Below are 135,658 nucleotides of genomic sequence, written 5' to 3' on the forward strand. Positions count from 1 at the left end.
ATTGCTCGGCTCACTCCCGATAGTGTAGCGTGTACAAACATGTCTAGTGTAGTATATAGCTGATGCATCAGAATCAATGCGGATCAGGCTGGCTAACCCCGCGAGCGTGGCGCCGTACCACACCACGTGTGCTGGCATGGCAGCATGATTTTGCCACGTCGGCACCACTTTCGTGGCTAAAAAGATCAGGAAAGAAGGTTTAGTTTTAGAATAATTTAATGAGATGGTTTTAAATGGTAACTGTTATAAAACATATATCTATGTGTATGAATTATAATAGAGTGAAAAGTTTACTTCAAAAGAAATCTTAAGTTGGAGAAAAAATTTATACCAAAAGATATCTCATAGCGTAAGAAAGCTTGTGGCGCCATAAACAAGCTTAGCTTGTCGAGAAAGCCAGATTGCGGGAGAAGTAACCTTCTGGCGTAAGCCAGCTTACTACGAAAGCCGTCAACCTCCTCCGTCTATAAATAAGACTCTAACTTTTCGTCTTACTTTCTACCGTCTGTACTTAAATCGAGAAGAAATAAAACTTTCACCCATTCATATGTTTCTTACAACTTCTGTATTTGTCTACTCATATACCGATGAGTAGAATATTTCTCAGCCTAAACAAAAATATTGGGCGTTATATTATTTTGTTCATCCCGGCTTTCGTATAACCTTTTTTTCCTTGGTGTAGCAAAAGCATCGAACCCGAGCGGCATGGGTCTGATCGAACCCGGCTGGCAGGCATAGGTCTGATCGAACGTGTCACCCCTCAGATCAGGAAAAACCGAAGAACGTGTCAGCCTCATCACAAGGTCCTCGTGATACAGCCAGCGTACCTATTTTCATAGGTGGATTCGTGCATCTATCCGCTCCGAAATAGTGACAGTTTGACTTTTTTTAAAAAAAATTATTATAAAAATAAACCGTAAAATGAATCGCGACATCAGCACCATAGAAATTGGCACTGAGATCCAACGTCTCAGCGCCACTAATTTTGGTACTAACCTCCGTCCGAGGTGTCATATATTAGCCACATCATCAAGGTTCAGCACCACTCTCATTGGCGCCGACCTTTGCAAAGACTAAAAGATTGTAATGGTGATTCCTACTTCAAATGTACTATTAGTGAAGTGGTTAGCTCCTTTGGTTTTTAGCCCTAGGTCTTGGGTTCGAAGCCTTGGGTATGCAAATATTTTGGGCATATAACCGTTGGTAGGGAAAAATATAAGAAAAAAGTTACATGAGTGGGTTTTAATCTTAGGGTGTGTTTAGTTCGCACAAAAATTAAAAGTTTGATTGAAATTGGAACGATATGACGGAAAAGTTGAAAGTTTGTGTGTGTAGAAAAGTTTTGATATGATGGAAAAGTTGAAAGTTTGAATTCTCAATTGGATAAAGGGATGTTAAAACTTTAACCAATACAGAGGTCAGGGCCTTAGACCTTTGCTTTCAACCACTGAGCCATTATACCTTGCTTTCAATCACTGAGCCATTATACCTTCTCAATTGGACCTTGCTTTCAACCACTGAGCCATTATACCTTCTCAATTGGATAAAGGTATGGACCTTGCTTTCAACCACTGAGCCATTATACCTTCTCAATTGGATAAAGGTAAAGAGGTCAGCCAATGAGAGTACCACCTCAACTTGCTTTCAATCACTGAGCCATTATACCTTCTCAATTGGACCTTGCTTTCAACCACTGAGCCATTATACCTTCTCAATTGGATAAAGGTAAAGAGGTCAGCCAATGAGAGTACCACCTCAACCACTGAGCTATTATACCTTCTCAATTGGATAAAGCAATGAGAGTACCACCTCAACCACTAAGCTATTTGGATAAAGCAATGAGAGTATCACCTCAACCACTGAGCTATTATACCTTCTCAATTGGATAAAGGGATGTTAAAACTTTAACCAATATAGAGGTCAGCGCCAATGAGAGTACCACCTCAACCACTGAGCTATTATACTTTATACCTTCTTAATTGGATAAAAGGATGTTAAAATTTTAACCAATACAGAGGTCAGCGCCAACGAGAGTGGCGTTGACCCCTGATGATGTGGCTAATGCATGACACCTCGGAGGAAGGTTAGCGTAAAAATTAGTTGGCGCCAATTCCGATGATGCTAAAGTCGTGGTTTATTTTTGAAATAAATTTTTGACACGGTTTATTCTTATAATAAGTTTTTGTAAGTGGCCAAAATTAGTGGCGCTGACCCCTGATGATGTGGCTAATGCATGACATCTCGGACGGAGGTTAGCGCCAAAATTAGTGGCGCTGAGATGTTGGATCTCAGCACCAATTCCGATGGCGCTGAGGTCATGGTTTATTTTTGAAATAAGGTTTTGTAAATGGTCAAATTGTCAAAATTTGTGTTCCGCTTGTATTTTTAAATACAGCTTCGCAGAAACCGATAATATTATTTTTAAAGCAAATTATTCATCAAATTTTCACAGATATTCTGATTAAAAAAAGTATAAAATGACGTTAAATCTTCAATTGATTCTATCTAGTCGACGATGGAGAGGAAACAAATCGAGCATGTAGAAACCACCGCAAATGGTCGCCGCCGACATGGCCCAGACGAGGACCGCCGCCGCGCCGTGCATCAGCGGCGCGACCCTGGCGGCGAACGTGACGGTGAGCGCGCTGCTGAGCAGCCACACGGCGAGCCTGAGCCTCCCCTGCGCGGCCGCGTCGCCGGCGCCGGCCGCCCGCTCGAACGCGCGGAGGCACCAGAGCAGCAGGAGGAGGAGTGCGTACGGCGCCGCGGCGAGGAGGATCGCCGCCGGCCCGCCGCTGCCGCCTCTGCCTCCCGGCTGCTGCCGCCACAGCGCCAGCGCCAGCGCGGCGGCGGAGGCGACGGCCATGACGATCTGCGGCAGCAGCCAGCCACGGCCATCACCGGCGATCATCATCTCGATCGGATATTGTATGTGCGAAACGTGACTTCACGCGTATTTAGCTTTGTATCATGGCACTGGCTCTGCATGCGTTTTATTTATAGTAATCAGTAATCTCCCTTCGTGTGGAAGCAATATCAAGCAATTCACAAGAACGGCGCCTCGAGTTCGACTATAAATTCCTTGGCTTGTTGGAGAAACCGGACGGCTAATTTAACATTTCATTATTTATTTATTTGCGGTTTTTTATATAAAGCAAAAGTATGAACAGAATCCAGCAAAATGATAAACAAAAACGATCAATACTTTGGGCTATAACTAAATTACGGCCCATAACTGCCGACCATACAGCCCACGTTACTGGCCTACATAAGCTTGTGGAGATAGTTAACTACTGTATTTAAAAATGCCACGGGCGAATAGGCAATGACTCCCTCAAAAAAAATTATAAAAAACATATACAGATTTGTTATAGGTTATGTCTCATCTAATCCTAATTTGGTATCTTAAGACGGATAGAGTATGTAATTCATGTTTGAACGGACGAGCTCGCAATCCAGAATGGCGACCTGACACGATAAGAACACGGTTGGGAAACGTGCCTCAGCCGACAAGGCCAACTTCGTGCCGTTTGCTTCGCACCGGCTGCTCAGTGCTCACACACCTTGTCAAAAGATCACGAAACTTGCATGAAACACACCAGTCGTCGTAGGAAGAGGCAATTGTTTGAGACTTTCAGTCGACACCGACTTGCCCAGAAGAGGCCATGAACAATCCGGTAAATGGTAAATATAGGTTTTAGTTACAGAAGTGAGAAACAAAGGTAAAGCGATCAAGAACAGATCATCCTGGTGCACGGCCAAACAAAACTTCAATGCCCAATGATCCTAGAATTGTTCTACATATGAAATTACGCGAAATTTACATATCAAAGACATCAATCCCAGCTCAGTACACAGGGCAAAGTTTTCTCCCAAAAAATACACGAAACATTTGGGGCCAGTTAGGTAGATGGTAGATTCTACAGATGGACAGCCAAAGGATCATCCTTCGAGCTAGATGATGACGCAGTGTTGCATCAGACTATCTGTCATCATATCGGTTGCCTACGAAAAAAAAGAATGTAAGGTTCCCTTGATGGTTCATCCACTGGAATCATAAAGAATGGCACTAACATGTGTCTATGACAAAATGGATGGCAAAAACAAAGAAAAAAGACAAGTTGCTCATCATTACTTGTATTGAAGGTGGCAAGCGGAGATCCATCGGTTGTGAAGTACGAAGCAAGATCTATATTCAGGTCGTCATACATGCTCAGGAATGGATGATTCTGGGTATCAAAGAGCAGAGGGAGGACGCAACAAGATCAGTGAGCTAGACTTGTGCAAAAGATGCCTTAAAAAGAACAGCGTGGATAAGAATTTTCACTTACTAATAAGATTTGTGCAGATGACCTATCCGAAGCATTCTTTTGGATACTGCAACCCACAGAACAGACAGAGGAACTGTATTAGCCCTGTTTATTTATTTATTTCCCTTTATAAAACTTAGCAGCCTTCTTAACATTGAAAGTCCATATGAATATGAAGAGTTGAAAGACATTAGACCTATTTGGTTCACATGTAAGAGTAACAAAAATATCTCAAGAAAAGAAGTACTCCCTCCATACTCGTAAAGAAAGTCGTTTAGGAAAGCAACACGGTCTCCAAAACACAAATTTGACTTCTTATTTCTATAAAAATATTTATTAAAAAGTGATATATGCATACTTTTATGAAAGTATTTTTCAAGACAAATCTATACATATAATTTTTATATTTTCAAACTCAACAACTTGAGAGTTATTCACGATTTATATTCTCAAGGTTTGACTTAAATATTGTCCTAAACGACTTCCTTTATAAGTATGGAGGGAGTATGGAACACGCCACACAATAAATGATTTAGTTGGGTGTAATCCCGCCATGCATCAATTGGGTCCCTACAATCTGCATACCAAGGCAGTAAGGGGGCATTTGTTCCCTGGAACAGTTCCAATGTTTGGTTTTCTGTGTGATTGGATGGGCCAATCCCTGCGCATTCCAAAGTGAGGTATGGGCATGGCCCCATAGAAACGTTTTCCGTATTCAGAATCCGTTTCCTGCTGGCCTGCTGGTGAGAGCACGAAATTGCTGGCATGCACTGGCTCCAAAGATATATTTTGGGCTTTGCACGTATACATGCTGTAAACCAAACAAACTCCCTACATGGCCTAGCTAAGCAAAAGCATGTAACTAAACTTGTCAATTTTCAGCATCTACACAGGACTGGTTGGGCAAGCTCTGCTGATGCAAGCCAGGCTGAATGACATACAGGGTACCAAACACACTCTGAAGGTAGTCACCTTTTCACTTAAATTTTGCATGTAAAATGTATAAAACAGGCACCAACTTGGGATATTAGAAGCACGTGATTGTAAACTAAAAATTAAAACAAATTGCTAGTACTGCAAATGTAAGTGGATAAGAGAAATCATCAAAGAAGTACAATTACCATGCAGAGACGAATGAACAGAATTCCTCTGAAAACTGGTCTGATGGAGCAGAAGGTGGTGGGTGGTCGACAACAGCTTCAAGGAGTTCATAAAAGCTTTCACGAGGAGGATATGGAAATTCACCAGTGGCCAATTCTAGCATAACGAGGCCCAAGCTCCAGATATCACTCATATAACCATGTTTTTGCCCACTGATTCTTTCTGGCTGTCAAGAACAGAATTTCCCTTTGGTTCAACAAGACAAACAAAATAGATAGCATTTCATGCAATAATCAGAGATACATTTCATGACACAGAAACTTTTACGCACCGCCATGTAGTTATATGTCCCAGTAAATGTATCTCGTTGTGCCGAGGAACTAGCAATGATGGCACTAACACCAAAGTCGGATATTTTTACTTCACCCATATGATTTATTAATATATTTGACGGCTTCAGATCTCGGTGTATGATGTGCTTCTCATGATGTAAGTACATCAGTCCTTTTAGCACCTGCGCAGGAAAGATTTATTTATTTTTATTATAAAGTCCATGTGGTGCTTAAGTAACATTTGCAAAGCAAAGAAATTGTGTGATAGCTTCTACCACATGTCACTGGCCTGCTTACAGATTGCAGCAAGGTAGGGCTCTGGAATGGTTTTAACTGTCTTCAGGAAATCTGAGAGAGAGCCACTGTCCATATACTCCAAAACAATTGAAATGACACCATTAACGTAAAAACACTGACAGCATGCAACAACATATTGGCACTGTGTTGACAAGCTGATTTTCAATTCCTGCGCAATCTGTCTGCGTATATTCTCCTGGATATTGAGTTGTATTACCTGTAAACGCAATAATATATCAATGGAGGTAAAGAACTAAAGATCCTTTGCAAGTGTTAGGCAAAAGACCACATGAAAAAACACTGGACTCACATGAAGCTATAACTATTGGGAACACTAAAAAGATTGTAGTTAAAACTGGTAAGGGGAGAGTGGAAGAAATCATAAAAAGCAAAGAATGTACTTTCATATAATACCTTCAGAGCAAAAAACTGGCCAGTCCATTTGTGGCGAACCAACTGCACGATTCCACTACTACCTTTACCGATAACTTTGATTGCGTCTAGATCATCTAGACTCAACTGATTATGATCTAAAGGTTCTATAGGAGGGGCCTGCAACAATTTTAGCATGCCAATAGAGAGAAGGTGAGTACACAAAATAAAAGAACATATTAAATGAATGGAGAGTACAAAAAGTAATGATAGTATTAAAGAACATTCTCACACTATAAGTGAGCACCAGGAACAGAGCTACCAGATGCAGCATATATGCTTTCAGTAATTTATTGCATATGCAGATACCACTAGTTAGTGTCTAGACACTCCACATGAGAAACCACTATATAAGTATGACGCTCATCGAAACAATGAAGATAAAAAGGCATGCTGTTTCCTATCCTAGTTCGCTGTGGATTAGAAAATGTGAATTAAACTATTTCAGGATTTCTTCACTACCATATAAAAATGGTTGCAAATTATTGGCACATTTTAATGTAGAAAATTAGCGTATGCATCTGCCCTATTACCAAACAGGCAAACAGCACCCTGATTGCCAAACGCATGACATTCCAATCCAGAATATAATCAGAGCTCAACAACAATTCACTCCAGAGTGAATCCAGGAACGCCGCTAGCGACCCGCCCATCATCCAATTCACACCTTCATCTCCTCAACAAAACCCAAGAGAAGATCCAACCATGGCGAGTTCACTCCTACGATTGCCAAACGGAATACCAAACAGGTGAAACTATATCATTTCCGCTGGTGACTTTACCTCCCCTTCCTCGCTCTGCGAGACGATGCGGAGGCCGTCCTTGTTGACGAGCAGATCGCCGTCCTTGAACGTCCCGCTCTGCGTCCTGCAGCCCGAAAACCCAAACCCCCGAAACACCACCGGAATCAGCACAAGCAACACACATCCAACAACAACAGCAAGCGTGATGCGAGCAGCAGAGGACACGGAAAAGCGGGAGAGAGAGAGATGGGGGGAACGGGAGATCACAGGAATTTGCCGATGGTTGACTCGTGCGAGGGCAGCGCTAGCTTCCCCGGCTTCCCCATCGGGCGGCGACGGCGGCGGCGGCGGCGGCGGTGGCGGAGGCCTCCCGCTCGCTGCTCGCCGGGAGGGTGAGATGGCCGGAGGAGGAGGAGGAGGAGACGCGAAATGGAGACGAGTCGAACACCATGGGCTGGCTAGCCTTGCTAGTACTAGTCTCCTTTTGCTTTTTTTATTATGGGTTTTTTTAACTCTCTTTTTTTTTCTAATTAGCTGTCTTTTGAATATTCTCCTAATCTGAAATTGTGAGGTAAAATTTGCATATGCTTTTTCTTTGATGTCTATTGAAGATTCTCCTAATCTGAAAATGGTGATGTAAAATTGTATATGCTTTTTCTTTGCTGTCTAGGAGAATTGAAGATTCTCATAATCTGAAATGGTGAGATAAATTGCAGCTTGGGCACGTGTGTGTTTTGGTCAATGCCTTGAAAGACACACATATAGTGCAACACTATCTAGGGCCATCACTATTGCGATGTACAGTTGTACACCCAATATTGGGGGTGAAATAATCTAAAATTGTACTGAAGTATTTTGTCAAATAAAATACGGATAAATATGGCGGGTATTATTTACATAGGCAGGTTAAGACCGTTAGTTGTTACAGATGGAATTTTATCTTACTATAAAATTATCCTCCACTAACTCTTTAAGCTTAATATACAAAGATGCAACATCATTATCTACTAACAAGATGCCACATCATCATCCACTAATTAACAAGATGCCACATCATTATCCACTAACAATCATCACATTTAAACATCGTGCAAACATGCTATATCTTTATAGTTTTTATAATTTAAGAGCTTTTCAAATACAAACATGTTAAATTATCATCCAACATAATTCACATAATGTTTCAATGTATATCTTTATTATGTTTTATGATATCCTATATACTTATATAGTTCATCCTCGCTTAGTTAGTGCTTAAATGATTAATCTATGATCCAAATTATATTTCTCCTTTTTTTCCTCTAATTAAGTTATATCACATCAATTGTTTTTAGCCTTTAGATGATTAATCAACGGTCCAAACTATCTCTCTATTTTTCTTCTTCCATAAAGTCATACCACCTTACTTGTTAGTTTGAATCACCATTCTACATACTATTTAAATTTAAATTATCATAAACCACATTAATTTACTTAATCTGATGTTATCTAGCTATCTTACACGTTATTTTTTTATTGTTATCATACTAAATTCCCACAGCAATGTTTCACCTAGTATTGTGTAAATTAAGGCGCAATATATCATCTAAAATTGTAGTGTTCAGTCTAATAAATACAGAGAAATATGGTGGAAATTAAATGAATGCTTTTATTTTTAATAGCTATAGGATGATTTGTTGATCGTTTTCCGCAATCGTCTAAATTAGTATTCCAGCATAAATTCCATATCTACTGTGACAAAACTGACAATAGACAGTGAAAACTACGTTTGCAGTAAATTGGGATGCAGAGAATAGTAATGCTAGTGCACTTACACAAATTGATGATGGAACAGCACAGTGCTAGAATCCAAATAGCCTTTGCAGCCACCGGCTACAGGACGGCTCACTACCGTGGCAACGAGGGAATGTGATGTGAAATCTCTCTATCTATCCTGACAAATTGCAAAGGCTGCGCCATCCAATTTGGCGGCAGAAAACGGCGTCAGATATATGTGTTCACGGGGCACTAGTGGTTTGCAAATTGCAAGAATGGCAAATCAGCTTTAGAAATCAAAAGAAAAAAAAAAGAACTTGTCACAGTGGGAAAAAAAAGGATAATGTAAGAGATGCCAAGAACATGTCATGTCATGTGTTGGATAAGTGCTTTTCAGTTAACAATTTGGCAAATTGTATCCAGCTTATAGCGTGATCGAAGAAATGAACAAAGTTGATTTGATTTTTTTATCATGATTTATTTTTTTATATTAACCTTTTAACCGTGTATTTTTGTCCATAAATTATATTTTAATTGCTGATAAGCCATAATTTTATATTTCGTTTTACAGCTTATCAGTTATAGGACAAACGATCAGGCAAGTGTTTTACACGAAAATTCTTATTTTTGCAATAATATCTATATGTAATTAGAGTTTTCCAGAGAAAAAAAAACTTGTTTGGTTTCCTGGAAATTTTGGTTATTTGACAAGTGTTAAGACATAACTGTGGATGGAATATTGGAATGACCTCACTCGCGAAGCGTCACCGTGGTAAGAAACAGCGTCAATCACCGGCCACAGGCAAAATGGGCAAAAGCATCTTCCAGCGGGCGAAAGCGACGGCGGAGCACATCGCCCCTGTGACCTCGCCGGCAGTTTCCAGCGGCGAAAGCGACGGCGGAGGAGGAGGAGCTTCTCGCCGCCCCCGCTCCACGGTCGTCGCTGACCTCTCCGTCGTCGACGAGCGCCCAGACTCGACGGCGATGTTGATCGAGAATTCGAGATCGGCCGCCAGATGAACGAGCCTGACACATTTTGGTGGTTTCTTGTGCAGGACCGGAGACTTGAACGTCAAACCTGTCTCACGTCAACAGCTCAAAAGGACAGGATGCCGTTCTTACAGCAATTGACACAGTGCTGACGTTAACGGCTCCTTTGGAACGGGTTCACATTATCTATCACAATAACACTCATTGACGTGTGGGGTTAAAGGGTGAAACCTACGTACCAGTGACGGTAACAGTAGTGACATTACGATAAAGGATCCTCGCTCATTTGGAACGCAGGAATTTTATAGGATTTTGACGATAATCGGAACAATTCCTACAAAACATCCTTAAAATATCTTCCATTCCAAATTAGTAATTAGCCTGCAGAAAAGCAAATCCCATTGTTTCTGGAACTGGCACCAGCAAAAAATCTGAAGGTGTTTCGAACCCACAAATGTACATTCCTTGTTTTGCTGCTGTTCAAGATTCCTGCTAGCCAGTTTCGACTGACAACAGGTTGTTACTACCTCCATCACAGAATATAAAGGATTGAGCTAAATCCCTTGTATTATGGGACAGAGATGGTACAAGATTTACAAGTTGCAATGATAAGGTCAGGTTGGGCACAGCTAACTAAGGATGATAGGAAGTTAGGAACTAATCAGTGCAAGGTAAGGCGTCTCCGATCATCATGGGGGGCAGCGGCCGGCCGGAAAGGGAACCTTGCAAACTTGATATTAAGAACAGCGGCGTCGGGTTTCCTCTCGTCGAAGCGGTATTCTGCAAAATCAATAATCTGAAAAATTCAGCTTATGCAACAAAGAAAAGCTCATGTTACAGCCTTAGGTTTAAAGTTGATTCCTACTATCCTTAGGTTTGCTATGAAATATGAGCGAACTGTCTGCCTTATTGTTTAAATAGCTACAGCTCTTGAAGGAAGATATGGTTAGTATCAGTGTGTCACAAGAATCTAACAGACACTGTGAACTGTGAAATACTACTGAAAGAAAAAAAGCCAATGGATACCATGCATATCAATTATCAAGACACCATTCAATTCTATATGTAATGTAACATGATTATAATCCCATACTAGCAAACCGACTCTGCCAGGATATATGAAAAGCTGTCAAGAGAATATCAATGCGATAAATCAATGACACCGGAATAACCTTGGAGAGCCTCCATAGCAGTTATTGCACATTTTGCATCACTGAACTCCACAAAGCATAGAACATAGGCCCTATCACTACTCTGCAAGCAGCAGTATGAAAAGTTAGTGTTGATCCAAATTCAAACTAGCACTAATAGAATCAGCAGTAACAGATAAATGATGAATGGAATGGGGATCTGTGATGCAAAACAAGCATAAACAACTGTAGGTTCATTACCACAGGAAATAAGATAATGCCTAGGGAAAACATGGCGACAAATGTTAACAGCTCTACTGACGTTGGCCCGTGGAAAAAAGACGGCAATAAAAGTACATGTGGAAGTCAATGTAATTTCTTACCCACTTAAATACATAAATAGTCTAACTAAATATGCTACTTTTGTGATTAAATTAATTCATGTAATGGCTAGAAACATATATTGCATTATATACTATATACCAGTATATTTTTTAAGCTAAAAAGCAGCTCTGCCTGAATTATATATGTTAAGGACAGAAAAGCATATATTGCATTCTATAATATATGTGGTACTTCTAACATATCTCAGTTCCAAGATGTGAATGCAAATACACGCATAGACTTGTGAGTTATTCAAAAGGAGAACTGTCCAACCATATTTTTCAACTAAGAAAAAAAAATTGATGCATTGAAAAGGAAAAGCACGTACATGTCTTGGCTCCTTATGCACTAGTCTGATGTCCTTGAAGCCAACAAAAGGACGGAACAAATCTTCCATGGGAAGTTAAGGCTCACGAAAGGAAACTAAGAAAGAGATATAAACACAGAGCATAAGAACACTAAGTAGGAAGGATACGGGCCACTTCTCTCCTTGTGCAATCAGTAGGGAGACCATCAACAAAGAGAATGTTGGATTCATCTTCTCTTGGACCATCAAGGTTCAGAAGGGGTCTGGGATGCTCAACATCTGGAATACTAGCAGTTTTTCCTAGAGAAGAACTTCTCCTTACTAAAGCTGGGTCTTCCAGTGGACTAGGCCCCCGAGCTGTAGTTCCAGCAGCCAGTCCACCAAGACCAGCCAAAGCAGGATGACTTGCTCCTGCTGCACCATCCAAACCATAAGCTCTTGGCTGTAATGGTACCTGTAGATCAAATCAACGTGTTGTGTGACAACATGGTGGCTACTTTTATATTGCGATCAAATCCACTAAAAATAAAGTCGTTACATCATGTCTAAGTATATCTGATGTTCCATGGAGAGCAGCCATTCTTGAAGCATAATAAGAGCCCTCGGATGGAGGATGCCTAGGAAAATCACCCTGCGGATCTGCAAACACAATAAAATTGCTATGAACATAAAAGGTTTCTATATTCAACTTCCCAATGCAATGATAAGTGTCATTATCAATCTCAGAACAAACAAGAAAAGGAAAACAAAAGGAAAAACATGACACAAGTTCAAATAAATGAAAACCAATCCCTTCTATATTCAACCTCCCCATGTTCAAACTGTCTATATAGTTTTCAGATATTCTTATATACTTTTAACAATGCATCAACAATTTATCCAACCCACTCCAACGACAAAAGAAGGTCCGCCGTTGACACCAGTGTTCCTCAAGGCTATGCATAACAACCATGCATTCCGTTCTTCCCCAAATCATCAAAAGTTCTTAACTGCTCATATATGGAAAGAAGTGTCTTGTATCCACAAAGGTAGTTTCTTTGTACACTAGTTCAATTCAACAATAGATTTATGTGGGTGAATTGTACACCACATGATCCCTCAAAACAAAATCCCAATTCAGTGAAATCTTACATCAATACGTCCTACCCTTTTATTAAAATTCAAAATAGCAAGATGTCCAGTTAGAATACTGGGAAAAAGGAATCTTTTGTTCACTTAAACTAAACAACATCAAATTCACAAGTCACAAGTTCCCAACCCTCCCATCATGGCACCCCCCGAGCCATAATTGATGCCAAAAAGTTGTAATTTGTCTAGCTCAACATAAGCACAGACATTGCATCCAGATGGATTATATCCAGCGCAATGATTCCTTAACATTCACACAGAATTTCTCGCAGAAGATTATAGCATATACTCAATCCAACCATTCATTAAGACATCAACCTAGCAGCTGCGAATCAGGAGCAATCAGAAACTAGTGGTGCTAATTTGGTCGGGAATCCTAATGACATTAGAGCTCACAACATGATGGAAATCTATTAATTCAGCTACACGATGCGAATCATTACCCTCCTTTGCAGTGTGCACCAACTGAAGTAAAACTCACTGAACTACCCGGATTGCGCACCAAACTGACAAGAAAACCATCTGAGCCACCCAAAATTGAGCCTTGCAGGAACTGAATCTATAAATCCAAAGCAGTAACAACAGGAACCCAGCAAGAGCTCCCGATTCATTCGAAGATTCGTCCAATCGACACAAGAACGCCCCCACAGGAACCACGCAGAAGAGACCCGGTCGGCCTGGGTCGGGGAGGGCGTGAGCGAGCAAACACGTACCTCGGCCGAGAGAGGAGGGAGGGGCGTAAGCGCGGTAGGGATCGGCCATCGACGGCGGCGAGGGCGGACCGTGGACGGCGGCGAAGTCGCGGTGGAAGGAGTTGGGGACGGCGAAGATGCGGCCTTCGGCCCTTGCTGCGTGCGACGCAGAGTTAGAAACCTATACTGGAGTATTTGGGTTTATTGTTGCAAGAAAGCCCACATGAATACAGGATACGGCCCAGCTTTAGTTTACTGGAGAACAGTGGAATATTTTATTAGATTTTTTATATAAGAAGAAACCATAAATTCATAAGATTTTTAAGCATTTTTCACCTACATCATTTGATCCCCATAGGAACCAGAAAAAAATACATACGCTAATGGAGACTAATGTGCACTCCTTAAGTAATTGTCAATGTTAATTTAAAGTTACATTGGGTACATGCCGAACATATTATGATCATAAGATAAGGGGATGCTATAGCACAGTATACCGCTAAAAGTTACTACCTCCGTCCCAAATTATAAGCATTTTAGTTTTATAGTAAAAAGTTGTTATATTTTAGGACGGAGGGAGTATATTATACTGCATAAAACCTTAGGACGGGTAGAAATTTGACTTTTTAAACAAAACAAGGAAAATGCATATTAGCACAAAATTATATAGAAATTTTTTTGTCATGCATTTACCAATGTTCCTCAAAAGAAAAAAAAAAGCACATTTATAAAGTGTATAGTTTTCTCGGATCCCCGTCGTTAACGCCAGTTCTTCACGCCTTTCGTGTCTTGCGCCTCCACCTGTCGTTCTCTGCGCCTCCCATCAATACCACCTAGATCTGGAGGTCGCCGACACTGTGGGACCCGTCTCGACCACCGCGCTTTCACCCGAGGGAACCACCCCCAACACCACCACAGGGGGGATGGGACTGCCCTCTACTGGTGGCATCCTTCGCGTTCCCAGGTCATCGCCATCACGTCGCTATCTAGATCCGGCCCTAACCTTCTCTATACCGTCATCTGCCACCTGTCCCGCTGTTGGGTAGCAAGTAGCCAAGCCCCTAGGTCGGCAATCGTCGCCACTGCTGCTCGCATGCTACTGCCCCCGTCGCAATGCAAGAAGATAGGAAGATAGTAGGGAGAAGACGAAGAATGAAGAAGATCGATGAAAAACATGATGGCAGTGGCGATCTTAATTTTATAAAATTTCAGTGCAACAACTACAAATAAATTAATTATATAATAATATTTATCTGAAATAGATATATCTGTAATGACATGGTTACAACTAACCTAAAATAAAAACACAAAACTGGTTCCGCGTTTTCAGGAGAGAGATTGAAACAGTACAAGCTTCACGTTCCTTCTCCTGCAATCCTCCGTTCGTTCGGTTCGAAATTTCACTTAAGTCCGCACTTCCTTCCGCCCGACCACCTCCGCCGCCCACGCTCCGATGCTCGCCGCCGGCCACCGCGCCTCCGCCGTCCGCCGCTACCCGCCGGGATGCGGCCGCGACCACCGCGCTGCGCACCCACCGGGGCAGCCCGGCCCCTCCACCACCGCCACCAACCTCCTCCGACCACCTCCGAACGCATCGGCGCGCGCGGCGACGAAATCCCCCAAGCTGGCAAGGCAGCCGCTCCTCGCGGTCGCGACCGAGGGGCCCGATCACGGCGAGGGGAATGGGTTGGTGGCCGGAATCGAGGTCCCCGCTGCTACCACCGAGGTGGTGCTCGTGCGCCGCGCCTCCGCCGTGCGGAGGTACCCTCCGGGCTGCGGGAGGGGTGCCGCCGCGTCCAAACCTAGTAAGGCGCAATCGGCACCGCGCAACGGCGAGGCGGAGTCAATCGCTGGTGATCAGAAGGTGGAGATGGATGCTGGCTCCAATGGTTGGATGGATTGCGGAGGAGATGCCGGTGGTGTGCGGCAGGAGGAAGGTGGTGGGCGGCCTTGGGACCTGACTGGGCTCATGTTACCACCATTCCTGCCATGGGCGCGGCATGGGAGGAGATCGCAGCGACAGAAGCTGCTGTGAAACATGCGTGAAGCCTTGTGCTTGCTTTTGCTAAACTGGGTACATGAGCTTGGGCCATTTTAAGATTGTACAAATTTTGGTGGTGGATGATGATCAAGATCGACAGCGAAAGACATGCAAATTTGATCATTATTACTGTGGCTTTGGATGGAACATTTACCAACTTTACAGAAAGAGTTTGTAATGATCAACATCTGAGAACAAATTACTGATACAGCTTGCTGTTTCATGGCAAACCTGTATCTGAATGCTGATGGTGGCTTGGCTACTCAGTGGAGTATCTTTAAGAGAAAACTTAGGTGTTGGAGAAGGTCGTATACTATTTGCTGCTGCTGCTGCCGCTGCAATTATCACTTTGTCAGTAACCAGTAAAACATTGCAGGCTTAACCTGAGGCACATGCTCGTGTTTATCCTTCATATTCTGTGTCTTAAATGTCAAATTTCTTTGACTGTTCTTTTGGATGCTAATCAGAAGTTACTCAGTCCTGTTTGGACTTGTCATGGACAGAGTCTTTTAATAACCATATAGATGTTCTATCTAACTGATAATTGCATCTGCACGAGTGGGGTATTCTTGTACTTCCAATTGGAATTCCATAGCATATAAATGATGACTAGGACCACTGAATGCTCTTACTGTTAAAATATTGCATGATAAGGGTATCCTTTATTCTTGTTTGTTTCATTGTGTTAGTTGTACTGTCATTGTTTCCCATAACTGTTCTGTCCTAATGAAACTCATCCTCTTCACCCTGTTTGGAGTACAAGACTTTTTTATGCGGAACAATTTAATTCCCAAGGTATCGGGAAAAATTCCCATGTTTCAAGCAGTGCCATAGGAACAAGTGCTTTTTTGCTGCTATGAATGAAAGAAACGGAACCATCACCATCATATTCACCCTGTGATTAACATATTTTTCCAATTTCTGTTTCTGAATCATAACATTTATATGTACTGTTTGTGACAAAAAAAAAATCAAAAGGTTGTTTCTGACTTCCTGCTGAAATCTGAATACATTGATGATAACATCCAACTGAATTTTGCTGCTAATAAACACAGTAATGTATCATTATCCTTTAATATCAATGCTCTTCCTCCATTTAGGACTAAAACCCCACTTGAATTTATATTTGTTTCTGCTTTACCTGATAAACCTCAGTTGCATGCACATTTTTATTACACATCTTAACTCTTTAGCGTAGCATATATGACAACTATGGCCAATGGTTTCTTTATTATGTAAATCTGGGTAAATTAGATACAAAGGAACGTAATCGTTGAATGCTAGTACACTCTTTAGATTTTGTGCATTTGTGTAAGGTATGTATATTTGACATTATTACCCATTTGATACCCCATAGTCTTCTAGAACTGAAATTGGTGGAACTAAGTACAACATGGTCCAATCAATTCTTTCCTCAGTTCATCATGGAATGCCAGCTCATCACTCTCTAGCTTTTCTATATGTTATCTGTAATTGTTTCCAAAGCTAGTGTTTTTATTCTTATATGAAATTATGAAACAGTAGAATTCGAAGTATGTTATCCTGTGATTGTGCCATGGTATCTCTTTGCAGGCCTGTTTTAAACATTCGAAACTCTGAGAGAAAGATAACTTTAGTTTATTTTACCGTTCTTGCATTCACTATTAGCTTTCACACATACTATTTCCTCAACATTCTCTCATTTTTGTAGGGAATATTTTTACATGATTTCAACACAGTAAAATGTGACTAAAATCTACCTGACCATACTGCCGTAGTATTTTTTGTGATGACTACATAATGTCTACTAAACTTGCAACACTAATGATTCTTATGAAGTAGGCAGTCAGTATTGATGCTAAACACACAAGGATTGTCCTTTCTCCATATATCCTTGCAATGGTAAGTTCATTATTCAATCCAATCTGCAGACATTTGTTTCAGACATGTATGTTCGTCTTCTTAATGTGTTAATTCAACCTTTTGAATAAATTGAATAATTGACTTTAGCAGCTTGGCCAATGTCTAGTTACCCAATTTTGCAACTATTTTGTTGTTACTAGCATTGTTCGAAAAGGTAGTCCTTTCCACGGTATTATGATGGCCTCATGCTTTATGTGTACCGATTGACTGGTGATAATCTAAATGCTCATGTTTTTCATTATACCTTTTGATTTACTCTTGCTATTATGATTTTATTTTTTACACAATCAGGTAATCGAAGCTATGCATACATACACTGTATTATGTAGGGCAAAGTGTGTTTTTTGTGTTATTTGAGTCGTACTTGTCACTCTCTATGTAAGTACAATTGTTGTCATATCTGACCTTGAACATATTTCGTAGACATCCAAATTAATCAGTCACACTGGGTCCATTCTTGATACTAACATAACAGCGAGTGTATCTTGAAAAAAATGTTAATTTGATACATAGCAGCTCGTTGCTTCTCTGAAGATTCATTACAAATCTAAATGTGTTTGTAATATGTTGTTTTGAAGTATGATCCTCCTCCTTTCAAAGAAACTCCATCTACTTAATATTCAGAGAGTCACTTTTACAGTCCAGGTTCTTTTCTGAGATTTTCATCACTTTCAGAACCCATCTCAATTGAATGTTGTGCTTTGTTAAGCACTAAACAATATTCCAATTGTTTTTACATGGCATGTGGTTGCTGAACATTTAAGAATGAAAATAAAATATCTTAAGTTATGTAGCTTTATTTATTGCCCCTAATGTTATCTTCTTTCCCCAGACTTCTTCTTTTCCTATGAATAGCTAGTTTACTTCTTTTTTGTGCATTAATTCCGAGTTCTGCTTTCTTTTGACATATTTTAACAAATCTTATATTCCTTTCTTAGTGTAAGATTATAAGTTTTTTTATGGGTGAATAGATAATTTAGTCCCTCAAGTTTCAGCGAAGGCTCAATTTGGTCCTTCACGTTTCATTTTGTCCACATAGATCCTTCAAATATTTGTTTTGGCTTGAAATCATCCTTGGGTCCACTTAATATGCCATATGGCTATTTATAGTCAATATTTCTATTAGAAAATGTCCTTTTTGCCCTTAATTTGTATACATCTATATACTAGAAAAGAGAAAGCCAACATGAATAAACAATATTACAGATCTACTTTCCATTATTTCGACATGTGCACATGAAACTTAAGCAATTGCTATCGTATACACTTGCTAGTACATAATTTTTTTTCGTTTTACATAATATACTATGTATTATCTATAAAAAAATTCAAGCATGCAATTTCTCTCTTATATATGTGAATGATGAGGGGTATAAGTGTTATTTATGAAGAGAGTTGTTGGTTTTCAAGGATAAGTTTGAACTAAAATGAAAACTTGAAGGACTAATATGGATAGATTGAAATATCAAGGACTAAACTGAGCCTCAGATGAAACTTGGATGACCACTTTGACTATTCACCCTTTTTTTATCATAAAAATAATAGCGATCATATGTCCATTGCAGTATTCGTAAATAAACAGTGACCACAGCATAAGTTTTTTTTAGCTAATGATCAAACTTCATAGCATACGCTCCATCTCTAAACTGTTTGTGTTTCTCAGTCTCACACTGGCCTATTTTCATTTTTCAATTCTCAATCAGAGAAATGGACAATAACCTTTGAAAGCATGACATGTACAGAATTCAGTTATGTGTCTAAATCTACCACCTTTTATATTAGGTATGCTCTTGATCCATGTTCAGAAACAGCATGAAAGGTACGTAGTATACATCTTTGGTCCCAGCCTCCCAAGAATCCACAAGCATAAGAATCTTGGAAGAATATTTTATTGCTATATATATACTGCCACATTTTTATCAATATTTTGACCATCGAATTCCTACTAGCTTTCCCCCACAATATTTTATCTGAGCTGTCTCAGTTTCTGGTACAACTTCTGTTCCAAATTACTTATCATTCTAGATTTGTCATAAATCAAACATTTTAGTCTTTAACCATCAATTCACATTATAAACTCAGATAGTTTATTATCATAAGAGATATATTTTTTTTAGATTCACCATGAGAAATAATTTTATAATATATGATTCACATGTTGTTAGATCACATAAATATCTTAAAAAATAGAGATCAAAGATATATATGTTTGACTTAGAATAAATCTAAATAACATGTAATTTGAGACGGAGGGGGTATCTTATTTGGAGTACTTATTTTCGTGGGGAAGTACTGGCATTGAAGGAAACGAGTGGCAGCATTGCATTCAATGATGATAAGTCTTACTAGCTGGCACACAGCACTTGAAAGATTTGCATATTTATTGTCAAGTCTTGCAACTCCTTTTATTTTTCTTACATTGTCAAAAACCATGTCAGTTATAACCAGTGTTAAAGATCTTTCCAGTTGGGACCCAATGCTCGAGTTCCAACTGCATATATTGTGTTAGTACAACATGTGCAATAACTGATTAGTGGTTGTTTAGTAGCTGTTGGGGTTTACACCTTCTTCCTGGCACTTCTAGTGCCGATGTGCCTCAATAGCACCTCAACTGCCCCTTGTTTCCTTATCAATCTAATAAATAGTCGCCATTGCAGATGGAAGAATTAATGTGGATAACCATGCAAAGCAGGGCATGGAGACTGAATTTGGCACATTGCCACGATGAGGTACTATACTAACAATGTGCTACTGTCATGCCACACACTACACCAAAGGTTGCACCGAAAGAAGATTTATACTACTACATTGGATGACAACTAGGCCCCACTACTGATTAAGTTAGTTGCTTACTGGTCTTATCAGGACAGCTTGTCTCATGAGTATAGTTATGGGGTTCATAACAAACTTCATTAACTACTGAATTAGTGCGTTTCATCTCATTTTGTGTATATATGTTTGCAGGCACACTTATATAAACAAGCTCACAGCGTTCTGTCTTACCAGAACACGCTTCTCTTTCGAGCCACACTCCTAAGAAGACTCCAAGGATAGCTCCAATGGAGGTGAAGTGCTTGCTGCTCCTGGCTCTCTTCCTTCTGCTAGGAACACATGGTGGTGAAGCGCAGCCGCTCGTGCCGGCCGTCATGACGTTCGGTGACTCATCGGTGGACGTAGGTAACAATGACTACCTCAAAACCATCATCAAGGCAAACTTCCCTCCCTACGGAAGGGACTTCAAGAACCAGGTACCCACGGGGAGGTTCTGCAACGGCAAGCTGGCTACTGATATCACTGGTCACATTCTCACTCTTGCTAAATGTTGTTACTTTCCAATGTATATGTGAGTTGCAGTTGCATTTTCTAATAGAGATCCTGTTCTGCTACTTCCTGTGGTTGCAGCCGAGACGTTGGGGTTTGAAAGCTACGCACCTGCGTATCTCAGCCCAGATGCGTCAGGGAAGAACCTTCTGATTGGAGCCAACTTTGCATCTGCAGGATCTGGCTACTATGACCACACTGCACTTCTGTATGTAAGTATCACCAATAACCTTGAAAAGGAGAAGAGAAGCTCTGAATTGAAATATTTCAGCTGCGTGTTAATACATAGTTACATCCTCCATGCATGCCTCATAAATTATGAACTCTATCATTGCTATTTTTCGGACGTCGGTGTACCTGCAAATCCATGTGGCGGTGTAAATGATCTCTTAACTAACTTGGACAAAACTGTGTAATGCAGCATGCTATTCCTTTGTCCCAACAATTGGAGTACTTCAAGGAGTACCAATCTAAGCTGGCAGCCGTGGCCGGAAGCAGCCAGGCCCAGTCAATCATCAACGGCTCATTGTACATCATCAGCGCCGGTGCCAGCGATTTCGTCCAGAATTACTACATCAATCCTTTCCTCTACAAGACCCAGACCGCCGACCAGTTCTCCGACCGCCTCGTCGGCATCTTCAAAAACACCGTGGCAGTAAGCAACTAACCAGCTTCCTCATCGACATAGATAGTCATAGACTAGACTCATAGTATAATTAGAGATATAGTTTCTGAACACGGATTGTTGAGATGATGTGAAAATTTCTTTGGGACCTTTGCTTCTTGTAGCAACTGTACAGCATGGGAGCACGGCGCATCGGCGTGACGTCGCTGCCGCCGTTGGGCTGCCTACCGGCGGCGATCACGCTGTTCGGCTACGGCAGCAGCGGGTGCGTCTCGAGGCTCAACAGCGACGCCCAGAACTTCAACGGCAAGATGAACGTCACCGTCGACTCGCTTTCGAAGACCTACTCCGACCTCAAGATCGCCGTGTTCGACATCTACACGCCCCTCTACGACCTCGTCACCTCTCCTCAATCCCAAGGTATAACAACAAACTTATACGCAAATCTGTATCTCATCTTGCATGATCAATGCAAACTGCAACTGTGCATATTCAGTGATTCATCACCATTGATTGGTTGGCCTATCTTGGCCGGCCCTGCTAAAAATTCATCACCATTGATGATGGTTTTGGTGGTGGTAGGATTCACGGAGGCGAGGAGGGGATGCTGCGGGACAGGGACGGTGGAGACGACGGTGCTTCTGTGCAACCCCAAGTCGATCGGCACCTGCCCGAACGCGACGACGTACGTGTTCTGGGACGCCGTCCACCCGTCGGAGGCGGCGAACCAGGTGCTCGCCGACTCCCTCCTCGCCGAGGGCATCAACCTGGTCACATAAATTCCGGTGGCTTTCAGCCAGCAGAGGGCTGCATTGTAGATCGATGACAAGAACAACACAGGCTTCAAACTCGACCTGTTTGATTATAAATGAGAATAATGATAATAATGTTTGCTCGGTGGTTTGGCAGCGACAGCTCTAAAATGTGTCGATGTGGAGTTGAGGGTGTTTCGGGCTGTCGCTGTGTTGCATGCCATCAGCCCAGCAATATAGGACGATGTTTTACAGTTTTAAATTTTATACACAGCTCGATAAACTGGGAGTAGGTCTTGAAGGTTTCTGTACTTATCATTTTTTTTTGTTTGAAAGTTTTATTGTCTCGTCGTATTAATATACTCAGATGATTTCAACACTTCTTTTTACAGGGAATTCTATTAAATTAAATTGTATAAAGTCTAATACGTTCATCCTTTATATTATGCAGAGAATTATACTACGACCTCGTTCTTTTCATATTATTCATTGGATAGCTAGTTCAAATCGATTATTTACTTCATGTTTTTTTTTAAAAAAAATGTTTTCTCATTTTTTTTACTATCATATTGTTTAAACCATTTATTTTACAGTATTTATTAAACTATTTAATATATATTTATAATTAAATAGTAATTCATTATATAATAATCTAGTAATAAATCAACAAACATGGGAGTAGCTGGCAGCACTTCACTAATTACTTCAGGGGGTGCTCATTACTGCGAGTAGGTGAAAGACCAAAAAGGTATAAAAAATAAATAAAAAAAATAACGCCGCACAGAATCGAAGCAAAAACCCCAATTCCTCCGGCTCCCACGCCATCTTCCACTTCCCGATCGCCGCCTGCTCTGCTCGCCGGCGACGGCGAGCCTTGCCGTTGCGGCGTTGCCGGAGACCACCCAAGCGAGCGGATACCTCTCATCGCCGGGCCGCCTCCTCTAGAGGACGCCGCCGCGTCGTAACCGCGCACAGCCTGTGCTCCCCGCAGCCGGACACGAGCGGCTGCTGCTGCTCGATCTCCCGCCGGCGACGAGTTGGTGGTCGGTTCCCTGCTCTTCCTCCCCCTCTCACCGACCGTTCATCAGGTCATCGCCTCTAAGCAGGTGAGCTCCTCTGCACTAGCCCTAATTTCGTTCAACGAATCGATGCTCTAGATGGCCCACATTCATGTGCCCTTCGTTGCTGATTTGATATTAGCTGCCGGCTTTCTGTCGGAGATCATTTGGCCTAAATCCACAAACATTTTGAATTGCGGCACCTAATGTCGATGAGAAAATGTCTTTCTCTACAACTTGGTTGAACCCCCCAGAAAAGGGTTAATTGGATCCTTGTCATTATAAATTTATTGGTTTTGAAAAAAATACCATTACTATTCACATTTGGAGATATACCACTATTTACCCATTGGATATTTGGATGTGTTTATAAATGTTTTTGGACCAAATTTTTTTTGCTTGATCTAAACTGGTATGGAGGAGCATGTAAGATCTAAGAGAAGTACATATTTTCAATGTGTAGTGCCGATGTGCACGTTCCCCTTGTTTTAGCGTTTCCTGCTACGAAATCATATAGGTGGATATCATTTTTTAATATTGGATTTAGTATACTATCAGTCCGTATCTAGTTCACTACGTCATCACCCACTAGTATGTTTCTGATGATACTAGTTAGTTGCAAAAATAAAAAAAACATTATTTATGTTTACTCATCTACCTTGAGATTTGGGTAAAGGAGTAAGTGCAGATGCATTTACCTTTTGATTTGTGAAAAAAGTTAGATACTGCTTTCTGGTGATGTTCTTGTCAAGTGTGACCAGAATACATAGTTTTAAATAGTGCTTGCTTAATCATAATCCGAAACCTTTGTCTCGTCGTGTTAGACTTGCAGTCTTGCAAGATGTCAGTCAGGTGAGGTCAGCCTTTTTATTTAGTTATGGACCTTGAGTTTGTTTAGCAAATGACTAGTACAGTTTAGTGTGCCTTGTTAAATATTAGTACATGTCACTATCTTCTGATGCTATTACCAAGTATCGCAAGTATAAGTAGTGCAACGCTTAGTGTCTTTCTTTTTCTTGTAAACCTCTGAACCCTTCTTTTTTCCATTTTTGGAAGGTCAGATTTCAAGTCTTGCGTGATGGAAGCTACCCATTCTTCATCCTGGGCAGACCTCCAGCCAGAGCTCCTGGGTCTTGTCCTCGGACGCCTTCCCTCCTTAGCTGATCGTGTTCGGCTAAGAGCAGTCTGTCGCCCATGGCGCTCCAATGCTCGGTTGCAGCCCGTTCCCCTCCACTCCCTTGGCTCACTCTCCTCCATGGGACCTTCCTCAGCATCTCTGATGGTAAAATTCACCGCATGCCTTTACCAAATGATGCCTCTTGCCATGGCTCCATTGACAACTGGCTCTTCCTCAGGGATAGTAATGGTGGGTGCTCACTGATGAACCTTTTCTCCAAGGTTACATTACATCTTCCTAAGCTAGCCAGCATTTGGCATGATAAGATGGAACGTGCCTACCGTGGATCTGGTATACTTCTCTGCAACGAATATACTCTACTTTCCTATAAGTTTGCAGTTCCCTTGCCCTTGGACTCATCACCAGTTCCCCTTGTCGCTGTGCTGATCAATGACCCCCTTCATGTGAGCGCCGCTTGTATTTGCTATCAACCCATTGCTACTGATTCATTCATATCTCATGATTTTTCACTCGAGAACAAGACCTATGATATCGCCTTCTGTGGTGGGAGCTGTATGCACTGAGTGCTTCTGGGAAGCTCTACATCCTTGAGATCAGTGAGGGCCATGAAGGAAAACCAGAGGTTTCATGCATTAATTCCATGGTTGACTTGGCAGAAGAACCGGTAACCGAATCCCATTTCCAACCTTGTCGTGAGAGTCATCCCCGGATGCTGTGGCGATATCTAGTTGAATCTGGTGGAAGATTGTTGCAGGTGATTCGGCTTTTCGGTTACCCATTCCCTCTGTCACATGATGATGTCCTTGAAGATCCGCGTACTCTTTCATTTGTGGTATATGAGGCAGATTTGAGCAATGGCTCTCGCATGTGGAGAAGGGTAGAATCTTTGGGAGGCCAAGCTCTCTTTGTTGGCACACATGGCTCCAAGTCTGTCCCTGCTGTGGAATGTGGAGCTCAGGAGGACTGCATCTACTTCATATCTGACTACAACCGGCCTTATTCTGCAAATCCTCTTGGCGACTCTGGCATCTACAACATGAGAAACGAGATGATAACGCCGTTGGTGCGTTTGGTAAGTGGTAATCGTCACTCTGGCGTCTACTACCAGTGGCGACATCCGAGATGGTTCTTCCCTGCAGATGGTGCTATATAATCAGCCCCTCTGCATGGCCCTCTTTGTGGGTTTCTCTCATATGCACATGCAACATGTAAACTGGTGGATGATGATTAATGTTTTGTTACTTGTTGCGTCCTGATTGAATGGTTGGTTCTGGCTTCAGCAGTAGCCCCTCCGTCCTATAAAAAACATAATCTTAACTACGAATCTGGACAAATGCTTGTTCAGGGTCGTAGCTAGGATTGTTTTTTTTAGGACAAAGTAGTATTGAATTCATATTACAACCTGTACTTTACCTGTCCAATCCTTTCTTATGTTTTCATGTGATCAACAATTATTACTGATGTGCATTTTCTTTAAGGTGACCAGTGTGTACTGTACCACCCTCCGTCCCAAGATAAGTGAAAAGATGAGGTTGATCTTTTGCAAGAGAACTCGCTATGGATCTCAGTCAATTATTCTTCTGATCCAACTGTCTAGACCAACTCTCCCATTCCATATTCACAACAAACCCTTGTTTTTTCCTACTTGCCAATCTTGATTTTTTAGCAAAATTTATTTAGAGGATTCATAAATTGTTCTTGATTGCTTCATTTATTTTTTCTGCGATTTATCAACTGTAGCTCAAAACATTTAAAGGGTGAACCACTTGCCGACGAGGGGTTGTAGCGCCTGTTCCGTCGTGGCGCCTAGCGGGAAAATTATCTCATAAAAACTCTATTTGCGAAATTGTTTCTTTGCTTGTTGTCTAGTGTCCGTGCCATCCCAGATCTCAAATCCCCGATCTATCGTCGAGTTCAATCCCGAATCCAAATCCTTCCAAATCAAATTCCTCCGCAAAAGTCTATTTTGCCTCCCCCGGGGTCGATGGGCCGAATCCCTCTCGGCCCATCTCCCCCTCCCTTCCCCGGCGCTCCCTCTCTCTCCCTCCCCCTCCGCTCCGCCCGCGCGCTGCGCGCGCGTGCGCGAGGGCTGCGCCGAGCGCCCCTCCCCCTCCGCTCTGCCCGCGCGCGTGCGCGTGAGCCGCCCGCGCCGAGCCGAGCCCTCCTTTCCGCTCCCTCGCTGCCGCTCCCCGCGCATCGTTCGCGCGCGCGCCCGCGTGGTCGTCGCCCGCGCCGCGTCTGCGCCGCCCGGTCCCGCTGCCCTGCCGCCTGCAACCGCGCAGCCGCTCGGCCCCGCAGCCAGCGCGCGTGCCCGAGCCGCGCCGCTCAATCCGCCGCGCCTCCCGTTGCAAGCCGCGCGCGCGTGCCGTGGTGGCCGACCGCCTGGTCGCCGCCGTCGTCAGCGCCTGCCCGCGCCTGTCGCCCGTGTCGCCGTTCCGCTCCACACCGCCCCGCAGTCATCGCCGTCGTCATTGCCTCGGCCCCGCCACTCCGAGCGCAAGCCGCCAAGGGACGGAGGCAGAGCCCCTCCTCCCTCTGCCGCGTCGCCCCTGTTCCCCTCCTCCTTTTCCCAAAGAGGCAAGGGGCGAGCCCCCTTTCTCTCCCTCCTTTTCCCCTTTTCCTCCCGCCGGCGTCATCCTCCCTCCGCCCTGTCGCCGATTTGGCCGCTAGCCGGAGCGCCAGCTCGCGCCTTGACCGCCCAAAGTCGGTTTCCAAACCGACATTGCCGCCCTTTAAAGCCCAGGCGCCCTCCCTCTCTTCTCCTCCCATCGCCTCCACTCCATTGTTGTCGCCGCCTTCCGAGCTCTGTCTTGCCTCCGCCGTTCATCGCCAAGCGCCGGGAGAACCGGTGCGTTCGTGGACGCGGAAGAGGACTCCGGGCGCTCGTCTTCCTCCTCTTCCCCGGCCCGAGGCCGGAGAGATTACTCCCGCGCCGTCGGCCTCTCGTCACTGCGCCCCGCCCGCACGGTAGTGCCTCCCTCCGTTCTTCCTCCTCGCTCCATCTCCCCCCTTAGTTTTCGGTAGTAGCTTGTGTAGCCTCCCCGTAGCTAGCCGGCGCCGCCCCAACCGTTGCCGCCGCTCGCCATGTGCTCGCCGCCGTCGCCGCCCGTGCTCCGTAGCACCCGCTCGTCGCCAGCCTCGCTCGACGTAGCTCCGCCCAATCCGACGCTAGCAACAGATTCCCGTAGCCGCGTAGATGCTCTCACCGCCGGGAATTGGCCCCTCGTGACCTCGTCGCCGTTTCTCCCTTTTCTCTCCGCCGGGTGCCGCCGCCGCAATCCGCCGCCGACGGACACCCTCCGGCGAATCCAAGACGTTCGCTCGCTCCCTCTCATTCTCCCTCGTCATCCCGGTGTACGCCCCGTCGCCCCTCATCGTCGCAAGGCGTCCCGGAGAAACCGCCGCCGCCCGCCGTCCATTCGCGGCCGGCGCCTTCGTCTTCCTCCCGCCAGCCCGCGTAGGCGCCACGTAGGCGCCACGTCGGCACCAGCTCGGCCGAGATCGGGTCGGGCCGACCCCGGTCAGCCCCTCCCGTGCGCGCGTTCCACCGCGAGCCGTGAGGCTGCGCGTGGGCCCGCCGCATCCATTCCACCGCGAACCGCGCGCGTGCACCGCGTCCCAGCCCCGGCCGCGCGCGTGCGCCGCGTGCTCGCTCCGCACGGTGAACCGAGTCACCGACAAGCGGGTCCCACCCGGGACCACGCGTGGTGAGCCCGGTCCACCGGCTCTCTCTCTCCTCCCTCCCGCGCGCGTGCGCCCTAGGCCGCCTTGGGCCGGCCGGCCCATTTAGCTCGGCCGGACCGCCCCAATTCTCTCGAGCCGCGCCCTAGCCGCCGAGGAAAAGTCTATATTCCCTCCCTCTTTTCTTTTCTTTTCCAAAAAGGATTTAATTAAATCCTTTTCCTTTAGACTAAAAATCCAATAATCTTAGAAATTCAATATCTTCCCAACCGTAAATCCGTTTGACTCCGTTCAACTTCCAAAATTCCTCAAATCTCGAGATCTATCTAATGGCACGCTTAGAGGTCATTAATAGGGCTTTATTTTCGCCGTTTGTTGAGTTGTCCCGTTTCGCGTGTAGTTTCGGAGCCCGAAGACCCAGATCTCGAGCAAGGCAGATCGCGAGGATTTCGAGGATCAAGCTCCAGATCTCGAGCAAGGCAAGCCACCTTTGAACATCTTGAGCCTATATTTGAAATTTAATTATGTTGCTTGAAAAATATTATGCATTGATAGGATCGCACTTAATCTGTTGTCCCGTCTGCAATGCAGATTAGCGGACCTACCTAATTTGTTGCATTTGATCCTTCCTTTGATAATTGTTATATCGTGTCCCCTTGTAACCATCTAGTTGCGTCTCGATATTCGTGCACCCTGTGCGAGTATCGACGGACGCCTTCAAACTTAAAATCTGAAAAACTTCTTGGGTAAAACTTGGGTTTTACAAAAGACTTGGAAAACCCGACACCTGGGTCGGTGCTTGCGAACTAAATGAATTTCCAAAACCGCGGACCGGGGAACGTACCGGGTGTACGGTTTCCCGCTCTCGCACTTAAGGACCGTTTCCTTGGAATTTCATTCAAACATAAGACAAGTACGACCACATGGATGGAATGGGACACCCCTGGCTGAGTAACTAGCTTATCAGGGGAGCCTTGATGCCGAGAGACATGTGGATTCGCCGGGGTGGTGTCGGGGAGGACCCCTGGGCTTCCTGGCACAGTATGGTCTGGGACCTAACCTGTTGTTGGTCTGGGACCCCTCTCGTCGGCATATGGTAAACCTGTGTCGGCTTTCGAAATGCCTTGTCATGAAAGCTTGGAGGTCTCCCGACGTGGCTGATCCCCACGGGCTGGGTGATCCGGGTTAGTAATGTCGTGTGGGTAAAGTGTACCCCCTCTGCAGAGGTTAACAAACTGTTCGAACAGCCGTGCCCACGGTCATGGGCGGATGTGAGGTGATTCCTAGCGTAGTTTTGTTTGACTACTGCTTGTGAAATTGCTGTTGTGTAAAGGGGTTCGATGATTGAAAAATCTGCAGCTGATGGGATCAGCTAGGCCCGGGTGGCCGTTTGAAAGTTGTTGGCCCTAGTGGCCGTTTGAAAAGCTGTTGGCCGGGTGCCAACCTTGAATCAATTCTAAAGACTGATACATTACACATACTCCGACCGGACGAGACGCACTGTCTTATCCGCGTCGTTTGAGAAGCACTCACTTAGTTGTTTTTAGAAAAGAGTTCAAATAAAATCAATTGCAAAAACAACAACCTTTCCTTGAAGCCTGCATTAAACACTTATTTCCCATGGCTTGCTGAGTACTCCCGTACTCACCCTTGTTCTATATAAATAATCCCCCCCATTGCTGAAGAAGATGAAGCGGATCCTGTTGATGAGGAGTTCTTCCAGGAGCAAGCCGGCTACGATGAGTTTTAGGGTTTCGACCTAGTTCCCAAGTCGCGCCTGTGATGTTTGGTCCTAGTCTTGGCTTCCGTTTTTCTTTTATAATGTAGTTGTGAGCTCGGGGTCTGTCCGCAGCCCAACATGACTGTACCTCTACTCTATAATAAAGAGACCTCTGTTGTTGTGATAATCTGTCTTCCTGTGATACCAGCACTGTTTCCTGGGACTGGTATCAATTAACAGGTTAATTTGGAGCGTCACGGGCTAGTTCCGGTCGGTACTAGTTCGGGGCGTGACAGGGGTAAACCCCGACACTCACACAACGACTATTAACCTTAGTTTTCATTTTTATTAATGGTATCCTTTGTATGCTTCAAATAGTTCAGTAATGAGTGCTCCTTACTACTGCTAGAAGCCTGAACTCAAAATATTTTTAGACTCAAATTTGTAAATAATATGTACATTTTGAGAACAAAGGATCTCTTACTAAATTTTTTCAAATATTATTCCTAACAACCCTTTTTTTAACGAGATACAATGTAACCTTTTTAAGTATATTACATAAAGCCACACATATTTTTTTTTCAAGTTGCACAAAACTATATGAATTTTGACACGTGGTATATAACCCAGGTATTACGATCCTAAAGTTTCATAAACCACACCATTAACCAATTTGATATATTCGTATATCAGAAGTTCAGAACTTTTTTAAAAAAATGCTTACATAAACGTTGTCGACGTTTGATGTCGCGATTCCGGTATTTGCATAGTATGGGGATTGTTGGTATCAGGGTATATGCGAGACTGAGGTAAAACAGATGGGGACGAGGATTTTTATACAGGTTCGGGTCCCTAAATTGTCAGGTAATAATCCTACTCCCGTTGGCCGAAGCCGGTCGTTGCTCTTATTCACCATAATTACACCAATACAATATTTGGGGTAGCATATCTATCTGTTATCGACTTGGTGGTCTGAAGTATCATCACGTAGTCGACAATAGGGTAGTCTTCCTCTTCGAATCCGTGCCCGGCGAGATCACAGACGGCGCTATGTCTCTCCTGACAGAATCTGTAGACACCGTAGGGGACTAGCTATGCTTATCTCTGAATTCGATATCCGGCGTCTTGTCTTGGCGTATGTTGGCTTGTATGTTGATTTTGTGTCTTGATCTATTGTTCCGTCCCCCCTCTCCTCCTAGGGGTCTTATGTTTATACCCATAGGTGTCCCCTTATCCAAGTAGAACTAGGAAAACTAATATGGATACAATCTGAGTAGTACTTGTCGTTTCCATGTAGAACTCTATTATCATTCCTTATGCGGAACTCCTTCTATATCCGAAGGTTGTTTCCGTATAAGACATGATATGTGGTGGGTCCTGCCGAGATTTAGTTAACTACTATTAGATATGTGTTATCCATAACTCTGACAAACGTATCAGTTAAATGATGGATAAAAAAACTCATAAATTTAATGTTATTATAGAACTTAGAAGTATGATAGATTAAAATCAAAATAATCAATAGCATGGTTTTGTAAAAACTAATAGCTATAATATCTAAGGCTATAAGAGTAGGTACAATAGCAGGCTATAAGCCAGCTACAAATATATTTTAAGAAGATAAATAAGGAGAGAGAAGGGCAGCGGGCTACAGATTTATAGCCAGCTATAGCACGGACTCCAAGACGCGGTGTGTGTATGAAAGGTGGGGCCATGTATTAATAGTGTAGTATGTAACTATTGTATGAATGAGATATTAGATTGGCTATAGATGAATTAGAGCTAGTAGTTGGCTATACTATTAAACTTGCTCTAATATGCTGCAGAAAATGTGGATAATAATCAATAGCGTGGTTTTACGCATTTATCCATTTTTTTTAAATCTATATCAAGTGCCCTCTACTTGTACTACTACTTTAGCATATAATAGGTGGGTTTTACGAAATTTATTTTTTTTAAACACAAATCAAAACCAATCTATGCTAGGGTCGTACGCCATCTTTTTCCCCTGCTCTTCGCTGTTCCCACCAAGAGGCCGCGACACGATCGCGCGCTCGCCGGCGACGGCGAGGGAGCCCTGCCGGAGCGCACCAAGGCGCGCGGACGCCGTCCCTCAACCCTCTCCTCCCCGGGCTACCTACTTTGGAGAAAGCCACCGCGCACGGCGCACTGCCTGGACACGAGCGGCTGTTGCCGGCTAGTCGATCTCCGGCGACGAGTTCCACGGCCGTACGTACTGAGCGTCTGCTGCTACTAGTCGATCTCCGGCGACGGAGTTGGTTCTTGGTTGGTTCCCTGCTCTTCGTCCCCTCTCACCGACCGTTCATCAGGTCCTAACCACTAAGCAGGTGAGCTCCCTTACACTAAGCCCTAATTTTATTTCGACAAATCGATACTCCAAATGCCAGATTCTGTTGCCCTTTGTAGCTGATTTGATCTTAGTGCTGGAGTTCAATTTCCCTGAATCTACTACTCCCTAGGATCGGATGGTTCCTGTCTAGATTCGTAATACCAGAACCATTAGATTCTAGATTATTATATTTTAGGACGGAGATCGTAACATTTTCCACTGTGGCACCTAGTATTGATGAGAAAGATGCCCTTGTTTATAATTTTGTCGAAAAAAATAAATAGGCTGATAGGTTTAACAGATCATATAGTCACTTACTATGCTAATTCTTCCATCACATAGTTATTATTAGCGCGGAAAGGACCAACCCTTCTGCTAAGCGCACTTCTGTTCTCAAGAGATGCTGATTAATGTTGGTACTGTGTAGACAACAATAAGCACCATTTTTTTTTTCTAAACATGGAAGAAACATGTGCAATTTACTATGATGATTTACTTTGGTAAACTCTGACTTCGATGCATTTTCTTCTTAGATTATGGTATCTAAACAACAGTCCTCAAGTTGGGCAGATTTCCAGCCAGAACTACTTGGTCTTGTCCTCAGGCGCCTCCCTTCGCACGCTGACCGTGTTCGATTAAGAGCAGTCTGCCGCCCATGGCGCTCCAATGCTGAGATGCAGTTTGTTGCTAAAATGATTGCAGTACAATGGTTGCAGTTTTACTACTTTTTCTTTTTTACCTTTTCACATCAGCAACGTGTATATGATTCGAAAGAAAAATAGGAGCATCAAGGCTTGCTGTTCCAAAACACCTGCTCCCTATTCCGAAATATAAGCATTTATGTATGACGGACAAATAGAAAGAAAATACTTGTGCTGGGATTTTGTGGAACTTACAGAATTTGTAGAACTTGTCGATTGTAAACCGTAGGATCGAGCATTTGTCAGTGAGAAATTACAGGATATATTTCTCTTTATTTTCATACTTGAACCATCTGTTTTACTGAGATCAACAATAACCTATATGTATTCTTTTTAAGGCAACGGATATGCATATTACAAGTCACGAGAACTCATCTGCTGGGGTCACTTATTCACAGTGATCAATCGGACAGGAGGCTGGAGCTGGAAGAAGGATACATATAAAATTCTGGCATTTTATAGACATGGAATAACATTTAATCATTCATTTTGAAATAACATTTAATCATTCATCTTATTCAAAAATTTAGTGTAAATATGTTAGAGTACAATGCATGTTAATGACAAAATAATTCACAACAAAACAAACAACATTTATATAACTTTTTAAATAAGACGAATAGTTATACGTTATACTAAAATCAAAAGCGTTATTTATTGAAAAAATGGAGGGAGCCGTAATTAAGGCCTTTCTCAGTAAATTATTGCAATGCTCACTTTCTCCATGGAATCAACTGAACCGATGCGTTCTCAAAAAAAAGAAAAGAAAAAAACTGATGCCTAATTTTTCAAAAAAGAAAAAAACTGTAAAGGAGGCCTTGTGGGCTGTGGCTTGTGCCACCAGGCACCAGCCCACCCTGCAGTGGCAACAAATGGCCCAAAAAATTCATCTCCTCGCTTCACAAATTCCCCAAAACCTTCCCATCAATTTTTTATTTAAAAAAAACACGAAACCTCAATTCCCAATTCGACCACTCGCTCCGCCTCCTGAACCGCTCGCCGGCGATGCCCCTCGCCGGAGGCGGCGAATCCCCAGCGAACTGACGCGCTCCTCCTCCTCATCCCCCTCCCCGGAGATCTGCCTCGCCCCCGCCTACTTCGGAGGCTGCTACTCCGCGCCGCTTCCTCTTCTCCGCCGCGCGCTACCCCCTACTAGTCCCATCTCCTCCAGCTCTCGGCGACCGGCGGCAAGTAGGCGATCACGAGTAAGCCCCGCAGGTACACCCCTTTACTCGAGCGGTTGCTACACTTTCCTCTCCGGAAGGGACCGGATTGGTGCTTAGTTCATACCTTAACCTAGCCAAATTAGTGTTCGCTTTTGGTTGATCTAAGATGGCATGGAGCATTTGATGTGTAAGAGAACCACGGATTTTTTTTAATGCGCGGTACCGATGATCATGAGCATATCCCCTTGTTTCAGTGTTTTTGTCATATGAAATCATATAGTGCGCATCGTTTCTGAATATTGGACTTAGTATACCATCAGTGCATCGTCTAATTCACTACTCCCTCCGTCCCAAAAAGACAAACCCTGGTTTCCATGTCCAACTCGTTTGACCGTTCGTCTTATTTGAAAAAATTATGAAAAAAATTAAAAAGACAAGTCACACATAAAATATTAATCATGTTTTATCATCTAACAATAATGAAAATACGAATTATAAAAAAATTTCATATAAGACAGACAGTCAAAATTGGACACGGAAACCCAGGGTTTGCCTTTTTTTTGGGACGGAGGGAGTACGTCATTACCCGTTTAGGTTGCTGCTGATGATAATAGTTAGTTGAAAGAATCATTGTTTATGTTTACTCATTTACCTTGAGATTTCGACAAAAGCTTAGTTGAGTTGCATTTGCCTTGTGAAAAAAAGTATACAGTGCTCTTTGCATACATGATGTCAGTTTTTACCTAATCAGAATCTGAACACCTTGTCACTTCTTGTTAGACTTGCAGTCTTGCATGATGTCAGGTCATCCATTTTATTTAGTCATGCACCTTGAGTTTTTTTTTAGCAAATGACTAAGTACAATTCCTTTTGCCATGTTAAATAGTATGACACTACCTGGTGAAGTGGTGTTGTAATGTTTAGTGTCCTTTTTTTTTTGTAAAATTCTGAACCCTTTGTCTTTTTTGGTTGGGTTAGTTTCGAAGTCTTGCATGATGGCAGCCACCCAGTCTTCATCTTGGGCAGATCTCCAGATGGATATCCTGGGCCTTGTCCTCAGGCGCCTTCCCTCCTTAGCTGATCGTGTTCGACTAAGAGCAGTGTGTCGCCCATGGCGCTCCAATGCTCAGCTGCTGACCCTCCCCCCTCCATTCCCTTGGCTCAATCTCCTCGACGGGACCTTCCTCAGCATCTCAGATGGTGAAATTCACCGCATGCCTTTACCAGATGATGCTTCTTGCTATGGCTCTATTGATAACTGGCTCTTCCTCACGGATAGTGACGATGGGTGCTCACTGATGAACCCTTTCTCCAAGGCTACACTACAGCTTCCTAAGCTAGCCCGCATTTGGCATCATGAGAGGGGAAATGCGTACAATGCATGTACTCGACTTTTCTATAAGTTGGCAGTGCCCTTGCCCCTGGACTTATCATCAGATTCCCTTGTTGCCGTGCTGATGAATGACCCTCTTCGTCACAGTGTAGTTTGTATTGTTCATCGATCAATTTCTACTGACTCATTCAGATTTCATGATCGTCCAATCAAGAACAACTTCTATGATATCGCATTCTGTGGTGGAAAGCTGTATGCACTTAGTTGTGGGAAGCTCTTCACCGTTGAGATGAGTGAGGTACATATAGAAAAGCCAAAGGTTCCACATGTAGAATGCATAGTGGAAGATTTTCCAACTGAATCCCATTCTCAACCTTGTCCTGAGAACCATATCTGTGTGACATGGCCATATCTAGTTGCATCTGGTGGCAGACTGTTGAACGTGATTCGACTTGTTGGTGTCCCATTCCCTCCGGAAGATGATGATGATATCTTCAAAGATTCACTTACCTTTTCATTTGAGGTCTATGAGGCAGACTTGAACACCGGCTCTCGTATGTGGAGAAGGGTGGAATCTTTGGGAGACCAAGCACTCTTCGTTGGCAGACATTACTCCAAGTCTCTCTCTGCTGCTGAATATGTTGGAGCTCAGGAGGACTGCATCTACTTCATGTGTGATGACTACTTCCGATCTGATGAAGATCCTCTTTGCGACGCTGGCATCTACAACATGAGAAGCGGGGTGATCACGCCGTTGTTGCAGGAGAACACAGCGCCGCGACTGCATCCTACAGGCGAGGGGCATCCGACATGGTTCTTCCCTGCAGATGGTGCTATGTAAATGTAATCAGCCCCATTTCATGGCACTCTCTGTTGACTGTTTGATTTGGGTTTTCTCATTGCACTTGCAACATGTAAACCGGCGGATGTTGCTTAATATTTTGCTACTTGTCATGTCTACTCTTATGCTAGAATGATTTGCTCTGGATTCAGAAAGCATTGAGTTCATGTTTCTCATTTTATACTTGACTTATCCATCCTTTCTTATGTTTTCCTGAGATTGACAATTACTACAGAAATGCATTTTTTTAAGGCAACGGATGTGCATGTTACAAGTCACAAGAACTCATATAGTGTGGTCATACTGAGTCACTGATCAACCAAACTAGAGGTTAGAGCTGGAAAAAGGATACATTTCGAATTCTGGCGTTTTATAGTCATGGAACTAATTAAGAGTCTCGATCAATCCTTTTCAGTAAATTATTGCAATGTCCGCTTTCTATGTAATTCGAGCTACTCCAGGTGGTATTAGTTGATGAATCGTTGTTGCGCCAGATAGCGACTAAACGGTGATGTCCACGGCCTTGCAGCCCTAATGGCTAAGACTGTGTTCTTTAGTCTATTTTCCCAACTTCCCCTTTCTTGTTTTTTTTCGTGTGTACATTTTTCCAGCTGTTAAACGGTGTGTTTTTACAAAAAGAAAAATCTATAGAAAAGTTGCTTTCAAAAATCATATTATTCCATTTTCATTTTTTTAGCTAATACTTGATTTCGTTGTTTCGTTTTGCGTGCAATGGGGAAGTGTTCCCAACTCCAACTGGTGAACACATCCTAAGTTTTGGACCTTTGAAATGGAGAAATTTTGGTGCAATTTTATAAGAATTGAATTCATTTCATGTAAAAATGTAAAATTTTCTCCATTTTAAAGGAGCCTTCACTAGCTTACGAGAAAACTAGGGGTAAAATTTCTAGATTCCATCGACTCGTGGGCCGCGGCCCAACTTGGCCAAAACCCCCCTGCACCGAGGTGCATCACCGAGGACGGCGAACCCTCGATGAGCTGACACCCTCCTCATCCTCGCCGGCGGTCGTCTACCTCGCTCCGCTGCGGCGTTCTCTCCCCGGCTACCGGCGGCAGTTCTCCCCACCGCAGCTGGGTGGTGGGTACGGGGGGCCGCCGCTAGTCTGTGCGAGGAGTGGTTCTGTGGTTTTCTGCATGTTCAATCTCCTCCAGCCCTTCCCCTAGCTGAGCAGATTGCTACAGGTTTCTCTCCGAATTCGTGCTTGTTTTTAACTGATCTGTTCTAGTGTTCTGGTATGGAACGTGTCAGATTATTTATTTATTTATTTATTTTGCGGGGAAACGTGTCAGATTTAAGACTAGAAATTTTAATGCATTGGTCCATATGTGCATCCACAATGCATCTGTATACAGGTCTTAGCATTCCATTCACTACCCCACTACAAAGAACACATTTTAGTGTGCTAAGTACTTCAAATTCAAAAAAAAAAAAAACCGCCAGTGTATGAAAGAATGAAATGATATGCTTTCATTCTTTTCCTGTGGAACAAGAAGCCCCTTTCCCTAATGAAAGGAAAATGGGAATGCGCCAGGATTTAATGATGCTGCTGCTATTGATGATAGTTTTAGAAGTGCTGTTGATGATACTGATTACTTGAAAGAATCATCCTTTCTGTTCTAGCCTCATCAAACACAGAAATAGTGTACCCCGCAAAAAAAAAAAAACAGAAATAGTGTAAATAGTGTAAGTGCTTAGTAATTTTAAGTGCAGAGTAGTTTGTTAAATTCTGAACTCTTTGTATTTTCTTGTTAGATTTCAAGTCTTGCATGATGGCAGCTGTCCAGTCTTCATCCTGGGCAGACCTCCAGCCAGAGCTCCTGGGTCTTGTCCTCACACGCCTTCCCTCCTTAGCTGACCGTGTTCGACTAAGAGCAGTTTGTCGCCCATGGCGCTCCAATGCTCGGCTGCAGCCCCTTCCCCCTCCGCTCCCTTGGCTCACTCTCCTCAACGGGACCTTCCTTAGCATTTCAGATGGTGAAATTCACTGCATGCCTTTACCAGATGATGCTTCCTGCCATTGCTCCATTGACAACTGGCTCTTCCTTAGCCACGACGATGGTGGGTTCTCGCTTATGAACCTGTTCTCTAAGGCCACATTGCAGCTTCCTAAACTTGATACCATTTGGTGTCATCATCTATGGTACGCTGCGCCCAAGTTTCCTCTCTTTTATAAGTTGGCAGTGCCCTCTCCCCTGGACTTTTCTCCAACTTCCCTCGTTGTTGCACTGATCATGAATCGTTCTCATCAAAAGGCATTGTGCATATGCCAGCCTCCAGTTGCCACTGAGTCATTCAGAGTCGAGGGTTCTACAATGGAGGGCATGCAGGATTTCACCTTCTTGGATGGGAAGCTATATGTGTTAAATAATTTCAATAAACTCTTCATCCTCGAGATTGATGAGAGCCACATAGGTAACCCAAAGATCTCATCCATTGAATGCATAATTGACTCCCAGGATGATTCGACGACTGAACCCCAATCCTTTCCAGAAGATTATCTCATTATGCGGAGGTACTATCTAGTTGAGTCTGGTGGTGGCCTGTTGATGGTGACACGGTATGTTGGCATTGTGCTCCCTCTTGCAGAGCCCAACTCCTTCAAACATTCGCGTACTCTTTCATTCAAGGTCTTTGAAGCGGACTTGACCACCGGCTCTCGCATGTGGAGAAGGGTTACATCTTTGGGGGGTCGAGCACTATTTGTCGGCACACATTGTTCCTAGTCTCTCCCTGCTGCAGAATGTGGTGTACCTCAGGAGGATTGCATCTACTTCATGTGTGATTATTGGAGGCCTTATGCTGGTGATCCTCTTTGTGACTCTGGCGTCTACAACATGAGAAACGGGGTGATCACGCCGTTGTTGCAGGATGCCACAGCGCCGAGGCTGCATCCTACAGGCCGGGGGGATCCTGCATGGTTCTTCCCTGCTGATGTTGCTACGTAATCTGAATGTAATCCGTCGTACTGTGTGGCATGCGGCTGTTGATGTATTTTGAAGTATCCTATATGGACATATTACATGTAGATAGGCTGATGGATGATGCTTAAATAATGTTAGTACTCCCTCCGTATTTTAATGTATAACGCCGTTGACTTTTTAGCAATGTTTGACTATTCGTTTTATTTTTTTTGTGAAAATATGAAAATGTTTATGTCATGCTTAAATAACATTTGATGATAAATCAAGTCACAATAAAATAAATGATAATTACATAAATTTTTTGAATAAGACGAATGGTCAAACGTTGGACAAAAGGTCAACGGCGTCATACATTAAAATATAGAGGTGGTACTTGTTAATCACTCTGTTCTGATGAAATGTTTGGCTGTCGCTTCAGAAAGTGTAGAGTTCATCATCTTATTCCGTGTATATGCTTGATACCCGGGGTCTGTCCTTTGTTTTGTTTGCTGAGATCGAATTTATCGTTGGAATTCAGTGGGACATTGCTAGTCTACTCCATGTTTCTTTGTACCTGAGAATTGTGGTAGCTCCATGTCATGATGTGCTACATTGATCAATCAACTGGTAAGGTATACGGCAAGAGACATGCCAACCAACAGTCACAGGTCTAAGCCTAATTTGGAATTTTGAACATAGGACATGTATTTGCCCTGAATCATGTATAAATTGAACTGAGTTTGTAAACATTAAAGAAGACCTAAGCTAAAAAAAAAAAGAGAGAGGAGAAATTCTAAGAAAATGAGACGTTTGCACTACCGGCCCACACTGCACGGCCGCTCTTCCAAGCCCATATGAAAATCAACAAATGGGCCGTGAATAATTCCGCAAATCCACCCTCTCTCTCTATAAAAAATAAAAAGAAAAAAGAAAAAGAAAAAGAAAAAAAAACCCAAACCCCAATTCCCCAATTCGATCGCTCGCCGGCGACGTGTACTCTGCGGGTGGCCTCCGCCGCTGCAGCATCTCCTCCACCGGCGCGATGGCCGCACAGCGACCATGCAATGGTGGCTCGTGGCCGGATCTCCCGTCGGAGCTCCTGGGCCTCGTGCTCCTCCGCCTGCCGTCCCACGGCGACCGCGTCCGCCTCCGCGCCGTCTGCCGCCCATGGCGCTCCAGCGCGCGGCTGGAGCGGAAGCTTCTGCCGCCGCCGCTCCCGTGGCTCTTCCTCCCCGACGGCGCCTTCCTCACCCTCCCCGACGGCGCAGCCCACCGCCGCTTGGCCATCCCCGGCGATGTCGCGCACCTTGTGCCCACAGGGAGCGGCCTCCTCCTCGCGCACAACGACGGCATGTTCTCCCTGATGAACCCGTCCTCCTCGGCGACGACCCCTCTCCCCGACCTCGCCGCGGTCTTTCATGGCGAGATCAAGTGCAAATACCCTGACACCGCATTCCAACTGGGTCAACGGAGAATCACCCCGATCATCAAGGCGGTGGTGTCTGAACACTTCATTGCTTTCTATTTCAACAGCTCGAAGGTCATCATCACTTCTGGACAGCCGCATACAGTGGTGAAGTGGAGTCCTCCTGATTCTAGCTACATCCTCGACATTGCGCTCTTCCAAGGGAAGCTCTACTGCCTAACATTTGATATAGAGAATTGTCAGGAGGAGCTCTACATCCTTGAAGTCCGCGATGAGGAGCCCATGGTGTCTGATGTCAAATGCATACACAGCACTCCTAGAGATGTGGGCGATGAAGACGAAGCATGGTTCAACCCTCACTCCACCGACAGGTACACGTTCCATCGATATCTAGTCGCGGATGGCGATCGGTTGCTCATGGTGGCACGGTGGATTAATCTTAATCTGCCGCCCATGCTGCCGAGAGATAGCAGCATCAAGCGGACTCGCCGATTTGATGTCTTTGAGGCGGTGGACCTGAGCAGCGAACATGGACGATGGATAAAAGTTGATACACTGATGGGGCATTCTCTCTTTGTTAGCGAGAGCTGCTCCGAGTCACTCACTGCCGGAGCTGAAGAAGACTGTATCTACTTCATGAATGATGGCATCATGAATAGGATTCCTAAGGATCCTCTTTCGGACTCTGGCGTGTACAACATGAGAGATGGGATGGTTGCGCCATTGATGCCAGAGACTGCAGTGACAGAGCATCTTGCTGCACATGACGGTCCATGGTTTTCGACTTGGCTTTTTCCAACAGAAACTTAAACTAAGATGGACTGTATACTTTCTTCCGGAGTTCAAGGTATCAATTTGCGATTGGCATCTCCTGTTCTAGAGTTTTGGCATGAACATAAGGACAAAGTGTCAGTTAAACTTTTAATGATGGTTGAGATGTAATCAGGTGAGTTCTGGAAAGACTAGGGAAAAAGATGATCAGATCTAGGTCCCTTAATGAAATATGTTGCAGCATACTGTTTTGTTGCTATGTGTTTGCAGTACTTGTATGCAAATGTTTGCTTTCTCAAATGCAGGAACACGAATTCATATACAGGGTAAATGTAGGAACTTAATGCCATTACCAGTATAATGCTTGTAGGAAAAGTGTAGTGTTTCAGTATTAGCTCAAAAGAGGTGTTTGGAACATTGGTGCTTTTAACATCAAAATTTTAGGAGAATGCTTTGGTGTCTTCAACTGAGCAGGGAAAAGTAGACAAAGAACTATGAAACTTCCAATTGATTTTCATTTTTTTCCCTTCAAATTTCATAGCAAAATTTCCTGCCCTGTAGGGGTCTCGATGGTGCAATCTCATAATGTAAACACCTCTAATGTAGGGAAGTTCCTTTTGAATTTAATCCTCCTTTTTCCTATAAAATTCCTTCAATCTATATGACCATAGGAGAAGATAAATTCCAACTTGTGTGCAGTGTGTATAAGTGCACCGATTTTTTATTCAGCGGGACATTGCACATTTGCTATGGGAACTGTCAGATTTTTATGAATTGCATATTTTTATTTATTTATTTTGAAACAGAAGAGCACAGCGCTCCCCTTTTCCATTACTGGAAACGACAATTGTTCAGCTACAGAGCAAACTGAAAAGAAAATCAACATTCACATATATTTTGGCTGAAAGGAACTTTCATACTGTTGAGGAAGAAAATAATTTGCTTTGAAGCAATGGCTTGGACGTTGACATCAGTCTGGACCCTATAATCGTGTTTTGTAGTTGTATCATGATGTGTTTTCATCTGATTATCTTTCGGTAGTTACTCATATGGTTTTGTGCTCTTCTGCTATTTGGCATTCTGGACAGTTTACTCCTTGTTTCTTTGTACCAAAGAATCGTGGTAGCTCCATATCATGATGTGCTACATTGATCAATCAACTGGTAAGGTATACGGGAGAGATTATACACAAACCAACCCATAGATGGGCCTATTAGGGCCTACTAGCCCCGGTTACTGGCTTACGGCCTACTCCTACTCGTACTCGGCCTTTCTCGATTTCTCCATATAAGAAAGCTATACGATTTCCTCTCTCTCAAAAAAAAAATAATAAAAAGAGGCAGGAGCAGCTATACGATTTCCTCCTACGCGAGAAACCCCAATTCCCCAACCTCGCCGGCGATCGCCGATTATCGCGGCCTCGCCGCCGGCGGCTCCCACCGGCGATGCACCTGTCCCCACAACTCGGCGAGACTATGCCCTCGAAGAAACGGAAGGTAGAGCTCCACGCCGACGATCAGCCTCCGCCAACCCAGGCAATAATGGCCACACCAGAGCCCTGCAGTGGACGCCCATGGCCGGACCTCCCGTCGGAGCTCCTGGGCCTCGTGCTCCTCCGCCTGCCGTCCCACGCCGACCGCGTCCGCCTCCGCGCCGTCTGCCGCCCATGGCGCTCCAGCGCGCGGGTGGAGCTGGATCTTCTTCCGCCGCCCCTCCCGTGGCTCCTCCTCCGCGGCGGCGCCTTCATCACCCTCCCCGACGGCGCGGCCCACCGCTTGCCCGCCGTCCCCGGCGATGCCACGCACCTCGCTTCCACGGGAAGCGGCCTCCTCATCGTGCACGGCGACGGCATGCTCTCCCTGATGAACCCGTCCTCCTTGGCAACGACCCCTCTCGCCGCCCTCGCCGCCGTGCTCCCTAAATACATCAGGTACAAATACCTCGCCGCCGATAGGCAACGACTTGTCCCGCTGATCAACAAGGCGGTGGTGTCTGATAACTTCACCGCTTTGCTGATCGGAAACCGCACTTGGAAGGTCATTGTCACTATTGGATTTTCACCTCCACTTGCACATTTCCCTAGCTCCATCGTCGACATTGCATCCTTCCAAGGGAAGCTCTACTACCTAACATCTGACGTAAGGAAACGTCAGGAGGAGCTCTATATCTTTGGAGTCGATAATGCTAAGCAGATTGGCATAAGATGCATAAGCAGCACCCTGAAAGATATAGGCGAGGAATCATGGTTTGGCCCTTGCTCCACCGAAAGGTACGCGACGGAGCGATATCTCGTCGCGTCCAACGATCGGCTGCTCATGGTGCGACGGTGGATCAATCTTCCACCAATCTATCCAAGCGACAGTGGCATTGTTAAGCGAACACGGCGGTTCGAAGTCTTTGAAGCCGCAGACCTGAGCAGTGGCTGTGGAAGGTGGATCAAGGTGGATACATTGATGGGGCATGCTCTCTTTGTTAGCAAGGGCTGCTCCAAGTCGCTCAGTGCCGGAGCTGAAGAAGACTGCATCTACTTCATGCATGAGGACATCAAGAATGGGAAGCCTGAAGATCCTTTTTTGGACTCTGGCGTGTACAACATGAGAGACGGGACAGTGGCGCCATTGTTGACAGAGACTCTAGTGGCGGAGCCTCTTGCAGTACACGGCGGTCCATGGTGTCCAACTTGGCTTTTCCCCTCTGAAACTTGAACTTAGTTGGATAGTATTCTTGCTTCCAGGTGTTATATTTACGATTTCTCTTCTTGGCATCTCCTGATAGTAGAGTTTTGGCATGAACATAAGAGAAGTGTCAATTAACTTTTACTGATGGTTCAGATGTAAATGTAATCAGGTTGCTTTTGGTAAGATGAAGGAAACACATTCAGATCTAAGTCGCTCGATGATGTTGGAGCATCTGCGATACTTGTATGCAAATGTTTGCTTTCTCGAATGAAGAAAAATAAAAAACATAGAAACTCGATGGCATTCCCAATATAATGCTATAGGAAATGCAGTGTTTGCTCAAAAGAGGTGTATGGAACATTGGTGCTTTTAACAGTAAGGAGAACGCTTGCTGTCTTCAACTGAGCAGCGGAAAATAGACATAGAACTCTGGAACTTCTATAGTTAATTTTCATCTTTTGTTTTCCCTCCAAATTTATAGCAAAAGTCCATGTCCTGAAAGTATGTGACACCTATAATGTAGGGAAAGTTCCTTTTGAATTCAAACATTCATATCACCTAACATTTTTTTTCTCGAAACTTTATTGCCTATCAAATTTGTTCCATCTTCATGGCCCTAAGAGTTGGAGATGGGAATGAGATGCACATCATGTTGCTTGCGTTATGTTCTTCAGCTCATTTGCTGTGGGAGCCATCAGATCCGTGGGTTTGGAGTTTGGAGGAGCTCAAGGAAGTTTAGCTGAAAGGGAAGTGTCATACTGGTGAGAATGAAAATTATTTGCTTTTGCAGCTGTGGCTTGGACACTGACGACTAGTAGAATGAGACAGAGACGGACTGGGATTCGGTGACATTCCCCCGTGACATTCTCGGTGACATTGAGTCACTGACATGTGGGTCCAGACACATGTGGGTCTCACATGTCAGTGACTCAATGTCACCGAGAATGTCACGGGGGAATGTCACCGAATCCCAATCCGACAGAGACATAGGTCTCAAACACAAGTAGATCCTGGTGGTCTATTATCCTTGTAGCAAACACCAGGAAGTTGGGCAAGAACCTTTTGTTGTTGACAGAGTCCATTGGATGGAATAAGCCAAACGACATATTTACAAACGAAAAATAATTTGTGAATAAAACTTTTATATACGTGTTCTTAATGATCTAAAAGTAAAGGCTGAAAAATAAACTGCGATAAAAATATCAAAATCAACTTTAAAGGGTTGAAAATTTAATTTTTTGTTGATAAGTATAAATGTAAGCAAAAAGATGAGGCCATTAATTGACATCCGTCTGGAGCCTGTCTTCGATTTTTCGTACCTGCACCATGACGTGGATTGGGTGGTTTTGTCATGATATGTTGTTCTCAGTAGATCATTCTGTACTGGTTACTCCTACATGGTTTTGTGCTCTTCTGTTATGTGGGGGTGTAAAATGTTTCGTGCTCTCGAGTCATTCCATAGGGATCTCATATGATTCTTGGTGTCTCAATCTTTTGTTTCAAACGACCAAATAGAAATTCTCCTACACAGTTTGAATCATACGTACAAATTTCCTTTTATTTTTCTTTACAAATCAAACAGGGCCTAACTGTTTCAAAAATTCATAAACCGATGAGACTGTTTCTCTGAAATTATCTTTTCCCCCAATACTAGTAGAACTTTAGCCATTCAACGGCAGCCCATTATACACAAATAAGCCCATAGATGGGCCTATACGGGCTTACGGCCTACTCCTATTCGTACCCGGCCTTTCCCGACTTCTCCCTATGTGATGAAGCTATACGATTTATTATTTTATTTATGGGACTACCTATACATTTATCGACAAATTTTCTTCTAAAAATTTGACAGATATAATTATAGTACAATCGTAGTGTAATTACACTGTAACTTATATCTAATTACACTGTAACTTGTATGTAATTACACTGTAACTTATATGTAAGTTTCACATAATTTTGAATCGTTAGATCTATTACAAGATTTGTTTTGGTGAGGAAGAAAACAAATCATAGCACACACATATGTAAACGAATTTGTTCCCACGACCTCCATTTTACCGAAATAACATGTTACGGAGAGATTTTGAAAGTTACATACAAGTTACACTATAGTTACAGTGTAATTACACTACGATTGTACTGTAATTACATCTGTCAAATTTTTGGGGAAGAATTTGTCGCCAAATATATAGCAAAATCGATATTTATTTATTATTATTGCTCCTCGGCGAGAAACCCAGGGCCTGTTCACTTTGATAAAAAAAAAACCTTACCAAATTTTGGTATTGCCAAAATTTTGACAACTATTGCTAAAATTTTGGTATGATTTCTTATATAATTACCAAATTTGACAGCAAACTAAATGTAGCCATTTTTTTAGCAACTTTATTAAAATTTGGTAAGGTTGAAAATGCATCAAAGTGAACAGGCCCCAAATTCCCCAATCACCACGGACGCCTCTCCGCCGATCGCGGCCTCGCCGGCGGCGGCTCCCCGGGCCCCTTCCTCTGCAGCCAACCATACACGACCGGCCGCCGCGCCCATCTCCCCGTTCTCCGGAGCTTCCTCCCCGCGACAGGGCGACACACACGCGCGCGCGCGTAGGAACAGGTGCTCTTGCAAATTGATTGGTTACTCTGTGTGATTGCAATGCGAATTGATTTACTCCTGATGATAACAAGAAACGCAGGGATTCTGAATCTTGTCCATGAAATTTTGCTAACACTGAAACCTTAATCATCTTAATTTTTTGCAGGCTTGTGCCATGGCCACCGCGCAGTCTTCGGCTTGGTCAGATCTCCGGCCTGAGCTACTGGACATTGTGCTCCACCGTCTGCACTCCTTGGCCGACCGGATTCGCTTCAGAGCCGTGTGCCGACCGTGGCGCCACATCGCGCTGGCTCAGCCGCTTCCTCCTCTAATGCCATGGCTTGCGCTCGGCAATGGTGATTTCCTCATCATCCCCGATGGTGAAATCCACCGCATGGATGTTCCGGACAATGCTTGTTGCCATGGTTCCTGTGACAATTGGCTCTTTGTCGTGCACGACAATGGTCTCTGCTCCTTGATGAACCCTTTCACCAAGGCTTCAGTTCAGCTACCTAGCCTACCGAAAGTTGCGCCTCACAATGAGCTGCTCTCTGATGCCAAGTTTCACATGACAGTGGTGCCCCCAGCATCCCTTAACTCACCATCAGATCTGCTTGCGGCCGTGCTGATCAGAGATTTTCGTGACACCTTATTTTCCTTTTGCCAGCCACTAATCAACTCAGGTTCATTCAATGGGTGTAGACAAGGGATGCTAATATCTGGCATTGCATTCTGTCATGGCAAGCTTTATGTTGCTAATCCAGATTTCATGCTATACAAGTTTGATCTCGCTGTTAGTTCTGGTGGCAACCGATATTCTTCGATGAAAAAAATGACTCTACTTAGGGAAGAATTACAAATCTGGCCCCAAGACATACCTTTATCCAAGGAAGATTACCATATCATCAGGCGATATCTGGTTGAATGTGATGGTAGATTGCTGTTGGTCAGGCGTAGGATGCAAATACGCCCATTTGCAAAATGTGATGATCTCTTGGAGACTGCATGCACTTGCTGGTTTGATGTCTTTGAGGCAGACTTCACTGTGCAACCTTGTCAGTGGAGAAGGCTCAACACATTGGGCCGCAGAGCGCTTTTCATTGGCAAATATTGCTCTAAGTCTGTCTCTTCAGAAGAATGTGAGGAAGTCAAAGAGGACAGCATCTATTTCATGTGTGACTATGTGAAGTCAGATCAATCTGTTGATCCTCTTCGTGATTCAGGTGTGTTCAACATGAAAACTGGAGCGATAACGCCATTGTTGTCGAGAACCAATGCGGCGCTGCCACGTCATTTTGGCCGATGGTGCCTTTCATGGTTTTTCCCCTCTGAAGCTAGGTAATTATCATCAGAAGCTTTTGATTGTTCGAGATTTTCCTTTAGTTGCCTGAGACCTGAGTAATAATGTCGCTTCTTGTTATCTGAATGATCAGTTTTAGTGCATGAACAACTAGTACTTGTCAAGTATGTGCTGCATGAGATACGCTGAACGAATTAACTATTATTCTGCATCAGTTTGATCTTAATGATGTTTTTTGCGTTCGCTACTAATTTGATATGCATTTTATTTCTATATATAAAAGGTGAGGCTGCTTCAACATGTGGAGATACCTATATATTAAAAAACAGAGGTAGTATATCTCTACCACACATAAATTTCTTTCTTTTGACTGTACACCATATCAATCCTGGTTGAAAAGCTGGGGACTTCTCGAGAGGATATATCTGAACTTTTTTAGGAGATTTGATTTCACGAGTTTTATCATCATTAATTCCTTTTTTTTTTTGGCTTTGTCACTAGCTAGCTGCATCAAACTCATGCAAAATAAGTTTGCGCCAGGGATCGAAGGAAGATAGATATTTATTATTGTTGTCATCAACAAGTAAACTGTCTTCGATTCAAACATTAAGCAAAATCCAGTTAATTTACTTATCGGTTATACGTGAAAAACTGGTAGTTTAGATCAAAGATCAAAATGCGTTCAGCTCATATTTGCAAAGAGGTTGCCAATTTTAAAGCTAACGGTTACTCCTTCCATCTAAAAATAAACAAACCTAATACGAGATGTGACACATATAATGATATATTTGTTTATGAAACGCTTATCCCAATCGACATCCGGAAAGGTCGAAATCGTCCGATTTTAGCATGAAAGGCGATATTAATCGTTCAATTTCATTCACTCGCAGGGTTTTAGAAGTACAACCCAACTACTGTTTCGCCGGCTCGCATGAGTGATTAGCGAAACCCAACGAACGCACCGCGCACGCACGTACGCAACACCACCCCACCACACAAGGGGATTGGCACGGATCACCCACCCTATCGGTGGAACCTGCTGTTGGAATGTGAAATTAAATTTGAAAATATACTGTTGTTTTGTTTCTTTCTCAAAAATATTCGGGATGTAAATTGTTTGATAGAAATATATATCGGTCTCGCACAACCGTTGCGCTGAAGTGATTGGGCGTGACGACACGAGCAGTCTTGCACATGCGCGAGAGTGACGGGGCGTGATGACACGAGCAGTCTCGCACGGGGCCAGCGCGAGACCGAACGGTCTCACACATGGAACGAGCGAGAGCGAACGGCTTCTCTGGTGAGCTACCGCTTAATTAATGACTAATCACCTAATTAGCAATTAACTAATAATAATTAGTGAGTAATTACCCTGATTAGCATTTAATTAATAGTTAATTAATCGCTAATCAATGTAATTAAGCAAATTTGATCAGCCCTACTGCACGGACTCGCTCGCTGGTAATGCGAGACCGACCGGTCTCGCTATTTCATCCCGGGAGACCGCGCGGTTTCACCGCGCGACACCGTGCGGTCTCGCGCCATCATGCGAGATCGTCCATATCGTCACGTTTACGTTATTTTTACACAATGTTTGTGTTAAACCGGCGGTATAATTCTGCCAAAAAAATTATAATATTTTTGAGAAAAAACCAAATCAACAGTATATTTTCAAATTTAATTCGTGGAATGTGTGGCTAGAAAGAAATAAAATAACTTTCAGGCAAATGGAACGACCTGAATTACGCACGGTGATGCAGGACATTGGGCAGTGCGAGCTCGCGCTACTAGTTTAACCTAGCTGTTGTTAGCCATCCCAATTCAAAGTGCAATATGTAAGTTTTTTTTTAAATCCCCCTCTCAAGCTTTGGATCTCTGTCATGAAGCTTACACTGTAGTATGTACTATCTCCATATTTTAATATATGACACCGTTGATTTTTTGTCCAACGTTTGACCATTCGTCTTATTAAAAAATTTATGTAATTATTATTTATTTTATTGTGATTTGGTTTATCATCAAATGTTCTTTAAGCATGACATAAATATTTTCATATTTGCACAAAAATCTTGAATAAAACGAATGGTCAAACGTTGGTCGAAAAGTCAACGGCGTCATACATTAAAATACGGAGGGTGTAGTTTTTTCACCCTTTACTTAAATATCCAGCCTCTGCCGTCTTCCTTCTTTTTTAATCCCCTGCCTCGCCATCGCATCGCACACCCTCGATTGCGCACGATTCGATCGTCTTCCTCAGGGCGGGTCCTCGTTGGATCCGTGTGTGCAGTAGTTCTTCCTTTCCCCCTAATGCAAAGAATTTTCTTCTTTTTTATTAACATTAAAAAAAGAATATAACTAAAAGAATTGGCAATATTTTTTTTTTAACTTTTGAAAGAGGAAGGTGTTTCAATTAGATGGATTTCAGAATAAATTATTTTTCCACAATTCCTTTGAGCAAATATATCTTTTTTTTCCTAATATAATGTAACTAATCTGTCTGCATCATATCGATCTTCTTTTTTTTTTGACTAAACATATCGATCTTCTTATCTTAATTATTTTTAGTTGTAATCAATGCACACTAGCTAGTAATCACTAATCAGTGACATATTTTTTTTTCCTGAGAGATTTCACATGATCTGTCTGAACATGCAATTTCTTTTGCTTGCCTGTGTCAGGCTGATGAGAAAACAAGCTTGTGCCAGAAACTGAAGCAGACCAACAAGTGAACTGTTTTTTCACTGTTCCTGATGTGTTGATTTGATCCACTTGGGTAGTGTTGATCTGTGTCCTGAACAGCTAACCAACAACTGCGAAGATATCGATGGGGTTACAACTTGTGTGTGTGTGTGTTTTAAGGGAGTACCATCAAAGACTCGAAGGACTGGAAGTCTGGAACTATGACCTGCCTCAACCGCAATGCATGTGTATCAGCAGGTGGTTAATCGTCACGTCTTCCTGTCCAGGTTTTGTGTGGTTAAAGGATGTTATCCGCTGTCCAACAACGGGTTCAGTTAGCAAGTGCCAACCAGACAACCATTTGTGCTCAAATATCCGAACAAGCCTGGAAGTAAATATCCCCTATAGTTTTTAAGTATTTGATCCTATTTAGTTTTTGAACATACGTTTGCGCATTCATGTTATTTAAAAATAAATTTTATGTAAAGATGAAAAGCATAAGACATGTTAAAAGTATTTTTAAATAATCAAATAAATCAAAACAAAATAGATGATAACTACATATTTTTTAAAACAAGACGAATGATGAGATATATGTTTAGAATTCAAAAGCATCAACCATTAAAAACCAAAACCAAACATTAGAAACCAAAACCGAATATCCTTACCTGAGATTGCAGGGTACAAGTAGCGACTCGCACCTGCTGAATGCTGACTGCAGTTCCCTGCGTAGTGAAAAGCATAGAGACAGAGATGATTATTGTATCGCTATCAGCACTGTTTTATTTGGTAGTACAAGGGCCGTGGGTTGCGAGTATGAATTCTGGGTCACCATTAAGCAGTTGACAGTTGGGTGTCACAGTGCAACCGTGCATTTAACTGCACAAATCGATGAGTGGTACAATTAAACAGCCGTCGTGTCGGCACAGGTAGCTCGCACCATCTTAAATGTTGGGTTTCCTACGAAAAATACAACAAAATCTCTCGCATCATACTCCCTCCGTTTCACAATGAATGTGGAAAATGCTAGAATGACTTACATTGTGAAACGGAGGAAGTATTATGGTATATTACCACTTTTAGTCTTATATAAGTGTGCTTGGTTACGTGCCATCCACAGCTAAGCTAAAGCTACCTAGCTAATAGGATACACTGATTAGGAGAACAATATGGCACAACTGAGGCTTACGCTGCTGGCTATGTCTTTGCTGATACTCTCGCCGGCGATGGACGGCGGCGGTGGCGGCACCGTCCAGGCGCAGATCGTGCCGGCGGCGATCTCGTTCGGTGACTCGACCGTCGACGTTGGCAACAACAACTACCTGCCTGGTGCCGTCTTCAAGGCCAACTACGTGCCTTATGGGGTGAACTTCGGCAGCCGCCGTAAGCCGACAGGGAGGTTCTCCGACGGCAAGATCGTCACCGACATCACCGGTTGTTAACTTCACACACGAGTACACATAGACCATAGTTACCTGCATGCTATTTTTGCAAAGTTGCAATTATATATTTTGGTTAAAAAATGATATGATGCAGCTGAAACGCTTGGCTTTGAGAGCTATGCACCACCGTACCTTAGCCCGCAGGCGAAGGGGGATAACCTTCTCCTTGGCGCCAACTTTGCCTCCGCGGCGTCCAGCTACCATGACGACACGGCCGCCATGTATGTGAGTACATAAATAACTTGTCCCAGCAAGCTACACATAAATAGATACTTTTTTTTTAGTGAAACATAAAGCTACATATATAGATAGAGAGCTACAAGTGTTTACTTAATTAGTTTAACTTATTAGCTACTTCCTCCGTACTCATAAAGCTCGTAAAGGAAGTCGTTCAGGATAATGTTTAAGTCAAACATTGGGAATATATAAATTATGAATAACTCTCAAGTTGTTGAGTTTGAAAATATAAAAATTATATGAATATATTTGTCTTGAAAAATACTTTCATAAAAGTATACATATATCACTTTTTAATAAATATTTTTATAGAAACAATAAGTCAAAGTTGTGTTTTGCAGACCGTGTCGCTCGTGTCGTTGTCCAAAACGACTTCCTTTACGAATATGGAGGGAGTACAAGCTAAGGTTCCTATTTTTGGTGAGGTGACAAATGACAAATGGTCAAATGCATACCTTTCTTTGTAGGATGCAATTACTTTGACGCAGCAGCTCAAGTACTACAAGGAGTACCAGTCCAAGCTTGCGGCGTTGATCGGCCAGAAGAATGCCACCGCCATCCTGTCCGACGCGCTGTATATCGTCAGCACAGGGACCGGCGATTTCATCCAGAACTACTACCACAACGCCTCGTTGTCGAGCCGCTACAACGTCAACAGTTACTGCGATCTCCTCATCAGCATCTTCTCCGGCTTCGCCAACGTCAGTACGCTGCCACCGCCTTCATCGTCTCAGCTTCTCTACAACTGCATGCGTTGCACCGGCATTCTGGCAGCGAGCTGTGTGCATGGACTTGTGACGATAGCTTGTGCTGTGGGTGCAGGAGTTGTATAGGTTGGGGGCGCGGCGGATTGGTGTCACGTCTCTGCCGCCGCTGGGCTGTCTGCCTGCCACAATCAGGCTGTATGGCAAGGGCCGCAGCGGGTGCGTGGAGAGGCTCAACGGCGATGCTGAGACCTTCAACAACAAGCTGAACATCACTGTCGAAGCGCTGGCGAAGAAGCATTCCGACCTCAAGATCGCCATCTTCGACATCTACACACCGCTCCGAAACATGTCCGAGTCACCTGCATCGCAAGGTAATAGAAACAAGGTCAAGTGATCGGATGGTCGTAAGATTGATAATTGATGAGAGTTCATCATGAGTGTTGATCACACATTCAATTAAAAAATGATTAGGCTTCTTGGAGGCGAGGAAGACTTGCTGCCAGACAGGGACAAGGAAGACGAGGGTCTACCTCTGCAACCCGGCGACGGCGGGGTTGTGCCGCAACGCCAGCGACTTCGTGTACTTCGACGGTGTGCACCCTTCAGAGGCGGCCAATCTTGTCATCGCCGAGTCCACGATATTGGCAGGGATAAGCCTAGTTACCTAACTCACTCGGTCTGACTCTGAACTACCATGGCAGGTGCATGAAGGCGCTACAGTTCATCATCAATTAGTTTCGAAGGTTGTGTTGTGTTTTCAACCTAAGAAAAAGTGTTCTCCAGTGATCCATTCGCATATACAAACAATATAGTTTGTTTCTATAAATATGTGCGTCAGTCTCCTACTGACCTGCATAACTGCAAGTTAAATCCAACTTAAAACATGTCATCCAACTAAGTATGAATGACGAACAGTGTTACTCTACTCTTTTTTTTCTTCTTCATTTTTATTAAGATTTTTTCCTACCCAGACTAGCAGCTCTCAGAACATGCTGTAATGATCTTAACAGAAAAGAAGTCAAATCGTTTGCCAATTAAGGAGATGGTTATAATGCTTTAAGTAGTTCAGGAGCAAGAGCAAATGTTATAAATAGAATAGTGTACCAGCCGGTTTTCCGAAGCACGTAGTTGACCCGACAATTTTGATTCTTGGCCGCACTTTGTTTGGTTGACACATTAAATAAAAGTTAAACAGAGCGCAAAGCTGTATATCACCAATCGCCCATAAGATAACTATTCCAGCTTCTCCGCCAAAGATATCCATCCAATCCACCACCAAATCCCATGAAATGAACTGATGTGCGCATACATCAGGGCCAGCAGCTGAAATTGATCCTCACGTCTTTAACAAAAACCGATCTATGCCTTAGAAATTTCTCAAACTAACAAGGAAAAAAAGCGTACCTGCAAATCATCTGCTGGTGCTTCTGGAATGGATTTAATCCCAATTAACATGAAAAATTGAGCACCTGACAGTAGCAAAAGGTCAAAGGAAAACTATGTTTTGGGAGAGATTCATTACCCATCAACAGAAGCATTGCAACCTTCAAGTTAGTAAGCGCTTCAGACAGCTTGAGGAGCTATCCGGAATGCTGTTCTCTGCACAGTGCACATCTCCACCATGTGAAACCAGGTCAAGAAGAGATCACACTATTTTGATCCTTTGCTTTTCAATCTTCACGCACGGATCAACACAGCAATACTGGTACAGTCGTCCAGAGCAGATGATGTGGGGAACCCATCATCATGCAGTAAGTACAAGAATGACCAGCCACTGGAAACATTTTTTAAGAGATTTAATCCTTCATGGCATGTATACCATCAGTGAAATAATAATTGTCAATAAGAAAGCAGCAATTTTCCCTTGCACACCGTGAACAACAACCCAAGCACTAGCTTGTCCAGAATCCAGAATGGTCAAGCCATCAATATTGATCTCGATCTTCCTAAGAGTTGGTTGTCATTTCATCCACGAGGTGATGTCCCAAAGGCTAAAAAGTATGTGCAGCACACCATATTCAATAATGCAACATCCATTAAAGGTCCTATTATTTGAACTGGACACAGATCGAGAACCAATGTAGTAACCCCACGACAGTGTGGCAATTATAGTCATCAAGAGTACCAGACATGGTACAAAAGCAGAAATTTTATTAGATTTCTCCGATTAACACATCATATAAAAATGACTTAGACCTAAATATAATATCCAGCAGCCATCCACGTTTTTAGTTCATGATATTTAACTTCATTAAATAAAGTAGTGCTCACAAACTAGCCACATTACGACAAAGAGAAAATGACAGCAGAAACTTATATAGTTATATTTGCATTTTGCAATTTAAGGTGGTATGAGTAGTAGTTTTCTTGACCGACCGCCCTAGTATGTTCCACAGTTGCTATTTTACACTATCTAGAACCAGCAGATATTACTTTACATTATCGAGTACTAAGAGTAATCAGAATTTGTTGTAGTGCTTGCAAAAAAAATAAGACCTACCACCATTCAGGGAGGAAATGGTCAAAAGCCCATATATCCAACTTGACAGCCAAAAGGAGAACACATTCCGCAGTTACATCAAATCATATCTGAACGCATTCAATGTGCATGCCTGCATTATGTGCCCTGCTATATGAGTTAGGAGGTGCCATCAGTACTTAAGGTAAAAACCAAGGACAGTTTTATTCATCAATGATGTAGCCCCTGTGGTTGGGGCCACTGAGCCCAGCATCCAACAACCTTTTTGCTCCTGTTCTTCTTGTTGCACTTGTCAGTTGTAATAAATTCTTCTGGCGTTCTTTGCCGGCCGGGCAAAAGAGTTTGTTCATTTCTGCCCGGGCAAAAGAGCCTATGTTCTAAAATGAAACTTCTTGTTCATACGAAGGATGATGTCTTCAAATGCCTCAAAGCCATCAAAACTTTGCCCTTTCTTATTCCAGTTCAGCAACCTATCATGAAGATCAACCAGAAAATCTCTTTGACTTGCCTCATCCAGCACTTCAAGCAATGAATATAAACATTTGAGCAAGTATGGGTTTGTCTTGCTTTTGAGTTGACTGACAAAATGATCGCATATATCTTCACGTTCAAAGATCACTGCAGACATATTGATAATAAGGTCAAGCCACCTGAAGACGAGAGATGCACCAGCTGAAGCCCATGTTTCAGTAAAACCTTTGCAACTAGCTGAAAAACTATCATTACAGATATGATCTTTTGTTTTTCTCTGCACCTCATTTGACTCCAGAACCTGTCCAGTGCTTGAGTAGTGCAGAAGCATATCGCAGTCCTGATCATTAACAAAACTAGAGGACACGAGCAATATTCCTAAAGGAATCCATAAATGCAGAAAATTAAAGTGTATAGGAAGGTCTGATAGTTCTTCATCTTGCACTTGACTATTAGCAGTTTTGCTACAGAACTTCACACAGCGATCATCAAATTCTTTAATCAGGGAACTGACAGGGTTGGTTGACAAATGTAGCTTCTCTGTATCCCCCACTGTCGGTATTCTTAGTTTCCTCCTATGATTTACAGTACTAGTATGGTGGACATGGCTAGGGCCCTTTTTGTTGTTCCTGGCCCAAGAATGTGATAACTCCAAAATATTCCCAGCCAAAATCTGGCGTTGATCTTCATTAGAGGGGCATAACACCCAAGAAAGGTACATGGCTGCCCTGTGAGCAAGATTGACATCTCGAATTGATTCAGAAATTATTTCCATGGATAATGCTTCTGATAAATAGCCGTGTGAACCTTCCCGATGAAAAAGCAAAGCAGTTGCAAAATTGAACCAAAGAGGGAAATTCACAATCATCGACCTGCAGCATGCCAGCACCACAATTGTAAGCTTAGCGCTGCACAAAATGCTAAAAATCCTTGTAGTCATGTTTGTTTGTTGAACAAGCGTACCAAGAAGAATTGTATTTTACTGATCCCTTAGATGCATGTGATTGTGAGTCAATATATGAGGTTAGATCCACAAATTTTCTACAAGATAGAGGCCCAGTTAGTATTGCAAGCAAGTCAACATGTTGGTGTGGGAAGTAATCATATGAAAAGGGAAGTTTCTGCCCCAGTTCCATGGATATTCCCCATGCCATTGGCTCAAAAAGTACATCTAATACTGATGACACAACTGCAGTTTGAAGTTCTAGAACAGCACCCAGACCCCTGCATTAATAAATGATATACAATAATATAATATATGTAAAAGAATAAATAAATATGTAACACAAAAACAAGCTCAGGATGTTACATATAGTTCATTGGCAAAAGCAACCAAATATACAGAATCATGTAAATTTAACATCATTAATAGGGCAATCTATACGATACTAGCAGCATTCAGACCATTAAGGAAGGCAACGAAACATAAAATATTCAAGATTCTTGTTATTTTTACTACCAGAGGTATGAAGTTGAGGAAGGAACTGCTAATTGAATTTAATAACAAATAATAGAATTTGTGCATGCATTTACTTATTTTCAGGTATTTCCAAGCCAAGCCCTGAAGAGATCATTGGTGTATTGGTGGTAGTCATCTCAAAATTTGTTTAGTCATTTTTGACATCTCTAAAATGAGCTTTCACTTCGCTCACTATAAGATCGATACACACCATCTTTAAATCATAACAGACTAAATATGCTTGGATAAACTGACTGACAGAGGCACAAAAGACTGAGTCAAAGCAAAGTATAAAACATTTACTAAGAATGTTTTCAAGTGCGTACTTACGTCACAAGAAACCAAGTATGAAATAATGATCTCATCTCCATAAAAGTAAGTGGTGAACAAACCAAACATATTACAAGCACACGCCATGCCATCCGATCATGCAACTCTTTTCTGAGACAAAGCAAGGGCCTTCTAATTGCTTCCTGTAGTAGTGCTGAAAATTCATGTTTTAGAGTCGATGGATCAATATGCCATAAAAGGATCCTACCACAAAAAGAAGACACTATGTTAATATATAAGATATATATATATAGAAGAAGTAGCAGGAAGATTTCAAAGGTAACAGAACAAAATAAATTACCGCTTTCATAAAGAATAAATATAACAGATTTATATTTATGCCTGGTTGTTTTTATACAGTGATGCATGTACCCTGCAACAAATGGTCTCCCTGGTTGTTTGCTGCTGTGTTTGGGTACCCTGCTGGGTAAAGTTTTACTTCTGTTCCAAATGCTAGATGTTTAGTTAACTAGAAAATGCTTCACTATTATGGCAATTGGATGGCATTGTCAAATAACAGTGAAAGCCTCTTTGTTTTTGGTTTTTTTTTTGGTAGCTTTTATGCTTTAACTTCTGTATTGTACTCTGTAGCTGTGCATCTTTTCCAGTAAAGGAAAAGAGGGAGTGTATTCGCTTCTCTGTCTCCAAAAATATATATATAAAAGATTATGTAAAAATTAAAACCGCCAATAAGTTTGAAGGGAGAGAGGACAAAACAAAGGTGATTGTATTGTATAAGCTGAACAAATCACTAACTTTTGAGAAGTTTCCAAAAACTTCTGAAGTACCATTTTACTTTAGCATTTATTTCCATGTTGCTACAACATGCTTGCGGCCAAGCAATTTTTCATATTCCTACAGGCTACAACATGCTCGCGGCCAAGAAATTGCACGTATTCAAACACATTGGGGGACAGTACAACATCAATACATTCTGAATTTATGATTCCTTACATCCTTCTGTAATTAACAAATACACGACTGCTAGGCTTTATTAACTCGCGTGATTTTCTCAAGGCGGCACGGTGGCAAGGTACACACCTGAAAACTATATGTCGACATGATAAATCCATATGTAACTGACACATTTTTACCTCAGGGGGATTGTGTAATCATTACGACTTTTACCTCAGGGGGATCGTGTAATCATTAGGAAGCACTTGATAAGTTGGATGCCTCGTTAACACTGAAGAAATGGTCCCCATATCACAGGTACTATCTTCATCTTCTCTATAGTACGGCAAAGGAAAGAGACACAGGTAACGAGGGGATAACAATGCCGCTTTCACAACTGCATACAAGAGATCATAGGAGTGGTCTGCGACTGCACAAGAAGGAACACAAACGATCAAAAATTAACTCGCTAAGACAATAAACTGAACATCATTTCGCAGTCAGAGGGTCACACACATGACTTTCCTAAGGTGGCACACCACATTGCAATTTGCAAATAGTTGGATGCTACAAATACAGAAACAAAACCACATCTCACCATCAGGATCCCCCAGTTTCTCCAGGAGGGCAGCGCACGAGTGGACCAGCTCACGGCAATCCCCTGGAGCGACGGAGCTCCCGACAGTGAGCATCTCGGCGCCATCGATATGATCCACTCGACACGACACCGACGCAGAGAGCGCGGAGACGGTGGTGCGGACAAGGCAATCGACGCGAGCCCTATCCACCTGCGCCACACCACACCACACCACTCCATCCCAATCAGCACAACCGCACGAGGGTTACCAGAAGACCATGGAAACCGCAGCAATGGGAGAAGGAGAGAGACTAAACTAAGTCGTTACCTCCATTGGATCGAAGCACATGAGGGAGAGCACCGCGTCGAGAACCCTAGTCCCGGACGAGGAGGAGGAGGAGGCGCCGCCGCCGTGGGGGTTGAGGGCGGCCGCGAGGGAGGAGACGGAGGCGGCGAGGGAGTCACCGGAGCGGCCGCCTCCGGGAGGGGGGTGACTGCGGCGGCGGGCTAGGTCGGCGAGGAGGCGGGCGATGGCTTCGAGGGGAGAGGGAGGCGACGCCATTTTTGGGGTTTGGTTTGGGCGGCGGAGAGGCGGAGACTGGAGGGGGAACGGCGAGAGACTGGGTGGTGGGTGACTGCCGCTGCCGCCGGCGAGAAGAGAAAACGGAAGCCTGCAAATGCAATTGGGCCATAGGCGAATTCTCTTTTAGGCCCATAAGGAGGTCCAGTAATATAAAAAGGCCCAGTGTTTCGTTTTGCAAAACTTACCCCCAAAAATTGGAAATTTTCGTTTGCGAAGTACAAGGAAAGTTATATAGTAGTAGAACCAGAAGTGAAGTTGTTGTATTATCTGCTACCCCCAACATATTTTTTGCGGGACAGTTTAATTCACTGAAGTAACTTTTAAGGGCATGTTATTTTGGAATGCATGAATTTTACAGGATATTCACCCAACAATTCAGTTCCCATGAAATTCCTCCAAAAAAAAAATCCTGTGTTCCAAAGGATTTCTAAAACTTCTCCATTCTAGAGGATGGCCCATGTTCCATAGGATGTCTAAAAACACCTCCATAGAACTCAGGATAATCATCCATTATAAACACCGTTATGGTCAGCTTCATAGAACCTGTGGGCCTATTATCAGAGAAACTATTGGACGTTATCATATCATCAACAACAGTAGGGGAAGTACACATTATTGTCATGCTTATTCTCAAGTTTTTTTTTAAAAAAAACACCATGATCATAACTTTCTCATGTAAGCTGAAAGTTGATCATCTAGTTGCTTATTATGACATCATTTCAATGACATCATTTCAGATGTCGCAATTAGCTTATACAACTCTTCAGCGATGGTGGAAGTGCAATTCAGGAAAAAAAAATATTAAGCTCTGGAGAGGCATTTCCATACAGGGTTTCTCCACTAAGTAAGGCACATATCATTTTGTTTCAGTCTTCGGATTATCTTTGTTTGTGTCTTTGCTAGATACAGCAGCTGTTGCTGCAGCTGTCATTGCTGCAGCCGCTGCACCAACCTTCGCACCTCCTGCAGCTTTCATCGCCGCACCAATCTTCGCAAATGCTGCTACCCCACCAACTAGGGCAGCACGCAAAGCAACCATTGGTCTCACCTCCATGGTATTGTTCCTGAAGCGATTAACAAAAAAACAAGAGCAAATATGGAACAAATTAAGTGAAAATGCGACCCTTATGAATTAGATTTAGAGAAAGTTATATGTGAGGATTTATTTTCCTATTCCCCAACAATTACTTCAAATGATTAAGGAAAATAGTAATGACTGTGAAACCAATAGGACTAGAACATTTTTTTTTAAATGAACCAGGCGCATATCTCCACATTCAATATCATTTTAGTTTAAAACGAACCAGGCTAGCATATTTCCATATTCAATACCATGTTTGTTTCTTCGCGTATCCACACACAACTCATAAGCTCTTAAGCATTTTATCCCATGTATGGCCAGCTGAACTCACAGGAATCACTCAAAGAGAATAAAGGATTGAATGCATTTCCTGGCTAAATAGCAAAGCTAGACAATGATACTTCAATGGAATAATTCCTTGGGAGTAAACACGTAAATGAGAAACTTCAGAACAGATTAATTGCAAGTGTTGCCCTCTGAAATAGATTTGGAGAAAGTGACATATGAATTATGTTTTATTCTTCAGCAATTACTTAAAAGTTTAAAATGATCAAGGGAAATGTCGAAATGACAATGGCTGTAAAACATATGGATTAAGAGGAAGTTGTTAGTTATATATGTGATGTTTTATGTTCTTTAGCAATTACTTAAGAATGACCACAGATAATTGGCATTGTTGTAAAAACAGAACATTTTCACTAGAAAAGAGTTCTCTTTTCATTGTCGTGTTGATTTTTTTCCATCTATATTCAAAAAAATATATTCAAACGTCCAGCTACAAGTAGATAACTGCAAAAGCCAGTGGATAGCTGCTGCAAGGCCAAAACTCGGATGAATGTCTAGAGACAAAAAAAATTAAGCAAGTTACCGCTTAAAAGAATAATTAACTGAGCTAACACTTAAAGAAAATAAAAACTGAACACAATTTCTTGGATAATGCTCATGTTACTGATATAAAGGGTATTAACTGGTAAGACTAAATGCATTGGGAATACAAGAGGATGGACTACAGGTCTGCTAGTAGTGACAAACTGAGAAAGAAAAAATACTCCTTGGAGGAAGAAGGATGAACAGGATAGAACTAAAGCAATCAGTTGAAATTATAATTCATGTTTGCTACATAAAATCGTTTAAACTCGTTTATTCATGACGCCCTATGTGAAATTAGCAAGATTGGGTTTTGCTCCTCGGTCAAGATTCCACGCCGAACTACTTAAATCTCCTACATTGCCAGCCAATTTCTCCTATTTTCTTTAGCTATCCAACTTCCTAAGAACATCTAACACCATTAGAACAGAACAAACCAAAAGAAAACTCACCGAACAAATCCGAGCAAGCTTAAGGTTTGTCACCAGAAGAAACAGACCAATCCACGCCCAGATTGGTAGATCTCCCCTCGCAGCACAAGTCCAGTAGAACGTAGGAGGAGAACTGAGACTACGAGAGAGGCAGTGCTTCGCCGGAAGGAGGTCACCGTGGAGGGAAGGAGGCGCGGTCGCCGGAGAGAGCACAAGCCAATCGCCGCCGCCGCCGCCGCGAGCTGGAGATGACGAGGAGGAATGGAACCAGTGGATCCGAATCCTCCGCTGCTCATGCTGTAGCAGACGATCCGAGCCACTGCTCCACGATCCAACGGCTGGGACTGATGCCACGTGGCGATTCAGGACGAGCGGCCCACTCAAAGTTGGGCCGGAACGGGGACAGACGCTCGCGTGCAGCCCACATTAAGGTTGGGCCGAAACGGGGAGTGCGGCTCATTTCAGGAGAGCCCTTCATCTTTCGAAGTTTTAAATCTAAGCCCACGTCAGGGAGAGGTACTTTCCTGGAAGTATTATCAGGGAAACCCGGGGGTGTAAACGAAAAGAGAGTCACGGACATCTCGCGCGAGAGATGCTTCTTATACCCAAAGGAGGCTAGGGTTTAGTGGCTTCCCCTTTCTCTCTCTCTCTCTCTCTCTCTCCCTTCGCTTTCTCTCTTCCTTCCTAGGGCTTCCCCTCCTCGGCGGCGCATCGCATAGGCGGCGGACGAAGAGCTCCCGGCGATGGGCGGCGACAAGGAGAACCTCGACCTCTCCGACCTCAACGCCTCGCTGCCCGCCGCCGCCGCCGGTAAGCTCACGCGCTCGCGGGGTCTTATCCTGTCGTCTCCTTTATTTGTTTCCTGATCGATCCGTGTTTTGGCCGCAGCTCTCAGCGCCGAGGACCGCGCCGGCCTCGTCAATGCCCTGAAGGTGAGACGATTTGGATCGATTTTGAGGCGCTATTCGATTCGGGAGCGGGGGGCGTGGTTGGTTGATTTTTGGTACCTGTTAGTTTTTCTCATCCCGTGTGGTCTGATTCGGTTGCAGGATAAGCTGCAGAGCTTGGCGGGTCAGCACACGGACGTGCTTGAGGCGCTCTCCCCCAATGTCAGGAAGCGTGTCGAATATTTGAGGGAGATCCAGGTGGGCATGGAATTTCCTTGCCACTAATTTTCCCGTTTCTAATGTGAATACTTTGCCAGATGTTGTTGTGTTAGAATATTATAATCAATGGTATAGCTGTTAGATTTAGCTTCTGGTAGGCACTGATTTGTAAGGATCTCATTAGTCAGCCTTATCTGTACTGCTGCTTTTTTATTAGTGCTCCTTAATTTTGTAATGACTAGAAAAAACACCCATGCTTTGCTATGGATAAAAGAAAGTATATTATAATATGTAATAGATATTAAAACATTGTCAAATATGTTAGTATCACTTGTTTACTTGTTTGAACCGAATATTTGGACTATTCCATAATATCAAAAGATATCAGGAGCCAATTTGTGGTGGGTGGCAGATTCACTGGCACCACCACTAGGGACTTTTAAAGGAGTATAGATTCTGTAAAGAAAAATAGTTTTAGCCAAAAAAAAGTTCTGAGCATTACGTATATGTAATATTCATGTTAAGGAAGGAGCTAGATGATGGTAATCAGGCTTTATTATGTCTGTCAGGTGTCGAATATTTATCTCTGGCCTATTCAAAGATGTTCAATAGTCACCATTTGTTTGGTTGTGGTAGTAGCTGATGGGTAACATCAGAATGACCTGTTCATCATCTTGGAGGATATCAATATGCTTTATCTATGCTGTAAAATTTTATCTCTTTAAATTTATGGAACTTCTGTTGGATATGACAATAATTCAAGAGTGATGTTGATCATGGAATTCTCCTTTTGAATTGAATAAGTAAAGATATTCCTTATAAGGGGTCATATTGGTAGAACAGTAGGATTGGGATTAGGATATGGTTTAGGCTTATCCCAGCTATCTTCCTTTCACCAAGTCCTCCTTCCTAACCCTCCATCTCTATCCCACTTCTACCATGAAATCCAAACAACCTATTCATACTTTTTGTGTGTTGAACTTCCCTTTGGTCTAGTAAGGGAATAAAGGGCACTAGATCTTTTTAATGAGAAGGGAAAGTAGGTCAGGTAGTCAAATATGAACATAATATCTGCTGTTAGACGTCTATGCAGGGTAGTTGTCTATTGTTATATGCCACTATGAAGGTCTTTACAGCTTTATATGGTATATACAGACTTAATGCTGCTATGACTATTACCTATTGTACGGGGATTTAGTCTTGGAATTTGATATGTGAACTCTCACATGACCTAAGCAACAAGCTTTGATATATCATTCAAATCTCTATGTTGAAACAGAGAAAGCACCTAATGCAATGTCATCCCCTCAGGGAGGAGACTGGTCCAAGTTTTTATGTTTTATAGTCTTGGAAAGAGTATGGATAATGTTTATGTAGTAGTATGCTTTAGAACCATAGACATTTTGCCTGTCAACTATTGGATAATGTGATTTAAACTTTATTTGCTTTCTGTGTTAGCTTCTTGGTAGTTGGTACTGCTTTGATTCATCCGTTACTAAAATTGGGTAGTTCCAGGCATGCTGCTTTATTCCTGGCCTTCCATTTCCCTGTTTTTATTTTTGTGCAGTCAAAGCTGTGACCTGTTTCTTCTATTTGTATTTTATTCTGCATCTGCCATATTCATGATGAATTGCTCGAGAAAGTTTTGTTTCATACCATTTCCAGCATAATGGACCAAATTCGAACAGTGCTCTACATAAAATTCACATCTAAACCATGTGTTGTAATTGCTTCAAAGATCCAACTTTTTCTTCACTATACTAATCCAGGGCCAGCATGATGAAATCGAGTTAAAATTCTTTGAAGAGAGAGCTGCGCTTGAAGCGAAGTACCAGAAGCTTTATGAACCCTTGTACACAAAGGTATACTTGTTCTTTATGTTAAATATGTGAACAGTATTCCTTTTGTTATTTTCTTTTGTGACAGTTACTGAACCCCTGCCCCTTTTCCTGTTTTCCAGAGGTATAACATAGTAAATGGAGTTGTTGAGGTTGATGGTGGAAATGACGAACCAGCCAGTGAAAATGCTGCTGAGGGTAAAGATGCAGATGGTACCAAATCAAGTTTAATTTTATCTGTTGGTGAATGTTTCACATTCTGATTTATGATTAAACCATTTTTTTTCAGCTAAAGGAGTCCCAGATTTTTGGCTTACTGCTATGAAAACAAATGAAGTGCTTTCTGAGGAGGTATAGTATGGTTTACTTTTGTGTTGTTTTTTAGGTGCATTGCAGTAATTGTTGATTGTGTTATTGCTTTATTAGATCCAAGAGCGTGACGAGCCTGCTTTGAAATATCTGAAAGATATCAAGTGGGCTAGAATTGACGATCCTAAGGGTTTCAAGCTGGATTTTTTCTTTGATACGAACCCTTTCTTCAAGAACTCTGTCCTAACAAAAACGTACCACATGGTTGATGAAGATGAACCAATTTTGGAGAAAGCAATTGGGTAAGTTGTTTCATCCTCTGTTGAAACCTGTAACTGCACGTGTTGTTAAAACTAACCATGTTGGCATGTTATGTGCACTGCAGGACTGAAATTGAGTGGTATCCTGGTAAAAACCTGACACAGAAGATTCTAAAAAAGAAACCCAAGAAAGGTTCAAAGAATGCAAAGCCTATTACCAAAACTGAAGTCTGTGAGAGCTTCTTCAACTTTTTCAGTCCCCCGCAAGTACCCGATGATGATGAGGACATTGATGAAGACACTGTATGTTCTATTTTGATATTTGACATGCATTTGTTCAATGATATCATATTTGGTGTGCTTTGGTAGTAAACTTGTTCCTTCAATTTATGATAGGCTGATGAGCTTCAGGGTCAAATGGAACATGATTATGACATTGGGTAAGTACTAGTCATTGCCTGCCACATACTAATGTTCTATCCGTCATGTTGATAAGCTCTTATGGCTATTCTGATGATATTTTTGGTCGGAAATTACTTATAGGACCACCATAAGGGATAAGATCATCCCACATGCTGTTTCCTGGTTTACTGGTGAGGCTGTGCAAGCCGAGGATTTTGACGATATGGAGGATGATGAAGAAGATGATGAAGACGATGATGAAGATGAGGAGGAGGAAGAAGAGGATGAGGATGAAGACGAAGACGATGAGGAAGAAAAAAGCAAGCCAAAGAAGAAGGTAACTTCACTATGTCATAGAACCTATTTCTGTAGCATCATTCTCCTATTTAGCCAGTTTCTAATACATTGCTTTTTTGATTGTCTGGACAGTCGGCAGGCAAACCGAAGGTACATGCTTTACACCAACCTTAAACGACTTGACATCAATTTTCCTTGCTTCGAGTGTTATAATCTTATAGCTCATAGTACATTCTCCACCAGCTACCATCGAAGGGCGGGGCACAAGGAGGTGCTGATCAACCAGCAGATTGCAAGCAGCAGTAGAACTGTTGTGGTTCACAGCGCCACGTGAGCTGTTTGTTATTTTGTTGATGCAGTATTTTGCGTTGAACTGCCCAGGAAATTATTGGTTGGTTGTGCACGGGTGAGGTTTCGTTGCTGGTATATGTTACCCGTGGTTTTATTGGCGAAGTTGTGAGGCCTGTCTGGAACATCTATATTAGAGTATTATTATGTTTTAGTTATATGTAATCGGTTTATTAAGTTTGTGTAATTATCTGGAATCTGCCGGTGGAACTTTTACTAGTATTCATTTGAGCCTTATGGAAAAAAAATGAAATATGTCTTATGGAAAAAATTGAAATGTGTCATTGATCCAGCGAAGAGTACCTTTGTGTCATTTCTGGATTCCTAATGGAATCCAAGTTTATCGTACTGACTACTGAGAAAGTGAAGTTTTTTGGTAGTTGGGCTGATCATGGTCAAATAAATCGATGGACACTGAACGTCAAAGTTTGATCTGTATGGTCCATACTGATGATTAAAGTTGATCTGCAGAGCACGAAGTATTTATTTGGTACAAAAAGAACCTGAAAGTAAGTTAACAATCCTGAAGCGACTGCACGACCAGTCGAGGACCACTTAGGCCAACCAGAAATACCTGTGCTAACAAAAAGATGGTTTAAGATGATTAATTTTAATTAAAATCACAAACTGAAGGGTCATTTCGATCGCACCGAAACTGTAAGGTTCAAAAATAGACAAAATTTTGCCAGAACTGGGTTTGTTCGGTTAGAGGAACTTCAATCCGTATAGAAATAAGAAAAATAAAAGAATATGAATGTACACACATTAATTCGAAGAAATTCTCTAAGAGGTATGAGTGGATTGAAATTTTCTATATTTTCTACTCTCACCGTTTCATATTATAAATCGTTTTGGTTTTTTTTCTAGTCAAACTTTTTTAATTTTATCAAATTTATAAAAAAATATATTCATTTCTAAAATAAAATAAACATATAATTAAAATATATTCAATGCTAATTTTGAAGCAAATACGATGTTTTAGATGTTGCTATTTTTTATATAAATTTGATCAGAGTTTTAAAAAAAGTTTAACTAGAAAAAGAGTTAAAACAACTTATATAATATAAAACGAAAGGAGTATCTACCGCTTGTAAAAAAGTTTTAACTTTAATCCTACTTCTTTTGTCCCGAATATAAGAAGTTTCAGAGCTGGACCGGTTATTAAGAATTAGATGGGAGAGAGATTGTGATTGGTTGAGAAGTGGAGATAAGAAAACTAAGTAGAATTAGATGGGGGGATGTGTGATTGGTTGAAAAGTGGTGGTAGATGATAAAAGTGAATGGATGAGGGTTGTAATTAGTTGAGAAGAAAATGTTACTGGAGATGTTGTTATATTCCAGGACAAATCACAAGTGCTAAAAGTTATTATATTTTAGGCCAAATTCTTAGTGCTAAAAATTGTTATATTTTGGTACGGAGGGAGTGCAAACATAATGATAGTCTTCGATATTAGGTTGTGTTTAAATCCAGGGATGAAAAGTTTTGGCGTATCACATCAGATATACGGACACACATTTGAAGTATTAAACATAGTCGAATAACAAAACATAAATTTATTAAGCCTAATTAATCCGTCATTAGCAAATATTTTCTGTAGCACCACATTGTCAAATCATGGTACAATTAGGCTTAAAAGATTCGTCTCGTAATTTTACACGCAATCTATATAATTAGTTTTTTAGTCCATATTTAATACTCCATATATACATACATACATACATATATATATATATATATATATATATATATATATATATATATATATATATATATATATATATATATATATATATATATATATATATATATATATATATATATATATATATATATATATATATATATATATATATATATATATATATATATATATATATATATATATATATATATATATATATGTATATGTATATATATGACGGAGCGTGGGGCTCCTCACCGGGAGACCGCGCAGGCCCCCCTTTGCCGGTTCGGCCGGGGGCGCTAAGTGAGGTTCTTCGCCCTCGATCTGGGGAACGTCAGCGAGAAGAATCGCACGAGACACGGGCGATGTAGACAGGTTCGGGCCGCTGAGAAGCGTAATACCCTACTCCTGTGTTCTGGTGGATCTGTGTGTGAAGGAGTTACAGAAAGCCGGAGAGCAAGAGAGTTCCGGCTCTAGAACCCCTCTTCCTCTTACTCTCCTCTACGAGCTCAGGTATTTTCAAAGTCGTCTCCCTCTTTATTTTTCTTCTTTTTCCCTCGGTGGGCAAGGTCCTCCTTTTATATCTCAAGGGGATACCACATGCACCACTTCTACCTACTCTTCTTTTGGGTGGAGACCCACCCTATCTTGACCAAAACTTGGCTTGCTTCTTCGCCTGGAAGCTAAATCACAGCTTGTCCTTGAGTGAGGCCCAGCGCCGTCACTCGCCTGACACAGGGGATCACCCTGTCATTCCTTCATTAATGGGTGGAGATTTGCAATGGCCGCTGTCTGAATGACCCTCCGATGGGATGGGTCATACCTACCTCCACTCCGCTGGAAGCAGATGCAACGTGGGAGCACGGTTGTCTGCCGATGACGTGACCGGCGTCAGACCAGTCACAGACCGGTCATTCTTGTCCACCACGCGTCAGTTTAGCATGCCGCACGTCTCCCCTTCTTCATATAATGACTTCCTTGCCATGGTTGCGATGAAGCCTGGTATGAATCTGGCCGGGACTGACGTGCCAACTCCAGGAGTTAGCACGCCGGCTCCGGCTAGGGACGAGTGCCTGGAGGCTCTCATCATTCCGACGGGACGGGGCGAGGCGTGTGACAGGCCGCCTGTTGCCACCTAACCCGTGATCTGACCGGTCTGCGACCGGTCACACACTGCGACTGGTCACGGTCCGGACGAGCGCGCACTGCGCCGCACTTAATGCGGCGTGACGCGCTCGTCAATCCGCTATAAGTGCGGTTAGGTGAGCGCCGTTGTGCTCACCTAACCCACACACGTGGCGCCAAAACCACAGGGGGTCGGGGCGTCCCAGCCCTCGGGGCCGAAACGGGAGCGGCCCGACCCCTTGGGGAGACAGAGGGAGAGGTGGCCGCGTCACCCTCGGGCCCGACTCCCCCGAGGGGGTTAAGCCACGTGGGTGACCGCGGCTACTCAAGCCTCTAGTCACGATACCCCTATATATATATATATATATATATATATATATATATATATATATATATATATATATATATATATATATGTATATATGTACACACATTTAATGTGACAAGTGAAAAGTTTTTACGTGGGAAATAAAGATGACCTTAACCTTTTCCTCCCAACCGAAACACGCCATATGACTATGAGAGTGTTTTTGTCCCTCCAACAGCTACGGCCCACTGGCCCAGCGAGCTGACCCAGAGTGGGCTGGGCTTCTTCTTCGTCGTCTCATACCAATCGTGCGGCGGCGGCGGCGGGGATGGCGGCGGCGTTGCGCGGGATCGGAGCGAAGCTGGGGAAGGTGAACCACGAGAAGGTGACGAGCGCGCTGCTGCTGGGCTCATTCGTGGTGCTGGGGTGGCGTTCGTGGGAGCAGCAGCACGAGATCGACGAGCTGGAGGCCAGGAAGGCGTCGCTCCGCGCCGCCAACACCGCCATGTCCTCCGCCATGTGGGCGTGGCGCGAGGAGCTCTTCGCCCTCGCCGCCGCGCCCTCCCCGCCCATCTCCGCGTCCCGCCTCCGCGTCATCTACGGGGAGGAGCAGCCGCCCGCCTCGCCCGCGTCCAAGAAGCCAGGTGCGTGTGCTTCACTGCTCCAGATTCAACAGATAGTGGTGTTCTACTCATACTATTATTATAAGGGCTAATTATGGTCATCTAAACCTAAATTCAATCCCTGGACTGCAAAATCAAAGGAGTTTTTAGAGAAAACTGCTTTTAGCTGTTTATGATTTGGTTGTGTATATGCAAATGTCTATAGCATCTTAAGGCTGAGGCTGGGCTGAGAGCCTGAGATGGTGTTGTAGTCATACTGTTAAAAGAACTAATTACGGTAACCTAAACCTAGAATCGATCTCTGGACTGCAAAATCGAAGGCATTTGTGAGAAAACTGCTTTAAGCTGTTTATGATTTGGTTGCTATGCAAATGTGTGTAGAATCTTAAGCCTGAGACCTGAGGCTGGGCTGAGAGCCTGAGATGAGATGATCCTATTATGGAATGTGTTTTTAATAATATTGCTGATATTTTTTCTTTGTGTGTGTGTGGGTGGGTGGGTGTTGGGGGGGGGGTGGGGGGTGGGGTGTGGGTTGAATAACATTGGTCTCAAACTCTCAACTTGCATCTGCATCTGCAGATGCGCCACACTCCCCCTGATCATCACTTCACATTGTTCTCACTTATAGGATGGCTATTGGTCTAAAGAGAAAATGTATAAATTCCGCTAGGTTGGTTCGAAGTGCCATTTCAGGAAGAAAAGTGGTTCAAAGTGAAATTTGCTCCCCTCTTTTGTAACATAATGACCCTGGAGATGCTGCTGTTCATTTTAGGGCATGTGGATAACAAAACAAGCTTAGCTAGAATTTGTGTTGTAGTCCTCTATTGTGTTTGTGTTGTAGTATTATCTGGCTGAAAATGTTTGATTAGAAGTAGCACCATAATGTTTCATTGCTTCATTGTTCTTAGTGTTTAGGTCGTTTTATTGTTCACTTTGAACACATGTGGTAGTAGCTTAAAATACTACCGTGGAATTTTAATTGTATGAAATATGTAGGCTTATTTCGTTCACAAACTTGGCTAGGTGTTTGGAATGTCAGGTACCTTGTAGGGTTTTTTTGGTATCATTAGCCTGGTGTTGGTGTTGATATGCAAAAGGAATGAATTTGAACTTATGTTTTCTGTCATAACTCTGAATTTCCCTTGTGATCCATTATATGATGTCCAAATTTGCATCGCCGCTACCTTTTATGATGACCTTTTAAAGGAAGGAACATTATTAAAAATAGGCTATTGGCATCAACTGTAGCCTGAAGATAACTGTTTGTTTTATGGAAAAGTTTGTATTTGGTCCCTCTACTCTTTATTTGGTTTAGGGACTAAATATAGACCTTTTGCTTTCTTCGTTGTTGAGGTGTTTGTGGGATACTGTTGAAATGATTTGTTTAACTGGACTCAAGCATATCATAATATGCATATAATGGCGTGCGTTGCCTGTGACATATTACACACCCAGAAAAGAGTCATATTACACGTTGTAGTGCCCTTCAAGGGGGATTATGGATATTTGCCTTGAACTTTGAATTAAACTATTTGGTTGCCATAATCATATCATCATACCAATTTAAATCGACTATAGTAGAATGGGGAAGTGAACACATAACTGTGTAGTTTGTATCATGCAGTTTTATTATTGATAGTCAATTTATCTTACTGGTAATGAAACTATTGGCCCTTTTCAATTTGCAGGAGCAGATGCTGAGGAGGAACCATTTGCTATTGCATGAACTCTTTTCCAGTGTGCCTTAGCATTGTGAAATAGCAATAGAGATCCCTGAAGGTGATGATGTGTTTTTAGATAATCCTGTATAATTTTGCACCGAGATGCAAACCGTTTCCAGCTTAAACACAAGTAACAGTGCTGTCCTAATACAGCTTTTCAATTCTATATAGTGAGCCAATGAGGGGTCTGTATTTTCTGATGTCAATGTTGTCCTCTCCTTGCATATTTGCAAACAGGACCAGCACTTCGATGGTTTAAATGATTGAATCCGTACTTATGCTTGTCTTGTTTGTAATTGTAGAAGTACTGTTTGAATCCAAGTGGAAGATGGAATGGAAGACTCGGTATAGTTGTTTTATCTGGAACACAAAAATGGTTTCGCCTTGTGTAGTTGTATTTTGCAAAGGGTAGCAAGTTGTCTACTCTTTTGAGTAGTTGTTTGAAATCCGTTGATATTCAGAACGCTTTCCATCGTTCGTAACTGAAATCTTAAATCCCAGTTGCATCCTCTTTGCTTTCTTCTATGATTAGCATCCTGAGTTACTCATATTGTTTGGTCATTTTCAATCAAAGTCAGCAAGCTGTGTGCCATACTATTCTATAGGTAAGTTAAGTGAAACTATTCAAAGTCAGCAAGCTGTTGTCGTGTCGTGTACATTGGAATTCAAGAGGTAAATACTTGAGAGAATATAAGAAGAGCTCTTTTTGGAAAGCCACTGTTTCGCATGCTTAACGTAATATCAGAGTCAGCAATGGACTAATACCATATAAGGTTGAAATAGAAAATGCCTCACTCTTCTTTGTAGGAATAAGTCTTGGCTGGTTGGTCTTGGTCTTGTGGTGCCTTTTTCCTGCTTTTCAGCTTTCTAGGACAGCATCTCTACTTTCAGTTTGAGATGCTCTAGGACAGTTTGTTGGGATGCTCTGCTCTAGGACAGTTTGTTGGGATGCTCTAGGACAGCACCCTCTTAGACTAGCATGGCTGCATGGCTGCTACAAGCAGCTATAAATATGTATCCAATCCTCTTTGGGAGGATATGGCTTTTGTGTTTTGTGAATGAAGAAAACCAGAAAATTGCCCCATCTCGAGTGCCATCCTCTTCTCAATGAGAGTAACCATTGAAATTCTAACATCTGGTATCAGAGCCACACTTTCCTGTAGGCTAAACATCTCTTGTTCCACCCCTTCCCAAGCTCGGTTGAGCTCTCAGCCAGCAGCAGCAGCAGCACCAGTTGCTCCTCCTTCCCCTTTCCCTTCCCCCTCTCCACGCAGCAGCCCCCCGCAGGTGCGCCATGTCCGACGCTCGGTCTCGGCGTTCGGTCGCCTCGAGCACTTGGCGTCAGCAGGACGCCGAGCTCGCCGCAGCAGAAGAGCGCAGGCGAGCAACAGCTCAGACCGCTGCAGCAGCAGCGAGGGCGGCCAGACTGGCGACAGCGGAGTTGGCAGCAGCCAGGGCGGAGGCGGAGGCGGAGGCGGCGGAAGATGCGGCACGTGCGGCGGAGGTAGAGGTTGAGACCTTGCGCAGCAGCATCAACGGCTCCATCGCCGGCGACATCACCGCCGACAGGGAGCTTGAGGAGCTGGCAAGAGGAAGGGCACGGGAGCGGGCAGAGCGGTGGGCAGCAGCCCACCTCCACGGCGGCGGCGGCGGCCCAAGGGACCGCGGGCCCGCCAACGGGAACCCAGATGGGCGCGGGCGTGCCGGCGGCAGCCCGGAGCCCGCACGCGGCCCTCGCAGGCAGCGCGGCTCTTTCTCCCCTGACCGGCGCCATGGTCACTACGGTGTCCAGACGGTGGTCAGGGACTTTGGTCCCGGCGGTGGGTGGCCTACCCTCACCAAAACCAACTACATCGAGTGGGCCGCAGTGACGAGGGTGAGGCTCCAGGTGCGGCACATGTGGGAGGCAGTCCGGTACGGCGACGTCGACTACGACGAGGATCGGCGAGCACTGGATGCCCTCATCGCTGCAGTCCCGCCCGAGATGCAGTTCTCGCTTTCCCAGAAGCGGACTGCCAAGGAGGCCTGGGACGCCATCGCTGCGGCACGCATCGGCAGCGACCGCGCCCGCAAGTCCACACTGCAGGCACTCCGCAAGGAGTGGGAGAACCTGGCCTTCAAGCCAGGTGAGGATGTTGATGACTTTGCTCTCCGTCTCAACACTCTCTTGCAGAAAATGGTGCAGTACGGCGACGACACCTATGACGAGGAGAGAGCTGTCGAGAAGCTCTTCCGCTGCGTCCCTGAGAAGTACAGGCAGATCGCTCGCTCGATTGAATCTCTGCTGGACCTCTCCACGATGTCGATCGAGGAGGCGTTAGGTCGCCTCAAGGTCGTCGATGGTGATGAGCCACAGCCTCTCTCGGGGCCCATCACCATCGGCGGGAAGCTCCATCTCACTCGGGAGCAGTGGGAGGCCTCTCAGGGTGACGGGAGGAAGGGGGAGTCATCTTCCCCGACAGGCAGCCGTAAGCCGCGCAAGGCGCGGGGAGGTGTCCAGCTACGGTGGGCGCGAAGACGTGCCGAGGGTGGCGCCCGCAGAGGCACCCAGGGCGTTGCCACCGGCAACCACAAGCCGGGACGAGACGACGCCTGCCGCAACTGTGGCAAGCTTGGCCATTGGGCCAAAGACTGTCGACAGCCACGACGCGGCCAGGCCCACGTCGCACGGGTGGAGGAGGAAGAGCCGGCTCTGCTCCTAGCTCACGCAAGCATCGAGCTACCTCCAGCGGCACCGGCCGCAGCGGCTTTCCTCCACCTTGATGAGCCGAAGGTACTCGTCTCCCTCTGCGACGGCTCCAGCAACGACAAGGCTGATGGGTGGTACCTCGACACCGGCGCCACCCATCACATGACCGGCCGACGGGAGTTCTTCACCGAGTTCGACTCCAGCGTCCGAGGCTCCGTCAAGTTCGGGGACGCCTCCGGCGTGAAGATCAAGGGTGTTGGCTCCGTGACCTTCACCGCCAAGTCCGGTGAGCACAGGCTGCTCACCGAAGTCTACTACATCCCCGCGTTGAGGAATTCTATCATCAGCGTGGGACAGCTGGATGAGAACGGCTCACGCGTGTTGGTCGAGGACGGACTCATGAGGATTTGGGATCGCCGTCGTCGCCTTCTTGCCAAGGTAACCAGAGGCACTAATCGACTCTACATCCTCAGCGCGCAGGTCGCACAACCAGTTTGCCTCGCCGCTCGTCGGGACGACGAGGCATGGCAGTGGCACGAGCGCTTCGGGCACCTCCACTTCGAGGCCCTGAAGCGCCTCAGTGCCAAGGAGATGGTGCGAGGCATGCCGTGCCTTGACCACGTGGAGCAGCTCTGCGACGTCTGCGTGGTGACGAAGCAGCGGCGGCTCCCCTTTCCCCAGCAGACGAGCTTCCGAGCCAAGGAGCGGCTCGAGCTCGTGCACGGGGACTTGTGTGGCCCAGTGACACCGGCCACACCAGGAGGACGACGCTACTTCCTACTGCTCGTCGACGACCTCTCTCGCTACATGTGGGTGATGGTCCTCGGCAGCAAGGGAGAGGCTGCGGATGCCATCAGGCGCGCGCAGGCCGCTGCAGAGGCGGAGTGCGGCCGCAAGCTGCGCGTGCTGCGCACCGACAACGGCGGCGAATTCACGGCGGCTGAATTCGCGTCGTACTGCGCTGATGAGGGCATTCAGCGCCACTACACCGCGCCGTACAGCCCACAGCAGAACGGCGTCGTCGAGCGGCGCAACCAGACGGTTGTGGGGATGGCTCGGGCTCTTCTCAAGCAGAGGGGGATGCCGGCCATCTTCTGGGGGGAGGCGGTGGTGACAGCCGTCTACATCCTCAATCGCTCGCCTACCAAGGCCCTCGATGGCAGGACACCGTACGAGGCCTGGCATGGGCACAAGCCGGCGGTCTCCCACCTACGGGTCTTCGGCTGCCTCGCGTTCGCCAAGGAGCTCGGCCACATCGGTAAGCTCGACGACAGGAGCACCCCAGGGGTGTTCATCGGCTACGCGGAGGGCTCGAAGGCCTACCGCATCCTCGACCCGGAGACACAGCGTGTGCGCACTGCGCGCGATGTTGTGTTCGACGAAGGGCGAGGGTGGGTATGGGACAAGGCGGTGGACGATGGTTCGACTCCGACGTACGACGACTTCACCATCGAGTACGTCCACTTCGAGGGAGCTGGGGGAGTAGGCAGCTCTTCATCTAGCGTGTCTACCCCAGCCCCCGAATCTCCACCGACTCCGACACCAACACACCCTCGGGCCACGACTTCGACTACGACGAGCTCTTCGTCGACACCACCCCAGCCAGTGACTCCACATGCTCCAGCACCAACAGCCACTCCTCCAAGCACGTCTACTCCGACGCCAGCTCGTGTTGAGCGCAGCCCGGTGGAGTTCGCTACTCCGCTCTCCCACGACGGGGAGCGCATCGACGCGTACCACGACGGCGAGCAGCTACGGTACCGTACGATGGAGGATCTTCTCGGCGACCAGCCGGTGCCGGGACTGGTGCCTCGCGACTTAGAGGCGCAGTTGCACCTTGCGTGCGACGACGGTGAGCCTCGGTCTTTTGCAGAGGCCGAGAAACACGCGGCATGGCGTGCCGCGATGCAGTCGGAGATGGACGCGGTTCAGGAGAACCGCACCTGGGAGCTTGCTGACCTCCCTCGTGGTCACCGCGCAATCACCCTTAAGTGGGTGTTCAAGCTGAAGAGGGATGAAGCCGGAGCCATCGTCAAGCACAAGGCTCGCTTGGTGGCACGCGGTTTCGTGCAGCAGGAGGGGATCGACTACGACGATGCCTTCGCTCCCGTGGCACAGATGGAGTCCGTGCGACTCCTTCTTGCGCTGGCTGCTCAGGAAGGCTGGGGCGTCCATCACATGGACGTCAAGTCGGCGTTTCTAAACGGCGACTTGAAGGAGGAGGTCTACGTGCACCAGCCGCCGGGATTTGTGATCCCCGGCAAGGAGGGCAAGGTGCTACGCCTGCACAAGGCCCTCTACGGCTTGCGGCAGGCACCGAGGGCGTGGAATGCCAAGTTGGATTCCACGCTCAAGGGGATGGGCTTCGAGCAAAGCCCGCACGAGGCGGCCATCTACCGGCGGGGCAATGGAGGAAATGCCTTGCTGGTGGGTGTCTACGTCGACGACTTGGTGATCACCGACACCAAGGATGCGGAGGTCGCGGCGTTCAAGGAGGAGATGAAGGCCACTTTCCAGATGAGTGATCTGGGGCCTCTCTCCTTCTACCTGGGGATCGAAGTGCACCAGGACAACTCCGGGATCACGCTTCGACAGACCGCCTATGCCAAGCGCGTCGTTGAGCTGGCTGGGCTCACCGATTGCAACCCAGCTCTCACTCCGATGGAGGAGAGACTGAAGCTGAGCCGCGACAGCACGGCGGAGGAGGTGGATGCTACACAGTACCGACGTCTTGTGGGGAGCCTTCGCTACCTCACCCACACACGGCCGGACTTGGCCTTCTCCGTCGGCTACGTCAGTCGGTTTATGCAGCGACCGACGACGGAGCACCAGCAGGCTGTGAAGAGGATCATCCGCTACGTTGCGGGGACTCTCGACCACGGTCTCTACTACCCGAGGTGTCCTGGCAAGGCACACTTCGTCGGGTACAGCGACAGCGACCACGCCGGCGACATTGACACCAGCAAGAGCACGAGCGGGATTCTCTTCTTCCTCGGCGAGTGCCTCGTTAGCTGGCAGTCAATCAAGCAGCAGGTGGTGGCCCTGTCCAGCTGCGAGGCCGAGTACATGGCGGCATCCGCCGCTTCGACCCAGGCGCTCTGGCTTGCTCGACTGCTTAGTGATCTCCTCGGCAGAGATACTGGAGCGGTGGAGCTCAGGGTGGATAGCAAGTCCGCTCTGGCCCTGGCAAAGAACCCCGTTTTTCACGAACGGAGCAAGCACATCCGGGTGAGGTACCATTTCATCCGAAGCTACTTGGAGGAAGGGAGCATCAAGGCGAGCTACATCAACACCAAGGACCAGCTTGCGGATTTGCTCACCAAACCCCTTGGGAGGATCAAGTTCCTTGAGCTTTGCTCCCGGATCGGGATGGCTCAACTTTCCCACAAGACGGCGCACAAGACTTAGGGGGAGAATGTAGGAATAAGTCTTGGCTGGTTGGTCTTGGTCTTGTGGTGCCTTTTTCCTGCTTTTCAGCTTTCTAGGACAGCATCTTTTTCTAGGACAGCATCTCTACTTTCAGTTTGAGATGCTCTAGGACAGTTTGTTGGGATGCTATGCTCTAGGACAGTTTGTTGGGATGCTCTAGGACAGCACCCTCTTAGACTAGCATGGCTGCATGGCTGCTACAAGCAGCTATAAATATGTATCCAATCCTCTTTGGGAGGATATGGCTTTTGTGTTTTGTGAATGAAGAAAACCAGAAAATTGCCCCATCTCGAGTGCCATCCTCTTCTCAATGAGAATAACCATTGAAATTCTAACATTCTTTATCTGTGTTGGTGATCTTGTTGAGCAGGATTTCATGGTCTTGTTGTTGCAAAGGGAAGTTTTATGCAGCATGAAAGGTACCAATTTCACTCATCCATTCCTGATGTCAATTAACTGCAAAACTGTAGCGCAGAGCACATCAAAACGATACGATTAAAATTTTCTTCACCTGCTGCAATGCATGGGCATTTTGCTAGCTGAAAAAAAGAAGAAGCAAGCTAGTATGTTTCTTGGAGACAAAAAGATCACACGAGCAGATAGGAATCTTGCAGGTGTGAGCCATCCACCAATTAGATGACGAAGGTGCAGAGATCACGAGAGATATGGATATCAATCTGTTGAAAGTACAACCTTGCCAACGTGAACAAGGTAATGTCCTTCTATTACTTGCGCATAAAATAATATAAATATACCAAGTTGGGTATATAATAGTTGGAAGATTAGGTGGATCCAGCTGATGGAAATATATATACTGAGATAGTTCTCTGCTCCTTGCTCCGAGCAAGTGAACAGCATGGAGGAAGGAGGCAGGAGAGGGATCCCTTCTCTGCTAAATTCATCGTCATCAGATGAACATATCGCCACTGATATCACTCAGGTGAGCTGATCCCTATCCTCTACTGCACTATCTTCTTTCTGATCTTCTCCATCTTCAGTTCTTGCTTTTTGGGGGGTGAAATTGGTTTTGGTCTGAACATATATGTGTCAGACAGAATTCATGCTGGTGGTGTGAACTGTGAAGTTTGAAGGATTAGTACAACTCAGGTTCATTCTTCCTTCAGCTTGTAGGATGGACGCCACTGATAGAGCTGAACCGGATCGTCCGAAAAGACGGGGTAAATGCCCGGATTGTTGGCAAATTGGAGTCATACCAACCCCTCTGCTCTGTCAAGGATCGCAGTGCTCTGAGGTACTGACAAATATGTACCCATATGCTATCCATTGTTCAATGTTTCAATATCTCTGCTGATCACATTGTTAAGTTAGGCTATTTCATGATCATTTTGATCAATGGCTCATACTCTGTAATACCAATTTTCAGAATGATTGAGGATGCAGAGGAGAAAGGTCTGATCTCACCAGGCGTTACGACGCTAGTCGAGCCGACAAGTGGTAATCTTGGAATAGGTGTGGCATACAATGCTCTGCTCAAAGGTTACAGGTTCGTTGCAGTCATGCCTGCTGAGTATTCACTTGATAAGCAAATGTTGTTGACGTATCTAGGGGCCGAGGTTATTTTAACTGGTAAGGATGTAAAGCACAAATCTTTGGTAATTACTATAAGTTTTTAACTGTTGAAATCATTCTCAAAATTTGATATCGGCATTTGGTGTCCTGTCATTTGTCAATTGTGGGGACCACAAGATACTGAACTCTCTAATTCAATGCAATACTGTTTCAGATCCTACACTTGGTTTTCAGGGACAATTAGACAAAGTTGAACAGATCAAGAATGATATGCCTAACGTACATCATCTTGATCAGTTTAAAAATGCAGCAAATCCTGAAGCACACTTTGTATGGACAGGTACCTATTCTTACACAATGTAATGTAATGTAATCTACTAGTAAAAGAGTACTATAAATAGTAGCAAGCCATATATTTTATTTGCAATGATCATTAACTGTAGAGGATTATACTGTCCTGGATTCAAAACAAAAGGGCCTTTGTCCGTCATAATTCATATGATGAAATTCATGAATTGGGTGGGCTTAATATTCCTGTTATCCATATCATGATTTACGAGTCAGATAGTGTGATCATATTCAAATGTTGCCTATCCTTTCCTTCTAGGGCCTGAGATTTGGAAGGATACGGCAGGCAAAGTAGATATCTTTGTGGCTGGTTCTGGCACAGGAGGAACAATTTCAGGTGTAGGGAAATATTTGAAGATGAAAAACCCAGCAGTTAAAGTAATTTGTGTTGAGCCTGCGGAAAGCCCTGTAATTTCAGGTAAGTCTCTACAATATCACAAGTATCACACTGAACATGTCAAAGAAAAAGTATCACCTCCAATGATAAAATGTTTCGACAAACAAAAAAAAAAATCTTTTGAGAAATGAATTGCCTCGGATATCTAAAATTGTGTCCTGTTGGCTTCTACAATAATTTTCCTCACATTGTTTTAGGTGGTAAGCCTTCGCGGCATAAAATTCAGGGAATGGGTCCAGGCTTTGTACCAAAAAACCTGGATATCTCAATCGTCGATGAGATCATCACAGTAACTGCACAAGATGCAATGGCTAATGCAAAGAGGCTGGCAAGAGAAGAGGGTTTACTTGTGGGCATATCATCCGGAGCTAATTTGGCAGCTTGTCTGAAGGTTCCAACTGAACTAATTTTCTTGTGGGCATATCAACTTTCGTTTGTTCTGATTATAGCTTCCCAGCATTATAATCTTGTATTTTCTTCCGCTATATCGATAGAAACTTCAGGCCATTTGGTGCTGTTCGTTTGAAAAAAAAAACTTTCTTGCATTCTTTTTTCATGTAATCTTTGCTTATCTTTGTAAGGATTTTTTAGGTGGCATCGAGGAAAGAATATGAGGGAAAGATGATTGTAACCATTTTCCCTAGTGGTGGTGAAAGATACATGAACTCTGACCTCTTTGCACAAGCAAGGGAGGAGTGCAGCGCCATGACCTTTTGATCTCATGGCTTTTTCAGTTCTATTCTACTCTGTATGGAAGCCAAGGTAGGATTTTAGCATAAATATATAAGTACAGTTAAGAACTAAAATTCAAGGTAAAAATACATTGGTCACTTATCTAATCCGCTTATTGGATTTGGACTCGTTACATGTTGATGCAGGTGGCTTGTACACTGATCAGTGAGCAGAGTGTGGGGGAAAATAAAGAAAAGCCGGATGTGTTGTACTTGTTTGTTGTATGAAAATATGAAATAAGAGGACAAGCCATTTATTATTTTTTGTAAAGAAGACTATAATCTTTTGTCACATGTTTACTCCATAATTTTCCCTCAGAGCAATGTAGTAAATTTTTTTATAAAAAACAAAAACCAAATAAGACATATACTACTGTATAATAGTTATCATATGTTCTTGCAATGCATAGTATTTTTTTATATTAAAAAAAACTGAATAAGAGTGGGCCTGTTTGGCACAGCTCCAGCTCCACCCCTCCTAGAGCTGGAGCTCAGCCAAACAGTTTCAGCTCCACCAAAACTGGAAGTGGACCAGGGTGGAGCTCTCTCACAAAATGAACTAAGAGTTGTGGAGCTGGGTTTAGAGTTGTGGAGCTGGGTTTAGGTAGTTCCACAACTCCACTCTAGACCCAACTCCTGGAGCTAAATTTAGGAGTTGGAGCTGTACCAAACAGACCCGACGTATACTACTACTGTATAATAGTAACCACATGTTCTTGCTCCAGCTCAGTGTTTGACTAGAGATAATAGCAGCAATATCCTATGACATCATCTTGATTGATGTGATTCTTGCTTGACTGATTTTCATTTACTTTTCCGAGATCACATCTTCCTTGGTTGTAGTAAAGTCAAAGGCATTGGAACACTCTAATCACACAGGAAAAAGAAAGGAAACAAACAAACAATAGTTTTCACTAAAGAGATTCGAAACGCTACCGAGATAGTAGAGTACATGCAATTTTAATAGATTGAAAAAAATGAGATTAATTACATAAATATCATTTTAATTTTTATACAAAGGAAAAAAGGCAGAAATTCCAGTCCTATGATTTTTGCAAAAATAATATCATAGAATACATTTTTTTTCTAGCACGATTTGTTTAAATAAATAATGGTCAAGGTGAGTATCGTTGGGACACCATCACACCAGTACTGAATCAGATTTTGTAAAACTAAACATCAGTATTATGTCGCAAAATTGAACATTTAAATTACGTTTCACAATATTATTTTTGTCATCACCATTATTTATTGAAGGTCCATCATTACTTCATTAGGGTCTATTTGAACATTTGTCTCACTTTTAACAGTTTTCTGCCAAAAATGTACCAAGCCATATTTGTCTCTAAATACTGATACTGATCAAATATTGACAGGCGATTATGGCAGTAGACCAAACACAATCCACATGTAATTTAGACTTGTCTAGCTTAAGCATGACAAACACTGATATCTACGTCTAAAACAATGATATCCAACCAAATGCTCGAAAACTTAGCTTCTCCACTCTTACCTACCGTACCGATAGCACTCCTCCGATCCAAAATAATCCAAAATGATAATTCGACAAAAAGATTTAAATTTTATAGCACAGCATAATTATTTTGGAGCTCTGATTCCAATGCATAGAAATCCATATATTTTTAGCCAATTACTTCAAAATTCAAATTTTTTTCTATAATTCAAAATCCATATATTTGGAGCTGCTTATAGAGGGAAACCTCAGTAATTCAAAATTTCATCACTGAGGTAACTAAAAGAAAATATTTTCTATAACTTTAATAGTACAACATAGAAATAATTATATTTAGTACATACGAAAAAGTCCAAATGATCACGCGACGTAAATAGACGTGAAGGTGTGAAGCACGCACTTTCTTTGTTATAGAAAAAAAATCGGCCTATGACTATGTATTTGGACACGGATGGTGCACGCTACTAAAATATTTTACTTCCTCCAATTACATAATTCTTCACATTTTGGATAATAACGACAGTCTCCAAAATATATTGTTGACTATAATTTTCCATTACAACCTCCTTTTTTAAAGATGACGTTATTGATTTTTAGTCATATGTTTGACCATTCATCTTATGAAAAAAGAATGTAGTTATCATTTGTTTTGTTATAGTGTCTTTAAATTGAATATTTTAAAAGTTATTAGTAGTCAAAATTATAAAAGTTTGATCTTAATATTTTTAAAACGTCAAAGAATTATAGAACTAGTACCTTCAGTCCAAAAATATAAGAGATTTTGGATGGATGAGACACATCCTAATACTGCGAGTATGGATATACTCTCTTTGTACTCCTTAGTCTACAGGTGTTAGCAACCGTTTTCAGTTGTTGTTCCCCTTCCAAAGAGTAGGCCCGCTCGCCGCTGAAAACATTATTTCCCGTTCGACTTGCATGTGTTAAGCATGCCGCTAACGTTCATCTTGAGCTAGGATCGATCAATCCATGCGATTCATAGTCATATTACTCATAGCTTTTTTATTAAAAGGGAAAGCAAATTCAAAATTATCTCCTTCTAAGGATAAAATATGTCTTTATGTTTTAGAACCGGGAGTAACAAATACCAGCAGCTGGTCAGAGTGGATCAGTGGACTAGGGGAGAGGAGTGGTCAGCAACCACGTCCTCACAAGTCACAAACAAAACTATAAACTCCTCTCTTGTAGTAGCAGTCTGTAAGCAGCCACAGTCGTCAGTGCCTGCCCTGTTACCTGTTCGATCCTCCTCTCGATTCCCTTGAGAGAAGCCAAGGAGGAGCAGGAGAGCGGCCGGCCATGGAGGGAGAGGGGATTGGGAGGAGAGGCCTTCCTTCACTGCTCGGTTCCTCTTCCAGCGAAAGCGGCGGAATCGGGCAAGAACACATTGCCTCTGACATCACGCAGGTTGAGTGAGCTCTTCGTCTTCCCCTGCTCTTTCCCTTTCCTTTCCTTTTCTTTTCTTTTTTTTTGGATTAAACGTCTCCTTCGTCTTAGTTGCTGGCAATTTGGAACTGAAAGTTTTTTATTCTTTAAGATAGCCAATCATCACACTCTCCGTTGAGATTAATGGTGGATTTCTTTGACGAGTTGTTCAGCTCATAGGATGGACGCCACTGGTCGAGCTGAAGCGAATCGCCAGCAAGGACGGAATAGATGCCCGGATCGTCGGCAAGGTCGAGGCCTATCAGCCCCTCTGCTCCGTCAAGGATCGCAGCGCTTTGAGGTTCTTGTTGAATTATCCTTATATTCATAGACTCAGTTTTCTTATTAGGAATCCTAGCTAATATGATTGGACAGAGTGAGGTTTGATGCAGTTAAGAACTGCAAGCTTCAGGAAGCTATTTTTTTAGTACTAGTTATTGTCTAAAAATATCTGTTTTACTATTTGGTTGTAGTTTATTATGAGAAGGCAGAAAATTCAAGTAAAAATCTTGCACTCTGAATTCATCCGAGTACTTGTCTTGCAACTTGCAGAAGGCTCATTTCCTGGTCAAAATATTTAGCAGAAGCTTATGAAATTGTGATGATTTTTTTTTCTAGAATCTGATTCCTTGTTTTGCTGTTCAGAATGATCGAGGATGCAGAAGAGAAAGGGCTGATTACTCCTGGTGTCACAACTCTAGTCGAGCCGACGAGTGGCAATCTGGGTTTAGGATTGGTGCTTGTTGCTCTTCGCAAAGGTTACAGGTTCGTTGCAGTTATGCCGGGCCAGTATTCGTTTGATAAGCAGATCTTGCTGAAATACATGGGAGCTGAATTGTTTCTATCAGGTAAAAAAATAAGAAGCAGGAAGTTGTAGCATCAATTTGTTTGCTTCCTTGTTTCATGGAGAAAAAAAAACAACTCTCTTGCTTTCTTCAGCATAATGTCAGTGAAATGAAAAATTCAGTGGAACTGTTCTGTTTACCTTCTTTCTTTGGTGTAACCATATGGCAGATCCAACACTCGGGTTTCAAGGCTTAGTCGACAAGGTCGAACAGCTCAAGAAAGAATTACCCAATGTGCACGTTCTTAATCAATTCTCAAATCCAGCAAATCAGGAGGCACACATGAGATTGACTGGTACTGTCTCAAGATGACTTGACAAATGGTGTTTTAATTTCAGTTAAAAAAATATGATCTCTTTCGTTAAGTATTAAGATAGTAAGGCTCCCCTTTAACCTTTTTCGTTGCAACTTGACTGTTAAAAACATGTACTGTGTTCTTGAAACTTGGTTGTTAGAGATGTATCCTCTATTTCTTTAAGTATGATAGTGCTGTGGTTGCGTTTTCGATGTGTCCCATTCAACAGTTATTTTTCTTCTTTTCTCCTTTATGGACAAGGTCATAAACTGGCGTATATTTATTTTCCTATTGCAGGACCTGAGATTTGGAAGGATACTGCTGGCAAGGTAGACATATTTGTTACCGGTTCGGGCTCAGGAGGTACGGTATCTGGCGTTGGAAAGTATCTCAAGCTGCAAAATCCAGCGGTGAAGATCATTTGTGTGGAGCCTGCAGAGAGCCCAGTCATTTCAGGTAAACTATAACATATTATCTGGTATCACAAATTATAGAGATCCAACTTTGTTTGGATAACATATCATGCGGTAACACACATCGATATCGCACTGCGACACCAGTAACATAGTTTTCCAGTGACCCTGACAAACTGTTGCCTGTTTGTACTGTTTAGGTGGGGAGCCAGGTAAACATAAAATTCAGGGAATAGGGCCAGGACTCATACCTGATATGTTGGACACCTCGGTCATCGATGAAGTCGTCACGGTAAACACTGATGAAGCAATGGTGAATGCAAGGAGGCTGGCAATGGAAGAGGGCCTCCTTATGGGCATTTCTTCTGGGGCAAACCTGGCAGCTTGCTTGAAGGTTCAAAATCTCCTAGCAACTCATCTGTCTGAATGTTTATTCCTTTTCTTATCTCTAGTAATCTTCTCCTATCGAAAATTTTTGCACATCCTTTCCTCTAATAACATTGAAATCTCAAATGCATATTTAGGTCGCGTCGAGAGAGGAAAACAAGGGGAAGATGATTGTCACCATGTTCCCAAGCGGGGGTGAGAGGTACATGAACTCTGACCTCTTTGCAGCTGTGAGAGAGGAATGCAATGCCATGACATTTTAATCTCACTGGTTGTTCAGAAGAATCAAGAACAGTTATGTGTAAAACTATAGGAGGGTAACTTGTACCACAATGTACACATAGCACGATCTTGCAAAGGGATTTATCGGCAAGGAGCCAAAGAATTTGTACGAATTGTATATTTGTACTAGTCATTAGTCAATAAATAAATGAAATAATTTGCTCACTTCGTGTGAGTAAATTTCGGAAAACTACATATACTTGTCATAAACTACAGATCAAATGATATTATCATAAAACTACCAATTTAGAGCCCTTTTGAATTGGAGGATTGCCATAAGAATTTTAGAGAATTCAATTTCCTAAGGAATTTTGCATATGAAACCCTTTGATTCATAGAAAAGTATAGGAAATTTTTCATAGGATTACATTCCTATAGCTCAATTTCACATGAAAATAAGCAAGAGGTTTAACCTCTTGAAAACTTTTATTTGCTTTATTTGTTTCCTATGGTACTACCAAAGGGACTCTTTATATTTTTTTTTGTGTCTTCCATTCCTATAGAATTAGGAAAACATGTCAATTCGATTCCTACGTTTTTCCTATTCCTATGTGTTTTTCTACCCTGCGTTCCAAATGGACTTAGAATCGAGTTACCAGATAACTGCATATACAAGTCACTACAGATTTAACACTAGCGCTATTTATTTAAGGTTCATTTCTCAATGGAACGATCCGTTATCATTTTTGGCCCTTTTTGGGATGCATAAAATACATCATTTTCTTGTGTGCTTTTCAGCTTATTACATGCTAATTAGGACACAAATGTATCAGCAAATAATTCATATTTTCCATCTGAGAAATTGGTTGGCACGAGCAACAAATTGACCATGCAATTGCAGCCGCACTTTTGAGTAAAAATGGCAGGTGAAAGTGAAACAACAGAAAGATTAAGCCGTTTATGGCACGAGCATTTCTACCGCTTCACTGTCGCCAACTTACGAGCTCCGTTGCAACAGCCTCCAGCTGCAGTTAATCACTTAATTAGGCGCACTTAATTTGGGATTAACAACGCTAACCTTAACTTAGACCGGCGCCTCTCCTTTATTAATCAAGGCGGGCCCACGACGGCAGCACAAACTCACACACACACCAAAGTCAAAAACGAGGGGGATTGGCCGTCGTGGGCCGTCCGATCAGAATCCAACGGCTGAGATCTCAGCCGTTGACCGGACGGCGCCGACGGTGTAAGCCGCCTCCTCCTCCGCCCCGCTGCTGCTCGCGCCAAGATCGGCGGCGGCGGCGAGCATGGCGTTTCCACGGGAGGGAGGCGGCGGTAATGGCGGCGACGGCGAGGCGAGGGAGGAGAGGGTGTCGTCGGGCTACTACTCGTCGTCGTCGGCGGCGAGGCAGCACGGGAGCGAGCAGCCGCCGCCGACGCAGCAGATGGAGCGGAGGTCGTCGGCGGCGGCGGCGGCGGAGGAGGGCGTGGGCGTGGTCCTGGTCGGCAGCGGCGATCCCGGCCGGATTCCGGCGGCGGTGTTCGAGCGGGACACGTCGGAGTCGAACAAGGACTGGAGCATGATGTCCACGGAGTCGGTGTTCGCGCTCCAGGTGGCGCCGTCCAGCGACTTCACCGGCTTCTTCCTCGCGCACCCGGAGCTCATGGACATCGCCACGCCGCCGCGCTCCAGCTCCAGCTCCGCCGCCGCCGCCGCCGGCGAGGCCGTCGGCCACGCGCACTCCGCGCAGTTCGAGAGCATCCCGGAGCTCGGCGAGGCCACCATGCGGATCCAAGGCCAATACTCCTTCGCCTTCCCCAAGTACGCACAATTTTCTCAAATTCTCATGCAAATTTCAATCACATTTCAGACTAAATTTTCTCAAATTCTCATGCAAATTTCAGTCACATTTCAAACTATAATAATTCACACGCTTGCTCGTGCAGTTTGGTAGAGGTCAAGAGGCACAGTGCCAAGAACCCTCAGGAGGATCAACCGATGTCGGCGACGATGGCGACAGCGGCGGCGGCAGAGACGACGGCGCCGGCGCCGGTGAGGGCAGAGACGAGCAGCAAGCCGGAGGAAGCTCCAGCGAAAGCAGCAACAAAGGGAGGCTGGCTCCCGTGCTTTCCTTGCTGCTAATCGCAAAGCAAATGCATGTAAAATCCAGTCTTGTTCTTGTTCGGTTGTTCCTATGCAACTCAATGCTGAGGTGTGTGTGCAAGTAATTTAAGAACCATCTTTCAGTGTGGTTCAATTGGTAAATATATACTACCTTCATTTCACATTATATATAATGTCTTAACCTCTCCATTCCTCGTCTAGAATCACTAACATCTATATGAATTTGAACACATACGAAGCATATACATGAATCCATGCATGGATTTATTTAAAACATGAAATGTCTTGTAATGTGAAACAAAGGAAGTATTTTTTTTGTAATGTCAAACTGTAAATATTTGAATACATGTTGTACATAGAGCAAGAAATTCATACATGAAGAACTCAACGAAAGGGTGGATCAGTCACTAGTGACAACTGATAAAGGATGTACTTCAAGGTCTGAATGTAGACAACCAGGCAAAGATCAGAAGTGCAGTATGGTTGAGAGAATTCAGAAGCAACTTAAGTGCCATACCACAGAGAACTTCTGTATGATGTGCATCTGCAAGTTCAACGCAATACCAAGCATGACACAGCAACAAATTGACATTCAATTGGTCATTTGCATTACACAGAACAACCTTAATGCAAACAAATAAAACGAAATGAAGCTCTTGAGTTGACTTCATGATGCAAACCACTGAACTAGAAGGCCTAACTACCTACTGGGTGGAGACTGGCATGCCATCTTCGTTCTGCGCAGCTTCAGTAACCATATTTTTCTTAGCAAGTGGCTTGGGAATATCAAGGTCATCTTGGATGCAACGCTGTAAGGGATGCGACAGAAGAATGCAAGTCTGACGGAACAGGATTCGAGCAAGCCCCTGACCAGTCTCTAGAATGTATCCCTCATACTGGCTGACATGCTCAAGTGCATCAACCAAAGCATCATATACCTTCTGTGGACAGTTATCAGCAGTAGGCTTGTCATGAAGATAGATTATGTCCAAGGTGAAATTCTTTTGCTTGATGGGCCACTGATGTTGAGGCTTAGTTGAGGAACGGCAGTAGATGAGTACCTGGAAAGATCAGTTCTCATGGAAGTCAATACTAAGAACATTTATATCAAACACACCCCTTTCACATTAAAATTGTAATTGCATCTTACATATATTTAAGTACAGCATATTTCCACACCATAAGTAACTTTGTAAACTGTTCTAACAAAAATAAATTACCAGGGGATTGAGTAATGCATTTGAACCACGGAAATCTAGAGGTCACATGACTCATATCTGTATATGTGCCGTATAGCCGTTAAGTATAAGTAGAATTATTTTTGCTAATGCTACATCTGCCTCATATAAGCAGAGTTATTTTGTTACTTGGAACCAATGTTGGCAAACCAAGTGTAGGTATCTTGCCCCTTGGGGGCTTGTTGAGCTATCATAGATCTAAGCATTTCCCACTTGATACAAGGGCATGGTAACTAGGTGGTACAGAAATACAATACAGGTGAACTATTAAGCAGCATATTATTAAGAAGGAATGACTATGCCCGCATGGTTATATAAACAGTGTTCTGCGTTGAGGAGAACTGACTACCACTATTAAGAAGGTAGACAAAGTTACTGAACATTAGCCAAGACTCAATAGCTGATAAACAGGTCAAAGACACGATTACAACATGCCTACCACTCTGAGTAGGCGGCCTTGCAATTCTGCTCTTTTCCCTTCCTGGTAAGCTATCTTGAAGAGCTGAGTGAGATCAGCCATCGCATATCTCGTTTCCGACGCATCCAGGGATTGGATTGCCTCCACTGCAGAACCAGCATCACTGCTGAAATCCTTCTTTACCTTTAAATTCAGAGTAAACCATGTCATTCCCCTAATTTATCATCACATTTTTTTTCAACACAAGAAACTAACAAATGCAATTCGATTGGGGGAAATTGTGTGGGGAGAAGGAGAACCAAACTCACAACCTATACAATCTCCACTGTGTACATTCCATCCCTTCGAATTATTACAAACAAGCATTACCATATAGTAGCATTTCAGGGATCAAGAAATCACATAAAAAAATTCTGCAAAAACAGTTAACCCTAATATTTATCATCAAAAGAGAGGCGAGCGAATCTCTCGATCAACCTAAGCGGGGGATCGGAGAGGGCATGGGGTAATACCAAGGAGACGGTGTCGCCGAGGGAGGCGAAGGCGAAGCGGTGATCGGGGCACATGGTGAGCTTGCTGTGGACGAAGAGCAGGAGCGCCTGCTTGACGGCGTCCATCCTCTTCACCGGCGGCCGAGCGGCCTGCCTGGAAGCAGCCGCGGCCCCCGAGGAAGCCCCCGCGGCGCCCGGCGACGCGGCGGCGGCGGCGGCGGGGCCCGGGGCGATCCTCATCTCGGAGCGCGTCTCCAGGTCGACGTCGACGCAGAAGAGCATGTCCTCCGGCGGGAGGCGGCTCGGCTGCAGCGTGAACCTCGGCGACGGCGAGCCGCCGCGGTGAGGCGTGGGGTCCATCGCCGCCGGTGGGGCAGCGGCGGCGAGGGGTTCGGCGGTTGGGGAAATGTGGGGGGTCGTTCCGCTCGTGCGGTCGGACGGGAAGAGCTAGAGTTCACAATCTCGACGAATTTCAATCGAATTTCGAACATCTCGAGCCGGCTCAAGATGGGCATCTTTGTTTTATCCAAATTTACCGATTTAATTTGAGTAAACTTTGATCAAAACTACAAATTTCACCTGATATATCACAAAATTACATACTTAGCATTAAATTTATCATGTAACTACATATTTAAGGTGAAATATCAAAAAACTATAGATTTAAAAACAAGGTTATCATAAAATTGTAGATTTGATAACAATTTAATCACAAAACTTGAACATTTATAACTCAAATATAGCATTAGTGCTAGGAATTTAAACCTTAAAATCAATAATTTTGTGATAATTTTATTATTAAAATCTATAGTTTTGTTATACTTAACCTCAAACATGTAGTTTTGTGATAAGTTTATTGTTAAATTTGTAGTTTTGTGATAATAATAAAATCTATAGTTTTGCTATACTTAGCCTCAAACATGTAGTTTTTTGATAAGTTTATTGTTAAATTTGTAGTTTTGTGATAATGTTGCTAACGTCCATAAAAACATGAATATTAGGGAATTGCCTAATGTCAAATAAATAGAAGGGTGAAGTTTCGAAGTCAGACCAACTAGGCCACCACCTTACGAAGATAACCGGAAGACCACTGGGCGTTTCTCTTTAGCCAACGTTTATAGTTTTCTGAAATTTACTTATTTAATTTAAAATTATCAGATTTTATTTGAAAATTAACGAAAAAAAATATACGTCTGGATGGTGCTTGAAATTAGTTGCCAAACCAGATTGTAAACCGTAGGCCAGAGACCTTTAACTGAAACTCCCTTGCCGAAAAGAACTGGATGATTTGGATTTCAATATAATATAGAAGATAAATTTATCACATCCCGGCCTAGGGCATAATAAGATTAATAGAATATTCATATCAACAAGTTACAACTTCTTTTCCTGGGATGGGCGACCAACCGGAAAATTCTTCCCGGATACGCACGAGCGAGGACAAAGTGGCGGGACGTTACAAAATTGATCTAATTTTGGGCCTAAAAAATTAGCAATGTGTGGTTACTATTTCCTAAATGCAGAGGCAAATCTGGACAAGAAACTAGCAAAGGCAATTCCATCGGGGCAAATTGTGTCGGGAAAACTAGACTCCCAATCTAAACAATCTCCCCTTTTATGTAGATTTGATCCTCCTTTTACTTGTTCACGAAAAAAAAATTGATCCCTTCGGATCATCACAAACAACAATTTGCGTAATGGCATTTCATGAATCAAGGTTTCTAGTGACAGAAATTTGCAGCGGAAATCACAACACGTCCACAGTAGTTCCGTGACGCCGGTGCACAGGCTCGAATCGCCCCGTCTAAATGTTTGCTTAAATTTAGAATAACTTTAGTATTTTTCGTAACTTTCGTTCACTCAGTCTTAGCTTCTGAATCGTTTCTGAATAGAAGTATGTACTCCCTCTGTTTTTTTTCTTAATTTGAACGTCACTTATTTTATTTTATTTTTTGTTTTTTGGCAGCAAGGTATTTTTGTCTTACAAGCTGCAACCAACGAAGCTCAACTAATCATGCCCAAACAACCCAAGGTTTTGATCTCATTGAGCTGGCTGCTTTGTGACTTTCTTATGAAACACGATCCATTCTCTCCCTTTCCATTCTGATGAAACACGATCCAAGATCCATGCATTCAGATTGCAAACTTCACCAAAAATGAAACGAATGGCACAAAACGGTATAGGAGAGAGTGAAACCACCAACTGAATATCTGATGAATCTGAATGCATTTTGACCATCATCACACATTCACACTAGCATCTCCCTGCAACAACCCTGCCACCTATACACACGTACATATACATACGTATACACACGGATACCGAGGCTGCCACGTCACTTCCTCTCTGCCGGGCCGGGACCCGGGAGCGCGTCAAGAACTCCCGGCGCTCGAGGCGCCGGCGGTGGCGGCGGTGGTGGCCGGAGGAGCGTCGACGTGCGATTGGTGGACGGCGAGCGAGATGGAGCGCGACATGGGCCGCGAGTAGCTCGAGCGGCGGAAGCTGCCGGCGGCGAGGTCGTCGGCGTCGGCGTCGGCCTCGCCCTCCCTCTCGCCGGGGATCTTGCACTTCTCCCCGAGGATGATGGCCTTCTTCCACAGCGTGTCCTCCGGCTCCACCTTGTCCCGCCGCTCCCGCCGGCTCAGCCTCATCTTGTCCGGGATGTTCATGCTCAGGTTCTTGCTCAGGCTCATGGTCATCGACATCCGCCGCTTCGCCGCCGCCGACGGCGGCGGCGCCACGCCGGCGATCGGCCCGTGCGTCGCCAGCTCCGGCGACAGCGTCACCACCGGCGCCTTCTCCTCCTCCTCCCCCTCCTCGCCGCCGTCGCCATGGCTCTCCGCGTTCACGTCGGCGGCGGCGGCGGCGTCGGGCGCTGGGTCGTCCGCCTTCGGCTTGCGGCCGCACGCCGAGCACATGGACGACGCCATCACGACGGTGGCGGCGACGCACGCCACGAAGAAGGACAGCGCGATGGCTTCGTGGCCGAATGAGTGCTCGCCGTCCGGTGGCGACGGCGGCGGCCACCTCGCCATTTTTTTTGTCTCCGGCGAGGTGAGAATGTGTTCTTGCGTTGATGGCCTCTGGGTTGGGAACCTCCCGTTTCCAAGTTGGAAACCGGAAAGGGCCGGGCCGAATTCAGGTTGTGCGGCTGTGGGACAATATTGCTTTCGTTCTTAACTGGGACAAGCTAATTTTAGGGCCAAAATTTTGTTGTAACTTGTGAAAAAATAGGATTTGCACAAGGGTATTACTCCAGCTAGACTTCAAGGTGGACAGGTAGATTGCATCCTTAATTAAATAGATGAACAGAACTTCAGACAGCCAATCATCTAATTTACTGGTATGGCCGTTGTTTTACAGAGTATGGCATAGCAACAATCAATTGGTGTTTTTCCTAAACTTGCAAACTATGACTCATGAATATTCATGCCGAACTCGTCCAGTTACCTTCCTAGTTTAGGTGTACACTGAAAATTTCTGGAAAAAAATTGTACACGTTTATGTTCTGATCATCTATGAAAGCTGTGGATGTTTTGCTGGGGGGCACGCTAACCTTCCGACAATCAATCTATCTCCAGGAGAATGCAAAATTGGACTGGAAATTCCGTGGTATTTAGAGTTCAGTTTTGCTGGATTTTGAAGGTTTCTTCTTCCCTTGCCACCATTTCTTTACCACCTTTGACACCTTGTTCACATGGCCTTTTAACTTTTTGCCTGTATCCTTGATCTGCTTCACAACTTGTTGTTTCAAATCTTTCTTTGGTGAACCCTTATCTTTGAAAACTTTTCCCTGGAAGGAATGTGAGATGTATGATTAAATGTTAGAATCAAAATAAAAGTATCTTAGATAGAAAGGTGCAAAATATTACCAAGTTCTTTGGGAAGTCATCGTCCTCATCTTCATCATCATCGTCATCATCACCGTCAACACCAAAATTGTTCTTCATCAGATCATCTCTAGAGTACATTTTCATGCTTGGAGCTCCTGGAATACCCTGTCATCGACGGGAACTCATGAAATTGAATCTACTTGGATGAAGCTATAGAATTTACTGCTAGAATGTTTACCTCCATCGATTTCAATATCCTATCCATCTCAGCATCTTTTGATGGCTTAGCAGCAAAAGGTTCGCCAGGGACCCGATCCTGCAGTTTTTGCAATGGATGTATGTCAGGAATATGATGGTTCAATAGTGATGTTCCAAGCTTCACATATGGCATACCTCTTTTGTGGCAATGAAGCACACAAATTAAATTATCAATTTTAAATGATGTGACAAGTAAATATTAATTCCTATATTGAATCTACTGCTATTCTTCCCCTTCTAGTAAGGCTTTAATGGTTTCTCATAGTCAACCATATGAATCGATGCACTTATAATCGGGAAAAACTAAGTCAGTAGTATAGAGTATGAGGCAACCAATGTAATTAAGTAAAGAATAGAATCACAGGATTTCTACGCTTTTATCCATCGTAAGTGAACTGTTATTAAATTAGAACAGCCAATTTCTACCAATATGAAACTTATGGGCTGGAAAAAATAGGTAGGCTAATGCTAATATGCCAGAAATACACCTGCATCTTGCTTCATACAAGATAGCAATAGCTCAAATATTGTTGACTAGTTAAATGTCGATGCGAACACTGATACAAAGTGTCCGAATAAATATTGGAGTTCTTTTTCTAGTGCTGCTAATCTATATACATAACTGCCACTCTACCAGTGATAAAGCCTCCTAGTATTTCAATACCCCAATTGATCATCTTTACAACACTACAACTAGCGATGTTCATAGATAATATCTGCATAAAAGGGAAACTAAGATGAAAATATCCTCACTTTTGGAACTGGTGGTGGATCCACAACGCATGCTTCAGAAAGATCTTTGCAAAGAAATTTGACCAGCTGATCAGCTGAAGGTTTTTTCTTGTAGACGAATTCAGCAACATCGGTATCAGCATACCCCATCACCTGCAATGGATTTAGTTTGGTTTGCTAAGATTCACAAAATTCAATACAACTAAAAGTGGTGCACATATGTTTAAAAGTTACTATGATCTGCAAATAAATCTTATGCAGATCCTATGCAATATTAACATGATTAAACTCCTTGCAATCCATTCGAACTGATTCATTAACATAAATCTTATTTAGTCAGTAAGTCATTAATGTATTAATCATGCAAGATTAGTATGTCAAGATATGGTCTTGTGATTTGTGAAACATGTGTGTAATAGTGTTTAACAACAATAAAGAAACACCAATCAGATAAGCATTGATCTTCACCTCCTGACATGCACGCTCAATGGTTTTGCATTCTGCATTACAGTGCCCTTCCTCATCTTGCTCAACGAGCTGTAAAAAGCTTCTATAGATTAGATTGGGAAATAATACAAACAAGTGAGTATAACAAATTAACCACAGCCAAGATCAAACAGATTTAGATAGAGATTTTCTTTAAAAGGTTTACAGGTAATTCATATGAACCTGGATTGGACTAACAAGTATATCTATTGATAATTTGAAGATGTACTGTGTTCAGAAGAAAGTTTTAGTAGAGTTTTCACTTTCGGCGGCGTTTCTAAGTGGAAAATCAAGAAGGCTAAATACTTGTATAGTTATGTGTGTACTATGTGAATAAAGATAAAAATTATGAAGCCTTACATAAACAAGAATTCACATCATAAATTCAACTACATAAATTGTTTTTGGGCCAGGTCATAACACTTACGTTTCAATCATGTGTTCGGGTAGAATTATTGTTTGTGATTGGTGACAGTGAACATATTTTAACCAGGGTCAGTGTATGAGTAAAGCTTTGGCTTTGTATCTAGTGGTGTTGAAGCAGATTTCATAGCTTTTTAGTGCATGGGTTTCATGAACATATACATACATGAAGGAGCAATTTTCTCTCCAGTGACCAGAGACAAGCAGATCAGTATAGTTTGCAGATTTAGCAAGCACCAACCCACACACATCTACACTAACATCAACTTAAAAACAGAGGATGGCAACCGAATCACCTCGAGCTTATCGCCTTTCTCTACGATATCGATCTTGAGCATCCAGTCTGCCTCCTGCTTCTTCAGGTTGCACACATTCTCCGCGATCTCGATGATCTCGATCTCCGGCACCTACGCACACTCCCACCTCAACCCATCAACACAAACCACCACAATCACCGCAAAATTCACCGAACCCGAAACGAAAATTCAGTACCTTCTTCGTTGCCGGGAGCGCCTGCTGCTTCTTCGCCACCTGCGCCGAGATCTCCCGCGCGATCCGCTCGCAGACCTGGCACCGGATGTAGGGGATGTCCTCCTTCCTCGCGGCCGTCGCCACCTTCTTCGGCCCCGCCGCCGCCGCAGAAGCGGCAGGGTGGAGCAGGAGGACAACCGCCGCCACCGCGACGGCCATGGCCACCGCGACGCCGCCGCCTCTCGCCATCTCCGATGAGATTTTAGTTTTTTTTTTTTTCTTCCCTTCGTCTCACTCTGCTGAGGCGCAAGCAAAGCAGAGACTTGAAGCGTAGCGGCGAGTGGGTTAATTGGGTTGGGTGGGCCGCTGCCTATGTGGCGGGAGATATCTGCGCCGTCCGATGGTGCACGGCCGCTCGATCGGACGGTGAGGGGGAGTTCTGAGACGTGCCGGCCAATGGGAGGAGGCCACGTAGGACGCATGACGTGGTTCGCGGCCAACGAAACGGATCTCGCGGCGGCCCAGGCAAAAGCCGTGCGGAGCGGATTGAACGTACGGGCCAGGCCGGGCCGTAGCGAAATCGAGAGCGTTTTCCATTCGTGTTATGAGATTAGTTTTTTTATTCGTGTCCGAAAATCACTTCCAACACCCGATCAAACATTCGATGTGACAACCAAAAATTTTCTTTTCGCAGACTAAACACACCCTAAAATAGAGTCTAGAGGTAATATAAAATTGCCACTGAGAAAGAGAAAAGAAGGGCAATTTGCGTGCTGGATCTCATCTGTGCGGGTGCGCAGTGTCAGTCTCCTACACTCTACCTGTCTCTCCTACTGTTCAGCCGTAAGCATCGTGGCCATTCATTCGCCAATTCGTCGCCGCCGCCCAACACGCTACGCCCGCTGCTCGCTCGGCGAAATGTCGCTAAGGCGCTTCGACCTCGAGATCGCCTCCCGGGAGCTTGTCCGGGCGTCGCGCCCGCCGCCAGGCTTCCCGCCCGTCCTCGCCGTCTCCAACCTTGACCTCATCCTCGGCCCCTTCCCCATCTACCTCGTCTCCGTCTACGCTCCCCCGCCGGGCGGCGTCGCCGCCGTGGTGTCCGCCGTCCGCGCCGCGCTCCCGGCGTACCTCTCCCACTTCTTCCCCTTCGCCGGCCGCGTCGTGCGGGACCCGGCGACGAACATCCCCGAGGTCGCCTGCAACAACGCCGGTGCCGAGCTCGTCGTGGCCGACGCCGCCGTGCCCCTCGCGGCCGTTGACTTCGCGCAGGTCGACCGCTCGATCGGGCTGATGCGCGTGGCGTTCGACGCGAGCCTCCCGCTGTCGCTGCAGCTGGTCAGGTTCGCGTGCGGCGGGTTCTCGCTGACGGTGGCGACGAATCACCTCCTCGCCGACGGGAGGGCGTTCATCGTGTTGCTCAACGCCTTGGGGGAGATGGTCAGAGAGGGGAGGCTCACCAGCGAGCCGCTGCTCGATCGATCCCTGCTCATGCCGCGGTCGCCGCCGCGGTTCAGCCCGTCGCTGGACGAGGAGTTCTCGAGGTTCACGCCGGCCACCATGATCAATCCCCTCATGGCGGCGGCCATCCAGCGGCGCCTGTACCGCATCGAGGCCGCCGACCTCGAGCGTCTCCGGGAGGAGGCGTCGGCCGGCGGCGGCGGCGGCCGGCGCGCCACCCGCTTCGTGGCGCTCTGCGCGCACGTGTGGAAGCTCCTCGCCCGTGCCGTCGGCGACTCCGACACCCACTGCCGGATGGCGTGGATCATCGACGGCCGGAAGCGGCTCGAGCCGCCGTCGGTGGGCGGCGGCGAGGGCGGCGCGCTGGACCGGTACATGGGGAACGTGGTGACCTACACCTCCCGCGAGGCGAGCGTGGAGGAGGTGCTCGGCGCGCCGCTGCACGCCGTGGCGGGCATGGTGCGCGCGGCGATCACGGCGGCGATGACCAGGGACAGGTTCCAGCAGCTGGTGGACTGGATGGAGACGAAGAAGGCGGCGGCGTTCAAGGACGGCGGGAAGTGGACGGAGGCGGTGAACCTCGGCCTCGGGAGCCCGGCGATGGTGATCTCCGGCCTGCTCCCGTTCGCCATCGACGGCGACATGGGGTTCGGCAAGCCGAGGCTGGTCATGCCGTGGCTGCAGCACGGCAGGCTGGGGTCGGCATCGGCGACGGTGGTGCCCAGCCCGGCCGGCGACGGGTCGTGGTTCTTCGCCGGCACGAGGTTGTGGCCGCGGCTGCTGGAGGTGGTGGAGGCCGCCGGCCCGGATTGCTTGCTGAAGCCGGCGACGGCGGCGAGCCTGGGGCTCGCTTACCCCGCCGGCGCCCATGGTTCCAGATTGTGATGAGCTCGCAGTTTAGCAGTTTTTTGCTTGTAATTTAGGTGAATCTTGGAAAATAATTCGGAAATTTTGAACCATTTGTATATGCATTGTGGGATTTTTTTTTATTTTTTTGAACCTTTTTTATTTTAAATTTTAAAAATGTCACATCCTAAAAATCCTAAATATATAAATTGTTGTTTAATTGGAATTATTAGAATCTACTACTACTTAAAAAATAAGAGGTGCTTCCATCGTCCGTCAAAAAAACCGGGTGAAAAAAAACCGGAACGAATCCGATTCATCAACGCGGTAAAAGAAAAATCGGGAAAAAAAAAGAATATGTCCGATTCCACAAAAATAGGAAACAAACTCCCATCTGTTATACCAAGTCCTATTCGGTTAGCATCACCAGGAGAACCGACACCATTCACAGAGAGAGAGAAAGAGACGACGCCGCCACCTCTCCCGCCCCCGTCGGACCGCAGCCGCCTCCATGCCGCCGAATCTGGCGGAGGCGAGGTCCGGCCCGCCGCCCCTCCCACCCCCGCCGGGCTGCAGCTGCCTCCACACCGCCGGATCTGGCGGAGGCGAGGCCCGACCGGCGTTCCATGACGTCCGCCACCACCACCACTGCCGCACCTCCCCACCATGCACAGAGAGAGAGAGAAAGAGACGACGCCGCCGCCTCTCCTGCCCTCGCCGGACCACAGCCGCTTCCATGCCGCCAGATCTGGCGGAGGCGAGGTCCGGCCCGCCGCCCCTCCCACTCCCGCCGGGCCGCAGCCGCCTCCACGCCGCCGTTGTTCGGGGAGAGGGCGCCGCGCCGTTGGTTGTGGGGGAGGGCGCCGCCGCCGCCGCTCGCGGCAAGAGGGGCGCCGTCGCCGCCGCTCGGGGGCGCGGAGGGGAGGGCGGCGATGTGAGATGGGAGGGAGGGAAATGGGCTAGGGTTTCGGCGGCTGAGGAGAAGGAGGGGTTTTGTTTCCCCGATATCGACGCTCGGCCGTCCGATCAAAACCCTAAAGATCGGACGATCGGTGTCGTCCAGGCCGAAATCAGCCCAAGAGGGATCGAGAGTGAGGCCACTTTTCTGGCCCAAGCCCATGTTGTGGCCTGGGGAGGGGAAGTGCACTTGCGCGTGCACAAAAGGCCGTGGACCGACCGGCAAGGGCCGGAAATAAGTCTATTTTAGGTCCCTCAGGCCCAAAAAAAGAGAATAAGTTCATTTTTAGTGCTCATTTTTTCAGAAGCATTACAATTATAAGTTATTGAATGTGTTTATTTCGAAGCAAACCTAAAAGGAAGTATTTTCTTTCTTTTTCCAAGTAAATAATTGTTAAATGACGTTTGTATTAATAAAATTAACAATTAAGCTCTGAAAAATTCAAATATAATTTCAAAGAGCGTAACTAATCATGGAGAATTTTAAAAAAATTAAATTTAACCATGTCATTTTATTTCTCACACTTGCTTTACTTGTAAATTTATTTAATTATACACATACCTACTTAAAAATACCAAATATTTCAGCGAATTTGTATTTTAATTAATTGCATATTTTTCTAATCTGTACGCTTCACATTGTAACACACAGGCACTTTTGCTAGACCAAACAACACTTTTGGTCAATATACACACTCCGTAATCACCCGGTGCAACGCACGGGCACTTTTGCTAGTTTATTTTAAAAGCCTAGAAGAGAAGATCTAATTTTAATTAATAAATTTCAATATAAAATGGGGCCAGATAAAATTTCATTAAATACTTTGCTTAATTCTATAATTCCTAGATTTTTCTGGGATTTATTTGAGCTAAGGAAGTATTTTTAATAAATGGAATTGTATTTCATGAATAATTTAAATTGAAAAAGATTTTTAAAAGTCTCTTTTGGCTTTGGGCCAAAAGTCGGCCCAAAACCTTCTCTCTCTCCCCGGCCCAAGTCGGCCCAGTCTGTAGCCGCCCGCTCGCGCGCGCGTTCCCGTCGCTGACAGGTGGGGCCCGCCTGTCGGGGCCGTCGTCTACCTCCGACCGTCGCCGCCCGAAACCCTAGCGCCGCGCCGCCGCCGTCTCCTCCTCAAATTCGGCCGATCCTTTCCGTTTCCGGTGAAATTGGTAGAGGGGAAAGAATCCCCTTGATCTCCTCTATCTTTTCCTCTATAGAAACTTTGTCTAATCTCCTTTGGAAATAGGCAGATTCGAGTTTGATTCGGATTCGTTTTTCCCCAATCTTTCCTTTCCGTCGCCGTCCGCCGTGGGCCTTCGCCGCCGCCTCCTTGCCCCTATAAAAGGATCCCCGGTGTCTCCTCTACCCGCCGCCACCCTCGCCTTTGCTCGCCGACGTCTGTAGCGCCCTAGCCTCGTGCAGCCTAGTGCCGCCGTCGTCGCTGCCGCTTCAGCCGTGCGCCGCCATCGCTCCAGTCGTCGCCGTCGCTCGGGAAGGCCGCCGTCGTGGTCGCCGTAGCGTCGTCTTTCTCGTCCGCCCATCCGCCGTCGCTGTCGACCGCCGGACCACCGCCGTCGTCGTCAAGCCGAAGGTCGCCGCCGCTTCTTCCTCAACGCCGTCGTCGTCCGTTGATCTTCCGCCGCCGTTTTGGTCATCGGTGAGTTCGCCGCGTCGCGCTCTACGTCCTAGAGCCCTCCGTTCGCGTCGTCGCGCCGTCGTTCGCCGGCGAGCTTGCGTGCCCGAGCCGCCGAGCCGCCGCCGGAAGTGACGTCATCGCTGACGTCGTCATTGTCGTCTTCCGTGGTTCGGTCGTGGACCGTTCGATCTCGGTCGTCCGTTTTGGATGGATCGATCTCGGCCGTCCGTTCCCGTGAACTGCTGCCGTGCGCCCGGTCCACCGCAAACCCTAGCCGCTGACGCAATAAACCCCTTTTCCTTTTCAAAAATAATTCATTATTGCGTCATAATTCAATTAAAATCCATATAAGTGTTTTAATCCGATTTAATCTTTAAAAATTCATAACTAATTCATCTTAGCTCGGATTTAGTTGGTTCAAGTCTCTAAATTTTTCTAAAATTGAGATCTACATGTTAAAAATATCCACATGTACTGTTCATGCTTGTTTATGTGCTGTTTTGGTGTTTTTGCTCTTTTCTGTTTAGATTCCGACGTTTCCGGAGAGTCTGTTTTTGCAGGAGAAGATTTTGAAGAGTTCCAAGGCCAGCAAGGCAAGTCACACAGATCCCAAACAACCCTTTGAGCATGTTGATCCTATTTAAAGCTATTGTTTCTATTCAACTATTGCATCTATTTTCGAATGTCATTGGGTGGAATTAACCTATTCTTTGTTATGTCCCTTTTGTACTTGATTACTTTATTCCTTGATACCTTGGGTGATTATAATTGGACTAGTTGAGCTTTATATATATTGGTTCAACTAGATATTAGATATAATTACTTAGCCATGCTTAGAAACATTAGCACACTATTGGGATAACTTATGACTCACTATTATTTAATGATGGCTTAATGATAGTTCACGATGGTCAATCGTGATTGGTTAAATAATTACTTGCCAACTAAAATATGATAAAGGTGGGTTGTGAGCACATGGTTTTGAGAGTCGTGCTCATGGCAATTAAGGACCGGTTCGCGAGCTACTGTTGTGAAACATTAACCGTGCCAACCACAAGCCAGCGTGGGCAACGGCTTTACCTTTCGTATAGCATGGTTCATTGCAGAGCACCAGACTGAGAAGTGGCGGAGATAAGCCCACGGGGGTCGCTGGGGAGTCCATACCTTGTTTATAAGGGGGTGATTATGATCCGGGAACGGTGCACTGTGGTGGATTGTGTTGTGCGAGGGGTACTATCACAGCTCCTTTCCGAGGTACCGTGGTGGTATTGAGGCACATGGTGACATGTTGTGGGGCTGTGTCTTGTGGGTACAGTGGTACACCTCTGGCCAGAGTAAAACTATTCGAATAGCCGTGCCCGCGGTTATGGGCGGGTTGAGCAATGTTTTTCGTGATTAGTTTCACACTTCTCACCATAATAAAAGATGCTATAACTGGTAATAATTTGATTAGCTCCTGGTTTGGAATGGTATATTCCTGGTTTGGAGATAGAACTGTGCAGCCGGGATGGTTGTTCAGAATGGTTGGGCCTATGCAACAGGGTATGTTGTGTAGCGTTGGATTAATACTGTTTAATTAATACCTAACTGTTTTATTAAATCCTGAAATGTTTGTTAAATGCTGTTTATGCAAATGAAACCCTACTATGCCATCCTTTGTTATCCTGTGCACTTGCATATTTGCTGCGTGGCTTGCTGAGTATGTCATATACTCACCTTGCAATCATTCATCAGAGGAAGAGTTCTACAATGATGCTGATGGTGTGGAGGATTAGGTGTAGCCCTGGTCAAGCTGCCTGTGGAGTGGAGCCGTCTGCGCCGTTTATCTTATCTTTCCGCTGCTTAGATCTTTATTGATTGAGAGGAACTATCTACCTCTGTAATGACATTTTATTCGCTTATTAATTAGAGTAATAATGGTACTCTATTATCAATTTGTTATTGTGTGCCTCGGCTGATTCCTGGACGAGGGTTTACACACATGTAAGCGTTTGGAATTTTGGATAGAAATTCCGGGCGTGAGAAAAAATAAACCCATCCAAAATTTACTTTCAATATCTGAACATTTTCATGCCAGCGCAAACAATACTATCACGTCGAGCGTTATTTGGCCACGCCGGCATCGCTGGCATGCCAGTGTTATTTCGCCACGCCGTTCTCGCTGGTATGGCAGGACAAAACTGTCACACCCACTGCAGGTGGCGTGCCAATGTTGTTTTGTCTGGCGTGACAAAAATGTTTAGAAAATAAGTTTTGAAAGGGTTGAGGTTTTAAATTAAAAATTAAAAAGGTTTGAAAAATAAAAAAAATCGTATTGTGGTACATGTAGTGCTATTTTATCTATCTAATTTCATTATTTTTATGGGAGTATTAAATAATAGAAAAGGAAAGACTGTTTATTTGTGTTTTATGAGATAGATCTATTTTCATCCCCATTTGACGAGGGAGACATATCTACAGGTGAAAACAATCGAGACAAAAATCATCTGAACTAACGAAAATGATGGTACCTGGCTACACCCTTCGTCCCAAAAGCAATGATGGCTACGAATTTTTGGACACAAAGCTATTGAAAGCCATAATTTGATACTACGTACTCCCTCCATCTCACAGTTTTTGATTGTAACGTTTGACCACTCATTTTATTTAAATTTTTTTTGCAAATATGAAAAACGAAAAGTTGTGCTTAAATTACTGTAGATAATAAAGTAAGTCAACTAAAATAAATAATAATTTCAAAAAATTTTGAATAAGACGAGTGGTCAAACATTAAAAGAAAAAACTTAAAATCCTATTATAGGACGGAAGGAGTATCTTTTTAGAAGGGATGGAGTGCATGTCTCTTTTGATTGATTTGTCATCGAGTAGATGTTTTGGACATCAAAAAAATCTGTAACGATTTTTTCTGAAATACTTCCTCCATAAAAAAACAAATCTAGAACTAGATGTAACGATGTCTCTTGTAAAGGTAGTATGCCTCTTCTCACTACTAAGGTTCTCGCAATTGATTAGGGATATTTTCACCCACATAAACATTGTATTCCTTAAAAAATTGATGAGCACACATGTGGTTTAATTGGTTTTTTAACGGACAGGCACATGATGTATTAATTTTATTGAATATAGGAGGTGTAAAAGTTATTTGTACAAGTATAAACGAACGGTACAAAAGTAGCCCAAGGTGTTTTGCCCCTGCTGAGGCCAAAATTTTGGCTCTCTCTTATGGATGTGGTGGACAATTTCTTAAGTTAGACAATTCCTTACGTGGTTTGATTATTTTAAATAGCCACTCTTTAGAGCACCCGCAATGGTAAAGTAAGGTACTATCTATAAAATATGTACATCTCAGCAATAGACTAGATTAATAGTAAACCACTTCAATGGTATGTCTACATGGTATCTATAGCTCTCTAATCCATTGCCTCGTTTTTCTCTATAGACTATTTCCAGGTTAGTAGATAGCTTTCCTCTCTCTTTTCATTTAATCTCTTCCAAATAGGAAAATATGCTGACATGGATCTCTTGTAAAGAGCTTATAGATAAGCATTGCGGGTGCCCTTATGCAAATAGTAGCTTTGTATTCGTGCAAAAGTGTGTTGGGGGAGAAGTTGGGGAAATTACGAAACGCATGCTCATTGAACCAGTCTACGTCTGCATCGATGCACATGCACATAATGAATGTACATATGTCTCGTGTATTTATGGATTACCAATAAAAAATACCTTACACTCAATAAAATGCACATATATATCTTTGATCGGAGGATGGGCGGTATAGATTAGGGCATGCATGTGAAGCGGCATTGCGAGAAATCCCTACTTGAGAAGTTGGTGCAAGATAGGTTATGCGAGCAATATGTCGACCTTACTTTAGGCATGTTTGTAATCTTGTAGAATTAATTTGCATCATGCTTACATGTAAGTATAGCTCCAGCACTAATACCAGGAATAGCACCAAATTAAACCTGGTGGGATGCAAAGGAAATGATACATTTCCATGGACCCGGTGTCTTTGCAGCTAGTACGATTGCATGGCTGAAACCTCAACAGTTGCTAAACTAGAACATTTCCAACGGCCAATGTCTATCGGAAAGCCATATTCATTTATGTCATAATAGCTATAGAAACAATTTTCTCCGTGCATAGTATCTATAAGTGGGGCCAGCAATAAATGTTCTCTCATTTCTTTATTTTCTCTTACTTTTCACAATTGATCATATTTGTTTGCAGAATGTGTTGAAGACATTTTTCTCTCCAGTGCAATATTACCTTGCCACATGTGTTGGAAAATGATTTTTGTGTTGAAACCACATTTCATGTAATACACTATATCACTCTATTTCTTCTTTAATTCTTTACCACATCATCTAAAATCCTGCATGCATGTCAAGAGTATTAATTGTCAAGGACACTCCTAATGGGAGTGCCCTTTGGTCCATACAGTACGAATCCAAGTATCAAGAGAATTAAGGTAGAATATACGTACACAAAGAAAAAAAATTGGATTTGCTTATAGAGCGTGCACTATTATATATATCCATATGAGCACATATAGTCACTAAAATTGCTGTCCTAGATGAAAGCGGATTGATCGATCCAACTTCCATACTCGTTGGATCCCATGAAATTGTTATCTTATGACACAACTTGCAAGATGGACCGATGGAACTTCTATAACTTTAGCTGTACTTAGTATATAGAAAAACTGATCCAACTGATTGTGTAGATTTGACAATAAAATTTTTGTGGCAAACATTGTGTCCATAGTGTGGCACAAACAGTTGTGCTCCACCAGAGTGGATGTGAATGGTTGTCGGCTGCATCAGCGACCTCATGGAGATGAAGGACCACTTGCCCTTTGGATGCCAATGTTGAATTCGACTCTAGCATGGTGGAGGTGACGATCACTGACTGTACCGAGGTGGGGGATGTAGGAAGCAACAACAGAAGCGCCAACATATATAGATGCCTGTAGCGCCCGTTCCGTCGTGGCGCCTAGCGGGAAAACTATCTCTTAAAAACCCTAATTGCGAAATTTGTTTCTTCGCTTGTTGTCTAGTGTCCGTGCCATCTCAAGATCTCAAATCCCCGATCTATCTTCGAGTTCAATTCCGAATCCAAATCCCTCCAAATCAAATTCCTCCGTAAAAGTTTATTTTGCCTCCCCCGGGGTCGATGGGCCGAATTTCTCTCGGCCCATCTTCTCCTCTCCCTCGGTCCTCTCCCCTCCCCGGCGCGCTCCCCCTCCCTTTCCCCTCGCTCTGCCCGCGCGTGCGCAAGCGCCGCGCCGAGCGCCCCCTCCCCTCGCTCTCCTTCTCCCTATCCCTAGCGAGCTCCCCGCTCGCGAAGACGGCTCCCGCGCGTCGTGTTCGCGTGCGCGCGCCCTCGTGGTTCCCCGCCCGAGCCGCGTCGTCTGCGCCGTCCGCGTCGCCCGGTCCCGCTGCCCTGCCGCGCCTGCAGCCGCGCAGCCGCTCGGCCCCGCGAGCCAGCGCGCGTGCCCAGCCGCGCCGCCCGTTGTTTCCCGCGCGCGCGTGCCGAGTGGCCGACCGCCTGGTCGCCGCCGCCGTCACCCTCTGCCGCGCCAGCCCGCGCCTGTCGCCCATGTCGTCGCGCCGCTCCAAACCGCCCCGCCGTCATCGCCGTCGTCATCGCCTCGGCCCCGCCACTCCCGCGCTAGCCTCCAAGGGACGGAGGCAGAGCCCCCCTCCTCCCTCTGCCGCGACGCCTCCGCCCCCCTCCTCCTTTTTCCCAAATCGGCAAGGGGGCAAGCCCCTTTCTCCCCCTCCTTTTTCCCCTTTTCCTCCCGCCGGCGTCATCCTCCCTCCCTCCTGTCGCCGTTTTGGCCGCTAGCCGGAGCGCCAGCCCGTGCCTTGACCGCCAAAGTCGGTTTCCAAACAGACATTGCCGCCCCCTATAAACCCAGGCGCCCACCCTTCCCCTTTTTCCCCTCCCAATCTTCTCTGTTTCTCGCCCGCGCCATTACCGTCCCTCTCGCCGACCGCAGCCGTCGCGTGTGTGCCGGAGGAGCCGGTGCGCACTAGGACGCGGAAGAGGACTTCGGCCGCGCCCTCTCCTTCCTCTTCGTTGGCTCGAGGCCGGAGAGATTACTCCCGCGCCGTCGGCCTCTCGTCACAGCGCCCCTCCTCTTCGCGGTAGTGCTCCCTCCGTTCTTCCTCCTCGCTCCATCTCTCCCCCTTAGTTTTCGGTAGTAGCACGAGTAGCCTCCCCGTAGCTAGCCGGCGCCGCCCCGGCCGTTGCCGTCGCTCGCCGTGTGCTCGCCGCCGTCGCCGCTCGAGCTCCGTAGCACCCGCTCATCGCCAGCCTCGCTCGGCGTAGCTCCGCCCAATCCGACCCTAGCATCGGATTCCCGTGGCCGCGTAGATGCTCTCACCGCCGGGAATCGGCCCCTCGTGACCTCATCACCGTTTCCCTCTTCCCTCCCCGCCGGTTGCCGCCGCCGCGATTCGCCGCCGTCAAGCTTCCTCCGGCAAATCCGAGCCGTTGGCTCGTCTCCCCTCGTCTCGTGCAACCACCCGGTGTGCTCGCTTTCGCCGGTATCGCCGTGGTTCGCTCCGCCGCTCGCCGCTGTTGTCCGCCGTCCGTTCCGGCCGGCGTCGTCGTCTACCTCCCGCCGGCCCGCGTGGCAGCCACGTAGGCGCCACGTCGGCGCCAGCTCAGCCGAGGTCGGGACGGGCCGACCCCGGTCAGCCCCTCCCGTGCGCGCGTTCCATCGCGAGCCGTGAGGCTGCGCGTGGGCCCGCCGCATCCGTTCCTCCGCAGACCACGCGCGTGCTCCGCGTCCCTTCCCCGCCCGCGCGCGTGCGCCGCGTGCTCCCTCCGCACGGTGAGCCGAGCCGCTGACAAGCGGGTCCCACCCGGGACCGCGCACTGAGCCCGGTCCACCGGCCCTCTCTCTCCTCCCCTCCCGCGCGCGCGCACTTGGGCCGCCTTGGGCAGGCCGGCCCATTTAGCTCGGCCGGTCCACTCCTTTTCCCTTGGGCCGCGCCCTAGTCGCCCGAGGAAAAGTCTATAACCCCTCCCTCTTTCCTTTTCTTTTCTTTTTCTTTTCCAAAAAGGATTTAATTAAATCCTTTTTCCTTTAGACCAAAAATCCAATAATCTTAGAAACTCAATACATTCCCAACCGTAAGTCCGTTTGACTCCGTTCAACTTCCAAAATTCCTCAAATCTCGAGATCTATCTAATGGCACGCTTAGAGGTCATTAATAGGGCTTTATTTTCGCCGTTTGTTGAGTTGTCCCGTTTTGCGTGTAGTTTTGGAGACCGAAGACCCGCAGTGCGAGGATTTCGAGGATCAAGCTCCAAATCTCGAGCAAGGCAAGCCACCTTTGAACATCTTGAGCCTATATTTGAAACTTAATTATGTTGCTTGAAAAATATTATGCATTGATAGGATCGCACTAAATCTGTTGTCCCGTCTGCAAGGCAGATTGGCAGACCTACCTAATTTGTTGCATTTGATCCTTCCTTTGTTAATTACTACACCATGTCCCCTTGTAACCATCCAGTTGCGCCTCGATATTCATGCACTCTGTGCGAGTATCGACGGTCGCCTTCAAACTTAAAATCTGAGTAACAACTTGGATAAAACTGGAGTTTTACAAAAGACTTGGAAAATCCGACACCTGGGTCGGTGCTCGCGAACTAAATGAATTTCCAAAACCGCGGACCGGGGAACGTACCGGGTGTACGGTTTCCCGCTCTTGCACTTAAGGACCGTTTCCTTGGAATTTCATCCAAACATAAGACAAGTACGACCACATGGGTGGAATGGGACACCCCTGGCTGAGTAACTAGCTTATCAGGGGAGCCTTGATGCCGAGAGACATGTGGATTCGCCGGGGTGGTGTCGGGGAGGACCCCTGGGCTTCCTGGCACAGTATGGTCTGGGACCTAACCTGTTGTTGGTCTGGGACCCCTCTCGTCGGCATATGGTAAACCTGTGTCGGCTTTGGAAATGCCTTGTCATGAAAGCTTGGAGGTCTCCCGACGTGGTTGATCCCCATGGGCTGGGTGATCCGGGTTAGTAATGTCGTGTGGGTAAAGTGTACGCCCTCTGCAGAGGTTAACAAACTGTTCGAACAGCTGTGCCCACGGTCATGGGCGGATGTGAGGTGATTCCTAGCGTAGTTTTGTTGACTACTGCTTGTGAAATGGCTGTTGAGAAAAGGGGTTCGACGTTTGAAAGTTGTTGGCCCGGGTGGCCGTTTGAAAAGTTGTTGGCCCGGGTGGCCGTTTGAAAAGCTGTTGGCCGGGTGCCAACCTTGTTTCAAAATCTAAAGACTGATACATTGCACATACTCCGACCGGACGAGACGCACTGTCTCATCCGTGTCGTTTGAGAAGTACTCACTTAGTTGTTTCAGAAAAGGTTTCAAATAAAATCAATTGTAAAAACACCAGCCTCTCCTTGAAGCCTACATTAAACACTTATTTCCCCTGGCTTGCTGAGTACTTCCGTACTCACCCTTGCTCTATTTAAATAATCTCCCCCCCCAGTTGCTGAAGAAGATGAAGCGGATCCAGCTGATGAGGAGTTCTTCCAGGAGCAAGCCGGCTACGATGAGTTTAGGGTTTCGGCCTAGTTCCCAAGTCGCGCCTGTGATGTTTGGTCCTAGTCTTGGCTTCCGCTTCCCCTTTTGTAATGCAGTTGTGAGCTCGGGATCTGTCCGCAGCCCAACATGACTGTACCTCTACTCTATAATAAAGAGACCTCTGTTGCTGTGATATTCTGTCTCCCTGTGATACCAGCACTGTTTCCTGGGACTGGTATCGATTAACAGGTTAATTTGGAGCGTCACGGGCTAGTTCCGGTCGGGACTGGTTCGGGGCGTGACAATGCCTACAATGGTGAGATTTTGATTGGGCTGCTAATGGAGGCCTCACACTCCAAGAATGTGAATTTGTTTTGTTGGAAGTGTTGCCAATAGACATGGTCCCCACCTTATGGGAGGAGCTAAACAACAATATAATTGGAGGGCGACCTTGAATCAAGACGCCACTGCTGGCCAAAAGGGACTACCACTTTGAGCTCGTGGAGCTATGTCTGGAGGCGCATGTTATTGTCAGTGAAACCATCGTGATAGTCTCTGGGAGGCTGCCTTTGTCTAGGCATGGTTTAGTGGTAGACTGAGTTTTCTTTTGATGGTTTACAAGTGGAAGACTATGTGTTTTGTGTATTAATGTGTGCCATCCACCTAAATTATATGGTTTCTAGCAGTGGCGAAGCCAAGTCCCGACCACCACGGTCAGCTGCCCAGGCTTCGCTGCATGCAGGACGTTAAATAGTACTTAATACTCTGTAATTGTTTACCAAATTAGCTAATCACACTCATATACAAGCTAATGGAGTCCATATTAGCAAGCAAACTAGCAAAGCATGCAATTAGACCTCAGTGCCTCACTACATCACATGTGTTTGTATCAAAGGTAAATAATCTACGGACTTATATAAATTAGCATATTTACTGGTATATATTGTTAAGTTTGCTCGGCCTTAAGAAAACATTTGGATCCGCCACTGGTTAATTTCTAGGAACAATCAAGATGGAATTCGGGAAAACTTAGAATTTTGTAAAGGAAAATATTTTTTTTTTACCTTGGTGGATGGCCGGACCTTTCTTTTGTTGAATTAATTTGAGCACCCAAACATTTCAAATTAGTATATATGTGATTAAGTACAAAAGGAGAGATATTGGTGTATACGAGAGGCATGTAACCCAACTTGAACACCATTGCGTCGATATATGCTAAAAGGGGCTTAAAGTTAGAAAGGTTACAATGCTTACCACCACACACTAGGTCCCACAAAAAATTAACAATTTTCTCAGTACATACTATCTATAAGTGGGGGAAATAATAAATATTCTATCATTCCTTTTATTTTCTCTAACTTCTCACTATTGGTCATATTTGTTTCGAAAATGTGTTGAAGACATTTTTCTCCTCCAATGCACTATTACCTTAGTTTTTAGTGTTTAAACCATTTCTCTTGCAAGACACTACCTCACTCTCTTACTTCTTTAACTCTTCACAACATAATCTAAACTCCTACGGCTCAAGAATATTAATTGCCATAGACACCCATTCGGAGGGCCCTTAGGCCTGTACAATATGAATCCAAGTTTAAGGAGAATCGGGGTAGAATTTACACATAAAAAATGTAGATTTACTATAGCAGACACTATTATAGCTATCCATCTAAGCACCATGCGTGTTCAATAGATAGATGGACGAGATCGTATAGTCACTAACTAGCCATCCTAGTAGTCACTATAGGGATATCAATTCACTTTCCATACCCTTTGTGTAGCCCATTGAATTATGTCTAAACACCAAATGGCATCGCGAATAACTTCAGGTACCTTGCAAGAAAAAGTCCCAAAATTGGATATTATTTGTAACAAAAGGGTGTAATGCAAAACTGGATTTGCTAAAATTTTGATTAATTCCTAAGTATCCACATCATTATAATTCAAAAGTTAGCAACCGGCGTGATTGTAAAGATGATTGACCAAACCAACTTCTAAAACTTTAGCTACTATTTAATGTATTAAAAATTATTTGGATTGAATTTTTGTAGATTTGATCATTGAATTTTCATACGAGTGCTCCCTTAACATATCAATGTACTAGATTTTCAATAATATTTTCATGAAAAGTTTTGATTAAGTAAGATATTCTCTTGAGACCAAATGGTGTAGCAGAGGACTTCAAGTGCCATGCCAAAATGTCCCGGACATTTGTTATTTATGAAACACAAGGGGTGTAATGCAAAATTGGATTTGCAATATGTGTGATTAATGTGTGTATATATTTCATTTATAACTATTAATGCATATATATATATATTTGATTTGGAACTATTAATGCATGTATATTTCATTTGAAACTATTAATGCATCTATAGTTATTGCCCTTGCTCCAAACCGAACCCATCTAGACATTAACAACTCGCTACATATATGGCCTCTCCCTCGTTGTATTCTTCCACAATTCACATCATACTACCATGGATGTGAACGTTGTGGTATTGCCGACGGTGGTCAGCCATAGTTGCCGCCTGACCGTCGTGGTCGAGCCCTTCGACAAGGTTGTCGAGATCAAGCAGAAGGTGGAGAGTTGCTATGGCATCCCGGTGACCGCGCAATGCCTTTTATACTGGAACAGGGAGCTCGCTGATGACCATGACATTGAGTATTATCCCATCTTCGATGGCTCGCATGTCCTGCTTCTCCTCCATTGGCAGGTGGCGGCGAGGTTCTGCTGGATCCATGGGCTGGCCAAGTGGAGCGGCGGCGACACGACGCATGATATGGTCCATGTCACCGCCTACCTCCCACCGGCTAGCTGGGGACGGAAGGTCACGGTGTTCGCCCGTCGCGAGGAGAGCGTGGCCGCCCTAAAACGCCGCATCCACGGTGTGCAAAAAATGGCCATGCCCCTGCCGGAGTGCATGTGGTTGGGCGTCAACGACTTCGTGTGTGGCGGCCTCATGGTGATGTTGGATCACTGGCCTCTAGGTGCCTATGTCGAGTTCGACTCCGGCGTGGTGGAGGTGACGATTGTTGATTGCAACAAGATGGTGGAGGCAGGAAGCAGCGGTGGCAGCAACCGCAACACCAATGTGGATGCCAACGACAGTAAGATTGTGATCGGGTTGCTGATGGAGGGCTCACGCTCGCAGCACATGGATTTCTTGTTGGAGGCATCGCCGGCGGACATGGTCGCCACCCTGCGGGAGCAGCTGAATGACAACTTCGAGGGCAGCCCTGAGACGCCATTGCTGGCCGAAGGGGACTACCACTTCGAGCTCAACAGGGTGGCCATGAACGAGGAACTGTCACTGGAGGCGCACGGTGTCGTTGAGTCTGGTGAAACCATCATGATAATTTTCGGGAGGTTGCCTGCACCTAGGCGTGAATAAGGGTTTTACAAGTGTAAGGTCTTGTGTTTGTGTATTGGTGTATGCCATCCACCTATATGGTTTTTAGAAACAAACAAGGTGGAATGTTGAAAAAACTTGAATTTTTTTAAGGAAATAAAGTTTTGTTTTAGCTTGGTGGATGTCATGACCATCTCCTCCATGGAATGTGTACTCCGTATCTTTCAAATTAGTATGCGCGAATAAGTATAAATGGAGAGATAGTGGTGCATATGAGGCATGCAACCCAACTTTAACACCGTAGCGAACTAATAGAAAACTAAGTGTGATGCAGTCAACTAAGAAATCTGCATATGCTTATGGGTTTAAAGTTGGAAACCGCCACTTTTATTGTGTTATGGTTGGTGATGGTTGTGAACTTGCAATTTGGTAATATTTGCATGTAACTTAGGTGAATATTTGAAGACAACTCAAAATTTCAAAACCACATGTATACATTGTGGTATATAATGCTATTTAGCTTCAAGATTTATGGTGGTACATCACTACAAAGAGGCAACTATTGTTTTGTATTTTACAAAATTAATCCGCTTTCATCCACATCTACAAGTGAGAACATTTTTCTATACAAATTCACTGAACTGATGAAATGATGTACCTGCCTAGTCATGATTTGCCATGGTATAGATGTTATTTTGGTCAGCCGAAATCTCTATCATTTTCTTTTCTGAAACAACAGTGTAGGGGGTCTGTATCTTCCCCTATTTGAAATTCTTTTCACGGTTGATGAGGGAATATTTTGGCCCACCTAAACATTGTGTTTCTTGAAGTTTGGACAAGTACACATATGACTTAATTGTGAAGAGCTGATCTTATATATGTACACGGCGGCCCATTGTTATAGCTTCCAACCTTCTTTTTGTGCAAAAATGAGTTGGGGGGAGAAGTTGGTGCAAGATAGTTTACACAAACAAGTCAGAGTGTAATGTAGGCATGTTGTAGAAATTGCATCAATCTTAAATGTAAATGTAGCTCGAACATTATTTATAGCATAGGCACAAACTTGGTAGAATCCAAATGAAATGGTAGATTTCCATAGACCAAGTTGCTATGCACTCCTAGCAAGTATGTGTAGAAGAACTGAAACTTCAATGCCACATAGACACAACTATAGAAATAACTTTCTCAATACATAGTATATATATAACTGGGGCCAACAATAAATATTCTCTTATTCCTTTTATTTTCTTTTGCTTCTCACTACTGGACATATTTTTTTTGGAAAATGTGTTGAAGACATTTTTATCCTCCAATGCATGGAAGACACTTTCTGTTCTCTTTCCATATCATCTAAAATCCTGTGTGTCAAGGGTATTAATTTCCATAGACACTATTATAGCTATCAATTGGGAGTGTCCTTAGATATGTACAATATGAATCCAAGTGTCAAGAGAATTGGGATATAATTTACATAGGATATAAATATTGATTTATTATAGCAGACAATATTATAGCTATCCATTTTAGTACCATGTTCAGTAGATGGATGGATGAGATCACATATTGTCACTAACTTGTCGTCCTTAATGACTACAGGTGATATCAATACGCTTTCCATAGTCATTGTAGCATGTTAAATTGTGTGTCTCGTCTCTACTTCTGGTCAAGCCCTCGGTTCGCAACATTGTAGCAAGGATAACTCTACTACTATAAAAGCGGAGTCGTCCTCCTCCTCTCCCACAATCGTACTCCCACCATGTTAAAAAACACCTCACCCAACAAAAAGTAGTCAAAAAGGCATATATAAAACAAAACCTCATAAAACCATTCGTTCGTATTCCTCCCAATCCCATTGCAAAGCACACGCATAGCACTAGTATTGATTAATGCATAAGTATTCCATATCCACACTATTATAATAATTCTAAGGTTAACATACAACACGGTTTTAAAGACGAGACCCAACTAACTTCAAAATTAGCTCCCTTTTAATATATTACAAATGCTTGGATTGATTCTTTGTAGATTTGATAATTAATTTTTCATGACAAATACTTCCTTGAGATTGTAATGTACTCTTTTTAGTAACATTTTCTTAAAGGGTTTTCACTAAGTAGGGCATTCACTAGAGACCCCAAATAGTGCCACGTATGACAATGGATACCTTGTCAATATGTCTCGAATATCGGATATTTTTTTAACAAAAGGGTGTAATGCAAACTTGCATTTGCAATATCTATTATTACTGCCTGCATATCTTTTTTTTTAAAAAAAACTATTGATGCATGTATAATTATTGTCCTTGCTCCAAACTCAACTCGTTTAGCCATGAACAGCTAGCTACATATGCAGCCTCTCCCTCATTGTATTCTTCCACGATTCACACCATACTATGGAAGTAAACGTCGTGGCACTGCCAATCCCGCCTCCCCTCCCCCCCCTCCCCCCAAAACCCCCAACTACTTCGGCAAAATACTACATTTTACTGGCAGGGGCAGACCTCAGGATGAAAGGTTCATGGAGCACTTTGAAATTTCACCATATAAAATTGTGTTGGGCCAAAATTCTAATGAATCGGTCTGAGTCTTGGTCTATTTCTGGCGACCATGAAATGCCTTTCAGAACAGGAGCTTGTCGATGGCCGCGGCATCAAGTACTACCACATCCTCCATGTCCCGCACATCTTGCTCCTCGTGCGTTGGCTGGTGACAGAGGCGTGGCACTGATGGCGACAATAGGATGCATGACATAAGGTCCATGTCACCGCCTTCCTCGTGCTAGCTGGCCAAGGACGGAAGGTCAGGTTTTCCCTAACAAAATTTTGATGACTTCAGTAATATCACATTGATGTTCATTTCGATACCAACTCATGTCACAAGTAAATATCAATTCTACTCTATTAGATTTGATAGTGCCAAAAAGGTTGTAGCATTACCAAAATATTAATAGTGTAAAAATTGGATCTAGATGTGATTAAAAATTGAAGTAGGAAGAAAATGTGTGTCCTCCACATTTTAGGGGTACACACATGCTCCTAAACACCACCAAACCTGACACACAATCAATGTGCATGTCGTGAGAGGAGAGCCCAGGTTCGTGATTTCGTGGTCGGTTCAACATTACGGGTTTAACCGGGCCGAAAGTGGTGTGGCCATGGTGGAAACCACACATGTTACTTGGTGGAATAAGTTTTCTTCAGGTACCTCCATTTAACGTCGAGTTCGAATTACATCCTCAAACCACAATACCATATATAACACCTCTCTCAACTTGTAAAACCGATATAAATATAATCCTAAGGTAGTATGGTAAGCGGTTTTAGCTGACATGACGCGGACGTGGCATCAAAAATAAAAAAAATAAAGAACATGTGAGCCCCACATGGAAACCACACAGCTGCTTCTTCTCCTTTCCCCATCTCTCCTCCCTCCCCCCATCTCTTTCCAGGGCATGAGGACGAGAGAAAGGGGGCGAGGGCGGTGACCGACAGGGAAAAGGGTGACAGAGAGCAGATAGGCGGTAGTGGTGCCGGCATAGCAACCCCCGCGGCGCTGGTCTTCCCATGTGGTGGCGTCAGCGTCGGCCACGTGTGCTCTCTCTGGTGGCGCCAATGACCACAACACCCTTGGATCTCAACGACCTCTCCGGGTCGGTGTTAGGGGCAACGGGCAAGGCGTCCGTCTTTGGTGCTCACTGTCATTGGTCGCCGAAGGTGTTGGGCTTGAAGTAGCCGAACCGCCACCTGATGGAGGCCAATGTTCTCCCCTCCAGGTGCATCAAGCCATACAGAGACGTCGGCATTGCGGCAGTGAGCTCACCATTAGAATCCACCATCTTTCTTGGAGGGAGAATCGAGGAGCAAGAAGAGCGGGGAGCAGCGCTAACCTTGGAGCTTGTCTTTGATGTCGACGGCCACAGCTTCGCCAAGGACGGTGACGTAGCAGAGGGAGGCCTAGGCGAGGGGGGGAAGCAAATGTGGTCGACGACGCTGAGGCGTGTGTGCATGCCGGCGTGGGCAACAAAGTCAATGGCGAGTGTCGAAACATGAATTCGGCAATAATAAAGGGGGTAGCGCACGAGACCTAAAAGTGGATGGATACAGAGACAAGGATTTAGACAGGTTCAGGCCCCCTCGATGAGAGGTAATACCCTACTCCTGTTTGGGGATTTGAATCAGCCATGTGTATTATAGATCTGACGATCTAGTTGTCTCATGCCCCCTAGAGAGCCTCCTGCCCACCTTATATAGGATGGGGGGCAGGATTACTGTCGCGTCCCAAATCGACTCTAAAATACATCCTCGAAATTGTGCATAGAATAAGTAAAATCCATGTGAAAGCCTCCAACAATTAAAATGTGCAAAGCTAAAAGTCAAATAAGGCTTGGAGGATTTTTATATATTTCCTAAAAGCCTAAAATGCGTAAATAGATTTTAGTGGAATTTTCAGAACACAAATAATAATTAAGAAGAAATAAACAAAGTTAAAGGGTTTTATAAAAAGAAAAATCCCTAAAAGTCCTTTTCCCCCCCTTCCTCTCTTGGGCCGGCTCGGCCCAGCTCCCTCCCTCTCTCTCTCCTCTCCCCCGCGGCCCATCGGCCTTCCCCCGCGCGCGCGTCGCTGACGGGCGGGCCCGCCCGCCACCCTCGCTGACGGGTGGGGCCCACCCGTCATCCCCTACCTCGCGCCGCGCCCGCCGCCTCTGTCACGTCCCAAATCGACCCTAAAATTCATCCTCGAAATTGTGCAAAGAATAATTAAAATTCATGTGAAAGCCTCCAACAATTAAAATGTGCAAATCTAAAAGTCAAATAAGGCTTGGAGGATTTTTGTATATTTCCTAAAAGCCTAAAATGCGTAAATAAATTTTAGTGGAATTTTCAGAGCACAAATAATAATTGAAAAGAAATAAACAAAGTGGAAAAGGTTTATAAAAAGAAAAAAACCCAAAAAGAAGTCTTCTTTCCCCCCTTCCCTTCTTGGGCCGGCTCGGCCCAATCCTCTCCTTCCCCCTCTCTCTCTCCTTTCCCCCGCGGCCCATCGGCTCCTCCCCGCGCGCGCGCCGCTGACAGGCGGGCCCGCTCGCCACCCTCGCTGACGGGTGGGGCCCACCTGTCATCCCCCACCTCGCGCCGCGCCCGCCGCTCGCCCGTGCCCTAGCGCCGCCGCCGCCGCGAATCTCGCCGCCTCCCGCCGTCCCCGCGCGCATTAAAGAGGGGGGAATTATTCCCCACGATTCCCTCTCTCTTTCCCCCCCCCCCCCGTTTTTCCCTCTCTCTCTCCCTCGGATTCGCCCGGATTCGTTCCCGCAAACCTCCCCGGCGCAATCAATGGCGGCCGGATCCTCCGCGCCGGTTTCCATCTCCTCCGGCCGCCTTCCCTCACTCCCAACCCTATTTAAGCCACTCCCGTGCCCTCCTCCTCCGTTTCCGCCGTTCGCCACTCGCTCTCCCCGTCGGAATCGCGCTCGCGCCGTCGCATCTTCTCTCCGCCGTCGCCGCCGAGCTTCGGTTCGCCGCCGTCGTCGCTCCGGACCTCCTCCCGACTCGGCGTCACCTCCTTCGGCTTCGCCGCGTCCCCGTCGACCTCGTCCGCGCCTCCGTTTCGCCCGCCGACCGTCGGAGCGCCGTCGTCCTCGTCGTCCCGAGCCGCGCCGCCGCCTTCCTCCGTTTCGGCCGCCGTTCCCGTCGTCGCCGTCGACCGGGGTGAGCCGTGGACCGCTCCGTTCGCTTCCCCCTTCCCTCCTCTCTCTCGGGCGCCGCTCCGCCGCGCCGGTGGTCGCCGGCGGTGACCATCGGGGCGCGGGCGCGCCGCCTCCCGTCGGCCGTGCCGGCGAGGCCGCCTTTGGGCGCGCCCCGCGGCTGCCAGGTGGGCCCGGCCGTCAGCCGCCCGCGCCCGCGGGTGCGGCTGACGCATGGGACCCACGGCGCCGGCCGCCGCCAGCTGCGTGCTCCCGGTCCACCGTGGACCGAGAGGCTGACGCGTGGGCCCCACTCCCGTGGACCCGGTCCGCGCGCCCTCTCCCTCGGCTGACGCAATAAACCCGATTTTTAATTAAAATTTAAATGAAGAAATTCGCAAATATCCATTTAAAGAGCATATAAATTTCAAATGGCCATAACTTGGCCATTTGAACTCGGAATTGGACCGTTCAAGTCTCTAATTTTTCCTTAAGAAGTCAAGAACCCATTTTTGTGCTTTGTTTCTGCTGTTATGTGGAATTTATTAGAGTAAAAGCCTTTTCTTTTCCGTTGGTCGTGTAGACGCTGCAGCTTCGGAAGATCCGCTCTTCGTGGAAGTCGAAGCCGTCGGTTGGGAAAGCGAGCAAGGCAAGTCACATCATCTTTGAGCATATTGAATCCCAGTTTATAAAATTATGTTGATTTAAATTATTGCATTATCGCTTTATTTAAATTCCCGCGTTATCACTGTTTTATTTAGCCATGCCTATTTACCTTTGTTATGACCATATTATTATTGTTATTGTTATTATTATTACCTTGTTCACCCTAGATTAAACAAAACCTCAACTAGTGGACACTCTACTCGTAGTATCCCTAGTTTAAATTTAGATAGATGCTTCGCAATTTAATTAGGTAACATTAGGTGGTTTACAACTATAGACTTTGGGAAATATTCATATCACCTGGACACTGTGGAATTGTTGGATCATTGTGGAATTGGCTTCACACCGCCCCCTCCATTCAAAAATCCCCAAAAATGGTTTTAGGCTGGGTTCGGGGTGCATGGTTTTGATGGTAGCACCTCGGCCATATAAGGACCGGTCTTCGGGCCTCTGTTGCAAAGCACTACCGTACTTCCACATGTCTAGTGGGTAAGGCTTAGTTTGTGGCTCAGTCTAGTCATAAACAAAAGTACACGGATTGGAGATGGATGAAGTCGGGGGTCGATGGACATTCTCCAGGGCAAATGAAGGCTACACGAGCTGCGGCCCGGTAGTCGAGATGTCATGGCAGAGGGTTGGTGCCCTGCTGCTAGGGGCTCAGTCTTGCCTGCCTGTCCCGGGGGTTCCGGCCGTAGGCAGGATTGGGTCGGTACTCTTGTCTATGGCTAGGATGGGTTGGAAACTATGTCACGTCTTCCGTCTGTATACCGTGGTGGTATGTGGCACGTGGTTACACGTGAGGAAGATGTGTCTTGTGGGTAAAGATGTACACCTCTGATCAGAGTATAATCTATTCGAATAGCCGAGCCCTCGGTTATGGGCAAGCCGAGCAATGTACCCAAGTTAGTGTTTTAATTCTTAAAACTTGCTTAACAACTAAAATATGGAATGGTTGGCCTGGGTTGGCTTGGGACGAGCTGGGACCCAGGGTCGGGTTGCCAGTTCGGTCTGAATCATCATAGGCCTTGGGTTAAGGCAGGTTCGTGTGGGTTCACGGCCTTGATTAATAACTTTGTATAGTTCTAGGATCGCGTTTACAAAATAGCCCTGAGCAACTAAATGTCTTTAAATGCTGTTTACTGCAACCCTAACCCTTTACATTATAATTCCCTTGTACTCCTTTGCATTTATTCTGCATTTGTGGGTGTGTCTTGTTGAGTACGGTGGTTGTACTCAGTCTTGCTCAATTTTTCCCAAGTCCAGAAGAGGAGTTCCTTGAAGATGAAGGTTTCGGTGTCTAGCTCGTGCCTGCCGTCAAGCGCCTGTGGTCGTCGCCCTAGTCTTCCGCTATTTCTCGTTTGTCTCTGTGTGTGCTGGGCCTTCGCTGCCCATGTAATAAGTTAACTATTTACGCTTCCGCTTGTTAAACTCTGATTTGTATCAACTTATGGTGTACCTTGCCTCCTGGGACAAGGATTAATGCACACACGTCAGGAAAGCCCGTTGGGTTATTTCCGGTCGTGACAAGTTGGTATCAGAGCCACCCTTGACCCTAGGATGAGCCGTAGATCCCAAGCCTTAGCAATATTTTCAAAAATAAAAATCCTTTGTTATTTGTGAAAACTGTCTAGTCTCTCTCCGTCTTGCTGCTTCACTTATCATCAAAATCTGACCTTTAAAATGTTGTTTTTCTTTTTGTTCTTGCTTGTAGATGGCCGGCAGCGTCACCCGTCGTGGTTTGGACATGACTGGCTTCGTCTTGGAGCTGCGGGGCATGTGCGTGGTCTTAGGGTATCCACATGGAGTGGACTACCAGGCCAGGCCGCTTCCGAATCAGGAGGGAGACGACGCGGAGCCCCACGCTGGTTGGGAGGTCACTGCAGTGATCCTCTCTGGCTCCCCCGAGCGGACTTCGCTGGCAGTCACCGCGGGTGGAGATTCCTTCCCCGCCGCTTGCCAGAACGCCGCTCTCCTCGCCATCGGCACTCTTCACCAGCGCTACCCGGACGAGTTGCAGCACTCGCCCTACCGCTACCACCCTCGTCGCGGAGGAGCCTGCGACCACGCCACCTTCCGGGATGCTAGCTCGGAGGATGACGCTACCGTCGTGCATCTGGCACGCATGGTGGAGGCATACGACGCGGCTCGTATCGACTTCCATCAGATGGTGCGTCGCGGGATGGTCGAGAACAACATGAAGATCCTGGAGCTGCGTCAGGAGAACCTACAGCTCAAGAAGGACCTCGACGCGGTGGAGGCGCAGCTGCATCAGCTCAAGATCGCCCAGGGAGAGATCTGCCGCCCCAAGCGTCGCCGCGTCTGCCGCAGCCAGAAGATCACCGCCCGCAAGAGCACCTCCAGGCCCGAGCTTGTTCGTCAGTCCCTGGCGTGGACTTGCTTCGTCGAGACCCCTCGTGCCGAGCCTGCGCCCGTGGTTCCCCAGGAGGGGGAAGCCTCCGGCGTTGGTAGCACGGAGGGTGCGCTGTTGCTCACCTTCCGTCCTGGCCCGTCGCAGCGGTAGACGAGCAGTTAGTAGGCTTGCGCGTGTGTTTTTCCTCGTTTGTCTTTTTGAGTCGTGTGGGGCATGGTTATGCCGGTGTGTGGTGTAACTATGTCGGAGCCTGTCTTTATTTATTTGCCTAAGCAACTTGAACATTAATGAACCAATTTAATAGCAGTAATAAATTTAAAGAATTATGGTAGTCGTGGGTGGTTAGTTTTAATTGTTAGCTCTCTCTCTGTTTGCTGGTTCTGTGTGGGGTTTTCAGATGGTGACGACAAGGAGAAATGCTGTCACCGGTGATGGCAACCACCCTGAAGGCAGCAACCACAACCACCAAGGCAATCCACCTCCACCTCCTCCTCCACCTCCACCACCACCACCAGACACCAACGCCATTCTCACCCAAATCCTCGCCCAGCAGGCAAACATGATGACCGCTTTCCTCCACCACCTCCAAAATCCGCCACAACAGAATGCTCCACCACCACCCCCACAACACTCTAAACTCGCCGAGTTCCTCCGCATCCGCCCACCTACCTTCTCCAGCTCCAACAACCCCGTGGATGCGTTGGATTGGTTGCATGCCGTGGGAAAAAAGCTAGACACTGTGCAGTGCAGTGATGAGGAGAAAGTCATCTTCGCCGCCCACCAACTGCAAGGGCCCGCATCTCTATGGTGGGACCATTTCCAGGCTACGCAGCCAGAAGGGCAACCGATTACTTGGGCTCGCTTCACCGCCGCTTTCCGGAGAACCCATGTGCCCGCTGGAGTCGTGGCTCTTAAGAAAAGGGAATTCCGAGAGTTGAAGCAAGGCAACCGCTCCGTGATGGAGTATTTGCATGAGTTCAACAACTTGGCCCGTTACGCTCCGGAGGATGTGCGGGAAGATGAGGAGAAGCAAGAGAAGTTCTTGGCAGGAATGGACCCCGAGCTGTCCGTCCGTCTAGTCTCCGGGGACTATCCGGATTTCCAACGTCTGGTGGACAAGAGCATCCGCTTGGAAGCCAAGCACAAGGAACTGGAGTCGCACAAGCGCCGCTTGGCGAATTTCCGCAATCAGCAGGGTGCTAACCAAAGGGTCCGCTACACCAATCCCTATCCAGGGGGATCCTCCTCGCAGCAGCAACAACAGCAGCAGCAACCTCGCTCCGCGCCTCGACCTCAATTCGTGGTGCGCGTCCCACAGCCGCAGCAGCAGCAGGGTCAGCAAGGGACTCGTGCGCCCCGTCCTCCTACGCCAACTGTGCAGCCTGGTCAAGGCCGCAGGGACGCTCAAGGTCAGCAGCGTCTGTGCTTCAACTGCTTCGAACCCGGGCACTTTACGGATAAATGCCCGAAGCCAAGGCGTCAGCAAGGCCAAGCGCCTCCCCGCTCCAACAATGGTGGGAAGGATGTCATTCGGGGTCGTGTGAATCACGTGACGGCCGAGGACGTGCTGACAACTCCAGACGTCATCGTTGGTACGTTCCTCGTTCATTCCATCCCTGCTACCATTTTGTTCGACTCTGGAGCTTCCCACTCGTTTATATCTGTGCCATTCGTGGGGAGAAATCAGTTGGGGGTAGAAAGGCTTAGAAATCCTCTGCTCATCACCACCCCTGGAGGGGTTATGACCGCAAAGTACTTTAGCCCTGCCGTTCCTATAGAAATTCAGGGGATTCCTTTTCCCTCGGATCTGATTCTGCTAGACACAAAGAACTTGGATGTGATTCTTGGGATGAATTGGTTGGCTCAATTCCAAGGAGTAGTGGATTGCGCGAGACGCACCGTCACTCTGTACCGAGGGCCGGAACAACCGGTTGTTTTCTTTGCACCCCCAACCTCTGTCAGTAGTTCAGAACTGCATCAGATAGGACTGTCAGAAATCCCCATCGTAAGGGAGTTCGGAGATGTGTTTCCGGAAGAACTACCCGGTATGCCGCCGAAGCGAGAGATTGAGTTCCGAATAGATCTTGCTCCAGGAACCCCTCCTCTGTACAAGCGACCCTACCGTATGGCAGCAAATGAACTGGCCGAAGTAAAGAAACAGTTGGAAGAGTTGAAAGAAAAGGGGTATATACGTCCGAGTACTTCCCCATGGGGTGCTCCTGTGATTTTTGTAGAGAAGAAAGACAAGACGAAGAGGATGTGCGTTGACTACAGAGCTCTCAATGAAGTCACCATCAAAAACAAGTATCCTCTTCCCCGGATCGATGATTTGTTCGATCAGCTTAAAGGTGCCACTGTATTCTCCAAGATTGATCTTCGTTCCGGATATCACCAATTACGTATTCGTGAAGAAGATATTCCGAAGACCGCATTCACCACGCGATACGGGCTGTATGAATTCACGGTGATGTCATTCGGTCTAACCAATGCACCTGCCTTCTTCATGAACTTAATGAACAAAGTGTTCATGGAATACTTGGATAAGTTTGTTGTGGTTTTCATTGATGACATTCTGATATACTCACAATCAGAGGAAGACCATCAGCACCATCTCCGTCTGGTGTTGGGAAAGTTGCGGGAACATCAATTGTATGCCAAGCTTAGCAAGTGTGAGTTCTGGTTGTCCGAAGTCAAATTCTTGGGGCACGTGATATCTGCTAAAGGTGTTGCTGTGGACCCCGAAACAGTGACCGCCGTCACCGATTGGAAGCAACCCAAGACAGTTACTCAAGTCCGCAGTTTCTTAGGTTTGGCAGGATACTATCGGAGATTCATCGAGAACTTCTCCAAAATCGCCCGACCCATGACACAGTTGTTGAAGAAAGAAGAGAAATTTGTGTGGAGCCCGCAATGCGAGAAGGCGTTTCAAACTCTCAAGGAAAAGCTGGTTTCCTCGCCGGTGTTAATCTTGCCGGATACTCGCAAGGACTTCATGGTGTATTGTGACGCTTCGCACCAAGGATTGGGGTGCGTGCTCATGCAGGACGGTCATGTGGTAGCCTATGCCTCACGCCAGCTACGACCTCATGAAGGCAACTACCCTACACATGACTTGGAGTTAGCCGCGGTGGTTCATGCTCTAAAAATCTGGCGGCACTATCTCATTGGGAATCGCTGTGAAATCTATACCGATCATAAGAGTTTGAAATACATCTTCACCCAGTCGGATCTGAATCTTCGGCAAAGGAGATGGTTAGAACTCATCAAGGACTATGATGTGGGAATTCACTATCATCCTGGTAAGGCCAACGTGGTTGCCGACGCTCTAAGTCGAAAGAGCCATTGCAACACTCTTAACGTCCGTGGCATTCCACCCGAACTTAATCAACAGATGGAAGCCCTGAACCTAAGCATAGTTGGTCGTGGATTCTTGGCTGCGTTGGAAGCCAAGCCTACCTTGCTCGATCAAATCCGCGAGGCTCAGAAGAATGATCCGGACATGCATGGACTCCTCAAGAATATGAAACAGGGTAAAGCCGCTGGTTTCACAGAGGATGAACACGGAACCCTATGGAACGGAAATCGGGTATGCGTCCCAGATAACAGAGAACTTAAACAGCTGATACTTCAGGAAGCTCACGAGAGCCCTTATTCCATTCACCCTGGCAGTACGAAGATGTACTTAGACTTGAAGGAGAAATACTGGTGGGTTAGCATGAAGCGGGAGATTGCAGAGTTCGTGGCCCTGTGTGATGTGTGCCAGCGTGTCAAGGCAGAGCACCAGCGACCGGCCGGACTTCTCCAACCTCTCCAAGTACCTGAATGGAAATGGGATGAAATTGGGATGGATTTCATCACCGGCCTTCCAAAAACCCAAGGCGGATATGATTCTATATGGGTAGTTGTGGATTGATTAACCAAGGTGGCTTGATTCATTCCTGTGAAGACCACCTATGGAGGGAACAAACTAGCTGAGCTCTACTTTGCTAGGATCGTGAGTCTCCATGGCGTTCCCAAGAAAATCGTATCTGATAGGGGAAGCCAATTCACCTCTCACTTTTGGAAGAAGCTCCAAGAAGAGCTTGGTACCCGATTAAATTTCAGCACCGCGTATCACCCGCAGACAGATGGACAGACCGAGCGTCTAAATCAGATCCTAGAAGATATGCTTCGCGCATGTGTCCTAGATTTCGGGAAGACCTGGGATAAGAGTCTCCCCTATGCCGAGTTCTCCTACAATAACAGTTATCAAGCCAGCATACAAATGGCACCTTATGAAGCGTTGTATGGGCGCAAATGCCGGACACCACTATTGTGGGACCAAGTTGGAGAAAGCCAAGTGTTCGGGACTGATATCCTGAGAGAAGCTGAAGCTAAAGTCAGAATCATTCGGGATAATCTAAAGGTGGCACAGTCCCGGCAGAAAAGTTATGCAGATAACCGTCGCCGTGACCTGGAATTCGCAGTGGATGATTTTGTGTACCTTCGGGTCACGCCATTGCGAGGTGTACACAGGTTTCAGACGAAAGGGAAGCTCGCACCTCGGTATGTGGGTCCTTTCCGTATCCTTGCTCGACGCGGAGAAGTCGCTTACCAGTTGGAGCTGCCCGCCTCTTTGGGCAACGTGCATGATGTGTTCCATGTGTCGCAACTCAAGAAATGTCTTCGAGTGCCATCAGAGCAGGCCGACTCAGAGCAAATTGAAGTTCGCGAAGACTTGACCTACGTGGAGAGGCCAGTGAAAATCCTGGACACCATGGAGCGCAGGACCAGGAACCGGGTAATCCGTTTTTGCAAGGTCCAGTGGAGCAACCACGCCGAAGAAGAAGCTACTTGGGAGCGTGAAGACGAGCTGAAGGCAGCCCATCCCGATCTCTTCGCCAGTTCTTCCGAATCTCGGGGTCGAGATTCCGTTTAAGGGGGGTAGGTTTGTCACGTCCCAAATCGACCCTAAAATTCATCCTCGAAATTGTGCAAAGAATAATTAAAATTCATGTGAAAGCCTCCAACAATTAAAATGTGCAAATCTAAAAGTCAAATAAGGCTTGGAGGATTTTTGTATATTTCCTAAAAGCCTAAAATGCGTAAATAAATTTTAGTGGAATTTTCAGAGCACAAATAATAATTGAAAAGAAATAAACAAAGTGGAAAAGGTTTATAAAAAGAAAAAAACCCTAAAAGAAGTCTTCTTTCCCCCCCTTCCCTTCTTGGGCCGGCTCGGCCCAATCCTCTCCTTCCCTCTCTCCTCTCCCCCGCGGCCCATCGGCCTTCCCCCGCGCGCGCGTCGCTGACGGGCGGGCCCGCCCGCCACCCTCGCTGACGGGTGGGGCCCACCCGTCATCCCCTACCTCGCGCCGCGCCCGCCGCCTCGCCTGTGCCCTAGCACCGCCGCCGCCGCGGATCCCGCCGCATCCCGCCGTCCCCGCGCGCAATAAAGAGGGGGAAATCACTCCCCGTGATTCCCTCCCTCTTTCCCCCCACTTTTCCCTCTCTCTCTCTCCCTCGGATTCGTTTGGAAATCCTCCCGCAAACTTCGCCGGCGTCATTGATGGAGCCGAGATCGCCGCGCCGGTTTCCTTCCCCTCCGGCCGCCCTCTCTCACTCCCAACACTATTTAAGCACTCCCCGTGCCTCCCTCCTCCGTTTCCGACCCTTGCCGCTTTCTCTCCCCGTCGGAATCGAGCTCGCGCCGTCGTCCTCTCTCTCCGCCGTCGCCGCCGAGCTTCGGTTCGCCGCCGTCGTCGCCCCGGTCCTCCTCCCGCTTCGGCATCGCCTCCTTCGGCTTCGTCGCGTCCTCGTCGACCTCGTCCACCCCTTCGTTTCGCCCGCCGACCGCCGGAACGCCGCCGTCCTCGTCGACCCGAGCCGCGCCGCCGCCTCTCTCCGCTTCGGTCGCCGTTTCCGTCGTCGCTGTCGACCCGGGGTGAGCCGAGGACCGCCTTTTCGCTTCCCCCTTCCCTCCCCTCTCTCGGGCGCCGCTCCGTCGCGCCGGAGGTCGCCGCCGGCGACCATCGGGGCGCGGGCGCGCCGCCTCCCGTCGGCCGTGCCGGCAAAGCCGCCTTCGGGCGCGCCCCGCGGCTGCCATGTGGGGCCCGGCCGTCAGCCGCCCGCGCCCTCGGGTGCGGCTGACGCGTGGGACCCACGGCGCCGGCCGGCGCAAGCCGCGTGCACCCGGTCCACCGTGGACCGTGAGGCTGCCGCGTGGGCCCCACTCCCGTGGACCCGGTCCGCACGCCCCTTCCCTCGGCTGACGCAATAAATCCAATTTTAATTTAAAATTTAAATGAAGAAATTCGCAAATATCCATTTAAAGAGCATATAAACTTCAAATGGCCATATCTTGGCCATTTGAACTCGGAATTGGACCGTTCAAGTCTCTAATTTTTCCTTAAGAAGTCAAGAACCCATTTTTGTGCTTTGTTTCTGCTTGTTATATGGAGTTTAGTAGAGTAAAAGCCTTTTCTTTTCCGTTGGTCGTGTAGACGCTGCAGCTTCGGAAGATCCGCTCTTCGTGGAAGTTGAAGCCGGCGTTTCGGAAAGCGAGCAAGGCAAGTCACATCATCTTTGAGCATATTGAATCCCAGTTTGTAAAATTATGTGGATTTAAATTATTGCATTATCGCTTTATTTAAATTCCCGCGTTATCACTGTTTTATTTAGCCATGCCTATTTACCTTTGTTATGACCTTATTATTGTTATTGTTATTATTACCTTGTTCACCCTAGAATAAACAAAACCCCAACTAGTGGACACTCCACTCATGGTACCACTAGTATGATTATAGGTAGATGCTTCGCTTTTAATTAGGTAACATTAGGCGGTTTTACAACTCTAGACTTTGGGAATATTCATATCACCTGGACACTGTGGAATTGTTGGAGTATTGTGGAATTGGATTCACACCACCCCCTCTATTCAAAATCCCCAAAAATGGTTTTAGGCTGGGCTCGGGGTGCATGGTTTTGATAGTAGCACCTCGGCCATATAAGGACCGGTCTTCGGGCCTCTGTTGCAAAGCACTACCGTACTTCCACATGTCTAGTGGGTAAGGCTTAGTTTGTGGCTCAGTCTAGTTATAAACAAAAGTACACGGATGGAGGTGGATGAAGTCGGGGGTCGATGGACATTCTCCAGGGCAAATGAAGGCTACACGAGCTGCGGCTCGGTAGTCGAGATGTCATGGCACAGGGCCGGTGTCCTGCTGCTAGGGGCTCAGTCCTGCCTGCCTGTCCCGGGGGTTCCGGCCGTAGGCGGGATTGGGTCGGTACTCTTGTCTATGGCTAGGATGGGTTGGAAACTATGTCACGTCTTTCGTCTGTATACCGTGGTGGTATGTGGCACGTGGTTACACGTGAGGAAGATGTGTCTTGTGGGTAAAGATGTACACCTCTGATCAGAGTAAAATCTATTCGAATAGCCGCGCCCTCGGTTATGGGCAAGCCGAGCAATGTACCCAAGTTAGTGTTTTAATTCTTAAAACCTGCTTAACAACTAAAATGTGGAATGGTTGGCCTGGGTTGGCTTGGGACGAGCTGGGACCCAGGGTCGGGTTGCCAGTTCGGTCTGAATCATCGTAGGCCTTGGGTTAAGGCAGGTTCGTGTGGGTTCACGGCCTTGATAAATAATATTGTTTAGTTCTAGAATCGTGTTTACAAAATAGCCCTGAGCAACTAAGTGTCTCTAAATGCTGTTTTCTGCAACCCTAACCCCTTTATGGTATAACTCCTTTGTACTCCCTTGCATTTATTCTGCACTTGTGGGTGCGTCTTGTTGAGTACGGTGGTTGTACTCAGTCTTGCTCAATTTTTCCCAACCCCAGAAGAGGAGTTCCAGGAGGATGAAGGCTTTGGTGTCTAGCTCGTGCCTGCCGTCAAGCGCCTGTGGTCGTCGCCCTAGTCTTCCGCTGTTTCTCGTTTGTCTCTGTGTGTGCTGGGCCTTCGTTGCCCATGTAATAAGTTATCTATTTACGCTTCCGCTTGTTAAACTCTGAATTGTATCAACTTTTGGTGTACCTTGCCTCCTGGGACAAGGATTAATGCACGCACGTAAGGAATGCCCGTTGGGTTATTTCCGGTCATGACAATTACAAGATAGAAACCTTAACCAATACGGTATCAGTTTCCTAAATCTACCTTACAATATTATCAAACCAGGAGTTTAGGCCGTTCCGTAATACACAAGGAAACGTCATACCCAAATCATGATCTGTTACATATTCCATAGATATAAGTTATCCCCTATAACTAGTCGGATAACCATGCCGTGTGGGTATGGGGTACCCATAATCTCCACAGTAGCCCCTGAGACCTTCACAGTCGAAAAGATAATCTTCTCTCGAACTAGATTACTCCAAAGCCGAGTACTTCAATCATCTTTGCCATGGTCTCCCGAGTACTTTTACCAAGTCTGAAGACTGTGGAGGGCTGAAAAATAAAGTCAGGTGCATCGACTAGATGCACCTAATAGGTGTAGCCCCCGACTACGTGGTTATTTGAACAAACCAAGCATATAGTCAAGGAATAAATAATCCAACCAACCGAGTGGTTTCAATAATTGTAGTCAACCAAGCGACTTGATATTAATATGTAGCATATGCGGTGTGAATCCCCGAATAATATAATCCGAGTGATATACCGACTGTTTTGTAAAACATGATGCGTACAACCTAAAGTTGACTACATCATTGAAAATTCACATAGCAAAAATAGCTATAAAGAACCTTGTATGCTGTGAATAAAGAATTTTCCAAAGTATTAGGCATACGCCATGCGCACACTGCTTTAATAGATGTGCTTAAGTCCCTACAAGACACATGGTTTCATCACACCCGGAAATATATGGCATATGTGGTGTAAAATCCGAGTAAATAAACTCATAAAGGATTTACCAACCGCCTGGAAAATGACCAAGATATATAATCAGCCTGAGCCATAATATTAGTCAATAAAAATGCACACTTACGTGGCAAAAAGCAACGATATTGTATCCAATCAATTGCTTAAAAACCCAAACAGCACCTTGACTTATATAAAAAAATCAGCGGGGCAGCTATATAAAGCTTTACTGTTTGACACCTTTTAAGATGCATTGTACCAACTCCTAAAAAGTTGAGTAACTGCGGTATAAAATGATTTTAAGATATTGGGCACTTGATCACGCGCACTTTGGCATAAGCAAAAAGTGCCTAAATCCCTAAAAGAACGTGACAGGCCACACCTGGAAATATGGGCTGCAGACATATTAGGCCTAGGCCAAAAAATATGCCTTCGACACCCTTTAAAGGATGATGCATGTAACATGCTCCCGAGTAATAAATCTTCCGGGTGATATAGACCAAGTGCAGCTCATATGAATAGCTTCTGATCTGAGTGATTATCCCTTATGGGATACTCCAAAATAGATATAAAAATTGAATCCCGACTGGCGCAAGTATTCGGTTGATAACCCTTACGGGGAATAATGATTGGTCCAATCGTTGAGCATAAGAGATCGACTCATGACCATGAATCCATGTTAAATGTATCCGGAACAAGTCCAAATTGAAGATATAATCTTCGCGCTTGAGTTGATGAGCCCCTGAGCATATAGCTTGTCGTTCTGTCGTAGTCAAAATTGTCCATTGGCAATAGCTGATGCAGTCGACATGAAGGCAAGATGACTAACATGGAGATGATATCACCCATCAAAGCTAACGAAGATGTTGTTGGTGGTAAAAACAATTACACCAATCAAAGGTGATGAAGTCACATAGCCATGGAGGCGAAGAAACCAGTCGGCGGCAGGCAGATCAACTAACAATGAAGATGAAGGCACCCAGCAATAGCGACAGAGCTTTGTAGCCATGGTGACGAAATAATCAGTCGGAGACAGACGAGACAGCCGGTGAAGAAGACGAAGACACCCGTCAGTAAAGGCATAATAAGCCAGCCATGAAAGCGAAGACACCATGGGCGGCGGCGGAGGCAAGCCGGTGGTGAAAACGTAGACTCTCATCAATGGCAATGGCAAAATCCATCAATCATGAAGATGAAGAAAATAGTCGGCGAGGGCAAACGCAACCGACTGTAATGACAATTAGCAGCAACAGACATGATCGACTATGATGACGAAGTTGCCCATCGATAGCAGTAGATTAGGCTATGTTGAAGAGGCTTGACAGGATGTTGACAAAGATGATGATGTCGGCGATCTAGTCAATAGCGGTGTAGCAGCCGATGATAATGATGAAGACGATCATCAGCGTTTGCGTAGTAGGTCAACCATGAAGGTGAAATAATAAGTAGGCGAAGACATAATCATCCATTAGCAACAACGGGGATGTCAAGGCCGATAAAGCAAAGGTGCTGGTGATGATGTCAGTGACAATAATCCATCAAACTGTTGAGAAGATATCAAAGCTCGAGTAGTTTCCTTGATGCGAGCATGTGCATAAAGAAGACTGATGCAACGCTTCTTGATTTACGAAGATGATTGCAGAACTTAGTGTTATAGCTGTTGTAGATGCTTCACTTGGAGGAAAGTTGATGCTGTTGTCCAACTCGTCTAAACCGAGCTGATTGGTTGCTAACTCCAAACTCCCGAACATGTTGAATTTGTCAAATTTTGAGCCTTGTATTTGTGTAGCCCCCGACTCTTTGATTAGTTGGGAAACAACTGAACATAGAGTCTAGAACTGTAGCTTCTTGTCGTCGAGTAGCCATTGCTTTAGTGAATATATGTGTTGATGTCCGAGTAGACATATTGAAGATTGGAACACCACTTGTTGTAGTAAAATAACACGGCATCGCATGCCGAGATGTCGAGGTTCACAAAGACGTCGTGGTTGGTGAAGTAGCAAAACTTGCGAAGTAGCAGCAATAGAGTTTGCCGGTGCCGAAGATAATAAAGATAAAGTCACTCTACCATGATGACAAAGTTGCCTTGTCGTGATAAAGTGAACACGAGTCGGCGGCAACAGAAGCAAACCGGCATTGAAGACGCGCAGTTGTGAAGATAAAAGCACCAGTCGGCGGCGGCATAACCAGTCGGCGGTAGAAGACAATGATGTCCATCAGTAGTGGTAGCGGTATAAATCAACCGTAGAGGCAAGGGCACTAGTCAGTAGCAGACGAGATGACCGGCGGTGAAGACGATAAGGCAAATCAACACTGGCAAAATCATGCAGCCATGGAAGTGAAGAAACCAGTCGGCAGCAGATGTAGACAGTTTGCGTTGAAGGTGATGACGCCTGTTTGCGGTGGTGGCGACGTGGCCAACCGTGAAGACGATAGCACCAGTTGGCGTCATACGAGGTGACCAGTCGGAGAAGATGTAGACGTCCTATAACGGCGGCATAATAAACCAGCCGTACAGGTAAAGACACAAGTCGGCGGCGGCGAAGGCGAGCCGGCGGTGAAGACGTAAACACCCAACAACGGCGGCATAATAGGCCAGCCATGCAGGCGGAGAAACTAGTCGGAGGCGGTGAAGGCAAGCCCGTCGGTGAAGACGTAGACGCCCAACAAACGGCGGCATAATAGGCCAGCCATGTAGGCGGAGACACCAGTCGGCGGCGACGAAGGCAAGCCGGTTGGTGAAGACGTAGACGCCCAACAAACGGCGGCATAATAGGCTAGCCGTGCAGGCGGAGACACCAGTCGGCGGCGGCGAAGGCAAGCCGGTCGGTGAAGACATAGACGCCCAACAAACGGCGGCATAATAGGCCAGCTGTGCAGGTAGAGACACCAGTCGGCGGCGGCGAAGGCAAGCCGGTCGGTGAAGACGTAGACGCCCAACAAACGGTGGTGTGACCAACCAACCGTATAGGCGAAAACACCAGTCGACGGCGGACGAGGCAGCCGGTCGGTGAAGAAAACGGCGCCCAACAACGGCGGTGTGACCACCCAAACGTATAGGCGAAAACACCAGTCGACGGCGGACGAGGCGGCCGGTCAGTGAAGAAAACGACGCCCAACAACGGCGGTGTGACCACCCAACCGTATAGGCGAGGACACCAGTCGGCCGCGACGACGGCAAGCCGGTGGTGATGTTCTGACTGATCCATTCCTGTAACATAGGAGATAAGCTTAAAGCCATGAATCCCTTTGATGCATATCTGGATCTGGATCCTGCAGAACAAACATATAGGATGAGTAGTATCTGATGTAAATACAGTACTTGAGAAAGATTCAAGTATTAAAAGTGTTTATAAATATGTATTTCTCCTCTCGTCAATTTTGATTTCCCCGAGCAGATGACTCATTACGTTTAAACACTCTGCCCGACTAGTCATAGCCACCAAGCACCGGGAGTCGTCCTAGGCACTTCCCAAACATGCATATGAGTGACATGAGTTCGTCATTAGTGGAACAAAATTTCACGAATCAAAATTTACTACTCAGGTATTTTTGCAATTGTTAAGAGAAGAAAATAAATTTATCTTATCTCTATGCTTTTGATTTATTCCGAATAATACTTAGCACCTTGCGTTACTCGGTCCATCCAACGAGCCCCCGGGTGCTAGGAATCGGCCCAAAGGCAACTATCCATCGACAAACCAAACGGAAAGCATAGGAAGATAGAACTCCATAACTCGATAGTCACTTTTGTACTCAGATTATGTCGCAAGCAATCAAGATAAATATTATGAAAATTGTTGAAAAAATATGACATAGCATCTATAGCCCCCGACTCACTAGTTAATGGCGAACCAATTGATATAGTGAGTTAGAGGAAAAGAAAAATATCATATAAAGAAGAAAATTAATGATGACTTAGCTTTGTAATATTCCCCTTGGTGACGGAGAGATGACCGATATAGGAACGAAGTCATCCGTCAATGGCGACGAAATAAGCCAGTCATGAAGGCAAAGACATCAATCGGCGGCGACGAAGGTGACTAGTCGGTGAAGACGAAGATGCCCATCAACAGTGGTGTGATCAAACAACCGTATAGGCGAGAACACCAGTCGGCGGCGACGGAGGCAAGCCAGCGGTAATAACGAAGACATAGGCCCTTCCAGACTCAACGCCATGTTGTACTGATCCGGTAGTGGTTTATAACTCAAGCTCATGATGTCAGAGGAGTGGTTGAAGGGAAAACCGGAGCATGTTTTGATGGAGTCCGAGACAATATCTCCTGATGATGTCAGCCAATATATCATATATCCTCACGTAGGAGTATGGTGCTAGGACTCCTGATCTGATTAGTTGGCAAGGTAGCCATATATGCTCACATGCGTATGAGCTGGATGGAAATATTAATTGGTGTCCCTTATTGAGGATAGCTCATGACAACCAATTAACG

General features: G+C 45.3%; 21 protein-coding genes, 4 long non-coding RNA genes and 1 pseudogene across 33 annotated transcripts; 16 read left to right on the forward strand and 10 right to left on the reverse strand.

Annotated features, from left to right (window-relative positions):
- Positions 1-2,396: 2,396 nt before the first annotated feature.
- LOC4340124 (uncharacterized) lies at positions 2,397-2,972 on the reverse strand. Its single transcript, XM_066311676.1, has one exon. The coding sequence runs from the start codon at positions 2,912-2,914 to the stop codon at positions 2,492-2,494; it is 423 nt and encodes a 140-aa protein (XP_066167773.1). The 5' UTR covers positions 2,915-2,972; the 3' UTR covers positions 2,397-2,491.
- Positions 2,973-3,649: 677 nt separating this feature from the next.
- Positions 3,650-7,652, reverse strand: LOC4340126 (mitogen-activated protein kinase kinase SIPKK). The gene is made up of 9 exons (XM_015789039.3): positions 7,483-7,652; positions 7,255-7,339; positions 6,455-6,592; positions 6,033-6,257; positions 5,743-5,925; positions 5,432-5,637; positions 4,332-4,377; positions 4,136-4,229; positions 3,650-4,005 (listed from the first exon to the last, which is right to left on the reverse strand). The coding sequence occupies exons 1-9, from the start codon at positions 7,539-7,541 to the stop codon at positions 3,983-3,985; spliced, it is 1,059 nt and encodes a 352-aa protein (XP_015644525.1). The 5' UTR covers positions 7,542-7,652; the 3' UTR covers positions 3,650-3,982.
- Positions 7,653-10,342: 2,690 nt separating this feature from the next.
- LOC9269917 (nuclear speckle RNA-binding protein A) lies at positions 10,343-13,776 on the reverse strand. Its single transcript, XM_015786141.3, has 6 exons — positions 13,623-13,776; positions 12,320-12,420; positions 11,950-12,235; positions 11,803-11,864; positions 11,133-11,214; positions 10,343-10,740 (listed from the first exon to the last, which is right to left on the reverse strand). Exons 1-6 carry the CDS (start codon positions 13,669-13,671, stop codon positions 10,622-10,624), a joined length of 699 nt encoding a protein of 232 aa, XP_015641627.1. The 5' UTR covers positions 13,672-13,776; the 3' UTR covers positions 10,343-10,621.
- Positions 13,777-20,506: 6,730 nt separating this feature from the next.
- LOC4340128 (GDSL esterase/lipase APG) lies at positions 20,507-22,621 on the forward strand. The gene is made up of 5 exons (XM_015786570.3): positions 20,507-20,841; positions 20,947-21,077; positions 21,287-21,520; positions 21,655-21,910; positions 22,073-22,621. Exons 1-5 carry the CDS (start codon positions 20,604-20,606, stop codon positions 22,267-22,269), a joined length of 1,056 nt encoding a protein of 351 aa, XP_015642056.1. The 5' UTR covers positions 20,507-20,603; the 3' UTR covers positions 22,270-22,621.
- A 594-nt stretch (positions 22,622-23,215) lies between these two features.
- On the forward strand, positions 23,216-25,935 carry LOC9267290 (F-box/kelch-repeat protein KIB1-like; annotated as a pseudogene). The gene is made up of 2 exons (XR_010741942.1): positions 23,216-23,348; positions 24,357-25,935. The product of XR_010741942.1 is annotated as an F-box/kelch-repeat protein KIB1-like (transcript).
- Positions 25,936-31,778: 5,843 nt separating this feature from the next.
- LOC112939389 (uncharacterized) lies at positions 31,779-33,173 on the forward strand. The gene is made up of 2 exons (XR_003243066.2): positions 31,779-32,187; positions 32,723-33,173. It is a non-coding gene; the product is annotated as an uncharacterized lncRNA (long non-coding RNA).
- Positions 33,174-33,859: 686 nt separating this feature from the next.
- On the forward strand, positions 33,860-36,413 carry LOC4340131 (F-box protein At2g26160). Of its 2 annotated transcripts, none has more exons than XM_015785810.3 (2): positions 33,860-34,108; positions 35,035-36,413. In XM_015785810.3, exon 2 carries the CDS (start codon positions 35,049-35,051, stop codon positions 36,228-36,230), a length of 1,182 nt encoding a protein of 393 aa, XP_015641296.1. In that variant the 5' UTR covers positions 33,860-34,108; positions 35,035-35,048; the 3' UTR covers positions 36,231-36,413. The 2 variants fall into 2 exon arrangements, with proteins under 2 accessions (XP_015641296.1, XP_066167594.1); XM_066311497.1 differs by having other exon boundaries at positions 33,860-34,095.
- Positions 36,414-37,173: 760 nt separating this feature from the next.
- LOC4340132 (uncharacterized) lies at positions 37,174-39,376 on the forward strand. Its single transcript, XM_026026552.2, has 2 exons — positions 37,174-37,433; positions 38,005-39,376. The coding sequence occupies exon 2, from the start codon at positions 38,019-38,021 to the stop codon at positions 38,973-38,975; it is 957 nt and encodes a 318-aa protein (XP_025882337.1). The 5' UTR covers positions 37,174-37,433; positions 38,005-38,018; the 3' UTR covers positions 38,976-39,376.
- A 713-nt stretch (positions 39,377-40,089) lies between these two features.
- LOC4340133 (uncharacterized) lies at positions 40,090-41,608 on the forward strand. Its single transcript, XM_015786017.3, has one exon. The coding sequence runs from the start codon at positions 40,195-40,197 to the stop codon at positions 41,386-41,388; it is 1,194 nt and encodes a 397-aa protein (XP_015641503.1). The 5' UTR covers positions 40,090-40,194; the 3' UTR covers positions 41,389-41,608.
- A 1,069-nt stretch (positions 41,609-42,677) lies between these two features.
- Positions 42,678-44,236, forward strand: LOC4340134 (uncharacterized). The gene is made up of 2 exons (XM_066311843.1): positions 42,678-43,279; positions 43,433-44,236. The coding sequence occupies exons 1-2, from the start codon at positions 42,795-42,797 to the stop codon at positions 44,052-44,054; spliced, it is 1,107 nt and encodes a 368-aa protein (XP_066167940.1). The 5' UTR covers positions 42,678-42,794; the 3' UTR covers positions 44,055-44,236.
- A 2,257-nt stretch (positions 44,237-46,493) lies between these two features.
- LOC107281369 (F-box protein At2g26160) lies at positions 46,494-48,642 on the forward strand. Of its 2 annotated transcripts, XM_066311319.1 has the most exons (4): positions 46,494-46,640; positions 46,786-47,957; positions 48,203-48,250; positions 48,421-48,642. In XM_066311319.1, the coding sequence occupies exons 2-3, from the start codon at positions 46,795-46,797 to the stop codon at positions 48,204-48,206; spliced, it is 1,167 nt and encodes a 388-aa protein (XP_066167416.1). In that variant the 5' UTR covers positions 46,494-46,640; positions 46,786-46,794; the 3' UTR covers positions 48,207-48,250; positions 48,421-48,642. The 2 variants fall into 2 exon arrangements, with proteins under 2 accessions (XP_066167416.1, XP_015642789.1); XM_015787303.3 differs by having other exon boundaries at positions 48,203-48,495.
- Positions 48,643-49,759: 1,117 nt separating this feature from the next.
- Positions 49,760-51,558, reverse strand: LOC136357059 (uncharacterized). Its single transcript, XR_010742095.1, has 3 exons — positions 51,431-51,558; positions 51,267-51,323; positions 49,760-50,223 (listed from the first exon to the last, which is right to left on the reverse strand). It is a non-coding gene; the product is annotated as an uncharacterized lncRNA (long non-coding RNA).
- LOC4340135 (GDSL esterase/lipase APG) lies at positions 51,458-53,909 on the forward strand. The gene is made up of 5 exons (XM_015788473.3): positions 51,458-52,032; positions 52,135-52,265; positions 52,745-52,978; positions 53,100-53,355; positions 53,456-53,909. Exons 1-5 carry the CDS (start codon positions 51,768-51,770, stop codon positions 53,650-53,652), a joined length of 1,083 nt encoding a protein of 360 aa, XP_015643959.1. The 5' UTR covers positions 51,458-51,767; the 3' UTR covers positions 53,653-53,909.
- A 710-nt stretch (positions 53,910-54,619) lies between these two features.
- LOC136357058 (uncharacterized) lies at positions 54,620-55,627 on the reverse strand. Its single transcript, XR_010742094.1, has 3 exons — positions 55,485-55,627; positions 54,857-54,975; positions 54,620-54,758 (listed from the first exon to the last, which is right to left on the reverse strand). It is a non-coding gene; the product is annotated as an uncharacterized lncRNA (long non-coding RNA).
- Positions 55,628-57,020: 1,393 nt separating this feature from the next.
- LOC107278192 (uncharacterized) lies at positions 57,021-59,827 on the reverse strand. The gene is made up of 5 exons (XM_015788474.3): positions 59,523-59,827; positions 59,216-59,405; positions 58,852-59,047; positions 57,720-57,927; positions 57,021-57,158 (listed from the first exon to the last, which is right to left on the reverse strand). Exons 1-4 carry the CDS (start codon positions 59,754-59,756, stop codon positions 57,720-57,722), a joined length of 828 nt encoding a protein of 275 aa, XP_015643960.1. The 5' UTR covers positions 59,757-59,827; the 3' UTR covers positions 57,021-57,158.
- A 556-nt stretch (positions 59,828-60,383) lies between these two features.
- LOC136357060 (uncharacterized) lies at positions 60,384-62,428 on the reverse strand. The gene is made up of 2 exons (XR_010742096.1): positions 62,178-62,428; positions 60,384-60,841 (listed from the first exon to the last, which is right to left on the reverse strand). It is a non-coding gene; the product is annotated as an uncharacterized lncRNA (long non-coding RNA).
- A 353-nt stretch (positions 62,429-62,781) lies between these two features.
- On the forward strand, positions 62,782-67,064 carry NAP1;1 (nucleosome assembly protein 1-1). 6 transcript variants are annotated; one of them, NM_001421084.1, is made up of 12 exons: positions 62,782-62,966; positions 63,045-63,088; positions 63,206-63,301; positions 65,032-65,124; positions 65,223-65,313; positions 65,390-65,451; positions 65,527-65,711; positions 65,795-65,972; positions 66,066-66,109; positions 66,213-66,408; positions 66,501-66,518; positions 66,612-67,007. In NM_001421084.1, exons 1-12 carry the CDS (start codon positions 62,900-62,902, stop codon positions 66,672-66,674), a joined length of 1,137 nt encoding a protein of 378 aa, NP_001408013.1. In that variant the 5' UTR covers positions 62,782-62,899; the 3' UTR covers positions 66,675-67,007. The 6 variants fall into 6 exon arrangements, with proteins under 6 accessions (NP_001408013.1, NP_001408012.1, XP_015644391.1 ...); NM_001421083.1 differs by having other exon boundaries at positions 65,223-65,298; XM_015788905.3 differs by having other exon boundaries at positions 62,784-62,966; positions 66,597-67,064.
- A 3,019-nt stretch (positions 67,065-70,083) lies between these two features.
- Positions 70,084-72,459, forward strand: LOC4340138 (uncharacterized). Its single transcript, XM_015787485.3, has 2 exons — positions 70,084-70,477; positions 72,145-72,459. The coding sequence occupies exons 1-2, from the start codon at positions 70,162-70,164 to the stop codon at positions 72,180-72,182; spliced, it is 354 nt and encodes a 117-aa protein (XP_015642971.1). The 5' UTR covers positions 70,084-70,161; the 3' UTR covers positions 72,183-72,459.
- A 6,622-nt stretch (positions 72,460-79,081) lies between these two features.
- On the forward strand, positions 79,082-81,619 carry LOC4340140 (cysteine synthase-like). Its single transcript, XM_015787486.3, has 8 exons — positions 79,082-79,235; positions 79,420-79,547; positions 79,680-79,882; positions 80,040-80,165; positions 80,433-80,591; positions 80,768-80,961; positions 81,162-81,332; positions 81,449-81,619. Exons 1-7 carry the CDS (start codon positions 79,152-79,154, stop codon positions 81,285-81,287), a joined length of 1,020 nt encoding a protein of 339 aa, XP_015642972.1. The 5' UTR covers positions 79,082-79,151; the 3' UTR covers positions 81,288-81,332; positions 81,449-81,619.
- A 2,373-nt stretch (positions 81,620-83,992) lies between these two features.
- Positions 83,993-86,630, forward strand: LOC4340142 (cysteine synthase-like). The gene is made up of 7 exons (XM_015787488.3): positions 83,993-84,197; positions 84,389-84,516; positions 84,861-85,063; positions 85,230-85,355; positions 85,653-85,811; positions 85,969-86,162; positions 86,293-86,630. Exons 1-7 carry the CDS (start codon positions 84,090-84,092, stop codon positions 86,416-86,418), a joined length of 1,044 nt encoding a protein of 347 aa, XP_015642974.1. The 5' UTR covers positions 83,993-84,089; the 3' UTR covers positions 86,419-86,630.
- Positions 86,631-87,566: 936 nt separating this feature from the next.
- Positions 87,567-88,691, forward strand: LOC107277586 (uncharacterized). The gene is made up of 2 exons (XM_015787491.3): positions 87,567-88,199; positions 88,325-88,691. Exons 1-2 carry the CDS (start codon positions 87,685-87,687, stop codon positions 88,518-88,520), a joined length of 711 nt encoding a protein of 236 aa, XP_015642977.1. The 5' UTR covers positions 87,567-87,684; the 3' UTR covers positions 88,521-88,691.
- A 307-nt stretch (positions 88,692-88,998) lies between these two features.
- LOC4340143 (uncharacterized) lies at positions 88,999-91,091 on the reverse strand. The gene is made up of 3 exons (XM_015787490.2): positions 90,671-91,091; positions 90,180-90,341; positions 88,999-89,563 (listed from the first exon to the last, which is right to left on the reverse strand). The coding sequence occupies exons 1-3, from the start codon at positions 91,007-91,009 to the stop codon at positions 89,207-89,209; spliced, it is 858 nt and encodes a 285-aa protein (XP_015642976.1). The 5' UTR covers positions 91,010-91,091; the 3' UTR covers positions 88,999-89,206.
- A 1,739-nt stretch (positions 91,092-92,830) lies between these two features.
- LOC9266545 (uncharacterized) lies at positions 92,831-93,818 on the reverse strand. Its single transcript, XM_015787492.3, has one exon. It carries the CDS (start codon positions 93,683-93,685, stop codon positions 93,023-93,025), a length of 663 nt encoding a protein of 220 aa, XP_015642978.1. The 5' UTR covers positions 93,686-93,818; the 3' UTR covers positions 92,831-93,022.
- A 151-nt stretch (positions 93,819-93,969) lies between these two features.
- Positions 93,970-97,170, reverse strand: LOC4340145 (uncharacterized). Its single transcript, XM_015787489.3, has 7 exons — positions 96,875-97,170; positions 96,679-96,789; positions 95,942-96,010; positions 95,495-95,626; positions 94,722-94,799; positions 94,523-94,648; positions 93,970-94,443 (listed from the first exon to the last, which is right to left on the reverse strand). Exons 1-7 carry the CDS (start codon positions 97,100-97,102, stop codon positions 94,267-94,269), a joined length of 921 nt encoding a protein of 306 aa, XP_015642975.1. The 5' UTR covers positions 97,103-97,170; the 3' UTR covers positions 93,970-94,266.
- Positions 97,171-97,635: 465 nt separating this feature from the next.
- Positions 97,636-99,276, forward strand: LOC9267114 (hydroxycinnamoyl-CoA:5-hydroxyanthranilate N-hydroxycinnamoyltransferase HHT4). Its single transcript, XM_015787487.3, has one exon. The coding sequence runs from the start codon at positions 97,772-97,774 to the stop codon at positions 99,194-99,196; it is 1,425 nt and encodes a 474-aa protein (XP_015642973.1). The 5' UTR covers positions 97,636-97,771; the 3' UTR covers positions 99,197-99,276.
- A 13,507-nt stretch (positions 99,277-112,783) lies between these two features.
- Positions 112,784-113,698, forward strand: LOC136356892 (uncharacterized). Its single transcript, XM_066311436.1, has one exon. The coding sequence runs from the start codon at positions 112,784-112,786 to the stop codon at positions 113,696-113,698; it is 915 nt and encodes a 304-aa protein (XP_066167533.1).
- Positions 113,699-135,658: the final 21,960 nt, after the last annotated feature.

This window comes from Oryza sativa, chromosome 6 (assembly GCF_034140825.1).
Source record: "Oryza sativa Japonica Group chromosome 6, ASM3414082v1".
Taxonomy (NCBI): Eukaryota; Viridiplantae; Streptophyta; class Magnoliopsida; order Poales; family Poaceae; genus Oryza; species Oryza sativa.

Excerpts from the sequence above, each read along its gene's own strand:
- LOC4340124 (XM_066311676.1), bottom strand. The coding sequence starts at position 2,914 with ATGATGATCGCCGGTGATGGCCGTGGCTGGCTGCTGCCGCAGATCGTC.
- LOC4340126 (XM_015789039.3), bottom strand. The coding sequence starts at position 7,541 with ATGGGGAAGCCGGGGAAGCTAGCGCTGCCCTCGCACGAGTCAACCATC. Across the intron at positions 4,378-5,431 it reads TGTTCATTCGTCTCTGCATG|TATCCAAAAGAATGCTTCGG; the intron begins GTAATTGTACTT and ends TGTGGGTTGCAG. Across the intron at positions 4,230-4,331 it reads CATCTGCACAAATCTTATTA|AATCATCCATTCCTGAGCAT; the intron begins GTAAGTGAAAAT and ends TTTGATACCCAG.
- LOC9269917 (XM_015786141.3), bottom strand. The coding sequence starts at position 13,671 with ATGGCCGATCCCTACCGCGCTTACGCCCCTCCCTCCTCTCTCGGCCGA. Across the intron at positions 11,215-11,802 it reads TGCATAAGGAGCCAAGACAT|AGTAGTGATAGGGCCTATGT; the intron begins GTACGTGCTTTT and ends TGCTGCTTGCAG. Across the intron at positions 10,741-11,132 it reads TGCTATGGAGGCTCTCCAAG|AATACCGCTTCGACGAGAGG; the intron begins GTTATTCCGGTG and ends TTGATTTTGCAG.
- LOC4340128 (XM_015786570.3), top strand. The coding sequence starts at position 20,604 with ATGGAGGTGAAGTGCTTGCTGCTCCTGGCTCTCTTCCTTCTGCTAGGA. Across the intron at positions 20,842-20,946 it reads GCTGGCTACTGATATCACTG|CCGAGACGTTGGGGTTTGAA; the intron begins GTCACATTCTCA and ends CTGTGGTTGCAG. Across the intron at positions 21,911-22,072 it reads CACCTCTCCTCAATCCCAAG|GATTCACGGAGGCGAGGAGG; the intron begins GTATAACAACAA and ends TGGTGGTGGTAG.
- LOC4340131 (XM_015785810.3), top strand. The coding sequence starts at position 35,049 with ATGATGGCAGCCACCCAGTCTTCATCTTGGGCAGATCTCCAGATGGAT.
- LOC4340132 (XM_026026552.2), top strand. The coding sequence starts at position 38,019 with ATGATGGCAGCTGTCCAGTCTTCATCCTGGGCAGACCTCCAGCCAGAG.
- LOC4340133 (XM_015786017.3), top strand. The coding sequence starts at position 40,195 with ATGGCCGCACAGCGACCATGCAATGGTGGCTCGTGGCCGGATCTCCCG.
- LOC4340134 (XM_066311843.1), top strand. The coding sequence starts at position 42,795 with ATGCACCTGTCCCCACAACTCGGCGAGACTATGCCCTCGAAGAAACGG. Across the intron at positions 43,280-43,432 it reads GTGCTCCCTAAATACATCAG|CTCCATCGTCGACATTGCAT; the intron begins GTACAAATACCT and ends ACATTTCCCTAG.
- LOC107281369 (XM_066311319.1), top strand. The coding sequence starts at position 46,795 with ATGGCCACCGCGCAGTCTTCGGCTTGGTCAGATCTCCGGCCTGAGCTA.
- LOC4340135 (XM_015788473.3), top strand. The coding sequence starts at position 51,768 with ATGGCACAACTGAGGCTTACGCTGCTGGCTATGTCTTTGCTGATACTC. Across the intron at positions 52,979-53,099 it reads TCTTCTCCGGCTTCGCCAAC|GAGTTGTATAGGTTGGGGGC; the intron begins GTCAGTACGCTG and ends CTGTGGGTGCAG. Across the intron at positions 53,356-53,455 it reads CGAGTCACCTGCATCGCAAG|GCTTCTTGGAGGCGAGGAAG; the intron begins GTAATAGAAACA and ends AAAAATGATTAG.
- LOC107278192 (XM_015788474.3), bottom strand. The coding sequence starts at position 59,756 with ATGGCGTCGCCTCCCTCTCCCCTCGAAGCCATCGCCCGCCTCCTCGCC. Across the intron at positions 59,406-59,522 it reads TGTGCTTCGATCCAATGGAG|GTGGATAGGGCTCGCGTCGA; the intron begins GTAACGACTTAG and ends GGTGTGGCGCAG. Across the intron at positions 57,928-58,851 it reads GATTACACGATCCCCCTGAG|GATCCTTTTATGGCATATTG; the intron begins GTAAAAGTCGTA and ends TTTTTGTGGTAG.
- LOC4340138 (XM_015787485.3), top strand. The coding sequence starts at position 70,162 with ATGGCGGCGGCGTTGCGCGGGATCGGAGCGAAGCTGGGGAAGGTGAAC. Across the intron at positions 70,478-72,144 it reads GCCCGCGTCCAAGAAGCCAG|GAGCAGATGCTGAGGAGGAA; the intron begins GTGCGTGTGCTT and ends TTCAATTTGCAG.
- LOC4340140 (XM_015787486.3), top strand. The coding sequence starts at position 79,152 with ATGGAGGAAGGAGGCAGGAGAGGGATCCCTTCTCTGCTAAATTCATCG. Across the intron at positions 79,236-79,419 it reads TCGCCACTGATATCACTCAG|CTTGTAGGATGGACGCCACT; the intron begins GTGAGCTGATCC and ends TTCTTCCTTCAG. Across the intron at positions 79,548-79,679 it reads AAGGATCGCAGTGCTCTGAG|AATGATTGAGGATGCAGAGG; the intron begins GTACTGACAAAT and ends ACCAATTTTCAG.
- LOC4340142 (XM_015787488.3), top strand. The coding sequence starts at position 84,090 with ATGGAGGGAGAGGGGATTGGGAGGAGAGGCCTTCCTTCACTGCTCGGT. Across the intron at positions 85,064-85,229 it reads AGCTGAATTGTTTCTATCAG|ATCCAACACTCGGGTTTCAA; the intron begins GTAAAAAAATAA and ends ACCATATGGCAG. Across the intron at positions 85,812-85,968 it reads AGAGAGCCCAGTCATTTCAG|GTGGGGAGCCAGGTAAACAT; the intron begins GTAAACTATAAC and ends TGTACTGTTTAG.
- LOC107277586 (XM_015787491.3), top strand. The coding sequence starts at position 87,685 with ATGGCGTTTCCACGGGAGGGAGGCGGCGGTAATGGCGGCGACGGCGAG. Across the intron at positions 88,200-88,324 it reads TACTCCTTCGCCTTCCCCAA|TTTGGTAGAGGTCAAGAGGC; the intron begins GTACGCACAATT and ends TTGCTCGTGCAG.
- LOC4340143 (XM_015787490.2), bottom strand. The coding sequence starts at position 91,009 with ATGGACCCCACGCCTCACCGCGGCGGCTCGCCGTCGCCGAGGTTCACG. Across the intron at positions 90,342-90,670 it reads TCGGCGACACCGTCTCCTTG|GTAAAGAAGGATTTCAGCAG; the intron begins GTATTACCCCAT and ends CTGAATTTAAAG. Across the intron at positions 89,564-90,179 it reads AAGGCCGCCTACTCAGAGTG|GTACTCATCTACTGCCGTTC; the intron begins GTAGGCATGTTG and ends TGATCTTTCCAG.
- LOC9266545 (XM_015787492.3), bottom strand. The coding sequence starts at position 93,685 with ATGGCGAGGTGGCCGCCGCCGTCGCCACCGGACGGCGAGCACTCATTC.
- LOC4340145 (XM_015787489.3), bottom strand. The coding sequence starts at position 97,102 with ATGGCGAGAGGCGGCGGCGTCGCGGTGGCCATGGCCGTCGCGGTGGCG. Across the intron at positions 96,011-96,678 it reads AGAAAGGCGATAAGCTCGAG|CTCGTTGAGCAAGATGAGGA; the intron begins GTGATTCGGTTG and ends AGCTTTTTACAG. Across the intron at positions 94,800-95,494 it reads ATCCACCACCAGTTCCAAAA|GATCGGGTCCCTGGCGAACC; the intron begins GTGAGGATATTT and ends CAAAAACTGCAG.
- LOC9267114 (XM_015787487.3), top strand. The coding sequence starts at position 97,772 with ATGTCGCTAAGGCGCTTCGACCTCGAGATCGCCTCCCGGGAGCTTGTC.
- LOC136356892 (XM_066311436.1), top strand. The coding sequence starts at position 112,784 with ATGGATGTGAACGTTGTGGTATTGCCGACGGTGGTCAGCCATAGTTGC.